The following is a 109,186-nucleotide window of genomic DNA, read 5'->3' as shown; positions in this document are numbered from 1 at the left end:
TTGCTTGGACTTTTGCAGGTCTTTATGACTGCGTCCATAATTGTTCCTTTATGCTGCAGACTCTTAGTATTGTGTAGCTAATAGATATTCATTGTTCAGTCAGTGAATATATAGACAAGCTTTAAATGTTATCATACTCTGGCTAATGATAAAGTACCTGCAAAAATGACTTTCCAGTCAATCTCAGCTAAACTTCAATGTTAGTGTGCAGCAATTAGCAAGCAAGCCTTTAACTCAAAGAGCCTCACAGCCTCGTCAAGCTGCTAGCGTGGCTTCAAACTCTTTAGCCCTTTTTCCATCTGGATATATTTTTTTTCCTTTTCATAGCCTGCAAAGTATTTTAAAGAAATTATTTGGCACAAAAGAGAGCTTTCTTTTCACGGGGTTCGTCAGGCTGAAATTGTGGAGTTCATTGTTTTGGGTTTTTTTCCTTTTTTTTTTTTTGCTCTAGCTTCAAAGAGCAGAGCAGAAGAAAGCCGGGCTTCTAACTGCTAGAGGTTCCCTATCTGTGGACTGCAGATAATGAGGTGGTTGGTATCTGTTAGCTTGAAGAGAGCAGCCCAGCCGCACCGGAGCATCTGTCCGCAGAGAATTGGCTTCTCGTCCGGTCACAACAGTAGCGCGAGGTTTTGTTAGGTATATCCTGAATTCCTCCAGGTTTAATGTCTCCATCAAAAGGAGATCAAAAGGATGGGATTAGAGCTGCATAACGGAGGTAAGTGCGGAGAGGAGTCTTCGCTAAACTCCGGCGCGCTTTTGATACCACTCATCCCTGCCAAAACCGTAGCCATGGCAACAGTGGAGAGGGAAAGTGTGCAGCATTGATAAGAGTGCGACAGGGGATGAAGGGGTTGACAGATCATTTTGGAGGAGTCTGACCCTTCCGCGGAAGGACCGTCGTCTTGTCTGGGAAATTAATACCATACGCAGATGGTGTGTAGAGATTGACAGTCTTGGACCCAGTTCTCTCTGTGAGAGCAATTTAACACATATCATACTACAAAGTGTTAACTTCAGACACTAGTGAGGGTATTTTCACACTGTAAATGCCTGTGACTGTGGGTCTCTTCTTCAAGTCCTTTAGGATTTATCTGCTGTGCCGAGCTTACTCTGCCTCTCATTGTTAGGAAAATATGCACATAACTCCGCTGCCATGCCTTTAGCTGGGCTTTAGCACGCTGCCACGGTAACGAACGTCACGCGGAAACGGATGTTCAGCTTCTAGTTTAAACGGGATCAGGTAAAGAGACAAATTAAATATCAACGCTTTTTCCTTTCACCTAATTTTTTTTCCTTTTAAACTTACTAAGTTGGAGTTTGTGTCAACAAGGCCGGTACATATATATGTGTATGTACCAGCTCTGGAAAACCGCGGGGAATGCTTCATTACCTCTCTTCTTCTCTGAACACATGAAGACAGATAAAAAAGAAAAAACAAGAAGAAGAGAAAGAGCAATGTACAGTATAAGGGCCTCCAGCCTGCCTCAGGGGCAGCAAGCCGGATACAGCCTATGATTTGACAAACAACGTTTTTGCACCACTGATTCAGACGGAGTGTACTTAATTAGCAAAAATGGACACTAATTGAGCCCCAGCTGTATGTGTGGGGGGGGGAAAAAGGGAAAAAAAAAAGATGTGAATCTCTAAGCACACACCAACCCAAGAGCTCCAAGTCTCTCTGATCCTCTTCTCCCCCCCTGAGCTCCGTCTGTTCACTCACTGAGCGTAGCGGCTTGTTAGCACACTGGGAGATTTGTAAGGATAATGAAAAGTCGAGAGAAAAGCATGAAGAAGAGGGACTTCAGGATTTGTTCTTTGCTAAACAACACCTTGTCCTGCAAGTCTTGACGAAGCGCTAAAGAAAGAAAGAAAGAAAGAAAGCCTTCATTTTTTACTACCACTCTAGTGGATGGTTTAATCCCAAATGTTTAGCCCTTTATATTGCAATAAAGCGTGGTATTGCATTGAGCATTTCATAACACGCGCAGAGATTGTTTTGCTGCATCATTTGCACAATTTTTTTTCCTCTGTGAAGGAGTGTCCGACTGTAAATGCGATTCCCGAATCTCAGCCAGACCGACTCGGGCGCTGCGGATAAATGAACGAGCACAACAAACTCAAAAGCAGACTTCACTAAAACATGTAAATTAGCTTTTCACTATGCTAATGAATATGTAAATTTCCCACCCTTAAAAAATAAACTATACAGCCAGAAGGCAAAGTGGAAAGAGTAAAATACAATAAATTTGTCCTTCTTCTTTTTGGGAATCCACAGGGGGAAGATTCATGTTTTTACACAAATCCCTGGAAATTATTTAAATCAGCTACCGCTTCGCTCTAGCATGTAGTGCATGTTTGTTTTCACTTGACAGTGGGTTATACGTTTTAGGCTGGCAGATGTCATCATGTTCACACAGACTAATCATGATGATCTTTGCATTTGTGCCACAGCTGCTTGGTATTTTTCAGTCTTCTGTTTGTTGTGATCATGCACTACATAGCCTTATGTGTCCCTTTAGAGGCACAAACCAACAAGCAAATATATTATTACAGCATACACTTTGGACCAGGAAGAAAATAGCAACAATACGACCTGTTCAAGACGTTTTGAGCCACCATTCATTTCTCCATATTTTCCTGCCAAGGAGCCAGACTTTCTTGTCTTGAGCAGTAGTTCTCCAGGATGCCTGAAGGTCTTTCAATGTTACTATTTGGACATTGGCTCCTTTTTCACTCATTTTCAGTGCACTCCTTCTACCTGACCATGTTAAGAGGAATGTTTCGATATTTTTAACCCATGTAACACTGACCTATCACTCATCCAAGCATAAAAAGGCACCTAACTAAAAGTTTGAACCAGTTTTATGTACACACTTGGCAAAGAACCAGTTTTAAATGGTATCTTTAGGTGCTTTCTTAGCAGCCTGTTGTAAAAAGACATCATTTGTTCCCATTTGTCTTGTTGAATCTATGAGAAATGCCAAAGACAGCACAGTTTGACGGGCATAAAATGGCATTTTTGCACCAACAAGGTGATTCCCAAAGAGATGAAAACTCATATACCTCTGCATGGTGTGCAGTGTGTCCTAAAAAAACATCTAGAGCTCATGAAAAGTTTCTGAAAGTCATAGTGGCTGTCAAGAAGATGTTCTTTAAGAAGGAAAGCAAAGAGAAAACGCCGAGGTATGCCAAATTACAGAAATAGTGGACTGCATTGTCAATATGTATGATGGAGGTCAAGAAACAGTACAACAGCGAGTGTCTAAAGCAGGAGTGGGGAACTCCAGGCCTCAAGGGCTGGTGTCCTGCAGGTTTTAGATATCATCCTGGGTCAGCACACCTGAATGAAACGATTAGTTCATTACCAGACCTCTGGAGAACTTCAAGACCTGTTGAGGACATAATTTAGTCATTTAAATGATCTGTGTTCGATCAAGGACACATCTAAAACCTGCAGGACACCGGCCCTTGAGGCCTGGAGTTCCCCCATCTTTGGTCTACAGCAATCTGTAAAACACTGAGAAGCTTCTGGTTTGGACCTGCATTTCAGCCAGTGCTGCTGGAGAAACTCATGGAATTGTGAACATAAAATTCAGTTCAATTCAATTTTATTTATATAGCGCCAAATCACAACAACAGTCGCCTCAAGTCGCTTTATCTCGTAAGGTAGACCCTACAATAATACATATAGAGAAAAACCCAACAATCATATGACCCCCTATGAGCAAGCACTTCGGCGACAGTGGGAAGGAAAAACTCTCTTTTAACAGGAAGAAACCTCTGGCAGAACCAGGCTCAGGGAGGGGCGGGGCCATCTGCTGCGACCGGTTGGGGTGAGAGAAGAAAAACAGGATGAAGACATGCTGTGGAAGAGAGACAGAGATTAATAACAGGTATGATTCAATGCATAAAAAAGTACCATCAAAATTTTGATTGACCATGTGATACCATCTGGCCATTCAAACTCGCTGCCGTAGCATTTTCAGTGGAAGAAACTGAAAACGCTACGTCCAGATGAACAGAATCAACCTTTTGGGACTTACTTACCTGGATGATTGAACATGCATCAAGATCTAGTCATAGATTGGCCTCCCCAAAACCCGAACCTCAACAATACCGAAGCAGTGTGAGATCATCTTCACAGAAAACAGAACAAAAAGCAGCCAATGTCCAAAGAAGAGCTTTAAATGTCCTTGAAGAAGCCTGGAGGACTATTCCTGAAGACTACTTGAAGAAATGACAAGAAAGCTGCCTGAGAGAGTTCAGGCTGTGTTGAAGTATAAAGGTGATGATACCAAATATTGACTCTCAAGCTTGTTGGAATGGCAAACTCTGTTTTTCTTTATATATTATATGTTTGCACAGATTTATTGCACCTCTTTCACATTCTTTTAGCGAAACACAGAGGAATGAGGGAGCGGCTCGAGACTTTTGCACAGACGCCGTAGTCTTAAAAGAGCCATCTCTTTAAAAATCATCGTACAGCTGTGTGCGTGTATAGGTCAACTAACTAATCTAATCAGTCCTCTGGAATGGCATAATAAGTTAGAAAGCATAATGCAAGACATGCTCACAGTTAATGATGTATTTTTTTGTTATTAAAGGAAAGTCCAATTAGTAATATCCCAGAAAACCTGTTAAATCTGTCTCAGTGAACCCAATTAAACAAATTCACATCTTTAAAATGAAATATTTATGGCATTGACTTTTACGCTGGCAGATACTCAGTCCAGTAGCAGCGCCTGCTGTTTATTCTTTCAGTTTACTAAATGAAATATATCAGCGATGGCCAGTCTGGAGGACATCTTGATGCTAACTGTTGATAGCTTACAAGTTTCTCTCAACAATGCTGCAAAAGCAGACGCTGTCTGTTCCCCCCCCCCCCCCCCCCCCCCATAAGAGTCTAAAAAAACATGTTTTCTTGTGAGTTTTCTTTTCTTGTCATCAAAGTATTGGCAGGAATACAGACTCTGTAATCAGATTTTAGGAGGCCAGGAGAAGCGGAGACTTTCCTGCTGGTTTTGGTATAAACAATCAGAAGGAGAAACAGTAACTGAGACAACACAAGCCAGACAGCCTGTGCATGCAGACATGTGTTGGAGGAGGTAAAGATGCTTTTCATATGTGAAGATTTTGAGAAATTGTCAACATTTCGAGCTCTGTAGTCACACGGTGTGTACATTTTTTTAAATACCTTGTTATATTCATCTTGATAAATGGTAAATGCTGATTAGGAACTAGGCAAGATTTCTATTTTAACTTCAACTTCATGTAGTAAATGTCACTCGACGGTGTAGTGGCTATAAATTAATAACACCATCTATAAGCCTCCTTTTAACTATTCACTTGTCTGTCTAACGGGCACTGAAGTTCCCTGGGAAAATAAAGGCTTTATTGTGCTACCTGAACAGGAAGAGGAAAGCGCTTCTGTTTTGCCCAGCAGCCATTTATATCTTTCCCCAGGTAGCTGAAACCGTGGACAGCAAAACAACTGGGGTACTCGTGGAAACACTGCCTGGAAAAAAAAAAGAAATCCATTGTCGGCGTGCCAAAATAGGTGAGAAAAACTGAAGGTAAAACAAGAGTGAACTTCAGAGAGCTCAAGGACCTGTGAGGGCTCAGAAGCAGCTTTCAGTCAGCAATATTTCTCTCAGTAACAACACAAAGCTTTGTAGTCTTTGCAACAGGGTCAGTGGGGGGAACGATGTCAATCTACTAATCACAGAACAAGCCGGTGCCACTGATCTTGGAGGTCACTGCAAGTACCAGTACGCTGGAATCTGCCACTTGTATCTACATCATCTGGTTGGACATTAAGCTTTTCATATTTGATTCAGTGGGCTGATGCTTTTATCCAGACCAAAAGACAAGAACTGAAAAATCAACCCAATGCTTGAGGCTGTCTTCTAAAAAAGAGTCACTCCCAATAGACTCTCATGTTAAAATGTCCAACTTTTAACCATTAAAAGCATCTTTACAGCGTAGATCTCCATGGATAGCTTCACCTTCATAACAACTATGAGTGCGGTGATTTTCTTTCTTTTATTCTTCTTTTTAACTCCTCCACCTGGATTATTGATTTAGCGGGCGTGGCCGCATTGACCGACAGAACACAGGCAGCGGGAATCGACTGGTGTGCTCCACCACATCCATTAAAATAGATCTCTTCACTGTGCGACTAATGTTGTAGCTCGTTGGGCTGTGCTTCAGTTTTGGGGAGTAAAATTCTAATATCTTATCAGTCTTAGCACTAATTAGCTGATGTGTGTGTGTGTGTGTGTGTGTGCATTGCACCCATGCAGTTCATGGACGTATATCGCTAGGAGAGCGTTGGCTGATGAGTCACGACTAAAAACTTCGAGCTCTAAAAAGCATCACGTTGATGGTCAAAATGTTAAGTTCAAAACCAATAGGTGGCATCATAGTGCTACATCTGTCTTTCTAAATCATCAATTTTACAGTAAAACATACTGTAGTGTTTAAGATGACTCAGGATTGCACTTCTCCTTATTCGTCTCCAAATGTATGAGGTTAAATATGTGCCAAAATGATGTTCCCATGGACACTGGACCGTCGCACTGCAGCATTAAAAGCTACATTTTAGCTATTAGCAGTGGCTCATGGTCAAAGTAGCCATTCATTTGACCTAAATCCCCTCTCTTCCTTATGATATCACTCCATCTATTATCCTACCCCCATCTCTTCCTTGCAGCTAACTGTAACAACAGCAGCCTCCTGTGACTGCGAGGGCCTGTTTCTAGTTGTTTCTGGTAGTGCTGTTGACGGCGCAGCAGCTGCAGCCCCAACAGCTATCAATGCAGGTTCATTTGAAACATTTTGCTGCATCTATTTTTAGTTTCTTTTTCTCTCTTTGCTTTTCAACTCCACCTTTTTTGCTTTTGTTTGTCTATATTTATCAACCACTTCTTCAACTCTGTTCCATTAGGTGCATGAGTGCAGTAAAGGTAGGGGAGGGGCCAGCTCGTTAAGAGATTTGATTGGCCAATCCAGTGTCAGTAATGAAAATGAACAAATGGGCTATTATCAGTGCATACAAGGCCAGCGCATAGTGGCCCTTCAATTGATCAATGGTCCTAAAAGTGCATCGGCCCACCAGGCAAATGCCAGATCACCAGTCCAGCCCTGTCCCCACGTATCACCTGACTTATGTTTGCATTGGTCTCGATATTCGGCACTTATTCTTGAGTAGTTGATGTAATCGACTGTACCGTAGCAGTTGTACTAATTTGTGAATGATACCTGGAATCGTTTTCGTTCTATTGATCATTTCATACTATTTGTAAGATGTTATAACTAATCTAATATTCCTACACATGCCTACATGTGACGGCCTGATCCATTGTGAGGTGTTGATTTTTGCGATGATGGTTTTTGTAGTTATGAAGATGATTTTTAAACGTGTATAAATGTGAATCACAATTACTCACATTGATGTTTCTGCTAATATCATCACCCGACTAATCACATCACATGATGTTTATTGGGTTTATTAGGCAGCATCCTCTAACTGGATGATTGAAGGTTTTCCGGTGGATGTGTGGGAATACACAGATATTGCCGTTATGTCTGATGAAGGTCAGTAGGAACAAAACATTTTAATTTAATAAATGTATTAGCAGTCTGTAGGAGTTACATTGAAATGCAGGGTTTTTTTTCTGTAAATATGAGACACATGAGCACAACCTGCAGAGCAGCAAAGAAACAGTCAAACAACAGGAAGTGGAAGAAGACGACTCAAGTACGGACACAAAAGTGTTGTAAAGAATAGACAGCCTGGTAGTCATGAGTGAAAACGTACAGCTAAACATTAAAAATAAAAAGGTTTGACAAAATTAAATAAATCAGAATCCCATTAAAAATCGTAACATTGTGTTCATTTACTCCCGGTCATCTTTCGTCTGGGTGTAAAATAACGTGAACTACATTTCCCACGTATAATCCAGCCTTGAACGCCGGGTTCGTCACTTTGAGCGCTAGAACTGTTTGACAGCTTACGTAGATGATTGGAGACTTGATGAATGATTGACTTCTATATCCTCAGACTGAACACGAAGATAGAAACGCATGAGAAACACATGTTAAAGCAGCATTTCTGACTGTTATCAGAGATACATGATGAACACCTGCCACAGAGGGATGTTTTCTACAACCTGGAAACTTCTTCTCACTGATTGCCTGTAACAGATGGATAAATAATTAGTTAGTGTTTTAAATAAAACCAGGCTTTAGATGCTTAATTATAGCAACACTCCTCATAGGCAGATGTGCTGCTTATTAGAGGACAGAACTTTGATTAAATGCTCTAAATAACATTTTAATGTTCTCCTTTTAATGACTTTTCATAATGTGACGCTCTATATTTTCTAGAAGAGAATGAGGATCAATCTAGCATTTCCTTCCTTGCACAAAAAAGTGAAAACACGATTAATTAACTTGTTTCTAAGCCTTTCTGAGATTAGCTGGCTATGTTTATCTTATTTTATTTAAAGTCTGCATCTCATTGCCGCAGTTGCCAGTCTGAGGCCTCAGAGTAGTGGACCTTCTGTCTGCGTGAAACCGAACCTTTCGCTCGAGTGATTTCCATTTAAGGACGCTGATGAAAACTGCGAGAAGCAGAGTTTAATCTAATTCAGGGACTTTATTTTTCAGACATCCTGTGCAGGTTACCAGCGGCCACCACGGGATCAAAACAAGATCTGGAAGTTTAGTGAAGTGAAGAGTACGCTTGATTTAATTAGAAGGGAGATGTTTTTTTTCTTCTGTTGCTGGCTTGTTTTTCCTCTGCTGCGCCTTCCCATTATTCGCCAACATACAGTAATGAAAGTCTGTGCTGATTGCAACCACATTGGTGGATCCTTTTGCTCGTTTTAACACATTAACATAGTTTGCAACAACTAGATGAGCTCTTGATGAAAGCGATTTGATTAGAAAATGCTGGATGGTTATGAAACGGAGGCTGAAACACCTCAGTTAATTCAGCTTTGAAGTGTTTTATTTGACAGTCACTGATTGCACTCATCTTAAAAAAAGGACCCTTTAACACAGACAAATTTTCTCTTATTATTCACATTACTCGCAAGTTACCTATAAAAAAAAACCACATTGCAAATGTTGGTTTTAACAGCATGAGCACCAAGCCAGATTTCCAGGAATTGTTTCTGATATAATTAGTGCCATTTCACGAGGAAAGTAACATTTGGGTATTATCTCAGCAGAGTGGTCCATTAAATAGAGACCTGATAACTGTTCTGTCCTGAGCTTTTGTTTCTTATAGCACCCACTTGACCATACCACCAGAGGGTAATTGCAAATGTTCGAGGGAGGAATATCACCAGAAGTGGGAAAAGTAAGCCTCAGTGGGGTTGACAACACCATAAATGTCACTTATGGTCAAATTTCTAAAATTTTGACACCAAAGGCAGAGTTTCTAAAAACTGTTTGGCAGATGTCCACTTGGGACTGCCAGTCATAGGCAAAATACAGCAGTCCAGAAAGATGAAATAGACGGTCCACATTAGACACTTTTAATCCTACACAGAATTCTCCAACATTTAGAGACAGAGAGGAGTTCTAGATAAATATAATTTAGCAAACCCCATAGGGATTGGGGGGGTTCGAATCTATAATATTTTGAAATAACCCCCAATAAAAACGTTGACCATGTTGATTATGTTCATTCTAATGTGCAGAGATTGGCTAACCTGACCAGGGAATGCAATAAACAGGACTGTCAGAACAGTCGGCGTTAAAGTCACTTTTGACAGTCCACAAATCCTTAATCATGGCAGCACCTCAGTACATTTAGACACGACACATGGTCAAGATGACCTGCTGAAGTTCAAATCTCACAAATCCCAATCTTGAAATTAAATCTTTAGAAGAAGAAAGGGGATTTAACTAATTTTGAACACACAACTATCTCCACGGTTTAGAGAGAATAGTCCAAAAAAAGATCAGATACCCGTGAATGTTAATGTGGGAGCAGAAGAACTAAGGTATGCAGAAGAGCATCTCTCTATGTCCACCACGTCAAACCTTGAAGCAGATGGGCTACAGCAGCAGAAGAAGAAGAATTCACAACTGGTCATTAAAGATTGGAAAAATGTTGCCTGGTTTGATGCGACTTGATTTCTTACACTTTAAGATTTGGATGGCAGGTTCAAACTTTGGTCTAAACAACATGAAAGCATAGGATCAACAGTTCAAGCTGCTGGTGGTGTGATAGTGTGGAGGATATCTTCTTGACATACCTGAGCATTGTTGCTGTCTGCAGTTTGTGTTTGTGACCACAATGTACCCATCTTATGGGCACACTTATGGGTACACTGAGTACTTCCAGCAGGATAGTGCACCATGTCAAAAAGTAATCATCTCAAACTGCTTTATTGAACATGACAAGGGTTCACTGTAGTCAGATGGTCTTCACAAGCACCAGATATCAGTCCAATAGAGCAGCTTTGGGATGTGACGAAACAGGAGATTCACTTCATGTTTCTCCAGCTGACAAATCTGCAGCAACTGTGTGATGGTATCAGGTCAATGTGGACCGAAATCTGTGAGGAGTGAAGTGACCTGTGAGTGGAAATGATCAGCATGACCCACAAGGGATGCAGCTAATGTAAATTACAATTGCTTTTTCCACGCTTCCATTTTTCACACATTAAAACGTGCTTGTTATAAAGCCTTGTGTGAAGCGCTTTAGAAAACCGCTCTTAACTACATCTGCCGCTGCATAATTAATCCTGGTTAAAGTGCAGTTGGATCCTCAGAGAAAGACAGCCACGGCACTCAAAGTTCTTAAACATTCAGATTTTTTGCTGACCTTAAGTCAAGGGAAGGTGATCAGAAAAGACACGGAACATTTTTCTTTTTACAAGTTGAGTCAAAATACTGAGCGTGACCTATGACCTCCCTGTGAAGGAGGGACAAGGATACCCTTGGGAGAGTATGAACACCAATTAAATCAGCTGAGAGGGAACAAAACTATCAGTCTGTTGCTTCCAATTAAAATAAATTTTGTGGGGAGAATTCACTGCAGTCACTTAAACTAATAATCTTGTGATCAAAGTGGAAGATTTAAATTAAATAATTGATTTTACAGTGATAAATAATCATCTCGAGGGCCGAGATGCTTGAACGGATCTTAAGTTTAACAAATAGTTTTTATTACTAGATAATATCCCCTGATGAATGCCGTATTGTGCCCTAACACCGTTGTGTCGAAATTATTCAAGGACAAGGCAGCTGATACTCATTACTTTAGTCCAACATGTCCTTTAGTTTATGACCTGCAAATGTAATAGCATTCAGCGGTTTGTGCTTAGCATTAATTAACAAATGCTAACACGGTAGCACACTAAACCAAGCTGGTGAATCTGGAAAACATGATACCTGCAGCATGTTAACGTTCTTCTTACTGTTTTTAGCATTTAGCTCAAAGCACCGTCTAATTACAACCTAACGGTGCCCCTAGCGCGCCTGCAGACACGTAGCTGCCAGTGTGCTACAATAAAAGCTAAGAGACGGTCAGAAATTTGCTAAAGCGGCTGAACTTTACAGGGTTTTATTTGAAGAGGCCGCTTTTAATGAGTAACTTTTCACCTGTGGATTAACTTGTATTAGTGCAGTGGCTCTGTGGAACACCTAATTGCAAGTTTGTAGCTCCCACGAGAAGCAGAGGCGACAGGAACGAGGGACTGAAGTCGTTCACCTCAGCCTCCCGTCACCACAGCAGTCGACCTCCTTTGAGACTGAGCAGAGAAAAGAGTTATATTGTTTTTTATTTAAAGATTTCTTTAAAAAAAAAAAAACACGACTTATCTGGGTGTCTTTGGTGTTAACCCTGGGTTTTCAGTGTTCACCTCTTACCAGGGTACATCGCCATGGTAACTTAAGCTCCAGGTTTAACCTTCTTGGCAGCAGGTTGTGTTCCAGATTAGAGATCAGTCAGCTGTCCAGAAAATAACATCACCAGTCCTGGAAGATTCCTGTGTCTGTGCACAGATAGCAACGGGATCTAGAGTTTTCTATTTCCAATTTATCAAGAAGAAATATCGATTCTTTGACACAAATCATTTCACTGCAGTTTTTTTTCTAAGCTTTAATATATTGTACTGCGCAAAAATCTTGAGTTGCTCCTCTATTCTTTATATAATATTTCCGGAGAGCCAGGCTTTCTTCTAATTTTGCAAAAATAGTTCTTTCAGAGTTTTTCTTTGCAAATTGGCTGTTTTTTACTCATTTTTATGGTGGCGTTAGATGTTGGATTTGTTATTGATCTAATTACAAACACAGAAACATACAGTCTGAATCTGATCTAATATGCAGAACCATGTGGAAAGCATATGATCCACGGTGGCCAGTGCGTATCAATCATGCCTTCTCCTCCACAGAACCAGAGCACAACATTGCTGAAACAGCGTGGGATCATGTTGACAGAGAACAGAACAAAAGGCAGAAACATCCAAAGAAGAGCTTCGAATGTCCTTCAAGAAGCCTGGAGAACTCTTCCTGAAGACGACTTAAAGAAATGACAAGAAAGCTCTATCAAATGCACATTTCAAATGCTGTGATGACAGAGCGTTGATCCTCAGATACTTACATGCACAGTCTGCGTTTTTGCTGGCTTTCCTTCCTGGTTTCAAAAAAAACTTTATTAGTGTAGTAGGTCTTGTCCAGTGTTGCTGACCAAAGCACAAACATTCATATAGCTCTTTGAACACTAACACTTTCACTTTGTCAGTATGTATCGTGTGTTTAAGCTCTTCATATTTTCCTCATATTATCTCCTTTAGCAAAATCAGCCGCTCGGCTGCCAGCACACTTATCCATGTTTGTGATTGGTCACATGCTGCCAGTGCCAACCCTTTTCATGTGAACGTGCTGCAGCTAGACTGATAAACCCTGGATTCGCCTGTTGAGTTTATAACCACCTTCGTGCGACAGCTTCATCTGATGGCTGATGTCAGGGAAAGTGAAGCCAGATTGTGTAAAGATACTTTGGGTGTACTCAAAACCCAACTTTTAGCCTAAATTTGAGAACAGCTCACCCAAATGACTTAAAACTCAACACTGCACTTACTGTGGCCTCCAGCAATATACCTGCCAAGGCTGAAGTAAATCATATCACCCGAACACACACGTTCAGAGATTCCTTCCTTTAGATTTAATGCCCTAGTGAGTATTTACAGCAGCATATGTGGGACCGACTTAAAATAAACAAAGGGTTCGTGGCGGTTATAATGAAGGAAAACGCGTCCCAGTGCAACAGCGTGGCTCACTGGTGTGTTTTAATAGTTTTTGAACAACAATTAAGTTATGACACAGAGGAATAAGTAATATCAAGCTACTGCTACGCATACAGTACTTACAAGGAGGCACAATTCTCCGTTGGTTTTCCTATTTTGGAAGGGATTTGATGACAATTAGAAAATATTTTTTATAATCTCAGAGCTTCCTGAGGTTTCTGCACATACATCCTTTTACTGATCGGGTTTGTGGGCAAAGGCCAGCATATCTGCATTCTTTTCTGAGACTGAATTTATGCCTCATCATTCCCTTTCTATGAATCATAAGCAGAGCTAAAAAAAAAAAGAAGAAGAAGAAGAAGAAAAAAACGTTCTCAAGGCCCACAAACATGAAAACAGCAAGGTCAGTGTGTTTATTCTGCCGTTGGTAATATAAAGCTCATCTCAGCGCGAGTGTCTCCAATTACAACAAACCACTGGGCTCGCTGCTATTCCATAATAGCTTCTTCCATATCTGACACTCTTCATTTCATGTAATGAGGGTCTTCAAGATGTGAATAAAGGTATGCATATGATTTGGTGCGAGGGCTGAAAATGAGACGTGCCTCGGGGTTCACTTCAAACAAGACAAAATTTGCAGCTCGAGAGAAACTCTGTGGCTTTAAAGCCGACATCTGTTCTTCGTCCCTCGTTTGGGGGCCAGAAAGGAAGCAGCCTGGGCTTCTGTGCCAAGGAGCCTCTTGTCTAAATCTCTGCCAACTTATTTGTCGCTGTGGCCTCATTGCCCGAAGAACCAGCCAGCCACTCCAGCCTAATGGTACGGTCATCTGTCGGTTCATCTCACAGCTCGCAGCTAAAACCTGGTGGCACAGAACATCAGAGAGCGGAAAGGAGGAGGAGGGAGGGAGGGAGGGATTGAGAAAGGGAGGGGAAAGTGAAACCAAATCCCCGAGACTGGAGTCGGTCCTCGCTGTTAACACCGTGAAGTCACCTAAAGTTTATTGCTTGTCCATTTGCCAGCAATCCAAAGAGAGGCTTAACTCTCCCAGGAAGCCACAGAAAGCTCTTTAACTGCCTGACCTTCCTGTGTTTTTATGGAGCCGGGGAGCAATTTAACATGTTTTAGTTAGTCTGCTTCACCTCAGCGGAGATGCTAGAAAGTGATACGATGCTCGGAAATCAGCATTAGCCGAGCCCGATAGGCCCAAAGCCCATATCTGCCTCGAACATCTCAACTGCATTCACGTTTCCAGCAGGAATTCATCATTAGACTGGCCTTGAAGTGCATTATAACGCTACCTTGAACTCTAATGGCCTGTAATAGAGACATGTAAGTATACAATGAAGTTAAGGCTGCGAGACAGAAACTGAACGGATCCCCCCCAAAAAAAGAAGAATAGACGGGGTGAAATTCTGCTACCTCTGGGATAAAGAAACTGTCACACAGGCACGGCTTCCAGTTTATCTTTTAATTAACGTCTCATACACCGAGACAAACACACCATCAATAATGCAGCGGCAACATGCTACAATATTAATGCCAGACGAAATGAGGTAATTAGACGGGGGGAACTATTTCCAGCGCATGTGCGCGCCCAGCTAGCTAGCATCGCCGAGCGGGAATTACTCGGCGGGACACAAAAGGGATGCCGCTACAATGGAGTCATGAGAAGAGGGGAGCAGCTGATCCCATGTGTGCCAGGGCCAAACGGGAGGGGACAGAGGGCCAACGTTTTGTTTGTCAGGATGAACAAATGGTGACAAACGATAGCAAATTGGAGTGAAGGCCCCCTGCTGAGCTATGGTCTGCCCACTGAGGTCTCAATAGAGCAGAGGTGCTATGGCTCGGGAGGATAAAGACACACATATATAAAGTTATCGAAATGTAATAAAGTTCGAAGGCGTGCCGCGCATACAGAAGCAGGCCCAGCAACGACAATAAGATGCCAGAGACAGGAGCCATTGGAAGCTTGGAGACGACACACAGAAACAAAGGACTCCCCTGACTATCTAATCCAATGTTTCACATGAAAGGCTTGAGCCTCTGCCGAGGACTAAAACAGCATTTGGCCTAATCCTATAAATCTATATGATCGAGACAGATGGAAAGTAAGTTCTCTCAGTCTGTGCCACTGGGAAAGAAAGAGAAAAAGCCTCATACCTCTCACCCCCATAGCCCTTGTTTCCAGCCTCATCTGCGGCGAGCTGCATAGCATAGCAGGCGTATAACCACAACACGGTCTAAAATAGATTTCGGGGGCCAGCTCAAGCCACGTACAAAAAAAAAAAAGTGTATTTCATTTAATTGGCTGGATAAGACAAAGATTTTTTAATTTCCCCTGAGATACGGGTTGCCAACTTGTGTTTTTACACTGAAAGAAGAAGAACTGTACTCAGAGCAGTGCCAAGAATTTACAATGTTCTCGCTCTGTTTCTTTTTTTTTCCAGGGGCGATGCTGCGTTTTTTCTCTCTCCTCTGAGAGCTCTGCAGATATTGGATTAATTATGCAGATGTTTAAATATCAACCTCGATCAAAGACTCCTACTAGTCTGCGAACCTTAGTTTGTCTGCGCTCCGTCTCCTAAGACCTGTCGTGGCATATGCTCCGGCACGGAGGACACACTTTCAGCTTTTCCTCTCCGTTTCGTGATTCCCCTTCCCTGCCTCCCTCCTCCACACAGACAGGCCATTGTGTGCGGGCACAGATGAGATTTGCATGCATGTTAGACTGGATTACACATGCAGGCTCTGGGAACCCGGACCCCTGTGGTCTCCCTTCACCGTTTGGGCCCGAAAAACTGGCCGAGTTCTCCTTTCAATCAGCAACTTCAAACAAATCTCACAGCTTAATTGGCTCAGGAAGATACAGAATCAAAGGTTACATTCCTTAAAATTTGAGAGAGTGGGAGAAGAAGAAAAAAGTTTTGCAGTCTCTCTGCAGCTGCCCGTTTAAATTTGTCTCAAAATCAACTGCAGTGAAGCGGGGCCCTCATCAAGTTTTACATCCATCAGCAGCCAGGTTCCTAACTCGGGGAGATAAGGGTTAATCCTCCAAGTGATATGTTTAATCCCCGATCTTAAGATGCTGTGTGCGAGAGGGTGGGAGATGGCAGATAAGAGAAGGCAAATCTCCTTAAAAATAGCTGAGAACGCAGCATCAATCTGCCAGGAGATGCAACAAACATTTGATGATTTGATTTTAATTTCATATTGCCTCTTTCGTCAATACATCCTCGATCATGCACGTGTGTGTGTGTGCATGCGCGCACGCTTTCCGGTCAAGCCTCTCCAGCCTCGTCAGTGTATTTATAGAGCATTTGTTGACACTGACACAGTATTAAAGTGGCTGCAAAACAGACAATGAAAACATCTCGTCTCCAAGCATTTGTGTGTCATTACATTTATTCATACGAACATTAAAGTAAATTGCCAGCGCTGTCTTCTTTAAGCAGCTAAGCCCCGCGGAGCACCTCTCCTCAGCGGGATTATAAATGAGATAGGATTTAATATTGATCCTCCGCTGACCTCCTATGAAGTTCTCATCATTTCATAATATTCTCCACAAATGCTGCTGATGCGATCAATGAACTCCCACAGGTCCGCGCGTAAACCTTGACCTTAACGCTCGAGCATGACCGGGCTGTGCGCGGCCACAGGAGAGGATAAAGGCGAGGGACGACGCACGAGGACGCCTTGTTTACTTGATATGGCGACTCTCTGTGCGAGCCCCCGTCACCCGCCCCCCCGGTTCTCATCATCTCTTCATGCTTGCATCTCTAGTTTGGACACTATTACATTTTTAGGCTCCACAGCACGCCGCTGAGTAACGCCACCTTCAAAGGGCTAGACCGTGAAGTATTGGATAATTTTTTACCTCGCACTGGAACGAAACTGGTTGATGAGCAAATTTACTGTCAGCTCTGAGGCTGTCTGATGCTGCTCCTCAGATGAAAAGAGGAAGGAAGGAGGGGAAAAAAAGGAAAAAGAATCTGTCTCCTCACAAAACACGGGGCTCATAAGCAAGCCACATAAATAAATGAGCTTGATAATTATCGGAATATATTTCCATTCCTCTTACAATGGTCCCCAATCAATGAGCCTGCCTTTAAAAGTCAGAGCTCGCATATGTCCCAAAGGCATTCATTTCACTGCCGCTCACATATGAGTTTGGGGGTGGATGCTTGGTGTGGGTGGAGGCAATTGATTCAATGTATCTGAGGCGACGCCAGCCGTACATAATACACAAAAAACAGCGACGGAGGAAGGGTGTGGGCGGCGGGGTGTGTGTGTGTTTGTGTGTGTGTGTGAGTAGCGAGGGCTACCTGAGTGACTGTAGCCTCTAATAAATCAAATCATTTGCCTTCCCGCCAGCTAGTCCTGTTTTGGAGACTAAAGCTGCTTATGAGAAAAAAGACATGAGGAATTGTGATTTGTATTCATCGATACTGAGCCACAAGCACACGATGTCCCCTCTCCCACTCCCCTGTCAGCTCATTAGGCGCCCATCTCGATATTGCTATAAGGTGTAGATTCAAGCTCTCATCTAATTATGCCGGCACACACAGAGAATTAGATAAAGAAAACCTTTGCATAATTGGTCCAGAAATGTCCCTCCTTTAGTTCTGTGTGTGTGTGTGTGTGTGTGTGGGGGGGGGGGGGGGGGGGGGGGGACAGAGACACACACACATATTATTGGACAGGAGCCACACCCTGGCAATGACATCCAGAAGTTAGATTTTTAAGTCGGTAACAATAATGTGTGTGAAACTGTAAATCTTCGGCCAAGCTGGCAGGAGACCAACCGCCGACGTCTATTTAAAAGATGTTTTTGATGGATAGTCTCCTCCGAGGAAACAGAATCACATCCTGGATATATACATTCCTGTATAATTAAACCTCTTAATAAATGATTTGCGAGGACAAATCTTTCCGCACAAAAATATGGATGGCAACCAGAAAAGGAAAAAGAACGAAAGAAAGAAAGAAAGTCGTGGAAGGAATATATCTGGCCTGATTTCTCCCCCCTCCCCCCACCTCCGTAGCTAATAACTCATTTATCATCTGCGACCTATTAATGACCATCTTCAGTAGAGCCGTAATACCATCAGAAAGAGGAGAGACACTCTTTGCCTTCCTGTTGCTGCTAACATAATTGTTACAGATCATCTCCATTCGAATGCGGGTGCAGGTGTTTGGTTTTTTTCTTTGCTTTGGGACCGAGTACCTTTATCTTTGTCAGATGACGGTGTCAATTTGGCTTCAAAGCCGGTCAATGCTAAAAACAGCCGTTTGTACATTTTTCCCTTGATAAAAGTGGAGTGGATGCATTTGATCAAATCTCTGTTGCATTTAAATTTCTATGGGGAGGAGAAAAAAAAGTCATCTTATGTTGACTAATGTGTTAATTAAAAAAGCACCCCAAACCAAATACATTATAATACAAAAACATCTACAAAATTTACATTCTTGCATATGGAAATGTGTCCATTAGAAAGGTGATAGAAGATACAGTTCATGTAATGCATATAATTACATATTCATTCTGTGGTTTCACATTACTATACTGCCCGAAGCTGGCACTTTTCAATCCATGAAATCCACAGACTGTATATTAAATATAGACATCCTTAAACCCCAGACTCTAGCTTGATCATCCATGCTATCAGAAGTAACCAAGTATGCTAAGCTAACATCGAACTCCAGTAATGATAGTTACCAAGCTTGTTCCATAGACTCCGTGTGTGCATCAAATACCTGCTGAAGTAATGTGAAAATAAAACATTGTGAATATTATTCCTAAGAGGATATCTTTACAAACTAGTACAGAAAGAACCAACATCACAAACAGGTTATTGCAGTAAGTAAATAAGTAAGCTATAGCAAAATTAAAAACCTGTTTATTTCTGCTGTGAAGTTTGTTTTGGAGCATGGACGATGAAAAAAGATGGATTTAGCTTCTGCGCTGAAACTATGAAGCCAATTCTGAAGTGACTTAAATCTGCTTTCTATCTCAAGGCCACCAGATGGCGATAGCTGTGGTTAGCCTATTAGCCCCTTTCCACCAGTACTTGTTTGGCTCTATCCGACTAAGTTTTTAGGGTTTTTGATTAGGTGGTAGTACCTGCACCACTAAAAAGTTTTAGTACCAGTTCAGGCGGTATGACACCAACAGACAGCAAGCCACCAACTGGCAAGTCACTGCCGTCACTCAGTGAGTGAAATGGCAACGAGACAATGGCAACACAAAAATCAGCACCCAGGTCTCAGAGCCTGATAAAAAGCCATACTTAGATATACCATCGCCTCGACATCCTCCGTTTTAGTGTTGTGTTCGTGTCACATAGATATGACCTCACAGGGTTTTCGGCCGTGTTGTTATAGCAACCTGATGCACATTAGGTGGCACTCAATTGTAATGGAAAAAGAGAGAAACCCAGTAGAGTTGAGTCAAAGCCCGCCGAGTTGCACTATGTACAACTGGAAAACAGCTACATGTGAAAAGGCCTCTGTAAACACTTTCCTGCTGAGTTATGGTCTCACTAACTCAATATGAATTATATTGAATTATAAAATTAAATCTATTTTGTTACTTCTGGTCGCACAATGTTTCAAACTGGAACCTTATCAGTGATATGAAACCGTCGTTATCCAATGAGTGTGCGGTTACACGTTCAGACCCGCTGCTCCCCATCAGCCTTCAAAACCAAAGGGTGATGTCATCATGCTACACATTATCAAGTCACTTTAACCCGTGGGTTATTGATGGGGTCAGTTATGTAGCAGAGGGGATTGTTAATCAGTTTTAGCTACTTTGGTATTAATGAAATTAACAACTGTTGCACTAGAGGGGTAACAATGAGACAATCAACAAAGCAGGAATGCTTTTACAGCTGGAGGCCACGGACATTTTATCTGACTGGATTTACATTATTTTAGCATTTGGCTAAGATCAGTGTCATTGCTGGTAGCACGAGGCGATACCTGGACCCTACAGAGGTTGCACAGGTAGTCCACCTCCTCCAGGGTGGCACATCAATATGTGACATTGGCAGGTTTGCTGAGTCTCCCAGCACAGTCTCAAGATCATGGAAGCGATTCAAGGGGACAGGCAGTTACTCTAGGAGAGCTGGACAGGGCCGTAGAAGGTCCGTAATCCAACAGCAGGACCAGTAACTGCTCCTTTGTCCAAGGATGGACAAGATGAGCACTGCCAGAAGTAGAGCCCTACAGAATGACCTCCATCAGGCCAATTGTGTGAATGTGTCTGACCAAACAATATGAAAACGGGCTTCACGAGGGTGGCATGAGACCCCGACGTCCTCTGGTGGACCTGTGCTCCCTGCAGAATTGGCAGGTCCATCACTGGTGCCCTGTACTTTTCACAGATGAGAGTTTGGTGGTGGGTTGGTGATGGTCTGTGGATGCTTGTCCATGGAGTGCTGCACTGCCCTCTATAAACTAGGCAACAGCACCCTGACTGCCATTAGTTATCTGGATGAAATCCTTGTGCTTGTTGTCAGACCCTACGCTGGTGCAGTGGGTCCTAGTGCATGACAATTCCCGGCCTCATGTGGGGAGAGTATGCAGGCAGTTTCTGGACCCCACACTCGCCTGACCTAAATCCACCAAAACACCTCCGGGACATTATGTTTTGGTCCAACACCACAAAAGTTGCTCCTCAGACAGTCCAGGAGCTCATTGATGCCCTGGTCCAGATCTGGGAGGAGATCCCCGAGGACACCATCTGTTGTCTCATTAAGAGCATCCCCGACGCTATCAGTCATGCATACAAGTATGCAGGGACCATACAAACTACAAAGTACCATTTTAAGTTGCTGCAAATTAATTTTCTGTCAAATGGACAAGCCTGCTGCACTATTTTTCCACTTTGATTTTCAGGGATCTTTGAATTCAGCCCTCTGTAAGGTCCTGTCACTCCTAACACATTATCCAGTCCGTATCAGTCCAGATATCCAGCATATTTTTTTCCTCATTGAGATCTGGTGTATATTAAAAGCTTTTTTTTTTTAGCTTTTTATTCATGAGAAAAATGTCATGACAGTAAAACCACAAAGGCCTGGCACGATTGGTTAAGAGTGTAACACATTAAACTGTAGTTACTTCACAGTTCACAGCTCGGTTCACCACAGAGCAGCAGTAACATAAAAACCTGGAGTAATGGCTACATCCAGCAAGATATATTTACACGATAGCTAAAATAACCGCACACAGCAGACTGATTGTTCCTCGACATGGCATGAAAACAGTTTGTACACAGAAAGCAGACTGAGTCATTTATAGTTATGTGGTACTACAACATGCAGATGCATCCACTAAAGCTCCACGGCACCTTCATCTGTTCCACAACCAGAATAGCCAGGGTTTCCGCTCTCCAATTACACAACATTACTTCATCTTTTGGCCTCTTTCTATCCCACTCACAAAAAATAATAAAAAATCCCATCTCCATAGCAACAAACTCTCATCCATAGTTCACAAAAATAATTGTTTGCTCCCTCATCAAACAGTTGTTCCGTGGAAGCTGTTAAATTTTGAGAACTTGTGCGTCTGTGCCCACCTTTGGTATATTTAACATAAAAGCCCAAGGCCTCTGACTTTTCTATTTATGTCCTTTTTTGTGCTTCTGCCTCTATACGCTGCCGCAGAGGCTGAGGTGAAAGATAGTTGACTGCGCCGGTCCAGACGGTCTTAAAAGCAGGACTGTTCATTATTCACATGTCCTTGGGTTGAGTGGATGCATGTCTGTATTGCTTGTTATTGGTCAGCTTGGCTCTGATGCTATCACATAAAGGCACAGATGCTGGAAAAAACGCACTTAAATAGAAAAGATGTCAATGTTTCTCCTGCTTGTTGCCCCAGAAAGACAAAAGAACTTGTCGCCTGGTGATGCGATGATGACACCATGGAAATGTTTACCTGTTACAAAGGTGGTAAAGAACACACTAAACTAGCTTAGTCTACTGAAATCAGCAAGAGCACATTCGACTAATTTAAGTTTATTAAACCGCACATATTTAACAGATTTAAATGTCTTTTGTTCATATTTATGTTGCAGTATAGGAATTTCTTTCAACCCACAGGATAGCAGGAATCATGCTGGAAAAAAGGAGAGTAAATTCAGGATTGACCTGATTCTACGCTCCCTCTTATCTCCCTTAAAATGTCAAGTACCTGAATGCGCTGATCAGGCCATGAAAGTACTTATATATATTATGTCCTTGAGTCCCAGAGATTAGAATTTCCATTTCAGGCAGAAAGCCTCTAGAAAAACCAAACATCACATGCTGAGTGAAGAAAACTGGAAAGGTTACTGAGCCTTATCTGCAATTATGCAAAAACAGAGAGATTGGCCAAACCCATGTTCATTGCTACAAAGGGAATCTACAATGCCTTGATGTTGCATTCTCGTCTCGTAGTGCAGATATGTAGCACGCAGCACATCCTAGAGGAGGCTATAGGCAAGAACAGCTGACTGTACACTACTCACACCTAGTCATGTTTTGAATTATGAACACAGGCAATTAAACTTTAAATCCCCCCTTAGTAAGAAGATAGAGCCGACTAATTAAGTAAGTCCTTTTTAAATTTGGTTTTAATTCAGAGCCCCTCGAATGCCAAGCCGGCGTAGAGGATCAGATCAAAACAAGCTTGGTTTACTTTCATTCAAAGCTTTGCATTTTTGTTTGTGTTACATTCAAGTACCTAGTTTATTCCAGCATTAGAAGGGAAAAAAACAACAAATCTGAAAATCTTTTCTCTGTCTGACCTTCTTCTATCAGCAGCACTGACATGGAGCTTCTCAGATGTTGACAACTCCACTACTGGACTCATTGTGTCATCTGTTCTCAGTCTCTCTCTTTTTTTCCAAAGGAAGAAAGACAAGAAACAAAGCTTTGCTACAAAGGTCACTCGGAAAAACCTGCTTCTTTCTCTCATTTATTTATTTTTTTCCAACAAACACCGGGGGAATAAAAATAGTTTGGTTTAAAAATAATGGCTTTCATCTTCATTTATGCCTCTGAATATTCAATATGAGAGCAATGGTGCCCCCTTGTGTAAAATATAATTAACAGTCTGATAGTAAATATGCACCTAAGGTCAATTATAATTGAATCTGATAGCACAGCTTAGAAACGAACAGTGTTATTTAACCGTGAAAGAGTGTGATCACCTTTACAGCAGCTTCTGAGGTCCAGCATGTGTTTTGAACATTTTTTATTCCACATTCATACATTTCCCTCTGCAGTAAACCTGTATTGATTCTCTCAGAGGTGAAGGGCGCTCCCTCTGTCCGTCTTTAGCCTCTCCTGCTCTTCAGATGGACTGCAGCTCTATCCTCCGCTGTCAGAGCTCTGTGCACTCTGCACCGCTTGCGGCTCAGTCAGGCGGTCGTAGGACAGCGCTGTCATAACCTGCGAAAATGTACAGTGTGATATGGCTTTGGAGAATAGAGAGAACCAAGTAATAAGTAGAGGCTATCAAAGACATGCTGAGTTAAAGATTTTACTGGCTAGAACAGCCTGTGGCTACTGTTTTTCCGCACTGGATTGGTGAAAAAATGTTTTTTTAAGCAGCAGCTTCGGCTAGTTTCAAACAGGGAAGGTAGATGAAGGACAGAAAACGAAGCTCTTTCTCTCCTGACATTAAAATTAAAACAACCATTAAAGATTTTATAAGCGTTAAATGATCAGTCTGAAGCCACACTCATGTCTATGCTAAATGTGAAGCTACAGCTAACCACATAGCTTAACTTAGTTTAGCATGCAGAATAAACATAAATTCAAAAGAACAATTGGGAATTTTATCACCAAATTCCTTTTTTTTAAAACAACAGAATGTAACATGTTATATTCCAGTGAGCTTTCCCACCTGCTAGTTTGTAGCGTCTGTTTTCAGTCTTAACGCTATGTGAAGCTAAAGTAAGCTAAAGTAAGCTATCCTTTAGCAGAAGGCGGTTTTCTTAAAGCCACACTGTCAGTCTGCCTAATGACAAAGACTATATTAGAGAGACACACTACCCAAACAATCACGAAATGAACTGTGGGATAATCCAAAGCACAGATGGCTGTATTAAATATAAGTTTAAAGGGGAGAAAGGCGTTTTAAACCGTATTTGGGGCTTTTAACAGATTATGCAGTATATATATAATCTAGGGGAAACTAAAAGGAACATTTTTGGTTCAGTCACACTATAGCAAAAATTGAGCAGCAACCTTCTTGCAACTAGGAAAAATTGGTGATTGCAGGGTTTATGCGCTGATGTTGTTTGTTGTGTTTTGTCTTTCCCCCCTCTCACCTTCAATCGGTCGTGGCAGATGGCTGCCCTTCACTAAGCCCGTTTCTGCCGGAGGTTTCTTCCTGTTAAAAGGGAGTTTTTCCTTCCCACTGTGACCAAAGCACTTGCTCATAAGGGGTCTTCTGATTGTTGTTTTTTTTCTGTATTCTATGTATTATTTTAGGACCTTTATCTTTACCAAGGGCTTAAAATCTGAGACTGTCCGCCAATTGCTCTTAGAACTGAAGAAGCTTCTCGGAGGAGAGATGAAACGTCTTCAAGAAACCTAAAGAAGTCCAGACGCTTTTCTTTTAAAGCTCCTTAGACTATGATGACCTGGATGACTGAGAACCTTCACAGACATAGGTCTTAACCTTAGAATAAAAAGTGCGTGGAGGCAACTGTTGTTGTGATTTGGTGCTATATAAAAAGAACTGAGCTGAACAGAAACGTTTGTGGCGCGCACTTTTAATACTAAGGCAACTGCCCAGGTGGATGATCATGGTCCCCCTCAGACTGACTGCAATCACTCTCAGATACCTTGTAGAGGTTACCAGCTCACTGCAATCAATCAATTATTCTGCACCAAAGAGTGCAACCTGTCTGCAATAGGTCTCCTTGCAACAGGACTTCACTCAAGTGATTGTAAAACAAAATTAATTCTCTATTTAAGCAAGATTGCTGAACGCCTATGTCATTTTGCAGTTAAATCGCTGTCCTGCGGCAGCTACATCACTACTTCTGGAGAAATTTCAGGTCTGGATCTATGAGGTAAACATGACGCTACAAGCTATAGCTTAGCTTAGCACTCTATAAAGAATAAAAATTTGAACAACACAAAACTTTCCAGTTTCTCTTTGGTATCATTTAAATAACTGTATATGGCATGTCTTATCCCGTTGGTTTATCAGTGATAGTAGATATGTGTTAGTACCACATAATAGATTACGTGCTAAGCCAAGCTAAGCTAAACACCTGACAGAACACAGCCACATAGCCAGTCTGTGTAACATTACACTATTACTGAGCGCCTTGTTCTACTTACTGTGATCATAAGGAGTAGTGCCAGCATCATGCCCAACATTATGTACAAATTATTAGTCAATCCTCCAGCCCACAAGGGACCCAAGATTGTGGCCAGGCCCCCAACTGAGCGTCTGACACCTTGGCTGAATCCTTTTGGTGAGGGATCACAAAATATTAGGTTATTTACTTCAGATATAAACATAACAATATGGCTTTAAAGTTCGCTACGTGTAATTTTTTTTTCTATGCATCACATGCGCTGAGCAACAATCTGTTGTTTTAATGTGTTGAGCCAGCACACGGTGCCAAGGTAATATGAGCCAACCTTGTGTTTTCTCAGCAGTGACTTTGGAGAAGAGAGACACCTGAGACACGGCCACAAAGGGAAGCCCCAGCAGCTGCAGAAACACTCCGATGATGAAGGCCGACAGCTCCCATCCATAACCACCTGGCAGGGGTGGGAAGATGATATCACAGGATCGCTAAATTAAAGTAGTTTATCACAGAGTAAATGGAATACATAATTCAGCAATTACCTTTAGCGCAATCCAACATAAACCCTCGCATACCTATATTTGATAGACCTAGTGGCCAATAAATATGACAGTTCTGAAGCTTCTTATTTCTCATGTGGCGTCACGATCATTCAAAGAGTGTGGCAGATCATGCTTCGGTTGCCCAGCTCGTCAGTCCGTCGGTTTTTAAGTTTCTCCCACAAATGGGCTGGCAACACCAGAGACGGCTCAATCCGAAAAACGAAACCCCCGCCAAGCTGGCAGCCACTCGATTTTTGTTCTCTGCTGCTTTGCATCATGCACATGCCTGTATGAATTTGTGCCGACTCGAATTGTTGGAAGTTCCTGCATGAGCTGAAAGTCTATGATTTTACGATCAAATTACAGTTTCACCAATCAAACATGCCTCTCGGTGGCCCCAAAGGATAAAATAGTTTTTCTTTAGGTGTCTTTCTTTCGGGTTTTATGTCTTTGTTCGGTTGCTTTAACTACAACGGTTAACAAATGGCAAACAAATGACAGCCACGCTTTAACAAATAGCATTTTTGCTAAATTCGATTACTCTAATCCTTTTATATGTACTCAGGCACTACCCAGCTCCAGCACCTGTCACTTGTAATCAGAGCGATAAACGTGACGAGCTGCAACAGACGCAGGCCAACATTAACATACAGGATCCGGTTTGCCTCTATGGTATCCTGCTGAATGATATCATTTACAGAGCACACTCAGTTCAGCCAGTGTGTAACCCAATATGGCTCTGCTGTGCTCTACACACCGACACTGGTGGCACAGAAAGGATTTGGCTCAGAAAAAGAGGCATTTTTGTGTCTGTGTGTGTGGGTGTGGTTTTTCACAGGCAGGTTAGCACCTCGGGGGTTGCAGAGGAAGATGAGGCACCAGATACAGGCGGTGCAGCAGATGACCAGGCCCGCTGCCAGCACGGCGCGGTCCGCCACCTTCCTGCTCAGCCAGCGTACAAAGAAGAAGCCCACGATGACCTCCACCCCGCACAGGCTGTACATGAGGCTGTTGCCCAGCTCGCCAAAGTTGAAGTGGCGCTGTGTAAGAGGGGTCACCATGGTCTGTGAATTTTTAGAAAGACACCAGTCGTTTAGGCAAAGCGGTCCATTCAGAGGTAAAGAAAAGTAACCAGAGTATCCAGTTAGGTCAGTTTAATGAGAGGTGAGAATGGATCTTTACACAGAGGCTGATTATGTGCTTCAGCATTTAACTGATTATTTTCCCAAAAGTTTAGGTCTTAGAAGACTCCGTGTTATTCACTCTGGATGGTAAACTGTGTGACATAGTGTGAAATGTTTGGAATCGCTGCCTGATGGATCTCGATGGTCGCTGCTCTCACCTCCAGCGCCGTCTGATTGAAGAGAGTGATGAACTGAGCCGTGAGGACAACAACTACCTCTTCTCTCAGGAACTCTGCGCAGAGAAGGACAGAGAGAGAGATACCAGAAGAAATAAAATAGGGAAGTCAGGGAGAAAAATCCCCAAAAATCTTCAACTGCTAGCTTCAAATCGAAAGTTTCAACTGGCAAGCTAATTCGAGATCAAGAAGTTTTAAGAGAAAAGAAAAGTTGGACGATCTCAAAGCGGTTGTAAGATTGAAGGAGGCGTGACAAATCCTGGCCGCCTGGTCGTGTTGATCATGTCGTCCAAGACGCTCTATATCTATTTCTTTTGATGGAGAGAAGTATGGATTCTGATATTTATCTTATATCCAAAACATGATTACACAGGAAAAAGGGGGGGAAGCTTTCAATAAATTCCAAATTTTGATATCAGCTTTTCCTGGAACAAATTCCTCCTTATGGGCTTGGAGAGGAGGAAAACGAGCTGGGCTTGCTGCTAAATTTGGATGCCAGATGGCTGGAGAATCGGCTTGATACTACACTGTGTGATCCACTACAGTTCAGTTCTCTGTGTTCAGCGTTTGCACTGCTATTGACATGGTTTGATTATTTTATGTCACTGGATGTGTATGTGTGCAGGTAAATACCTGATGTGGCTTTAAAATGATTTATTGTACCTCAGAAAGTTCTGAGACAGATTTTTTCCCAAGATTTCCCAGCTTTTATTCCAAAGTCTGAGTCTACAGATTGATTATTATACTCAAAAATGCATAATAATGGACAAAAAAAGTTACAAAGTGGTTGCTAGGGTTGCCAGGTCTTTGGTATTAAAGCAAAGGGCAACCACTGGAGCTGAAAATTGCCTTGCTCTAAAAGAAAGTCAATCCTAACGTTAAAATATCCAGACAGTAGAAAGCATCGTTAAAGAACGAAAAATAGTTTCTGTGCATTTTTTCACTTATTACAAAATCTCTGAGCAGAGATACTAGAAGCTGGGGGCGCGGCCAATTTGACCAACAGGCGTCCAGACACAAGCAACTGTAAGCAGTTTGGGTCTTCTAGGTATCACCTCTGCTAATTCAAGTCACTCTTACCTCCATGCTTGTGCTGTTGGTGCCTTTTATGACAATTTTAATTGGCTAATATGATGTGTTTCTGCGTGGTACAAACTCTCCCAGAAGTTTGTGTTTCTGGTTTGGTGAGTGAAAGTCTAATATTTGATTATTATCTTTGTTAACACTAATTAGCTGATTTGTGCGTCTGTTCATTGATCCTATGAAGTTTATTGAAGCAGACTGGTAACCAAACCTGCTAGAGTGAGCTGAAAACCTGATTGGTGACAAATGGTGACAGCAAAAACATCAAAGCATCAATTCAAGCGGCAAACGACTCGGAAACTAGTTTTTATCCCATCTATGGATAAAAGCAGCTAAGCGGCCAATCCAAATTAGCCCAAGATTTATTTAAACCTTTTTTAAAAATCCAGGTGGCCACTTTGATGCTTTTCCTTTGGACCCTAAAGACATGCTCTTGCTCAGCCGATACATTTTACATTTGATGCTGCACAGAAAATGAGTAATAAAATGATCTATGAGGAAAATGCTTTGACCTAAAGATGGTTTTCTGGTGATGCCACAAGTAGACAAAGCAAAACAGCAAGTTCCACTGTTTTATTCATTGTATAGCTTAGCTTAGGAAAAAGACTAGCTAGCATGGCATTAAAATTAGCTTACCAGTACTTCTAAACATTTCATCACTCGTGAGAGGCGGGACCCAAACCTGAAGAGATCAACCCAAAATTCAACCCTAAAACTAATCATACTTTCTTGATCTAATTGGAAAAACTAATTTTATTATACGTGTATATATATATATATAGATATAGATATAGATAGATAGATAGATATAGATATAGATATATACATGTTAAACAAATGAAGACATTCACTCCTGCATCTGGACTTTTTGCTCAGTATGAAAGTGGAATCTAACTCTTGATTACAAAATATCTCTTAAGTATGTTTCAGATAATACATCTTTGAATGTTTCAGTCTTTTCAAGGGAGAAGAACTAGAGCGTGAAACAGAGCAGGCTACAAACCCGCAGTGCCGTGTACGCATGTGGAAAATCTGATCCAGTTCAGATACAACACAAGTACATGGAATAAAAAAGGAAGTTGTGTAGTTTTCCTTGTTCCAAAAGCAAAGATTCACACAGATTTTACTGGTGCTGTTATGCTTTTTTCTTTCCACCACACGTACCAGAAAAATCAAGATTTGATGAAAGAAAGTGAAAGATCTGCCCAGATTTTCAAAGCTTCTCCACTGATACACAAAAAGTCAGAAAAGATCAATAATTCAAGAGAGCGAATACCAGACACGCTGTAAGGGCTAACAGACACTCCTACTGCATGTGCCAGAGAAAACATCCTCCGCTCCTGCTGCGTTTCTGGTGTTGTAGCTTCTCTTCGTACAAAAAGGAATCAATAAGAGGAATGTTGGCCACATTACCAATTCTGTCTCCATTTCATCCACAAGTCAACCACAGCAAGTCAGTCAATAAAAAAGGAAGTCTTCCATCCTTCCCTCTGCCACGTCTTCAAAGAGTGAGAGAATCAATACAGCACACACACACAAACACACGCACAGTTGTGTCTTTAGAGGACACAACACCAACTCGCATTTCCTGGAGAGTTACTTCAGTCTTAAACACAACTCTGACCCCAACACTCACCTCGACCGTAAGCTTTAAACACGTCTGCAGCTTAAATTTAACGACGTCCCCAAAAGAAAAATAAATCCCCAGAATGTGAGTGCGTAAATCTACGATCAAAGCTTTAGGTCCTCACAACATGATTAAGACAAATGAGTAAGTACTCAGCCCACTCACTCCCAAGACACACACACATGCACACACACAGTCAAAGAAAGTACAGAAAGGATATTGAGTAGCGGCAAACAATCGCAATCGCCATGTAAACGTACTATGACACTAATCCAATAGTGCACCTGACATCATGTATATACATGCTCTGACATAAACCAGACATGTACACGCAAGTCCAATCAATACACTGGGAATCTGATCTGACATGCTGCAGAAAATTCCTCAGAGAGACCTGGAGAATGGAAAGTGTGTGCGAGACTGAGTGAGCAAATGCAAGCAAAATCAATAGAGCAGATATGAAACATGTGCATTGGCAGTGACACCTCTTCCTACCTGAACGCTGCAAAATGGGGCAGAGGAAAGCTGACTGTAATTGCTCGAGGCAGGCAGTCAAACCTGCCGGCTCACCTCTGCTGGCGCTGAAGTTTCGGAAGGGGTTCGAAGCTCTGTGGATGGGTTGCATGTCAGACGAGGTGGAGGTCTCCAGTTGGTCGGAGTTGAGGGCTCTGTAGGTGTGCACCGGCTCCTCGTCAGACCCCATCAGCGGCACCTCTTCCTCTACCTCCTCCTGTTTCATCTCCATCATCGTGGCTCCCCCCTCGCAGCTAATGGGTGGTACATCCCAGTACATAGCCAGGACGACAAACTGGAGCAGCACCCACAACAGGCACATGAAGATCTGACAGCATGGAGGAAAAGCACACATGTCTTCAAAGATCTTACAGTTTAAACACACAAAAAAAGATATTTTCACAGGACCAGAATCCCTGGAAGCTTTCAGGAGAGATAAAGTAGTTCAGCTATGGAAGCGCTGCCTGGCAGAGTGAAATCTAGAGAGGGATTCTGGGTCATATTATGCGGAAAAAAATGGAAGCAGGCATATAAGAGCTTTGTTAAGTCTCATTTAAGCTTCATCCGCGCTACAGGTGTTTTATTCAGGCACACTTAGATAGAAACAGATCGATACAGGTTGTTACGGGACCGAGTACCGCTGCAGGTGTTTTGTATTCCTCTTACTCAGAGGAGAACAAAGGAGGAAAAATATATATGTGAGCACAGAATGTAGAGCGACTATTTCTGAAGGTTATTTCTGTATTCATGAGCCTTTCACAGAACCTTAGATTACTGATTATCTGGATGCTGTTACCCCAGGAGACGTATACTTGTTCACAACAAAGGGCCCCAGTTTGAAATCACACAGCCGCAGGAACAGGTTGAACGCCGGCCCTGTAGAGACAGGAGGAAGTGCTTTAAAGATGAGATAAATGGAAGATGTGTGGAAACAGTAGCCTGCTCCTTAGTGATTTTATTGAATGTTTTTTTCTGCTCACAGTTGAAATGAAACATCAAAAAAGAAAAAAGGAAAAAAAAAAGGGATCACGAAATCCTTCCCGCTGTCTGATATTTCCTCACAAGGCAGAGGGGGTGGTGAGAGGTGAAATAACACCTATTTCTCTGTGGATAAGTGGAACGGGTAGAAACTGACCGACAAGAAGACCGGCTTGTCGACCAGCCATGATGGCGGCAAATATTCCAGCTCGCTCCTCCGGCTGAGTGCTCTGAGTCAAAAAGCCAAAGATGGAGGACCCGGCTCCTGCTCCGACACCTTAAACATATCAAACTATGATATATTACATGCATTGAGTGTTAACTGTTTTACGTAATGCATGCGTGCATGTGTGTGCATGTGTCACCTGCTACAATCCGACTGCATAACAAAAGCCACTTTGAGTATCCAATGAAATACATGAAGTTACCTGAGAAGAAATAAAAAAATAAAAAATTGTTGTGAAATGCATCTTCATCTGAGGCAAGATCTTTGTTTAAATGTTTCCAAAAAAGTACTGGCTTCATCCTGTAACAATTCCATTAACTTCTATACTATTCTATACTTTGGCTAGTTGGCTAATGTTAGCATGCTAACATGCCAACCAATGACTGTATAAAAAAAGTTTTATTTTACTAAAAAGGTCTACAGTCATTGATTCCAACACATTCGGTGACAATAGAAAAACACTGTATCTAGTAAAGTGCACATTAAAAATAATAGACGATCGTGTGGTACTGCTAATGTTTTAGTTAGTTGATTTTAGCTGATAGTAGCTAGGTTTTAGCTAGTATTTACTAATATTTAGCTACTATTTAGAATATACTGTTAGTCTAATAGCATTCAGGTGATTTTGTTGTTTGGTTGACAACATAAATTTCTTTACAATGACTCACATCATCACTATAATGCTTTGCTTAAAGAACAAATTCATAGTTCTTTTAGAAATTCCCATAATCCATTGTGTGCATCCTATAGATAAAAATTTGTATCGAGGAGGCAGCTAGAGAGTTCTCATTTTGAAGCCTGTAGCTGGCTATTTTGGTAAGTGCCCTTTTAGCTCCAGTCACACAAGCCTAGAGACTAGTCAGTGGCTATCTGGTAACCGTGGTCACTATGGAAACATGTGCATCAACTAACAGATTAGCCAGTGGCTGCAGGAGGTTAAAGGTCCACTGTTAATAGCCCAGATACACAGGCCTAGAAACTAGTCAGTCACTCCCTAGCAACCACTCTCCAACCACGATTGCTTGGAGAGTGGTTGCTAGAGGTTGGCACGCACTAGCATGAAATTGGTCACAAAGCGGTATGGAGGTATACCGTGCGCTACCAGGAACCTCCTTGCAGTTGCTTTGGTCTCTAGCAAGTTGCCGCTGTCACCAGTAGTTTGCATGGAAGACACGTGAACCTTCTCTGTTTCAAGTCTTATTTTAGTTTTACAACAGCAAGCTATGGGGCAACTGCAGCAATCTGCTATCAACAAAAGCAATCACAAGGATGTTGTTGGTACGGTACCCTCTTTGTGACTGAGTTCACCTAGTAACCTCCAGCAAACACTGACCAACATAACCCAGCGGGTGGTTGCCATGGGGTTGCCAGCCAGTATAGGTCTACATAACTGAAGCCTTTTTTTTTTTTCTTTTTATGAAACCACACGTGATGAACAAAGTGTGACTGACAATCACATGGCAGTAAATGGCCAAACACAATTTAGCAAGCACTTCCTGCTTAACTGTGTCTTTTACTCTAAATGAGACTCAGAACAGAATCAATATTTTGGGAAGGGACCAGTAGGGTGATTTCCTCTTTGACTTTTCTACAATCAGACTTCTTTTTGCAACTGCAGAAGCCACCCTCTGCTGGCCATTAGAAAGAAAGCAGGTTTAAATCAATTCTGCGCCTCTTTCACTATTCACTTGACTTTCTTCCTCCCGGAGGCTACATTCAAAGAGAAATTTAGATTGCATTCAGATGAAAGGAATGACCTGATATCAGATTTTTTGTAAGCTCGGTCATCTATAAGGAATTCTCTGTGTTGCATGAGGTGAAAATAAATGCGTAAAAGATTACCCACAGACTCTCTTCATACAGAAGCTTGACGCAGTCTAAATTAGTCATGTGATGTCTCGTGGCTTGACTACTTACCAACAATCTCAAAAACATTTGAGAAAAGGACAATGGACTTTGTAGTTTTGCTTCGATCTGACCAGATGCCAAATAGCGGGCCCGTGACCAGTGCACTCAAACTGAAGGCAGACAGACCGAGACCCAGGAAGTAAGGTGGGGCCTCCAAAATCTGTAGATACCTCCATATTGTAGGAAGAATGACAGCTGAGGCCACCATAGAGGAACAACAGAGAAGGGTTGAGACGTGTGCAGTAATATGCCAAAAACAACCCTGAAATGATATCCAGTTTGATATGAACTTACCGTACTCTATGCCACTCAGCATGAATATCAGTCCAATGGTGAGAAAAGTAAGATTCCTCTTTTGGTGATTATCCATTGTCCTCACTGACTTGCTTCTTTTTACATGCCAACCTCTATCTGCGCATGCTGCTCTGAAAAATTCTTCAGAGCCATAATCAGATAACAAGAGACACCATGCATCCTATTACAGCTGCCGGCCCAGATAATCAGAGGAATCTGTTGCAGCGCTTTACAAGGTCACAGCAAAACTTCTTAGAGATGGACAACAAAGACCATGGGAGGCTTTTCTTACAGAAAAAGCTCAGGACGAACGAAGCCTGGACCACGTCACAGCAAACATGGAAGCAATACAAACAAATATGAAATGATTGCAGTAGTCCAATTCCATTAGGCATTTATGTTAAAGATGAAATTCTGTTTGACTCCCGTCCTCGGTGTAGCACCACGCTGCGAGATCGAGGCAAGTTCTCAGGTTGCCCGGTGAGGTAAAGTACCCTGAGGTTTATACATATTTAAACTTGTTTGCTTCAGTTTCATCAAAAGCACCTCACAACCTTGTGAAAAAATGTGCAAGGCCTATCTGCCCCTTTTGGTTACACAGTAATATGCAAAAGTCTTGAGACACTCCTCATTTCTTTATACTTTTCTTCCAAGGAGGCAGACTAAAGAAGAACATCCAAAGAAGAGCCAGAGCAATAGTTCTCCAGGCCTTCTGAAGGAGTTTCAGAGTTTTTCTTGGACCTGACCATTTTCATAGGAATCTTTTTTGTTGTTGTTGCTTTGCTTTGTTTTTTTTTTTCTGTTAAGCCACTTAACACTGACCCATGAATCATTCAAGCATAATAAAAGCTCCTACACATAACAGACAAAAGGACAATTGTATCTTTAAGGCACTTTCTTACTTGAAGCCTGTTGCAAAAACACTTCAATTTCTGTAGTTAAATCTATGAAAAATGCCAATGATAACATAAAATAGTAGTTTTGGCGCAATAATGTGATTCCCAAAGAGCTATTAGCTGAAAACTCGGTATACCCCAGCATGGTGTGCAGTTTGTCCTTAAGAATTTTAGGAAACTGCTGAAAAAAATCCAGCAATGACTTGACACAGGACCTGACAGACACATCTGGTGCTTAAGTTGATCCATCTACTGTTCACTGAAGCCTAATGAGAAATGATCTCAATGAAAGGAAGAAGCCAAAGGAAGAGAAACAGGGACAAAAGGCTCAGGTTATAGTGTAATGCCAGATTACACAATAACTAGACTAAAAATGAGGAGCAACAGATGGAGGGTGAATCCAAATATGAAATACTTGGTTCAAGTATGTACAGAGGTCAGGAAAGAGGTACAACATAGAGTGTGTACAACATGGCGGAAGCTCTGTCATGGTTTTGGGCTCCATTTCGGTCAGTGGTGTTGGAGATCTTGTCCAAATTGATGAACGCAAAAAAGTACCATCAAATTTGGATCCATCATGTAGTACAATCTGGAAAGCTTCTGATAATGTTTTAGCATGACAATGATCCCAAACACACTGCCAATGCAGTAAACGTATCCCTGAATAGAAAAACACACAGTGAAACACTACCAGTCATGAATTGGCCTCCCCAGAGCTCGGAGCTCAACAAGCAGTGTGGGATCGTGTTGACAAAGAACAGGGAAAAAAAGGCAGCCAACATCCAAAGAAGAGCTTTAAATGTTCTTTAAGAAGCCTGAAGAACTATTCCTGAAGACTACTTAGCCTGAAATCTCTTAGACAGAGAGTTCGGCCTAAGTAGAAGAATAAAATCACACCAAATATTGCCGTTCATGTTTGTTAGAATTGTACAAACTCTGTTTTTGCCTCACATACTGTGTGTTTCCATGCATGTTTGCATATGCTTCAATAAATCCCTGCACCTGTTTCCTATTTCTATAGCACAATATAAAGAAATAAGGGGTGGTTTGAGTCTTTTGCACAGGTTTTTAAATAGGAATTGTGCTTTTTACAAGCATGGGGCTAAATTTAGCTGTTCAAAAACACAATAAATCACACAGTGATAAAACAAAAAGTAATGAAATACATCAGATAAACAAGGACTATATCTTATGGAGCTTTAACAGCAGAGCGGGCAACGGAGGAAACTATTCAGCTCAACGCTGCACTGTATTCAATACTGAATAAATTAGGTATGACACTGCTGTCTGTTGTGTTGAGCTGTAGCTCCTTTCTTCAAGCTGCTGTGGTGTTCCTAGCCTTGGGCTCGCTGTATTAAACAGAACTGTCACCAAGTTAATACCGCCATATGTTTTTCAGCAACCCATGAATAATACAAAACATTTGATTGTTTGAATAGCAGATATAAACTCGCTCAGCATCATGTGCTCATGCCAAATAACGTCCAGACAATCTGAGAGGTTTCGAGCTCACCAGGCCCCTGCAGTGATGAAAAGTCGCAGGACTCATGTATTTGGGTAGGAATCTACTGTATATGTACGCGTGCATATATGTTTTGTTGGCCATAGTGTTGACCTTTCTGTCATTTTTTTAATGAAAAATGATTTCATAGAGCATGTGTACTCACCAGTGCAGCGTCATTGCGTGCGTTTCATTCTGTGGAAACGGTAATCAAGAAGGGATTCATCCGGCTCGGCTTTTCCGTGACAAACGGCTGCTGCTGAGTGTCACAGGCCCGCTGAGAGGCCATTAGCATCCTACCTGCCTTACCTGTGGTGGTTTCTATAGAAACACATATGCGGGTGGAAGGTGTTTTTGCACTCACCTTTGAGCCTTGGTAAACAACAGGAAGTTCCCCGGTGACTAAACTGATATCGAGTCCACTCAGCCAGTCACAGCAGTGCCCCGGAGCCTGTTGGAGATATGAAATGATCAGCTGCTGGCAGAAGGACATTTGACTTTCAGATAGAGAGGAGCTTGTTAGGTGGATATACTGTACAGGAGGTGGCTCAGATAGGAGTGGGCATGTGGTTGAACACAGATTCTCCCCGGAGGTCATCCAGCATCCCCATTAACATTAACCTGCACGGTGCTCGCAGGCGGCAGACACGGTAAGAGCCGGCAATCGACTGGGCCAGGCAGCAACGCTTTTGGGAGTTCATTATGAAGGAAAAGCACGGCTGAATTTAAACAGAGCTTCACATTATACATGCTATAGGTGCTCGCTGGGTATGTATAAAAACCAGTTTGTGGTGACATCAGTCAGTTCATACTGCATTCCACTGACTGTACATATGATTACTACTATAAGCCTGGAAAATGTACATCTTCTGTTTGTATCTTTCTGTTTTTATTATGCATGTGCGGAAAAAAATGTAATGTAGCCTATAATTTGTATCCTGTCCTGCCTGCAACAGGTTACAAAACCAGTAGGTTTCATGACATCCTGCTGGTCTGTTAATGGCGGTGGTTAAAAAGAAATATTGTATAAACATACAAACAACTGCAGCAGTCTGTAACAGATATGCACTGTTGTAAACAAAAGACTAGTCAAGATTTTAGAAAAAACGATTCAACATGTATGCATGTGTGAGATTACAGCACATGCACAGCACAGAGTATTTCTAAATGTATGGCTTGAAGGGGAATGATATATCAGAAATAACCTGTATACACTCACCAGTCACTTCATAAGGTACACGTTGCTAGTACCAGATCAGCCCCACTTTTGCCTTCTTTCGTTTTAATTCCTCATGGCACAGATTCAACAAGGTGCAGGAAGCATTCCTCAGAGATTTTAGTTCATCACACAGTTTGTCAGCTGCACATCCATGATGAGAATCTCCCATTCCACTGCATCCCAAAGGTGCACTGTAATGTTCAAGAAACCAGTTTGAGCTGATTTGAGTTTTCTGACACGGTGCATTATCCTGCTAGAAGGAGCCATCAGAAGACGGGGACACTGTGGGCATAAAGGGATGGATGTGGTCAGTAGCAAAACTGTGTGTTAACAAAATGTCCCATGAAGCTGAACTGTTGATACAAGGCAGGCTAGATCCATGCTTTTGTGTTATATATACCAAATTCTGATCCAACCATCTAAATGTTGCAGCAAAAATCAAGTCTTATCAGACCAGGCAACATTTTCCCAGTCTTCTGTTTTCCAATTTTTATGTAGCCTCAGTTTCCTGCTCTTAGATGACAGGAGCGGCACCCAGTGTTGTCTTCTGCTGTTGCTGTAACAAATCTGCTTCAAGATTCAACCTGTCCTGATCTTCTGCTTACATTTGGTGTAACAAGTGGTTATTTGAGATACTGTTGTTTTTCATCTCACAGCAGTCTGGCTAGCCTATGTTTATATGGCTAGATGCATTGCTTGCTGCTGTGTGATAGGCAAGAACAAGCAGCGAACAGGTGCAGCTAACAAACTGCCGATTAAAGGAAATACTAAGGCCCACATTATTAACACTGGGCTAATTAAAATGATTCCTCCAGCTTGACCTCTAATCACTCATTTGTTGTTTATGGGCAATGTTTTTCTCTTACAGTGTTCATGTCTAGCTAAATAAGCTAGTTCCTAAACTAATGACCTTCCCATGAGCCTCTGCTGCGCTTCCTGTTTATTGCTAATTAGCAAGTGGTACAATGGCATGCTACCATGCTAAGTGGCGTTTAGCTCAAACCCGTGTTTTCAAACACAGCCTTACAGAGCTGCTAGCATGGCTCATTTTTTGAAGTATTGGTTACATTTTGTTGTATTTCCTTTCATTTTTATCACTTACATTACTTTAAATACATTTTGTATACAACTCATTTATTGTTTTAAAGAGTGTAAAATTAACCAAACGTGAAATCATTTAAGTTTGGATCACTTCTGAATTAAATCCCTGTATGTGTGTGTGAGGCCCGGGGAAGTCTTCCACACTATGGTGGCTCAGGACCGCGATCGAAGCCGAGGAGCTGACGGGCACGGAGAGCAGGGGATTCGGACACAGGTGCCAGGTGCAAGCGTCGGGGAGGACCGCGCCATCCTGCTGGGCTACACCATGATGGCCTTCTCTGTGCTCATGTTCTTTGTAGTCGGCATCACAATGATCAAACCCTTTGTTAACAGGTACACTGGGGAGTGTTGTCTCGTTTCCAGGCTCAGTTACAAATGCATCCCCTCACTGAAGGCTTGTTCTCCCCGTGTCTGTGCGGGTGATTCCAGGTGCTGCAGTTTTCTCAGACAGGCCAAAGACGTGTGTTAAGAGTGAATGCGAGTGTGAATGGTTGCCTGTCTCCCTGCGTGTTAGTCCTGACAGAGTGGTGACCTGCCTCTTGCCCTGTGACAGCTGGTGTATATTTTTCCTTCTGCTGAGCTTTCTTAATCATTTTGAAAGATTTCTCCGCAACAAACTGATAAAAGGCACTTAAAAACACATGACATGTGATTGTTGTTGCACCCTATTCTCCTGCAATAGCTTTTACAAGTTTTATTGGCATTCACCATCAGTTGTGTCACATAATCTCCTGTCAGAATAACAAAGCCGGTATAACAGGAATCACTGATGATGCTTATGCTCTGTATTCCTGCATGGAATTTTTATTCCAGTAGTTTTTCTTGCCTGTCTGAGAGTCCCCAGAAGAATTCAGCACAACAATGGACAATGACCGACAGACCAATGACAGATGATGCTGAGCAAGTCTAAAGTTTCCATGTTCAGGATCTTAATTTAGCTGTTAACATGCTAAATATTGGCTAACTGCACTAAACCACACAGACAAAGTAAGAAATTATAAAAACTTGGGCAGGAACCTTGCTCCTGTGGAAAGGTTAATGGGTCAGTCTATCCCACACTAATTCTGCTACTACAAATTGCAGTAGCAATACTTTATGCAGCTGTTTTAATTAATGCCATTGAGGTGTGCATGTGAATTCTGTAAGTTTGAAGGCTTCTCTGAAGCTTCCCTGCTGGTTGTCTTCCAGTGGCTGGGATGATGGTAATGCCAGCTGTGTGCTGCAGAAGAGTGAGATACTGGAGGAGTGGGTGGACTGCAGAGGTGTGAGCACAGTGCCGTGCCTCAAGGCGACGGTGACGGTTTACTTCAATGGCTCCACCGAGGAGGCCGTGCTCCACTTAAATGAGGATTCTGTTCTCCTCGCGACCGAGGTGTGGATTTAAAACACAAAATTCCAGGTTTTAGGAATTGTTACATGAACTGCTCAGGAGGAGGACATCAGCTCTGGAGCATTAAATTTGAATATTAGGTCTTTATATCTATATAGCACAGCATGTAAGATTACTTTGTTTAGTAATTCTTAATTTTAATTCTCAGGTGTTTTATTATCCATCTAAGCATGGACCTGGGAATGCATGCGAGAAAGCGATGAAGGCTGAACTAGCTGACAGGATGGAAAAGCAGCAGCACTTTTAATGCCTGTGCCCTTGTGAATAAGCCAGTAGATATTATTAGGAGATGCTCTCACACTGCACTCCTGCTCCATTCAGAGAGATGCTATAAAGTATTTTTCAGCACCGGTGCAGAAAACGGAGGCTTGTAAATTCCCTTTGCTTTTTTTAACAGACACCAAAAAAAAAAAAAGACCCTTGCAGCTCGTCGCACTGATTGCAATCAGTCCTGCCAACTGTAAGGGGTAGGTCACTTGATAAAAAAAATTACACTTGAATCTTATCTTTTTCTCTCTCAGTGTTTCTACATGCCCAAATGCCAAATGGACAGAAAAGCACTTCAGGATCAAGTCCAGAAAGTGAACAGCAGCCTGGACAGTCTGCTCGGGAACAACAGCGCATGTTTAACTGATCAGACGAGGTACCCCAACCACGCCATCTTACGCAGGAAGTACACTTTGCAGATGGTCCTATTTGCACTGCTGTGGCCCTGTATACTTCTGGGCGGTGGAGCTCTGCTGGTGGGCCTTGTGAAACTGACTCAGTGTCTAGCCCATCTGTCCACAGAGGTGATCAGTGAAGCTGCAGGGGGCCGGCTGACTTCAAGATACACTCAGGGAAAACTGTACAGGCTGCTCCGTAGGTCCAGCGCACAGTCTCCCTCATGACATGTCCAGAGCTTAAGCTGTAATATGCCAAAAAATGCCATTTTTGTAAGCCTTTTAACTGGTACATATCTAGTGTCGATTTGTAAAAGGTTAGTCAAAGTAAAATGTTGGTCTGAAGTGTGAGAATTGAAAATCTATACAGTTTTTGCCTCCTTATTAAAAAGTGCCTTCCTCTGTTATTAAATAGACACTGATGTCCAAATGTTGGCAGAAAGAAACAAAGTCTGCTTGAACAGCCACGCCATTCATGATGTTTCACACTCAGTCAGCACCAATTAGTACCTCTCATGTTTAATTAGGCATATATTCAATATTTGTTAAGTGTCGAGCAGGTAGCGCTCCAACTTTCTTGGGCCAGGGATCACTTACAGGAGAGAAGCATTCCAATGCTCTCCTGGTAATCCAAACACTGATTTATCTAGCCTGGGCTCTGGGTCACTGACTAATACTTTTTAATGTTTTCCAGATAGCAAGCTAAGTGAGGAAATTCGTGACAGATTGATGTGATGTGTGACAGTTGGATGAGAGTTTCTATTGGTCCAATGATAATATGCGAGGGAGTACTGGACACAATATATTTAGAATAATAACAGACTCTGCTTGAATGTCTTTGCATGATTCATGGTTAAAAATAATTCTCATCCTGGAGTTTTGTGTAAAACTCTCAATGCACTTCCCGTGTCTTTATGTTTCACTTCAAGGATCCAGACTCTCTTGTTATTTTTAAAGTGTGTTTGAGAGATAGATCTACAGGTTTTTTAAGCTTTTTCACAGAATCTCTTTTTGGACACTTGTTGTTCTTCATTCATTTTCAGTGCAATCCATGAATAACTGAACACGTCCAGAGGATTTCTTCTTTGTTTGGTGTTTGTTTTTAAGCCACTTAACACTGGCCTATGAATCAGTCAAGCATAAAAAAGCAACTAACTCAACGGATGAACCAGTATTGTGTCTACATGCAACAGACAACTTGACAAAGACAATTTTAAATTGAATCTTTAGGCACTTTGTTAACTTGTACCCATTTGCTTAGATGAAAAATTCTATGAAAGATGTAAAAAATAACAGAGACAAACATCAAGTAGTATTTTTACACCAACAAGGTGATTCCCAAAGCACTAGTAGCAGAAAACATGACCTAACTCAGCATGGTGTGCAGTGTGCCCTTAAAAAACCATCTATAGCAGATGAACTGTATCTGAAAGTCATGTCTGTAAGAGATAATACCCAGAAAAGACCTGACACAGGACCTAAAGATACATGTGGCACTCCTGTTCACTGAAGCCTAATAAGAAACGACCTAAGTGGAAGGGTGGGTGTTAAGATGCCTCTCTTAATGAGTGGACTGGACTTAAAATCAGTGGCAACGGAAATTCTTTGTTAAAATCATTGTCAGTATGTATGGAGGAGTTGAGTATAGCGGTACAACAGTGGGTGTCTACAGCCTTCTGTAAAACATGGTGGAGGCTGTGTCATGGTTTGGGGCAGCATCTCAGCCATTGGTGTTGGTGATCTTAACAAAATTTGTAGAACAGATCAGCATGACTGATCCCGAACACACTGCCAATGCAGTAAAAGTATACCGGGATAGAAAAATGCAGAATGTAACACTATCGCTCGCTAGATCCTGGACCTCACAAAAAAACAGTAAACATCCAAAGATACGCTTTGAATGTCCGTCAACAAGCCTAGAGAACTATTCCTGAAGACTACGTGATCGTGGCTCAAAAGTTGGCAGTTCGTCGTGTAATCGGAAGGTTGCCGGTTCGAGCCCCGGCTCGGACAGTCTTTGTTGTTGTGTCCTTGGGCAAGACACTTCACCCGTTGCCTACTGGTGGTGGTCAGAGGGCCCGGTGACGCCAGTGTCCGGCAGCCTCGCCTCTATCAGTGCGCCCCAGGCAATGTAGCTTGCCGTCACCAGTGTGTGAATGGGTGGATGACTGAATGTGTAAAGTGCTTCGGGGTCCTAAGGGTAAGGCTAAGTAAAGCGCTATACAAATACAGGCCATTTACTTAAAAAAATGACAAGAAAGCTGCCCAAAAGGGTTCAGGCTGTGATGAAGAATAAAGGTAGTCATATGAAGTACTCACTGCCAACCTTCACCTTGTATACAGTTTCCATGTTTTTACTTTTCAATAAATGTATGCACTTATTTCCCAATTCTGAGCAAAATATAAAAACATGAGGAATGACTCAAGACTTTTGCACAGTAGTATCAATTACTCTTACCGCAATCATTTAATGTTAGATAATGTTAATGGGAGTCATTTCACAAGTGTGCCATATTGCACAGACCCTTCTAATAAGTCTTTTTTTTGTATTTTTCTATGGAAACCTTTATAATGCGTCTCTTCATGGCTTTGGCTCACTGTGTAAATATTATTCTGGAGTTGTTTTTTTGTAAGCATGGAAATGAAAAAGTGGCTTGTAAATGACCTAAATGTTTAAACGAGTAAAATAAACTGCCAGACTTATTCACGAGGAGAAATGTTTTTATTCAACAGCACAATAAATGAATGCATACAGACATGGTGATATGAGGATGACTAAAAAGAAGTATTTGAGGTGTTTTTTTCTGACATATACAGGTGGAAAGATAACTAGCATGGGTCTGGATCATTTTAAAACATGCAGGGTAGTTTCTTTGTACGCGTTGTGCTTAGAGACTTCCACTTGGGGCAAAAAATTCCCTCCACTTGATGTGAGAATGGTACTCCAACTGCAGCACCAAGTCCTTGTCCTTCAGTCACATCCTTTTCGATGACAAGAGGCTGTTTGCTGGATTTTGCGTGAGGATGGTGAATGTTACACGTGACTCCTCCTTTTTTTTTAAACTTTTTTTTTTTTGCCTTTTTCCTGGTTAGCCGTTACTCATGAGATTGCTTACATTTAAAAAATACAAAAATATATTACCTCTGTAGTTATTCAAGGAAAGCATTTGCACACGTTGTATCAGTATCTGTTAACTTCACTGTGACTTTGTTGTACCTTAAACAAGTAACAAGGTCATTTCTATACATGAAATTCAAGTAGACAACATCAGGTCGAAGAAAAAAAAAAGGTAGATAGTCATGCATAATGCAGTGTGAGAAACAAAACAAGTACAAAGGGAGAGAGCGTGGTTTAGATAGGTCTTCTATAAAGTATATGTGAGGGTTAGTTCTGTCAGTTCGGGTCCGGCCCACTGCTCTGTATCCCGTACAGAAGCGCGTGCATGTCAGTCGACAGTTTCCTGAGCAGTTTTAAGTCCTCACTCAAACTTCGCTTACTTTACCAGACTTAACGTTTCCAGGAAACCGCCCTGTTAGGCATCACTTTAGTAAAGCTACAACACCTATGGACGCGTACAAGAGTCTGTGCAGCGATAACGCCGGCCACGCTTCCACGCACAGGGCAACAATCACAGGTATGGAAGAAGACACTTGGAAGGTTTCAAAAATATAACTTCGGATACTTTTCTTTCTTTGCTCTCTGTGATTGAGAGCAAAAAAGTTTTGTTTTTTTTATTTTTTTAACACATGGCTTAGACCGAAGCTCCAAAGTTTCTCAAGGACAAGTAAAAGGCAGGGTCCAGAGGTGTTTTGCACAGCTCTTTCTGCTGGGAAGTAGACGATACTGTTACACGGCAACTTCGTGAGTTTTTTGGGGTTTTTTCCTTCTTCCGTGCACTTTCTATACAAAGTCCACCGACGGTTCTCTGTGCGAGCACGCCAGGGGGAAGATGCGCTTCCCTCTGTGCCCGACATCAGTATACAGTACATGTTATAGGATCATGACTTGCATAGAGTAACTGCACAGCACACGAAATGAACACCGCACATCCTTTGTTTCCCGCCCGTGTTAGCTAAACGACAATAAAACCACCAAACAGGAAAAAACAGGGATGCGCTGATACATTGGTCGGTTATCGAGCCTGACGTTTATCGACCCGTAAGTGTCGTCCAACATGAATCTGGTGCTGGCTAAATGTTCCGAGACTCTGTGATGAGGATGACCTTAAAAAATGTTTTTTCGAACTAACGTATTGAGGAAAAACTTTGTTTTCCTGAAACAAACTAGCGCAATACAAAAACAAACAAAAAGGGGGGAAAAAAACCCGCTTTTGGCCAAATTCATATTTTGGTGCATCCCAAAAAGGAAAAAAGAAAAAGAAAGACGAACCCTAACCAGCTGGTCATCAGAAAGTTTTTCTCGGGTCCATGTGCACTGAATAGATGACACGTTTGTGCCTCTACATGTGACACAAACTAATACTGACAGACAAGAACAAAACAAATACTGTAGACATCAGTGCTAAGAGTACACACAAGACTTGGAATAGTAGTGATTATTTGGGGGGGGTTTGTTTGTTTTTAACAATAAGACTGCAGACTAGTGGAGTTATGCATGTAGTACTTTGGCTCAGTAGAGAATAGATTCAAAAAGGAATATGTGCACCAAATGCATACAAGTATATGGATATACTGCTGTACAAAAAGTCACTTATATGACGGGACATGATCTGTACACTGGTAGGTTACAAATAGGTCATCATTGCAATTTCTTCAAATAGTGTTAAATGCTTAGTTGAGGTTTTCCCAAAAAACTTTGAGGTTTGTTCAGTGTTTATATAATCTTATTGGAAAATTCTGAGAGTACCTGGCAGGTGAGCTGCCCGGCTGCAACAACAGCCCCATCTTCACCTGGCCCCGCCTTCATCAGTTCAAAAATAGGTAGTTGAAATAATTCGGTTTCAATCTCTTTATAAAAAGCTAGCTGTGCTCATCGTGTATCACTTCATGAAGTTCCTCTCTTAATGTTGATGGTTGTAGAAGCTTTGAAAATAAAAAGATAAAATGTAACCTGTCTATACTCGGTTCACGTAAAGGCCAATGCTGTCCAGGTCCACGCTAGCTTAGCTCCAATGAAGACAACAGGTGAAATTTAACTCCACCTTCTTAAGTTCATAATGCAGGGAGAGAAATTTCAGACGTCTGTAAGGAAAAGGAGCATTTAGGCATTTCTTCTGAGCGTGCTCGTTTTGAGTCGCGCTGGCAGGCAAAGTTTCAGAGTCAAGCACTGGCAGAAATATTCACCAGGCCTTAGTGTGTTAGGGGAAACAACTTGCTTATTTTTTATTGTTCTTGTGGTTCTTCGTGTCCTGCTGCTGCCACCATTCTTTCCTCAGTTCATGGCATGCTGGCGAATCGTGTGGAAGATCCAGTCCATCTTGGTAGTCCAGCCGCCGTGGTGAGCGTCGTTCATCTGCTTCATGAAGTAGTCGAGGGCCTCCTGCTCCGACTTGTCCAGGGCCAGGGTCTTCCTGATGTAAGCGATGTCGTCGAACGACTGCAGCTCAGGCATTCCCGAGCCCAGCATCATGGAGAAGAGGTTGATGAAGAGGTTGGCGTGCTGCCGGATTGCCAGGTACGCTTTGTAGCACATCTCCTGGAATCTGAAGAGGGAAGCAAAACGAGCAGGGTCAAGTTCTGTTACCCACCCCAGTTACCCACCAAGGTTTTATTTGGTGGGTAACTGAAACAAGACTGCTGCTATTTTAAATCTGGCACTGTGTGCAGTAAAAGACAACAGAAGAATCATCAACTTTCTTACATTTGAAGTGCAAGACCTCAATTAGAACCTATTCACACTGTGATTGGCTGTGTCCAAAAATTCATTTCCATTGGCTAGACATTTTTGCAGGAGGTGCAAAAGATACTGGGAGAGTCTTTGAACATGGACCCTTTATCTCTTTCAGGACATCCAATTTGGAACAATATTGCGGACATCAGCTTCATTAGACTACATCCTTGCATACGCTGCAAGGAATAACATTTCCATGTCTTGGATAAATGACAAACCTGATCCAGAATTTCTATGGAACATTTGAGCCGCTTGCGTCATTCCTCCAGGAAACAGTTTATGAGAATCTGGGCTCCGGATCTTTGTTTCACAAACTCTTCAGTCACTTTGTTGCTCTCAGATCTCATCAGTGACAGAAAACCTTTGGTGTGTGTTTACAATAAGATCACTAGCGGCCACATCTGTCACGGCTTGACTGTCTGATCTTTTGTTTTGTCTTCGCTACAAGCCTGTGGTGCCTACCATTTGATTTATATTTATTTACTTCTTCCGTTTCTCTCCTAACACCTTCAGATTTTTATTTTTACACAGACTAGTTGCTGTGCTGAGTCATTTGTTGTAACAAAAAATTTTTAAAAAGACGACTCAAAAAGCACCTCATCCACCCTTTCAGCGTCGCTGTGGGTGAAGCATTACCTTTCAAACTCCCTCGTTTTGGTGCACTCTTGCGTTCCTTTGCTAATAACAATCAAAAAGTCCTGCGTGAGCACAAAGGGGACGCGCTCCCTCTTGTACCCAAACTTCTTCTTTTTGTGGTCAAGGAAGTGACCAAAGTCTATGTGGAACAGCTGTGAACACAGAAAATATGACACATTAAATTATAAAGGATAAACCAAAAAATCTAAAGTATAGAGATGAAGTTTAACTCAGAAAGAGAAGCGGCTGTAATCATTACCTGCCCATCATCTTTAACCATGATGTTGCTGTTGTGCCTATCTCCTATGCCCAGGATAAATGTAGCTACACAGTAGCCTGCGCACGACCGTGTGAACAGATCGATGGCCTGGTCGTACCTGAGACGGCAAAAAAGAAAAATCATTTGAGGCAGTCTAGGAAATTTATGCAGATGTCGTCACAAAGGAAGTAGAAATAGAAAAAAAAAGGCTTGACATTAATAATTAACATTAATTAACATCTCTACTGAGCTCACTCACATCTCTCCCTTGTTCTTATCCTTGAGCCACTGATGTAGAGTGTGGCTGTTGAACTGCAGCGCCCCCTTCAGGCCTCCTTTGCACTGGATCTGCATGATGGTGTGAGAGTTCCTCACCACCTCGATCAAACCCACGCAGTCGCCGATAGACAAACAGCCATAGGGCAGCATCCTGGAAGAGGAAGCGTAGAAAACATGAGAGGCAAGGCGATAAAGAAAAAAAATATATATATATATATATATATATATCAAGACAGCACTGATGGACTTTATATTAAATGACGTGAGGTGGCTGGCAGGGTCTGCCTGCTAATCTGCATTCAAGTATGGCTCGCAGAACATGAAAGGTCCGGTGCCTGTTAATGGGTACCTGCATCCCTGCTGTCATGACGAAGTGAGGAGCCTACCTGAGATCAAGGCCTTGGTTCTGCCAGATGTTCTCCATTATCCTAATGATCTGTAGCGTCAGCATGTCCTGCCTCAGATCTGCAGAGGCAAAGAGAGACAAGGAGGTGGATAACGGTGAGGTGAATGTGAGCTGCTGAGCTGCTTTGATCAACTCCATGATGCATTATGGAGCAGAGCTTTCAAAGTCATGTTGGTCACAGATGCTGCAGCAAAAAAGCACAAGCTGCTGCCGTGAAGCGGGGGTCAAATACGAGCACTGCTCCTTCTGAGTTCTGCGTTAAGAGCGCAGTTATAGTTGTATTTATGTAGCATGAAACGACGCAGCGCAGGCTGAACTGTGCGCATGCTCGGCAGGTCTCTGTGTGTGTGTGTGTGCTGAGAGTGTGAGCACTGAGGAGAGGACAGACAGGCGGAGGTAGAGGCACAACTCACCATCTCCATTTTTGAAGATGATTTCATTGTTCTGAAAGAGCAGCTCCGACATCATATCTGGGTTTTCCCAGTTAAGCCACAGAGGTCTCTTTGCTGACGACATCATCCTGCATTCCTCCAGGCTAAAGTAAAGACATGGATATGTTTTAGCAGGAAAAATACACATGTATATAAAAGGAAAGCCCTCTGTAATTGTGGTTGTGCTCATCACAGCAACAGAGCTCTACAAGCATTCAGTTCATAATGGTCCTAATGTGCTTGATATGAACCAAACTGTTCAGCTCTTATTACATTTGGTAATACTTCAAGCCTCGGAGAGGAGAGGGCGAAAGCATCACCTGCAGAGGGAATAAAAATTAAATGCCAACCATTTGAGAGGACTGTTTTAGATAAGAGTGCTGAAGTACCGGAGGTTTCCCAGCTGATGTGCCGGATTCAGCGGAGAGGTGAAGCTCTGCAGTGCATCCATGTAGTCAGGTCTTTTCATCTGCTCCACCAGAAACTTCATTTGAACCTTAAAGGGGATTAAACAAATGTGACAGTTTCCTCAGGAGCTGAGCAACTGGATAAACGGGCTGGCGTAAGTTCATATGCAGCAATCACAGTCAACTTTCTGCTGCTTCTCTTCAGCAAAATCTCTCACAATGAGGTAATGCTCCTTCACTGAGGGCTTTCAGGCGATGACATACACCCTCTGGTGGCCATGCTGAACCATCTAAGAAGCACCAGGTAGATTTAGATTGGATGGGCACTGGGCATTTCATACTGGTTTAATACATGACCAAGCCATCCAAGCTAACCACTGTGACTGGCATAGTAACTAGTAGCAAAACATTTTTATAGCCTGTAGCTACATATTAAGTTCACTAACTACTAACGACTACTAACCTTAAGTTCCATATTTAACTGGAACTAGTACTATAAGGATAAGAGACCCATTATTCTCATTTCAATGAAATATTTTCATTTGACTCTTCTGGGTTAGCTCTGCATGTATAATGTATAATGTATAATGTGTATGTGTTAGTCCCCATAGGAAATTGCTCCTCTGCATTTAACCCATTCACCCAGTGAAGCAGTGGGCATGCATGAGTCACAGTTTAAAATAATCCTTGTTTATTTCATGCTGAGCCTTTGTGGAGTCCCTCAAGTCATCCTCTGTCTTAAACAAGGAGGTTGTTGATTAAATCCAGCATCCCTTCTTCTGATTGGCTACCCCTCACAAACAGAAAATTGGAACAGCAGGTGGGTGGAGCTTCTATTATCTGTTTCTGAGATGATTGAGGTTTTTCACGCTCACTGATGTCATAAAGACCCAAAAGCAAAAAAAGTAAAATAAAAATAATAATAATAAAAAAATACACTGAATGAGTGAATACGAAAAGCTTTTTTTTTTAAAAAAAAAAAGAAATATCTTATGCCAGCGTGGCTGAATATTTTACTACAAGCAATTAAGAGGGGAAAAAAAGAGAGAGAAAGCAAAGCTCCAAATTCTATCACTGCACTCTAATGTGGTGTCCCTGCGGCCAGGCCGGTGCAGATGTTGTAAAGATTAAACCAAACGATTCAGTGGATCACATTCAAAACAGCTGCCAGCTGTCAGATTACCTTCTGAGCCTCATCTTTTTTCTCCTGTTTGAGGAGGTCAGTGAGATTGATGAGCTTCTCCATGGCCTCCACCTGTCTGCTCAAGTGCTTCAGATACATGCCACAGGCCCGGCAGTAGGACTCCAGAAGCAGACCAAACCGCTGGCTCACTGTCTTGTTGTGCATCTCTGACCTTCACGCATAAAAACAAGGAAAGGAAAAAAGTTTAAGAGGTTCTGTCCCAAAGAAAATACGCTCTGCCTCCCTGGAAATCCTAAAACATAAACCAATGTGAGGCATCTTCAAAGTATGTTTTTTAAATTCATCCGTACCCGAGGCCAAACACTCAAACAAGACTTTACCCTTTCGCTTACAAACAGTTCCAACTTCCTGAAAGAAAATCCTTTTAAATAAACTCACTTTAAATGCCAGAAGAAGAAATGTCCTATCCTCTGATTGGTTAACGCCTTTTTCAGCAGGAACCGTGCGAGTGGGTTATCAAGGTACTGCTCGTACTTCAGAACCTAAGACACGGCCACAGAGAATATATCGAAAATACCTTCAGTCCATCAAGCAAAACATGTGACTCATCAGCAAAGCATGCCAGAATGAAAATGGCTCCCGCGGCTTATTTTGATCTAAACACACCTGAACCAGCTGAATGAGATACTGGGAGAGTTTGTCATCAGTTAGGTATTTCTCAAGGCACTTCACAGCAAACTCTCTGACCATAGGATCGGGGAAGTTGCAATCCAACAACTCCATGGCTTGTTCTGGTTTGATAGCAGGCCAGTCCTTTAGAAGGCAATACATCTGAAATGAGAAAAGGGCAGCTAAATACAGAACACAGATTTTGAACAACCCTGTAATACACAGCTGTATAAGGACTCTGAGAAGTTGCCCCTTCATACATGTTGCAGACAAAAGATTCTCTGTGTCAGATTTGCATTCTCACCACTGCAAAGTCCTCCTATAGATTTAGGTGTGTAGTGTTCCCTAGGTAGCTGCTGAAGGAGGCAGGACACATTACACTCACTCACTCCCCGTGAAATCTCCAGCCTGCCTGCTCTATTCTCACACTGGCTCAATCTGACATCACACAGACTTTGTACTAGGGAGCTGGCAGGGTGAAGACTGCTCGAGTTCAATCCATCTGAGTATGACATTTAGGTTCTCGCATCAAGCCCTGCTGGGTCTAGAAAAGTCAACGCTGCGGCTCATGTGCAAAAACAGGTCGAGAACATGAGTAAGCATGTTCATCCACTGTTAAAAAGTAATATCAAGGTGTATCAGCTGTAGAAACCCCGCACTCACCTGTGCAACCTCATCTCTGGAGTTCCACTTCACAGCCAGGAGGATCTTGGGAAGGATCTCTGGCATATTGATGCAGTCATGTCTAAAATAAAATTGGTGACAAAACAAATAAGTTATAACTTTTTCCACCATCAGCATTAAAGACTTCTGTGTACACATCTAGCAGCTCTGATAACCAGGTGCTAACTCTTCCACTAGTACCTACTCGTCCTACTGCTCATTTAGTCATTAGGGTTTTCCATTAGGTGGTACTGGTGGTGTATTTTATTGCCTACTCTTCCAGGGATCCAAGCGAACTGAGTCAATCTGAAAATGTGACATCAACAAGCTGCATGCCACTGATTAGGCTGGACAGCGGCGTTGTGAGAGCCGGCAACGGCTACACAAAAAACAAAATCATGCTCCCCGAGTCTGAGAAAAAGCCATACACTAAGCTACAGGTGCACCCTCTCCTCTACATCCTCCATTGTTGTGTTCCATTTGTGTTGCATACAAATGATGTCGGCCTCATTGACCTCACGCACATTAGGTGCTATTCAATTGTAATGGAAAAAGACTGAAGCAGAGTAAAGACGAGTCGACCCGAGTGGGTACTAGCTCAAAAGCCCTTTATAAAAGCATACCAGCACACATCATTACCTGTGTCTCCACAGGAAGTCCTTCTCCTGCTCAGTGATTTCAGAAAGTGGGTCTCTGTTACACACTTGCCGTAGCTGCTCATTGTCGCCGTCAGTCAGGGGGTTGTCCCGTGCCAGTCTGTTACTCTATGACACCAAAATAACACGGTTTAGCAAAACAAACCAAGGAGGTCAGAGTCGGGTCTAGAGCCACTTGTCATATAACAGCGGGATGATTCTTCTCATTTCCAGCTCCACATTTTCAGTCACATTTACTATAGTGACTCTGCATGAGTCACAGTTCAAAATAGTCAAAGTCTATCTTGTACTGAGCCTTGGTGAGGCCCATTGGTTCATCCTCTGTCTAAAACGAGCCGTTTCAGCTCCTCTCCCTTTAAGGAAAACCTTTCTTCTGATTGGCTGCACCTGACTGTGTCCCTAAGATCAGCGGTCCCCAACCCCCGGGCCTCGGACCGGTACCGGTCCGTGAATCGTTTGGTACCGGGCCGCGAGAGTTGAGGCTCAGGTGTGAAATGTATGGTTTTCAGGGTTTTTATCAGTTTTCAGCGTTATTTTGTTATCGTTTTGATCGTTAACTCGGTTTTCCTGGGTCTTTTCACGTGTGTTATGAATAGATCTTGGGTTTTTTCGGTACCGGTACTAGTTTTATTTTGTTGTATTTATCCGCGATACATTAAAGGCCGGTCCGTGAAAATATTGTCGGGCATAAACCGGTCCATGGCGCAAAAAAGGTTGGAGACCACTGCCTAAGATAACATTATTAGGGATATCCACTGTCAATCACATCACAGAGCCAAGAGGCGAAGAAAATGATCTTATTATTAGAAACGCCCATGTCTAACTGTGTATATATTTAACAGAAAGATAAACCTTATAGGCCCCCATACTTTCTGTGTGGAGTGCACATGAACTATGACGTGGCAGCTCTTCAATGAAAATCACGTCGGATAATGTGTTCATGTATCTGACCAGCAAAGCAAAACAGAAACCAACAAACACGTGTTTACTCTTACCAAACCAGTGTGGCAGTAATTAAAGCCAAGCTCTCTGGATATGTTCCAGTTTGCATGATCCTCAATGGTAGACATATCAGGAAACTTGACAGGGGAGCTGTAATGGTCAAACTCCAGCTCCAGACATGGGGTTTCCTGTATGTTTAGAAAACGGTAAAGAGGGGAAAAGGTCATTCAAGGTGTTTATTGTAATCAAATTAAGGCGCCGGTGTCAATGAGTAATTAATTAATTGGGATAAGGAGCCTGGTTGCTTAAATCGAGCAGCTTAAGCAGCAGCTGCTGCATTACTGAAACTGTACAAGGTGTCGCCAGCTTTGCTATAACTGGGTCACGAGGCTTAAAAGTTATTATTATGCATAATGCGTGTATGTGAAAAGCTTCAGATGCTGGAAAAAACTCAAGTGTTTATAAACTGCATCCTGATCCATTCGGGTTTATGCAAATTAAAGACACAATGCTACTATTATCAACATGTTTGTATACACAGAACAGAGAAACACTGGAAGTGCAAACAGCAAAGAACGTTTTGCCACTTGCCTTGTTAGGGTTGGAACCCGTGACACCGATAGGGTTGAGCAGGTCTTCCAGGCCATGTGGGACAGGCCACAGGTTGAGAGCCATCTTCCCTGCTACTAGTGTGTGGGTGTAGTCGAACAGGTTAATGTTGCCCCAGGCAAGGGGACAGTGTTCCTACAGGAAACAAGTAAAAAGGATCCATGTGAAAATCATCAGCAAGGCAACAGCTGGTGGATACGGAGCAGACAGGTGTAGTGGAATAAAAACAAACAGGGAAGTTGGTGATAATAAAGTAAGAACAGGTAAGACGATAATAAAATGTCCAAAGTACATGTGCATCATTGGTTTGGCTGATCATTTGGCGACCGTGGCTCAGGGGGTTGGGAAGCGTATCTGTAACTGGAAGGTCACCGGTTCGATCCCCAGGCTCTCTGTCCTGGTCGTTGTGTCCTTGGGCAAGACACTTTACCTACCGCCTACTGGTGTTGGCCAGAGGGGCCGATGGCGCGATATGGCAGCCTCGCTTCTGTCAGTCTGCCCCAGGGCAGCTGTGGCTACAACCGTAGCTGCCTCCACCAGTGTGTGAATGTGAGAGTGAATGAATGAATAGTGGCATTGTAAAGTGCTTTGGGTGCCTTGAAAAGCGCTATCTAAATCCAATCCATTATTATTATTATTATTATCATAACTGTTAATAGAAACATGGTTTTTAACAAAAAACCACAAGAAGAGAAAAAAAGAGCTGCAGCAGGCAGACTGCACAGCTCCAACTCCTGCCCTGCTCCTGTATGGAAATCCATTTACACCACGCGCACCATGAAACTTAATCGCATCTGCTGCTGGTCTGCTGGGAAAAGGGCCAATTACTGATTGACTTCTTAATTAAAACCATGCTAGTTTGTTTGGCTGTCGGGCAGATACACCACTTGCGCTTCTGATACATTTCTGACAGAATAATTTCTCCACGAGTGCTTGCTGTAATATTAAAACACACTTGTTGGCCAAAATCAACAAGGTGTTAAATCGTAGCCTCTTTCACCCCGGAGGGGGAAAACAAAACAAAAGAACCACTCTGTGGCTAATGAGATGGTACAAGAAAAGTACAATAGCTAAGATTAATGTGCTTCATTTCTGTTGCACCAAATTCACTCGGAGGTGCAGAGAATAATTTTGAGAACAGTTTCGATAACATCTGTGGCACTGATTGGTTTATATTAGGCTGTTATTCACTCTCCATATTAAAGGTTTGATTCAAGAGAAGCAAAGACCATTTTTGAGGCTGTTTTTCAACCCTTGTAAATCCCACGATGAGACACAGATAGAATAAACCAGTCGAGTTCGATGCATGAGGTTGCGTGATTGACAATGCCTACTGAATCACAGGCTATGACACACCAACGCAACATCGACGCTATTTCTTTCTCTGCTACACCCTCCTTGGCACAGACACGATCATAGTTAAAGAGCATGTCATATTAAAAGATCAGCTACATTTTTTTCTTGGTTGGCATGCCAAACATTTTGTTTGGCACATTTTACTTCCATCAATTCGGTTTGTGTTTTTTAACAAGTGCCCGTGTCGAGTAGATCGGGGCATGAGTTGTAGTTGCATTCCAGTTGGCTGACTGACGAAAACAGGTCCTAGAAGCAGTTGATGAAAGATTGACATCTTTAATTTCTAACAATGCCTTACTGTCAACAACCATCTTTGGCTACAGGACCATTATAAGGGCCAACTTCACTTACTGTGCCGTGACTGATTCAATTTAGGGATTTTTTTAAAAAGAAAATATGCGAATTTTACGACAATACCTTGAAGATTTTAATATAAAATGTTGACATTTCAGTGCTAACCTCTTTAGCTCCCTTCCTTCCTTTGACAGAGCAAATGGAGAGGCAGAGTCGGGCAGCTCGGGGGACTTCTGGAATGTACATGTCGTAAGTCAGCCACTCGTTCCACCTGCCACAAACAGGAACATAACCACAGATATGAATCAGTCACATTAGTGCCACAAAGCTCAGTAAAATCTTAGAGTACGAAACACTTTGATTATGCACAACCTGGGGTTTGAGCACGGCACACGTAGTGTGTTGACATTGTCGCACAGCTGCTCTCCACCATGGTATATCCCAGTCCTGACGTAGATCTAGATCAGCAACAAATCAAAAGATTTATAAAGTAATCTAAGCGATAACGATTTCTGTCGGCACATTTCTGACTGAGAAAGACGGCGAGACGCTGTGCAACATCTTTTAATAATCTCTAAGCTACTGAGATGGAATATTACAGTCAGAATGAATTTTACTCAAATGAGAAACAAGCCAGATGGGCTTTAAAGAAAAACAAGATGACAACAATGTACTGCAGTTGTACCTTGTCAATGTCTCTGATGTTGACATTGACATAAGTGGCGCACAGTATCTTAATCCTTAGCGTTCCGTTGATAGTCCACAGATTCTTGGTGGCTGTTTCCCCATTCATGTAGGGTGTTGCTGTGGATATTCGCCTTGCATATGACGGCATGGTGAAGAAATCCATGGGCAGTTGGGAATACAGGCTGTCTTTTGACATTAGCATCAGGTTAGGCATTCTTCCCAGCATGATACAGCTGCGCACATACTGTTGAGGACAGATAAAAGTGACTTTTTCAAGTAGATGCGATTGTGACATTTTGACATTTTGAAGCCATTCGTACACATCTGGGCCTATCAAAATGTAAATTCCAAGAATTTATAATTGCAGCTCAGCAATAACTGACGCACTCAGCACTTTGTACTTGTGTGATGTGTGTGGGGCTTTTCTCGAACGTGCACACTTGACTGGCCGAACATTTCCTCAGAAATTTAATTTCATGCCCTAAGTGTCGAACACATTTGTGTTGGATGATAATTTGATGTGAGGTGGATCTGTCTCTCCCCCTCTAAGTACAATAGAATCAGCTGCAGCTAAGCTAAGATTTAATTAGATTACCTTGTACTGACTCAGAGGGTATTTCTCCAGTAAGTACTCATCACAGCCGCAGACTTTGAGGATGTACTTTCCCTGATACTCCTGCACACACATCTTTAACTGCTCCTGGGAGAGCAGCATGCTGCGCGTCTTCTTCCGAATGGCTTCTGCAATCACTTGCTCTGGTACATAATCATGATTGATCTTCAGGGTGTACTTCTGTTTGTCATTGGTGGGCGAAACAATGACCCAAATGACCACAATGATTTGACCTGAGGGAAATAAAGTAACAGATGAAACAGAGGGCAAAAGCATGGGCAAAACAGTTCCAGCACAGTGAGGGGTGCTGCCCACCTCGGCGTAAAATGCCTCACCTTTGTCTAGCTTGCTATAGATGTGCCTGGGAAGCTCTGCTGAGGATTCAACATTGGGAGGGTAGACGTACAATGCTCTGCTGTGGGGTCCGTTGCTGTCTCTGAGGTCCACAGCTTCTTTGCAAACATTTAAAATGTTCCTTCTGAAGTCCTGCACCTCAGGGTCTTTCACCAAATCAAACTCACATATAGGCATACCAATAGCAAAACCTGAAAGGAAAAAAAAGCAATTGCCTTTTGTTATTATGTATTAAAAAGGAGAGCCAACGACAACACAATGCAGTGTATATAACACACAGTATAACCAAATAAATACGGCTGTTTTTAACTGCACAGTAAGTCAGGAACTGTACCTATCTCTCTGTTGAGAATCTTCTCTTCTCTGTTGCCTACTGGCTCAATAACCTTGAGGAAGGCCTGGAAAAGCCTAAGATCACATAACCTCCTGGTCTCATCATAAAACTCTTCCCGCTCTGCTTCCTGGGTGACACTGACAAAGATGTAGGAGCTCTCCTCCTGCAGCAGATGGTAGAGAGGGTACTTCCTGGCCTCTTTGAAAAGCTCATGCTTGACTGTAGTAAGTGTGGCCTCCCGGAGGCACTCCAACGTGAGAATCATGCCATTTGGCAGAAGGCAGTCCACTAGGATGCTGGGGGGCATCAAGTGCATCCCCCATAGTTCTCCCGATGATGGTCTGGGAGCCATGGCTTCGCCAGCAGATCCTCTCTATTCTGAGCCCAGTAATTACCAGATGAGCAATTTTGACCAACTGAGAAACAGAAAGAAGCAGAATTATATAAGAAGCTCTGAGCAGTATACACAAATGCAAAACGCCTGTGGTAAATATTTCACTACAGTTATGGCAGCTGCTTCTCAGTGACAGGATATACAAAAATGTAACTATATCCAAGGGAGTTGGAAACATCAAACTTTAACTGATTATGAAGAATTTTAGAAGAATTGCGAATAAAAATAATTGTAGAATACCTGTAGTGTCACTCTTTAGTATTTGTGTGCTACTTATATGACAGATGTTTCTTTGGCTCGGTTAGCACAAGAGCGGCAGCACAACATATGCCAACAACTTGACGTTACAAACTAATCCAATGATAACAAAAATTGTCAACTCATCAGATGCGCAAAATCGACCACATGTGTCAGCTGGTGTTGAATTAGCTCAAGTTAAAGTGGACAGAAATGAACTGATGCAGGGCTGTGGACTCAAAATGTCTTTGAGAATCATGTAAACAAACTTGTTAGCTAGCAAATTTCCCCGTATATTGGTTTATCACGGCTAACAAAGCTAAGCCTTGAGCTTGACATACACATTGACTGGTTGGATGTGTACTGCTGTCTGGTGGTTTAACTTTAGACAATGTTTCTTTGACGAGCTAGCTAGCCACGCTAGCCAAGTTCACCAAGAAGATCAATGTCATATACAGTATGAAGACCTCTCCTCATGCACACGCTATTTTCACGCTGGCCCTAATGTAATTAAAGGGTAAGAGTGAATAGTGTTGTGTGAGTAACTGGATAGCTTTATCGATCAACAGCAAAACCAAACACACTGCAAAAAACAAAACAACAACAAAATTAACATGTTAGGTTTACCTGTGTCAGCTAACGGCAACCGGTTAGCCGTAAAGCTAGTCGGACTGCTCAATCATTAGCCGCGGCTAGCTGAGTAAATCCCATCCGCTCGAGAACTCCCAAGCAGCCGCGCTACTTTAGTCCATCCGAAGAGTGACACGGGGCGGTCGGGACAGTGCCGCTTTTCAGAAGGAAACACGTCCCTAGCTCCCACCGAGGTTGTCAATATTCTGTAGTGGAGTAAGTCTATAACACTTCTTGTTGTTCGTCATCGTGCCGTCCCGAAAATATACTGCACTGCTTGGTAACACGCTAGCTCCACACAGCTAGCCTGTTCGAGGGCTGCTAGCAGGCTCATCGTCTCGGACCGCCTTCCCACACTGACCGAGCTGGTGGAGGAGTTTGTCATGAGATAAGACTGGGGAATTCACGGGAAACTGCCTGCTCGCTGTTTTCTTGAAATGAAATGTCTCCAAAGAAAAGCTATCCGATTGCACATGCAGAGTCCAAACCCTTTATAGAAACGTGAAGTGAACAAGCCTACAAAATACGATTGCAGCACTATTTTTATTTAATTATATATGTACACCCAGGGCGTTATATTTCCACACATTTCTCGAGTATCTGTAAAACAAACAGTCTATATTCAATAAGCAAAGGAATAGATTAAATGGTCAACATTACTGAGTGATTAGAGTGTGAGCAGCTTAAAACTTTGAAAAATTGATAATTGAAGAAGCCATATTCAAGCATATGGATATGCAGTCAGGCAGCTGCCTGTGTTTGTGATGCAGGTTTTAAAAATCAGGTTCTCTTTCATTATAAAAAAGCTGTGAACATTTAGCAGAGGTGCATCTGTATTTGTTTTCTACCTTAAGGAAATGCTGAGGGATTGATCATTTGTTACAGTTACAAGCCAGACACAGCCAGCGAACTACCACAATGTAAGATGTAATGCTGATTTCAAATAGAACATTGTTATAGAGATGTAGTCAATAAAAATTGTGATCCTGGAATACAAAATCAATTTATTTAGTGTCGTAGGCTGAGTCAGTGCACATGTACACTGTGTCACGATGTCTCTGATTTTTCACGCATTTTCAGTCCAGTCCTTGTACATGAACATTTTCAAAACAATGTTCTCTTTGTTTGTTAAGCCACATAACATCTATGAATCATTCACCACAGGACAGACAACCTGGCATGTTGTTACTAGCAGTCTGTCACAAAAACACATAATTTGCTCCCATTTCTTTAACTGCCAAACACAGTTTGACAGGCATAAAACAATAAAATCAACAAAAAAACTATTAGCTGAAAACTTCACATATCATGGCATGCTGTGGAGTGTAGCCTTAAAAAACCTGAAGAAACTGGACAACTGATGAACAAAAGAAGAAGCAGCACATGTTTATCAGAATGCTTTCCTAGCATTGTCACATTGTTCAACATCATCAGCCACAGACACTTCTGCTCAGACAGTGATGTTTTTCTCCATCGGTTCAAATATTGATTCGTTTTCGTCGGGTATGTAACACTTGTAAACAAGTACTCTCAGACATTTTTACCATGCTTTAACATCTTCACATCTACGCTCAGATCTTTATACAGCTGACAGTTCGTTCACATTTATACACTTGCTCTGAGGTGAAAATCAGCTGCTCTGAATGTCTCAGCTGAAGAGAACGGTTTGCGAGATGCAACAAAACATTCATTTGGTTCCCAGCAATTCCTTTATGTCGTGCGTCCCTCACAAAACCATCAATTTCTTGGTTTATTTTGATTTTTTTCACGTCTTAAGCTTCCCTATCTCTTCACACAGTCTGGAGAGGTACTGTGTTAGCTTCACCATCATGATGATTAGGGCCCCTCCTGTGAGCGTGCAAGACGGCCAGAGCAGGCAGTGGAAGACGGTGCTGTGGTCGTACAGGCGAATCAAGAGAGTCATCTCCTGCTGCTCGCTGGGGTCGTAGTAACACGGGACCTGCTGGTTCGCCTTCAGTCGCTCGGAAATGTTCAAAATCATGGCGTGCATGGCTGTGCTGTCCTTCTGACACCTGGGCACATAGAAACACTGCAAGGACAGGAGTGAGGGACACAGAGGTCATCCAGAGGGCAATCAGCCAGTCATACTTTTTTGTTTTTTGGCACTCAGAGCTACTTTTGTTTTATTTCACAACACGCTATCTGACATTTCTGAATTGGGCATCTATCGCCAGGCCAACATCTGACAGCCATTGTCAACATTTGAAACAGTTCAGTAATTCCCAGTATTTTCTCTCTGGCACCGTACTCACTTCAGAGCTGGCATCATGGGTCTCTTCATTGTGAGATAAACGGCTGACACGGCCTGTGTTATTGACGCTCACATAGACCTGCAGGCAAGGGTATCTGGATATCCTCCAGCAGTCTGACCCACAGCTGTAGGAACAGTTCACGTCTGCTGTGACCGTGGAGTTGAGAACAATACACACACCCTCCTCCGTCCACACGCTGTGTTGACATTTAAAGGAAGATCCAATTTATTACGACAACAAAAAAGAAGAAGAGGAAAGAAAGACAGCATTCGGGATGTTATGCCGTGAAACGAGCTCAGTTTGGAAAGTGTAATCTGCTCCTGGAGATCTGGTTTCATAAAGTATTCATTTTTGCATTTTTCCCGCTTGAACGAGCAAAGAAACAGTTTGCCAACAAGCACATCTGATGAATAAAACATGTTTCTGAAAGAAATATCAGAGCCGCCTCCTCTAAACACTAGCAGGCCTGTACCTGTCTGCATAGGACCGCAATATGGTGATACCCAGGACAAAGTACATCATGACTGAACAGAGGATCATCCCAAGTCCCAGAAGAATAGCCCGATCTTCTCCGGGCTTCAGAGCGGTCACCGTCTTCTTCTTGTCCAATATATCTACCTCTCGAAATTTCTGGTAAATTGTCCTGAAGATGGAAAATGAGAAGGAGTTAAGTTTTTTTTAAAGCTGTAGCTGAAATACTTTTGGCAATCAAAGTCCTCTTGACATTTCATTCTTTTTCAAGCCTGAAATGATGAGAATCTGTTACCTCCTTTCATTTCCTCTTCCCGATCCTGCTGTATTTCTGGCCCCTGCCACAAAGAACATCTTTCCTGGTGACGACAATGATGGTGATGCACGTCCGCCTGTGTCTGATGAAGCAGAATGGAAAGGCTGTTGGAAAGACCTGTGAAAGAGTGCAGCCGGTTTTATTTTTAAGATCCTAAACCAGTGGTTCTTTTCCCAACAATATCTTTATTATTTTTTACATTTTAATGACTTACAAACAGTCCAACATTCTAAATACTACATGAACATACACTCCTCTCAGACAGCAAAAAGAAAACAAAAAAGTCGTCAGATTTATCACTCCATTAAAGGCCTAAATTTGTCATTATCCCAAATCAAATGTCATTGCCCTCAGTCCTCGTCCTCCTCAGATAATACAAATCCTTCTACAAAATTCACAAATGGTCTCCACACGTTCTCAAAAACATCCAATTTCCTTTTCAGTATACATGTTATCCGCTCCAATGGCAAAGCCACCATCATTTGTTTTATCCACTGTGTGATACTCGGTTCCCTTGTTTTTTTTCCATTTTAGTGCAATTAATCTTTTTGCTTGTAACAAACCCATATCAATAAACATTCTGTCACTTTTTGTGTACCTCATGTTTTCTGGGTACAATCCCAGAATAAGGAAGCCAGGATCCAAAACAACCTCCTTGGATAATTTTTGTTTTATAGTTTGTGTTACTGCAACCCAAAAGGAGCCAATCTTCCTGCAATCCCAAATACAATGCCAAAAGTTACCCTTATCTTCATTACATTTATTACAAGTGTCTGGAATATTAGAGTTGTACTTATTTAATTTTTCCGGAGTAACATATATTCGCATTAACCATTTGTATTGCAACAACCTTAGTCTAGAATTAATAGTTTGTTTATGAGCTTTTGTGCAGACCAATGCCCATTGTTCCATGGATATGTCCTTCTTTAAATCATTTTTCCAGGCGTTCAACCTTCCCAACGAATTGTCAGATGTTTTGGACCTAATCAATTTGTATATATTTCTGATATTGCCCCTTTTTTTGAACTGCTTTTGCAAACCAGTGGTTCTTAACCTTGTTGGAGGTACCGAATCCCACCATTTTCATATGCGCATTCACTGAACCCCTCTTTAGTGAAAAATAAAATATGATTTTTTTCAAATTCAAGACATACATATGGGATATTGGTGCACAAAATGAGCCGTGCATGTCACGGTGGAGGCTCTGCCGAACCCCTGAGACCGACTCACCGAACCCCTAGGGTTCGATCGAACCCAGGTTAATAGCCACCGTCCTAAACAGAGAACAAATCCCGAGTCCGTAGTTCCAAGGGAGATTTGTAAGACGTGAGAATCGCAAAGCACGCTTTACCTCTGGTGCATATTAGCTGTCAAAACGCACTACGTTCCGGATAAAGTATACACTACTTCAAATAGCCCTCGAACAACAGTTCCTCATTATGCTGCACTTGATATGGCACACCCCACCAGGTAAACATCTCATTTTGAACACAAAGAATTCTAAAAGATGACGGACTGCCTTGATGAAAGGCGTTAATGCTGACGTGGCACACGTGAAAAGAAAAAAAAACCTACCTGCCGTTTTCTGAACACTGTCAACACAAAGTCATTTGCTCCTATTGAGACACAAGAGCAACACCTTGCACAGGCCTCCTCCACAGGTCCTACCACTGCAAGAAAACATACAGCATTCAATGCCGCTGTACGTACTGCTTCTATAATATCATTAGCTTTCATGTAATCGAATAAGCACCTGAGACATTAGGAGTAATTGGTCATCTTTAAGTTCTTAAAACACTATTAAGACTGCACGTGCACGCTGTAACTTGGGGTGAATTTCCCATATTGTCACTGCTTTTATTTGAAAATCAAAAATCAGGCTGGAATTTATTTAGAAAAAGCTTCTATTTACGCCCCAACAGCCCTCCAAAGAAAACATTAGCTTCATTCAAGGCTCAAAAGGGAAGCAGAATAAACACGGCCTCTTTCTTTTCTTTCTTTCTTTTTTCTTTTTTGTTTGTGAGGGGATAACAACCCTGCCAGAATGCTGGGACCAGAATAGTTAGAAAACAAGCCAGCAAGTTCCTCTTAGATGAGTAATTTCCTTGTTCTATCACATTCCCAGCTGCTTAGGGGAAATGTAGCTGAGAGACAGCTCCAGTGTGACACAAGACATCTGAAGGAAACCATTAATGTTATCAACAAAATGCGCTTCTCTCCAAACACTCCACACGAATTTGCATGCATCCCCACAACAAAGGGAGTCACTCACACCAATTTTACGCTGTGTCTTATTACTTTTAACCAGCCCCCCCACACACACACACACCCTGCCGTTGCCCCTCGAGGGCCTCAAGCTCGGTGCATAACTGTATTGATTTCAGCTAAACGTGGACACCCGCACACACAATTTCAGAGAGAGACCCCCTAACTCCATGTGTCTACTTAACTGTCAAGCAAAACATTTTAAAGGCTTTGAAAGCTGTAAACGTGTTGGCAGCTGAGCCTTGTGCTCAGTGCAGTGCAGGTTTGATTTACACTGGCAGCACAACAGCCTGTGAGGAATGGGCCTCGACTGTTCTCGCTGATAAGTGAGGCTAACCAAAAATGCAGCTGATGAGGTTTATTTAAAAGTGATGTTAACTCGAATACATTTCTAGAGATGTCTGGAAATGTGCTATTTATGCGAAATGTCTCAAACTGCAGTGAAATAGTGTTAGAGGTTCAAAGAGCCTGTCGACAGTTTCGAAAAACACGAATTTCTTCATGTCTCTGCTTATTCATTTTTTTTAAAGTCTACTTAGTCTGCATACTGTCCAACCCCACAAAGCTCTGCAGGGTGACAGTTTTTGTGTGCTTGAAGAGATTTTCCAGCACCGAGTGCTGGTGTGGAAATGCTTACAGCAGCAGGAACGTATTGTTCACACTTTCCTGTTATCATTTTAATGAACATCCTGAGCCAGAGGCCGATACGATCAGCCAGCGTCCCCTCATGTTTTCACGGGTGTGTCCTTAGTTCATGTTTCATCCAGCTGCCTCGCTTCAATCTCGTGAGCGCGAGCGAGACTGAATGATAGTGAACCGAGATGGCACGTGGTAGCTCACGTAATTGTGGAGCCACAAAAAAGAAACACAAGTGACCAAAAAATAAAAAATGAGAAAAGAGAGATTTAGAAAGATTGCAAAGGTGCACAAAACGGAGGCAGTGAAGAGATGACAACAAAGGTATGTTCACGTTGTCCAGTGATTATTGCTTCCCCATCATGTGTCCCACTGCTGGTGCTGCCCCTCAGCAGCCCACATAGGAACAGTATAACAAAGCGCTTTACCGAGGGCCACAGAGTAATGCTGTATAATAGGCAGGGGAAATGAGCTGCATGTTAACTAAATCAGCTATTTATTATTGCAGCAGTTGTGAAGGTTGCAGCGCTGTTCCTCCGACTGAGTAAAAAACATGATTCATTAGGCCACTCCAGGAGGAAAATCACAGTGTGCTCCATTCAACAGGTCAATGCACTGCATCTAAATCTGATCGCTTAGAAATAAATAGCACATGCACCAGATCTGTAAAAGATTCAAACTCTTTTGTATCCGTTTTGTGCTAAATGTCAGCTTTCCGCTGTGTGCCGGTTCTTTTTCTAAGCACACAGGGCCTGTGTTTCTCCCCCGGTGTCCGTGATAATCTCTTTCTTTTCACAGTCGAAGTGAAGTAAGCCCCCGCTTTTGAATTAGCTTATGCTGAATTGAAACCGCAGCGATAACATGTCAATTCTGTGAAGTCCTACCTTTTGTCGCTCGTGGTGGGGGGGCTTGTTGTGATAATCCAGTCTTTGGTGTACAACTGTCAGCAGAAGCTCTTCCAAATGCTGCCCAGGCTCCTGGGGACAGCAGCTGGCTGCCTCTTATTTAAACTCTTACCCCCAAGTGAACAGGATGCCTGCCATACCTGGGTCAGTAATTTGAGTTCCCTTTACAATGCCTTAAAATGTGTTGGGCAGCACAATGATCAGACCTCTGACTGGGCCTGTTACTATGTTTGTGCGCAGCAGTTACTTCAAACGCTTCTGGCCTTATGTTGTACATATGTCTATATCCATTTACTTTCCTTTATCCAGTTCAGGGGCAGGCTACACCCTGGAGAGGTCACTAGTCTGTTACATGGCTAACGCACAGAGACAGACAACCACTCACACTCACATTCACACCTATTACAATCACAGTTAACCACTGATTGCATGTCTTTGGACTGTGGGAGGAAGCTGGAGCACCTGGATAAAAACCACACAGATACGGGTTGGATATGCAAAAACCACACAGATGGTGGATTTGAACCCTTGCTGTAAGACAACAGTGCTAAACACTGCACCATAGTGCTGCCCCATTTACAGGAAGTTTAGGCAAATTCAAAGTCAAATGCTGTGACTAGGCAAAAAGAAGAAGAAGCTGCAGCTACATTGTGGCCACAAGGTGTCTCTGCAACCTCAAAAAGTGGAAAAAGATAAACGTGGAGGGTGGCTCTCCAGCCACTGACTGAACATTAAACGTGTAACTCAATTCATTATGAGGGGTGATGCTTTCACTCTGGTGGAGACATAGGTGTTAAAGTGTGATTTATTTATTTTTTGTAGGGATATATTTATTATTACGTGTGTGAAAAGATCATGCTGATCCCTGGTTTTATTCTATACGGGGGAATCTTATTGCTTTTTAAACTTCTGTCTCTCTTCATTAAAAGCAAAAATGACAATTAAATCCACTTAAAAAAATAAAGACTAAAGATAGCAAGAAAGAAATAGTGAGAGCAAACATTCGCTCAGACTTTAATCTGCAAAATTTCTAAATCTTGAGTGATGTGATCACATGTGATGTATTTTATAAGGTTTTTACTGTTTCAAGTAACCATGAGTACAGCTTTTGTACGCAAATGCTTTTTTTAAGCTTGAAAATCAAACACAATTTGCAGATTAAATCTGTAGATTTTTTTGGGAGGGGTTTTAACCTGTTTTTACCACTTCCCTTTAAACAGTAATTTCCTCAACAGCCTGACCAGATGGTGGATTTTACTTCACCGACCCCAACTGATGAGCCATCTTGACTGCAATCTCTCCTCATCCCGCTTGGTTTTGAGCGATTGAGCGAACGTCTGCCCTTTTCAGTTATAGCACAAGATCTGATACTGTCACTGCTCACTACTTGACTTTCTCTGCATCGTCCAGCTGATTATCAGTGTACACTGTACAGTGTAACACAAAACAATCACCCAGAAGAACCACAGAGCTCCTTGCCGCCTCTCAGCTCACATGCTTGCTGCTGTAATTATACCCTGGCCTTAGATTTGGTCCTTAAAAATAATAGTCCCTTCTGCGTGTACAGTAAGACAGCAGGAAAAATTTGTGCATAAATATAGCAGGATGAGGGGGAAAAAATGCTCAAGGGCAGATGGAAAGGCGTTTGTATTTATTTGAGGTTATATCTAAACTTAGCTACAAAGTGCAGGCTGTCTTCAAGCACCACATTTGGAGGTGAAATAACATGCTAACAGGGGGGTGGATGGGTGGGTGTGGGGGGGATGAAAGGCGATTCTGCGTCTTTGTTTCTCTGGATCTAAAAATAGCTCATGCTGAGCAGGCAGTGGAGCTGAGCTGCAGTCCCTTCTCTTGCTCCCTTTTTTCATTCTTATTCCATCTCTCACTTTCTCACACACAAAAATGCATCACCCTAATGGTGCACGGGAGGTGGCTTGGAGAGCCAGCGCGGAGCGGCGTTTTGGGCCAAGCTGTTCCACCCCTGTCTTTAAATTGCTGTCAACACACAGCACCTTTGGACGCAGGGCCCGGTTTTAATATTTATGTGCTGACTGGCGTGTCACCTGTGCATCCATCCGCTGAAAGAAATGGCAACATGAGACTCCAGTCTAAAGGTTGGGATCCTCCAATGTACACATTAACATCAGCTGCTCAAAGTTCTGCATGTGAACTCTTCAGAAAGAGGTCAGAAGCAGGCGTTGCTTGTTCTGACACAAGAAAAAGCCATACTGCAGTTGCTAAGGCACTTGATAAAGCCTGGTCTTGTTATTGTCCTGCAGATTAGTTTCCCGCCCACACACACACACTCCTAGTCTCACAATTATAGAGGGAAGCTGTGCTCACCCTGTTTTAAGGGGTAACAGCTGAAACACAAGCAGACTTTGTAAACCAGGAGTTTCTGCACACATGCATGCAGACATACCGTACATATATATCTATATATTCACATACAGTATAGAGTATGTGCACGTGGGTCAGGTGAAAATGGGTGAGCAGGATTTACACTTGCAGAAAAAGGTGAGTCGATTCACAATATTTGCCTCTGGAGTGAGTCATGTATTGCGTAAAGGCTGGCACTGGAGATGAGGAATTTGCTTCACATTTCTTCACTTGGCAGCCAAAACACCCTCACACAGTGGGAGTGATGGAGCACATATTTCTGTTTCTCATGGCTCGAGGAGCGAGCACCAGAGGCAGAACGTGGGAAATCACTCGGAAATTAACTAATGGAGACAAACAGCACTGGTGCCATGTTTTGTGAGATTTTATAACAAAGTTTTGTGTTATGGTCTTTTGTTTTTCCTCGTGGAGCTCCATCTCGACAGGGGATGCATCAGCTCTGGGCTGATACTGTCCATCCATCAGTTTTCTTCTGCTTAGGCGTGAAGAAAATGGGTTTGATCCTGGAAGCTTATATCGTGAGCTCGGGTGATGGTGATATTTGCATTTTTATTGCAAGAAAACAATAAGTTTTTCTGCTTGTCCTCCCCTCTACACCACTCAGTCACGACAAATGCCTACTGCTTCTGCTGGAGCTTTCTTCCTGTTAATAGAGAGTTTTTCTTTTCCACTGTCACCAAGTGCTCGCTTGTAGATAGTCGTCTGACTCTTGAGGTTTTCTCTCCATTACCTTGCAAGATATAGAAGCTTGAGGTAATTATTGTTGGGATTTGGGAGCTATATAAACAAAAATGTATTTAATGTTTGTTTGTTTTTTACATTTTTTCTCCACATACCCAGTAACAATAAATATTGGCCACCGACATATCAATATCAGTCTATTTGGCCAATAGTGGATCCGTAGCATAGTGATTTGTATGATTGCTCTGCCAAGCAAACAACCTCTGGTTTAATCATGAGGGGACACACAAATCCCTTAGGGGTTGTGTCAGGAAGGACACACAGTGTTAAAATCTAACAAATCAAATGTGCATCCTATCTGCTCTGGGGACCTCTTGTGAAGAAGGATGTAGGTGAAAATAGCTCCCGTCAATCTGGCCACTATCTGTCGCTATCAGTATTAAGGTGATATATCAGTGCATCTCGAATCTGATATCTTCTGCACTTAAACGTTTTGTTACATATTATCAACACATACATACATGTGAATGCATGGCATACGATATTAGAAAGGAATTTTCAAATGGACAAGACGAGCTCTGAGATTATTGAGTGGGAGGATCAAACTGCTCAGAGGCTGGGGAGTAAAAAAAAAAAGCACTGCACTATCATACTTTATCTGCTACAGGCAAATCCATCTCTCAGCTACACTGTTAATAAGATACAAATGAATGCCCGTTTCACACGGCTTCCTTCTGATTACATGCAAATACTACACTACTGCTGTATTATCAGCGCTGATTTGGTTACAGATGATGCGGCAGCTTTGGCAGAACTCTATTTAGCTGTGACTAATGACCAGTCGCTGGTAATTACCCAGACATTACTGTGTTGTGGCGGTCGGGTTATGAACACGTGTGAGAATTAAAGTGTTCCACTCAAACACCATTGTTAGTGGTAACCGGGAAATGCAGTGTAACAAAGGCAGTACTAAATACTGTGCAATAGACATCTCACCTGGTGTCGTCACCCCAGTGTGTAAGACTTAAATGGGGGCATTCGTTTGTCACATTCAAACAATTCACTTTGTAATACAGCACACATTAGACTGCATTATGAAGATGGATTTTTTAAAGCAGAGTGTTTTTTTAAAGGCGCTATAAATCTTAAATGATTACAGTACAGCGTGACTGTGATTTTCATCGTGCACATGGCCGGAATTAGCATGATTATGGATTATGTGTGCAGCTAAAAAAAAGCGCTCTGATAAATCTGTGTAAAACACAGATTGCAATGATGATGTAAGCTGTTGTTGACTTTCCCAGTCTGAATGACTGAGGAAAGGATAGGGGGTGGGGTGTCATTAATCCAGGGCTAGTGGTGACTCGCCAAGAGAAAATGGGGTGTAGTGGGGGATGGGCGAGGACACTGTTATGACTGGTGCTTGGCTGCGGGACAAACTCGCTGAGGCCTTGGTATGTTTTTTTTTTCGTAATCCCCCCCCTCATCTTATCACTCGGTTTCAGCGTGGAAATGCGGCTCCACGTTGGCGTGAACATATGAAACGGGCGAAGACATTATATTTAATCAACTCCGAGGACAGTTTCAGCATTTGCAAAACCCGGCGTGATTTTTGGTGGCTTTTTTTTTTTTTTTGAGGGAAATAGGTTAGTTACCGCTCTATGGTTGTGTTTCAATTACATGTGGACGGAATTAGAAAATACCCTGTTATTCTAGCACGAGTGAGCTATTAGTTTTGATTATTTAACGGAACACACGTGGAATATTTTTACATAATGGGGTCCCGTCGTCACGGGTTAATCTTTATATTGAGCTTTAGTCCGCGCCGCTTTGAAATAACAGTTGTTACAGGAGCTCATTTTTGCATGTCGGGTCACTCCAATGTGTCTAATGTCTGAAGCCGTTACAGCCTCTCAACGCCTACCTTTAGCTTTAATATTATAACCTTATCGTAGTTCATATATGTGGGAAAACCACCATTCTTGCAATCGGTTAAAGAGATGACACGGTCTGACTTGAACACGAGAGCTGTGGAAGATATCGCCAATTGAGAGGTTTTTGTCCAAGTAGGTAGGAAATTGTAGCTAACTTGTTAGCATAGCATGCTAGGTTAGCTAGTTAGCTTGTTGGAAGGCTCAGAGCGGCAGCGGGCTGACGACCTCACTGTATTGGTTTGAAATGCAGTTTCAGAGAAGCTAACTTTACTCTGTTGTCGTGAATTGCGTATATTTTTGTATGAATAAAAAAAGTTACGGGTTAATAGAACTTTAACATATTTGATTGGCAGATGGGGCTAAGTGCTTGTGAGGAGCATTAAATGAAGTACAGACCGCCTTGCCTGGCTGGCATGTGTACTGACGGGTACGGCCGCCGCCGAGGCAAAACTAATGTTAACTCGCACGTTAGCTTTTGATTAGCTTTTATCACTGCACATTGCCACTAGACACCACATTAAAATTGCATCTACACAACTTTTAACTATTCTTTGGTGGTGAAGTTAAAGGGAATGAAACGCAAGTAATTAGCCTTCATTTGACAATTATATCTGGAATGCTAAGGCCGGTAGCGCCCTTTCGCACATTCGCATCTCCCCGTGACACATGACATGTGGACAATTGTCAGCCTACCTAGAAATACAGCAGGAACTATTTAAGTGTATTTATTGCTACTCTGTTAATAGATGTGCTGATAGTAGAAAGTTTATTTTAAACAGAGTTGTCTTAAAGGCACTTGGGGGCAGTTTGAGTCATTTATGAGCACACACTGCTGATAGTGACTTGTCACACACCAAAGTTCAACTCATTCATTCATCGCTAGCTCCCTGCAAACTAACATGATGACAAATGTATTTAACTTGGCTCCAGTCAAACAGACGACCTATCGCCTAAAATGGTAACTAAACAAAATCTGATTTGCCCAGTCGAAAGTACTAATATGCAAAATACCACATGAAGAAGTGAGCTATTGTTGGTTAATATTCTAGGCAACGGCTGCCTTTATTACATTGAATCAACAGTGGAGCATCTGTATTTAGTTTCCCTTTTACTATTTAAGTGTATTTAAGGCATGCGTCTCTTTTAGAGAAGTACTGCAGGGATTGGTGCCAGGCATGGCACACATATCCATTTGGTGTATTCAGCTTTTTGCATTGCTGACCTAGATTCTCTCATTGTTTTGTGACACGCCCCTTCCTTCAGAGCATTTTACTCAGGTTGCCTTCTCATCCACTTGCTAACAAGCCGTTGCTAAAATGTTCGTTCTCAGCAGGGTAATTTGTCATGGTACTGATAGGGAAACTGTGTCCCGCGTCAGTGTTTGGCAGGGCCTGTCTGGTTCTCGGAAAGCTGGAGCAGATTATATACCTCCACTACATGGGGAGAGTTGGGCTGCGAGTAATAAGGGTGCCACTCATGAGTCTGACTTTTCATATCAAACTTAAAAGATATGAAAATATGTTTTGTTGACTTTGTTTGTTTGTTTTAAAGAGTGATTTCACACCAAGCAGCTTTTGTATGTATAATGAACTGTAGTGTAGTTACTGATTTTGTAATGGGGCATTTATGTTTGTATTTTTCTTCTCCTAGGGGCTGAAAGTTGTTTCCGAGGACAAAAGCGCTATGATGCGCTTCTGAGGATATCACGATCACATGGGTAACACATATCACTATTTGCTGTCCTTCCTTTGCCCCCCCCCCCCCCCCCCCCCCCCCCCCCCCAACCCTTCCGTAGGTATTGCTTGGTGTCTTTCTCCTGGTTGTGTTGAAAATTATATTGCTAATGCCTAGTGTGGGGACTCTTCTAAAGAAGAGCACAGCAGTCTTTTATCTGTGGTCTAACCAGAAGTCTAAAGTACGGAGCAGGATTTGGGCTTATTGCTGTAATTTCAGGTTTAACCCAGTGTTTGTCAGTATTACAAAGGGGGTTGTATTTGTACAGGGTTACATCACCTCTTTACATTTGAGATAAGAGATCAGCAGGTACAAAATCACTACATGCTGACCAATCAGTTCTCTGTAAAAACAAACAAACAAAACGTTTCATCATTCTTTGAAAATCCCTCTGAACTTGGTTTGTGAATAATACTTAGGGCTAGAGTGTTTATTTTCTTCCTCCTTTGTTTTTTCTCTCCTTGTTGTTCTATTTGCCTTAATACGTGAAGCTGACACTTTCTCTAAGCCTACCTTTGAATTCTGTTTTTATAATTATTCTTTACTTGCTGTTAAACATCATCAGTGCTGGAGTTGAAAAAAGAAAATTGTCTTACACCCTAAACATGATCTAGTCGTTCTGATCATCCCATGTCCTTAAGGTGTAACACTGAGAAGTCCTTTAACTTACACAGTATTTTTTTTCCAGCTTTTCTTCCTTGCTTTAAATAAGCTGCACTTGAATAGTTACTTTTAGCAACTCTTTTTCCAGTTTCACTGACCAAAGCACTTAAACTACACACACATTTATACAGTACTTTCAATACTGTAATTTGCCCCTTAAGAGCACTCTTGTAGCTGATTTGTCTGCAACAGCTGTGTTCCTTTCAGTCTGTATTTTAAATATTCATATTTATAGACTTTATAAATATCCTCTTGCTTTGTAAAATCAGTTGTTCTGCTGCCAGTTGATCTGTCTGTGTTTGCGGTTGGTCACATGCTGCTAATGCGGCCCCTTTCGTGTGAATGTCCTCGTAGCTAGATTAGGAAACCCTGAGTTAACTTATTAAGATGCTAACCACTGTCATGTGACCTTATAGCCTGATTTCTGATATTGGGTAAGTGATCCCACATAAGGAAGAGATATCCTGGGAATGTTGAAATTAGGGCTGGGCGATATGGCCTAAAATTCATATCGCGATAGTAAGTTAGTTTGTAAGTAAGTTTATTTATTAAGCGCTTTTCATAGGCAGGTAGTCACAAAGCGCTGCACATAGAGATTAAAATAAACAGTACGATAAATAGCATTGTTAATAGCATAGCAATAGCGATATAATTTGAAGCATGTGCGGTAACGATATATATCGCGATATATTCTTTTCTTCTGTATAACGTATTTTCCACACTATAAGGCACACTTAAAATCCTTTAAGTTTCTCAAAAATCAAAGTGTGCCTTATGTATGAATTCTGGTTGTGCTTACTGACCTCGAACCGATTTGGGCGTGCAGAAATCTGTTAAAAAATGTTTTAGTACAACTTTGGTAAGCCGCACTGCTTGATGGATTGTCAAAGCATTACGGCTGCCGTAGTGAGGAGCTTCGCGGAGTAATCTGGGTCCAAAACTCCGTCCCCTTCAGGTCCCAAAGCCAAATGAACACTAAGAGTTAAAAACGGTCTAAATTCTTTCATCTTTAATTAAATCATCAGCGTTGCTGCTTTATCGGGTGTAACAATTAAGTTTTACATCCATGCATCCATGAAAACAGAATTTATTAAATTTAACAGGAAGTTAGCTCGCTAGTTTACACCTAAACATGACATACCAGGTTCTGACAGAGATTTTTGAAACTAATTAAAACGTACAGCTCTGCTACCACTTCCAACTTAAATGAAGACAGAAAACTAAACAGCATTGGCGTTTGTAGGGTTACTGAAGTTGACTACCTGGTATATAATGTTGTGCTACGTGATTGCTAGCGACACAGCTATGTTAGCATAACATTAGCACAGTGAAGCTGGAGGATGAATGCCAACTTTTTTTCCACTTGATAAAAGTTAATGTGAGGGATTCTGGTAGTCAGGGACAAATGCAATCGCATAGCAGGATGCTATACACAGGCCAAACTTCAGTCAGGAGAACAACTAAGATTATTCATCCACAATACGAGGTTAGTTATTAATATACTGCAACAATATGGGAATAGAACAGATGCGAGAAAATTCGGCATTAATGAATCAATGTTACGGAAGTGGAGGAAGCGCAGTTTTTGGCTTTCCCCATATTTCAAAAGTGCTTCATCTCTTTGCTATGACTGTCGCCCGCCATAATTTGCAGATGATAATGGTTGTAGCCGCTGCGATGCTTTCGACCAAAACGGGCGCAGCTTGATGACATCATCAACATGCGCTATCGCGATAGAGCGATATAGTCAAAATTTCTATCGTTGGCCAAATTTATATCGTTTCTATCGTATATCATTTATATCGCCCACCCCTAGTTGAAATGACTACTTATGTAGTACAGGTCCTAGTAATAGGAATGTGAAAGAAAATGTTGAGAATCCAGCATTAATAGATATCACCAGGAATGTCCTAAAATGCTTGGATTTTAACTAAAGTTAAAAGAATAAATGAGGCTGAAATGAGAACCAGAGAAACTGGAGAGAGAGAGAGAGCAAAGTGGCATGTAGCATAAAATATATGAATAGTTTGTTTTTGTCTTTAAATGTAAACCAGTGCTGCCAAATTATTATTATAAGAAGTTATTTTATGCTTGTAATCTCTAAATTCCTGCAGTTAATCAGGCTCAGTTTCATGATAAGTCACATATTTAACTGCATACTTTATCTTTAGGAATATCATGTTGATGTTAGTGAAGCTAATAAGAGAGTGAATTATCTGAAGATGAAATGCAGACTAAGAAAACTCACACAGAAAGCTTCAAGCAGTGAAGTGGTAACCAGAGACAGTGGATTATCAATGACATGCAGGAAATTTAAGTGAAGGATCTGAGTCTTCTCGTAAACGAGGGGAGATATTGAAGGACCTGCCATTGAAGACAAGCAGTATCACTGATTGAAATTTCAGGGGATGGTAAATACATTAGAGGTTTAATATCACAACTCTATTATCATTTGTACTGGTGTAGTGGTTAACACATTTGCCTTCCACGCAAAAGATCCCAGGTTCAACACCAAGAGGAGACACAGTCTTGGCCTCAGGAGTTAAAAGTTAGTGGACTCCTAACTGTGAATCAAGCTTGGAATAAGGGCGCAGCTGGAAGTACCTTCTCTTTGTTGGTTCTTCCTTTTTGACCTCAGAGTTGTTCAGTCTGTTTTTCTATGTTTAAAATGACTTTACTGTCTCCTCCACTTCTCATCAGGCCCTTGCCTACTTAAGAGTGGAGGAGTGGGTTGTCAGCTTTTTTATTGAGGGATCCCCTCCCCTCAGTGTTATGTGTGACTGAACCTGCAAAGATAAATAAGCACATTTGCAGGTGCAGTCACATGTTTTCTTGTGTTAGAGCCCTGACTGCAGTTTAGGAGATGAAGCTTGAGGTGAGAAGAAAGTGTATGAGGTGGAAATCAGGCAGGGGAGAGAGGAGTGATGGAGGCGATATGATGAAAATAAAAGAAGGCAAGGCAACATGGTGGCTTCCACAAACTAATGCCAATATGTATTTGTCTATATATTTATGTATTCATTCTAAGTTGATGAGGATGCATTAGTTTGTTAGAAAAACCCATTACACACCCATCTGTGTATATTTATTAGTGCCATAATTTTTTTTCTATCAGATAATCTCAAATTATTTATTCTAGCTTTAATCTTACTCTGAGTGGCTATGTGACAGACGTAGACCTGTCAGTTAGTGACTTCATGTTGTGTTGGAAGCGATACATAAATGTTAAAAGGTCTAAACTATTAAGATTGCCGTGACAGCCTTTACAGAAAAGTGACCATGACTGATATTCAGACGAGAAGCCAGCATGTTCAGATGCTGGCAGATTAATCAAAAGAAATGCATGTCTGAAAGGGTTTTGGGTAGACAGCTGACTTATGATGCTTAAGCTTTGGGAGTTATGTCTCTGAGCTATTAAGCTGCTAATTAAAATTTCATAACAAGCTTGAAAGTTACCTAAGAGATACTCATAACTCTTTGCTCACCATTTAGACCTGACTTGCATTCAGCTTCTATTTATGTTCGCTTTTAAAGACGCGGGTAGCTGCTGGAGTTTTCTAATGAACAATAGGTGTTGCTACTCAGACTGTACGCCACATCAGTTCAGAAATGGGAAGATGGGAAGGAGTCAAAACCGGAAGGAAAGACATTGACGAAGCTATTTTTCCACAAAGGCTCGTGTTTTAAACTATTGACACATCCCCTTTTGTATAACCTGTGAATCACTGAGCTTCTGTATTGGCGGTAAAAACCAACACGATTGTACACTCAGGTTCTGCACCCAGCTGTGGAGGCACAAGCTGGGTTACAATAATCAAGAGGTTGAAGTGACACCAGAACTGCTGCTGTCACTAGCAGATGTGATGTCAGGTTTGTGAGCATAAAAGCTCACACAGCAGGAGTGCTGCATCAGCTTACATTTATTTGTGCCATAACCATCAAACAGAGATTATAAGGTGAAGACAGTGCTGTGACAGTAATACACTGGTGGCAAGGGGTGCATATTTTATTGAAATGTGTTGTTAGTTGTCATTTTTTGTTTCCTTCAGTAGAGCTTATGGGAGATTGTGATTTCTTTCAGGCTTTTTGCTAAGTTCTAGTCATACTGCTTCATTGTGAGAAAATGTATCCAGCAGGACTTTCTGACCACCTTGTTATGGATTACTGAAGGGCTTGTACCAGATTCCAGCCCTTTTGGTTGAGTTGGTCTTGGATCTGAGCCTCGGGGATGTGGCAGGAGACATGTTGACTTTTTCAGCAGGCTGGCATCGTGGAAACAGTAGACGTTCTGTCCCTCGTCCAGTCCCCTTGTTTATTTCCACAGTCCCATTTAAACAGTGCAGGTTCTGCATGAACAAATATGGAGGACAGACACAAGTACTCGATGGATTATTGCCGAGGTTTAAAGCCCATCCTTCCCAGACGTTTCAGTCTAAAATACCCTGTCTGCCTCGTGAAGGCGGCTGGTAATTATTTCCTGTTGTAGGTTAATGAATGGAAACTGGTGCCCTGCCTAGAGCTAAGTGGTTTCTGCATCCACAAATAAAGAGGAACAAGATGTCGTCATTTATCAAATGACATTTGCGATTGCCTACTTCTGTGTTTGAATATCCAAGATGTAGGTCAAGCAAGTTAATTTATTTTTAATGATTTCATTTAAGGATTCATTTTCATTTTCAGTGCATGTATGACCCTTTTAAAACTGATTTAGTGTGCCAGAATACCAACTAATGTTTTTGCAGTCCATTTATGTTGTTGTTGATTTGAACACATTAGTGATCAAGATGTGTACCACTAGAACTCGTTTGCATTTCACTTCTGCAGTGTCTAATACCACCGGCTTTTAATGAACTCTGTGCTCTGTGCTTTACTTTTACAGGCTCCTATCCTGTGCTGACCCAATGGTTTAATCACCAGGACTAAAAATGAGCATAAGCAGTGATGAGGTTAATTTCCTGGTTTACAGATATCTGCAGGAGTCTGGTATGTTCAACAAATCAATATTTGCTCAGCTCTGCTTGCTGTTGTAGTAATCGCACTGTTAGTAGTTTTAATATTTGCTCATGAATAACTTTTAATCTTGCAGCATTTGAGTCTGTGGAAATGAACTTTGACTTCATCCTACTTTTTGCATGATCCGTTCTTCCCGCAGGCTTCTCTCACTCTGCGTTCACCTTTGGCATAGAGAGCCACATCAGTCAGTCCAACATCAATGGAGCCTTGGTGCCCCCTGCTGCCCTCATTTCCATCATTCAGAAAGGCTTGCAGTATGTGGAGGCTGAAGTCAGCATCAATGAGGTCAGGGTCTGTCTTTGCATTGCTATCGACTGATTAGTTCACACTTGAAACATGCTGGAAAGAATAGGTGTAGTGTTTACTTATGTGTCGATTGCTCTGATAACAGTGTGACCACTTCAGTTAGAAATTTTTTTTGGAAATCATGAATGCCAGACCACCTGGCTTGTTATGAACACACTGTTAAAAAGCCAAAATTCATGTTGTTATGGAAGGGGTGAATCTTCAGCAATAATGTGCTTATTTCAGCGAGGCAATGCCAAACACATGCTGGCTGTGTCACAGCTGCTTGGCTCTGTTAAAAGAGCCTGGGTGCTAAACCGAGCAAGTAGTTTCACAGTCAGACCTGTTCCTCTTTATCACATTCAGTTTTTCAAAACTAAGATGGCTACTGTCAACGTGCTAATCTTCCAGCTTCCTTCCCCCCCCCCCAAATTTTTTTCCCCAATCATTCCAACTCCTTTGGTAATGGGGTTAAATAACACTGTATGTTCTCTTTGTAGGACGGCACCTTATTTGACGGGCGGCCAATCGAGTCCTTGTCTTTGATTGATGCCGTAATGCCAGATGTGGTCCAGACCAGGCAGCAGGCCTACAGAGACAAGCTGGCCCAGCAGCAGGCGGCAGCGGGCAGTGGCAGCAGCACGGGGCCACAGGGAAGCACCAAGAACGGAGAGGGCGCTGCCAACGGGGAGGAAAATGGATCCCACGCCTTAGCCAGTAAGTTTAGCTCATGGTTGTAAACAATCTGAATCAGCTTGTGAACTACCAGCTGTGTTTTCTTGTCTCATGCAGGATGTTATTTTGAGCTAAATGCCTGATACACAGTTATAAAACAAAGTAGTGTTGGCACATTTTCAAACATGAGTACACAAAACACCTAGATGATCTACTTTTAGTGAGGCAACAGTACAAACTGAATTAATGTCACAATCAGGTTATGAGTCAAAAAATTTTTTTTTTTTGCTAATTTCACTAGAATGGCTTCATAATATTCTGAAAGACTGCATCTTGTTAAAGCTAACCTCTTTGATTTTTATTTTAGTTTTTTGCACGATTCTGTCTGTGTGACCTGTTTAATCTTTCTCGTCACGGCTGCGTCACAGTTTGAGGGTTTTGCGTAAAGTGCTTTTGGTTTGGTTGGTTTTGGCCTGACTGTGTTGTACAGTTGTGCTGTCTGTTGTTTTATCATAAAAGGATAATTCCAGTCTGCTTTGTTTCCTCCGTTTTCCCAATGTGTTTTAAATACGATAACACATTGAGAATTTGATTGAGATTTAATAACTGCTCCCTACGGCACAATTCAAGTTTTCGAGGATCAAAATGAAGTCATTGTTAGCCGGCTCCTTGTGAGTGTATAACATGGGGTTGACTTGCTTGTATTTTGCAGATGACTCTGATTAGCTGCATCCAGAAAGTCCTTCTTACATTTATTTATTTTTTTATGTGTTACACCCGCACAGTTTAACCAAAAGGCTTTTCCAGTGGAAATGGGCCGACATATCCTCAGCATAACCATGTATAATATCCATAAAGCTTATAAAGAGGTTATACACACACAATACGGTAATATTATGTTGAAGCACAATACGTATTACTCTGCGAGGCTCCCAACTACGGTAGCCATAATGCTCCGACAATCCATCAAGCGGTGCGGCTTCATAGCTTAGCAAAGTGGTACTAAAACATTTTTGACAGATTTTTGAGCGCTGTGTACCACATAAAATCGGTTTGGTAATAATGACGGTGCGTATAAAAGCAAAGGCATTGTGCATACGCGTTTTACCCATATTCTATCGCAGTATTTCATTTTCTTATCATTGCCCAACATTATTATTACCGTGAGCGGTATGATGTGGCCCAGCCCTACCCGCAATAGTTCCTGTGTGCTGGAGCTTTAGGACTTCAAGAACACCGATGAACTACAATTCAGTACACTGCTTAAACACCTCCACACTGAGGATCCGGTTCCTGCTGTGTGGACACAGTGGTGTTAACCATCTGACCTCAGCACCTCGTGCTTGCGGTTAAGCCACTTTTTATGAAATAAGTTCAAGCGATGATATACTGGTGTGCTGCTGTGGGAATGCTGTGGTTTGTAGGTTGGGTGATGTCAGATTGCCATCATGACTAATCTTGTACAGCGTGATGCTGTTTGTTAGGCTGGTTGTTGCACAATAATGTTTAGTGAAAACTAGTTACTCCTTTTCAAATAATTAACTTTTGTAGCAGAAGAACAGGACTCTACTTTTTCTTCTTTGCGTTCAATGAGATGAAACTAGCATGTGCTCATATATCATACCTTTTCATTATTTTTTCTCATCATTCATGTATTTGCTTCTCTTTTCCTGCTGCACTGCATTCGCTTTGCTTTCCGAAAAATTGCACAGTACTTAAAGAATACTTAAGTTTTTGTTTCACGTTCCTTCCTGTAGATCACCACTCGGAGATGATGGAGGTAGACAGGGATGTGGAGATCCCCCAGAGTAAAGCCATGGTCTTGAGGGGCCACGAATCGGAGGTTTTTATCTGTGCCTGGAACCCAGTGAACGACCTCCTCGCCTCTGGGTCAGTATTACAGTTTTCTGATGCAAACATGGGATTGTTATGGGCGAGAGTTGGTGCAGCTAAGCGTGTTTCTTTGAAACCTTCACATTATCACCTTTTCACCTTGTAATTCAAATAACCAAAATGATTTAGCTTATCCTTCTTGTCTTTTTTATATCGGTCGTAATTTAAGTATTTTTACCCAGAGTTCACTCTTGATGATTTATTATAAAGAGTCCAGATCTGTAAACATAGTTGATCATTTTTAAATGGTTGATTTATAAAAAGAATAACTTGTGTGGAATAGTCAGTGAGCTTTTATCACAGCTAAATGAATGTTTCTCAGTTAGAGGAGTGTTTTCCTGGACATTTGCTGGTGCACTTCAGTGTAATCACCAGAGATTGGCAGTAACAGGTTACTTTTTTCAATTAACGAGTAAAGTAAGGGATTACTATTGCAAAAAAGTAACTAGATTACTGTTGCTTTCCCATTAGCACGCTGTGTTACTGCGTTACTAAACCTTGATTTTGTTTATGAGAGTGTCTAATGAGAATGACGTGTGAGCGTGCGATATCCGTGGCAGCAGCAGACGTGTGTAGATCAACAATGGATAATATGGAGTGTTGGAGAGAGTACGACCATGCAGCTTTTAAAGCTGGGAAGTACTGACATTACTCTGAGTTTGATTCCGTAAAAAGTGACAAAAACATTAGCGTCTGTTGTACACTCTGTGTGGGAAGAAAAGTTCTTTCTACAGCAAAAAAATTAAATTGAAATCTAAACAAGTACCGAGCACGCTGCCACAGGAATGTGAAATTCAGAGAAACCCCCGGATCCCCTCACTGACATGACCGCTGCAGCAGTTTTAGTTGCTTCTATTTGAAAGAGTGAGTGTAAACACAAAAAAATATTTTATTTTATATGCTGGGATATGCAGAAAATAGCTTTAAACAAATTTCTTCAAGTGAGAGAATGTTGCATATTTTGTAATTTTTGCTCGATGCAATGTGCATAAAGTTAAAAGATTAAAACAAATAAAACAAGTTTTAAAAATTGTTTTTTATTTGATTTATATGATGGATTATGTAGAAGAAATAGAATTGGGCTGAAAGGTCTGGTGCTTTAGGTTGTGTACCTTGTTTTTTAAAAGTATCTAAGTAATAAAGTAATTAATTACATGTGAAAATAAGTAAAGAGTAAAGTAACAGGATTACTTTCTTGGAGAAGTAATCAGTGTAATAGTAACTAATTACTATATTCAAGTAACTTGACCAACACTGGTAAAATTTCCCACGTGTGGGACTAATAAAGGTTATCTTATCTTATCTTAATCACACAGAGGAATCTCTTTACATGGGTGGAGTATGTATTCAAGAACAAAACATGCTGCAAATGTGACACATTTTTCAGAAAACAAATTAATCCAATGCAGCAGATTTCCTGACAGGTGTTGATTTAACCCTCAGTGACAGATAAAGTGACAAGAATCATTTTTGGTGTTAACCCCCTGGGGTCCAGGGTATAATTGGCCGTTTTTGACTACTTTTGATTTTAACTCTATATTTCACATTTAAAATCTGTTTATCTTGCCTTGTTTAGTATCATTTTTTTCAGCACAACCTCAAATATCTGAAATTTGTTTTTTCATTTTGGCATACTATATTAGCACTATAGATCTAAATTCAGACAAAAAAATTCAAAATCCGAGTAGAAAAACGTTATATTTCTTACTGTAAAACCCACAAACACGTTTAATGAATCATTTTCATAACTTGAAATGCAAATAGAAATTGTACATTTCTAAAAAATTATGCACAAGTTTTGCAAACAACAAAGTTATATGGTACCATTTACCTAAAAATGCAGCCAAGGCCTCAGGTGGTTTTTTTTTTTATTTAACCATTTAAAACTATTTACAGAACAGGTGTGCTGCATCAAAAAGAAGGCACACAAATTATTTGTGCCAGTCCAAAAATAGTTTGTTCAGTATAAGACAGAGGAGAACAGCACAGGCCTAAACCCTGCAGGTCTGACAGCAGGAGGTGTATCAGTCCTGTTTTCCATGTGGGAACAGCGTTTACACTGGAATCTGCCTTTGGTGGCTTTTTTGGAGCAACTGTGACATTCAGCAGTATAACTGACACACAATACAAAACAATAACTACACAACACACTAACTATAGCCTCTAAACACGCTAAACATCATTAATGTCCCACATGTGAAAGCTGTGTCGTCTTAAATTGGTCATGTGATTTTGACGCGCCGACGTGTCTGTCGACCCCAGAGGGTTAAACACAATGTTAAATTCTTCTCTATTTGCTTCAAGTGTCAAACTCTGTGCACTTTATTGCCGTTTTACAGTCAGTCTATCTATAGCTGGTGGCTTTTTTATGGCTTTAAAACCAGGTAGATAACCTCAAGAGTAAGCTTTGTTTCCATGCACCTGTTAGGTAAATGGGCCGTACATTAAACGCTGTATTTGCTCTACTCTTATCTAATTACTCGGACCAAAATTTGTTAAACTCTTAGTCAGACAAACCCACTCATAAATCAGCTCTCTCTGCGGTTACATCAGACATAAACTTCTCCACTCCTACGCTCCACTGTTTGTCAACATGGCTCAAGGGAAATGCCTGAATTTTTCAGCAGTTGAACAAGATGATAAAGAAGAATAATGCATGCAGTCCAACATGATGCACAACCACTATGTGGACTAAAAAAGGCTAAAAATAACGATCATCTGAAAGAAAGATCTGTTCAGCAGGAATTAAAAGCTGAAACATGGCCAAATAAAGTCAATAGCATTTTAAACCTTTTTTCCAAATTAAACCGGCAAGTCTTAATTTATAATGGTAGCCAACCAGAGGTAAGTATTCAGCTGGCTGTTTGCTGTGTATTCAACAGTCTTGCTCCTCAGTATGTGCATGCGTCTTAAAATAAAATGGAGGAAAAAAGCGATTACATCTGGAACAATCCTGTAATATAGGAGGGTCTGCGTAAAGGGCCAAGTATCCACATAAACCAACGTGAATGAGTTTTGTGCTTGTAAAATCTCTTTCTCCTTTTTCTTCAACAGATGATGTGAAAAGTTTTGATAGGGATTTTAAAAGATTTTGGATTTGATGATTTGGGTTCAGGTTCGATAAAATGCCTTTAAACCCCAACCCTACTCAGGAGCAATGATGGTCAGTTTTATAACCTTATCAGTACCGATTTTAGAAGTCCAAGTCATGTGGGTGTGCCTAACGCAAGGTTGTTTTGACTCCTTCAGGTCCGGGGACTCGACAGCACGGATCTGGAACCTGAGCGAGAACAGCACAGGCGGATCCACCCAGCTGGTTCTGAGGCACTGCATTCGGGAAGGGGGCCAGGACGTACCCAGCAACAAAGACGTCACCTCACTAGACTGGAATGTGAGTGAAAGTAGGATTGTGTCAAGTTAAACTGTGGAACCCACACACTAACACGATCATACTGAGTGCTCTGTGTTGGTCATCTAGTCTTCGGGTGTGGGTTTGTGCGCCTGTGTGCATGCTAATAAACACAACTTTATCAGGAGGCATTCCTTCTAACTATAGCCATGTATAAGGAGGCACTCAGATGAGGGAAAAGGCCTTTTCCATAACCAAGCTGCAAACATTTTGTGCTCTTTTGTCCTTATATTTTCCTGTTACCCTTTTTTGTAGTCAGTCAATGCACGACGCTTTAAATGAGCCTCATTCACTTACTCATAAATTAGTCATAATAATTTGGCTGCACCTAATGACACCACGCTTCTTTCCTTCAGAGCGAGGGGACATTACTAGCAACCGGCTCATATGATGGCTTTGCTAGGATATGGACAAAAGACGGTAAGACTCTGGCATCTTCTGCATCGTAGCATTTCAGGCGTTTGTCCCTGGTCTCTTTCCAAGTGGCATTTGGTTATTTTTTTCAGGTAACTTGGCCAGTACTTTGGGTCAGCATAAAGGCCCTATATTTGCACTCAAGTGGAATAAGAAAGGAAACTTTATCCTTAGCGCTGGTGTGGATAAGGTGAGACACATTGCTTTTCTTTGTATTTTTTTATTATTATTTATGAATGTTTTTGGGGTGGAAATTTTCGGTCGTTGGTTTGGATTCCTGGTCTGACTAAAACGAACAATTTGAACATATTGTCTTGGGTTTGATTGGTCATTACTCAAAATATTGCCCATTTTTATAGAATCAAATTTAAAAGCAGAAAATTCGTAATGATATTCTGCTATAAAGGGAAAGTTAAAAATGAATTTGCATAAATGATAATTTAATGACAATTATTTTCTATAATTTTCTTCCTTTTAGCAATAGCAAATTGATGCCATGCACGTCTGTGTGGATATTTTGGATTTGGCTCAGTATGTAACATAATCAGGTTGTTGTATGTCATAAATGTGAAGGGCAGCGTTTCATCTGAAATCACAAAGCTATTTGTTTGTCCAGTCAGAATTATCAACACATGGTTCAACATTGCCACCTAGTGTACAGAAGTATATTAAAACCTTGTCACCTTGGCATTCTCATGATTGACCAAGGGCTGGCGTATTGATATAAAAATGTTGTTATGTTTGTGATATAGTTGTGTAGTTTTGTATTATCTCTGCTTGTGCAGCAACAAAATATGAAAAGATTGCAAGATGTTAAAAATAGTGTTTTATTCTATGTAATGTTTTTGATTGTTTTTTATAAATGACACTAGTTAGTCATAAAAAGCATCTCTATCTTCACACAGACGACAATTATTTGGGATGCACACACGGGAGAGGCGAAGCAACAGTTTCCTTTCCATTCAGGTGAGTGACAGGAGTCAGCTGGATTGTTCACATGACGTTTCCTGGAGTGTTTCTGTTTTTAGGCATACGTTACCTTTAGTTGAACTTCAGTGTGTGAGCACAGTGAGAAGACCTTCTCTTATTTCTGTCTAGTTTTTCTGGACATTGTGACTGAGCTTTGATCCTGTGATATTCAAGCTAGTATATCTTTACACACAAGGTATCATTTCAGCTTTGAATGAATAGACAAAGCTTTTTTTCTTTTGTTTTGTTTTAAAACCACATGTTGATCTAATGATCAGATCTAATGTGGAAGGAAGAAATCCTTACTGTGATTTGTTCTTTGTGATCTTCTACGTCAACTTACTGCTGCATCAACCTTAAGCTATATCTGTACCTCTCCACAGCGCCCGCTCTGGATGTCGACTGGCAAAGCAATAACACATTTGCCTCGTGTAGCACAGACATGTGCATCCATGTGTGTAAGCTGGGCCAGGACAGACCTGTGAAGACCTTCCAGGGACACACGGTGAGAATAGAACACTCCAGTGTTAGCACTCCATTGCACAAGTAGGAAAACAGCTCTGCTGCTCAAATGCGCTGTGTTTGATCAGTGACATGCGGTGACTTTTACAGAAAGACAAAGGGAGAAGTTTGTTGCCCAGAGACACAAACAGAAACACGTTCCTTCATTATTTAACAAGATAGACTGGATCAGATTAAAACATTTATGCTGCCTGTCTACACTCCTTCCTAGTTGATGACTTGTAAAATATTATTTTTCTAGTTAAATGAATATCTGCTATACCAAAATGATTTACTATTAGCTGAAAATGACGTGTTGGATGAAGTTTTCAAACCATTCCTTTAGGTAGAGAAGCAATAAAACACGGTATAATCTGTATAATTGCAAAATTGTATCAAGAATAAGAATTTTTCAAATATTGCTGCTGCATGAATAAAAATGTTTTTAAAAAGTGTAATAAAATGTGTAATGAAAAGCGTTGACAGTACGATTAACTGTCAATATCTAAAATGTTCATGACAAATAAAGGTGGAGTGTTGGTTAAACTTATATTCAGTCAAACATCATTGTCACAACTTTCCTTGGTAATGTACTAGTATCAGCTAGTATCAACCTTTTCACTCTCCATTTTCTCTACATCACACACGTTGGCCACACTGATTAGCAAGAGGCAACTCGGTGATGCTTGTTTACTTGCTAACACTAGCTGTGCTTCCACACAAAGCCCAGATCTGACTGATCTCAGAGCAGTAAAGGCAGAGCCAGGTCCGCTTGACCCGCACATTGGTCTGATCAGTTGACAATAGCAGACTGCAGCCACAAGATGGCAGTAAAGTAAAGGATGAATGCAAACTGGCAGGGAGCTTTGTGACAGCTGTCTGAGATGAAAGGAGAGGGATCACTTTACAGTGGTTCAGTTAAATTTATGTCTATTATTAGGTTTGACTATATTTAGATGGAACATTACATAATATCAGGGTGGCACTCCCTCCTTTTGGTTTCTGATAAATGTTATAGTGCTCATAAAGTGCATTCAGTCAGTGGTAAAAAAAAAAAAATCTACAATTATCATACCATTATGTGTCACTGCCATTATCATTTGTCTCTGTCATAAGCTGATTAGCCTGATAGGCTGGTTATTAACTAATTTATTTCATAGAAATATGGACTATGCAGGGCAACATGATTGTTATGGCAAAGAGTCTGTTTTTTTTTTATTCTTCTCATTTTTGACCAATTTGAAAATAAAAATGTGAGCTGGAGTAAATGAAACCCTAACCTTGGAAAAGATTTGTTTAAAGTCTTGAATTTAGAAGAGATTTTTGTTTGGTCATAAGCCAGTGTTATCCTCATGTAGTGTATTGTATTATCTGTGGCCGTGTGCGCCAGTCAGACGTTTTGTTTACACTCACGTCTTTCTCACCCTAGAATGAAGTGAACGCCATAAAGTGGGATCCTACTGGCAGCTTGCTGGCCTCCTGCTCCGATGACATGACCCTAAAGGTCGGTTCACGCAACGCAATGAGGCCTAACGGAAAAGAACAAGGCGGGCCTTCATAGGAACACTGTATCCCAAGCGTACATTACAAGTCAAATTAATAGCTTTTAAATGTTGCCTTGATTTTCTCTCACATAGATCTGGAGTATGAAGCAGGATTTGTGTGTCCATGACCTCCAAGCCCACAGTAAAGAAATCTACACCATCAAGTGGAGCCCCACAGGCCCTGGGACCAACAATCCCAACGCCAGCCTCATGCTGGCCAGGTAAGAATCGAATGAAACATGTTCCTAGTTTTTCATCTTTTTTCTCTCTATGTCATGTGTCAAAGGGGATTTCTATTTATAAGGGAATGTTTATGGTATGTAAATTGTTGTTGGTGGAACACCTTTAGAAAACAGTCACATATATAAACAGATTGTTTATAGTAAATGGCCTTTTTAATACTAACATTTTGGGAGTTTTTCAGTTAAACGTAACTATGGCATGAGAGTTAAATGCTTGTTTGTTTGTTTGTTTGAGATTTGATGTATCCCTTTGAAAGAACAGTCCAGAGAAAAATGTTTGCTTTCAGTTGGATGTGCTCAGGATTTGGACATGGTTCACTACACAATGCAAATAAGAGTTGGCTGTGCATTAGCCAGCATTATTACTTCCTTGTATTCTCTCTGAATTCAGGGTTCATTAACTGCATGTTTAACTGAATAAAGAATCATTGTAAATAATTAAAGCTTAGAATGGGTTATTGGTTTGTTATTGGTAACATCGAGCAGCCTAAAAAAATACATCTTCATTTCTGCGTCTGGGATAACGCAGCTCTGCCATGTTTGCTTCCCATCAATTACTCTCTGGATTGGATTTTTAGATTTATTTAGGGGTGGGTTTCAGTTTCCGTTTTAAGTAGCAGTCGTGCCACTGACACAGTGTATTTTATATCTGGCACATGGTTCTTGACACATGACCCTTTGCATCCTCTCTCGTTCCCCTCTCTCTGCAGTGCGTCGTTTGACTCAACAGTGCGTCTGTGGGACGTGGAGCGGGGCGTGTGCATCCACACTCTGACCCGCCACCAGGAGCCCGTCTACAGCGTGGCCTTCAGCCCAGACGGCAGGCACCTGGCCAGCGGCTCCTTTGACAAGTGTGTCCATATCTGGAACACTCAGGTCTGTGATGCTACCTTCAAATTAAAAGCTGATCTGGTAATACATGCTGAACCACAATATTCTAAAGATGTTGCCTGTTATTGATGAATCTGTGTGTGTCTCTCCAGACGGGTGCTTTAGTCCACAGCTACCGAGGGACAGGTGGGATCTTTGAAGTGTGCTGGAACGCCACAGGGGACAAAGTAGGAGCCAGCGCATCTGATGGATCGGTGAGTTTTGCTGCCTGAGAGCTTCGTCACTCCCAGTAGTATCCACCCACATGTGCTCTGGCCTGTGTCTACAACTTTCACACCACCTTCCTGACCATAGAAATGTGTCAGCCCCATTTAATATAGCCAAGCTGTTCTGATAGAATGAACTGGGGGTCTACTACAAGTACATCTGCTGCTAGTATTACAGTAGCAGAAGTATTTGGTCATTTCTCTCGCTTAGAAACTTTCTAGGGGTGCAACGATACACAAAATTCACGGTTCGGTTCGATACTTTGGTGTCACGGTTCGATATTTTTTCGATACAAAAAAAATGTTCATGCCTTTTTAATTTGTCATTTATTAAAATTATAAATATATATTTTAACTCAAAAGTACAGTTTTTAAATTTAATGTTGCTGAAACAACAAAATAATAAAAAAAATAAATCTATCTGATCGAGAAATCACTCATCTTTTGAAAAGAGAGTTTATTACAGAGAAATGTCTCTTTCCAAAATAAAAGCTGTACTATACGCTTCTTCTGGGCTATATAATGTGCAGTCATATTCGTTGTGTTCCCACTAGTGCTGTCAGCGTTAATCTCGTTGAAATGATGTTAACACCACAACACGGCAAATCTCCGTTAACGAGCTACCGCAGATCGCCCCGTGCGTGGGGCTGGACGCCCAACATGTTAACGAGCAAACTGCGCTAACGCAGTAGTTCCCACCAATGTAATTGAGCATTGCGTGGCACATCCAACATACTGTTTTACTTTTGTCCATGACGCGCTTACCTTCAGGGTCATACGTCACATGAAGACCAAAATAGTTCCAAAGGCCAGATCTGAATGAGGGTGTGGGAGGTTCAATTTGCCATGTTGCAACGAGAGCTTAACTTCTGTCTCGCTAGCTTGCCCTGCGGTCAGTGAATCTGCGTTCGACTACTCCGCCTAGGCTGCACTGTCAAGCGCAGATCCACTGAACGCTCAACACAGACAGCATTGTATGAAGGAAAGTTGATAAAATAAATTAAAAATTTTGTATTGTTCATACATATGCGTACCGAACCGAAAGCACTGTATCGAACGGTTCAATATCAATACGAGTATTGTTGCACCCCTAAAACTTTCCTAAGCAAAATTGACTGTTTGACTGTAGCCATGACCTGAGCTGATTATTCTGTGAGCTGTCAGCTAACAGCCTCTCATAAATGGTGAATTCAGAACTTTCTTCATATTTGTTGGATTTGTTAGCACTTTTGGCAGCCATGAATGAAGCACTTCAATCTAAAGGCTTCATTTAAAATGCTCGATCAGGGCAAGATTTATGGTCATCATGGCATCAAATAGCCGTCTGTCTGTTTACAGATGCTTCTTAACCAAACTCTAAAAGGTTTTTATCTGCATTTGAATGAAACTCCAGAAGTCCCATAAGAGGTTACAAGGAAGCTCAGAGTTGCATATACACTTTCTTATGAGTGGATTGAAAAGGCTGGAGTACATCTACTGTTGAATTATTTAATTGGATTATAGGCTGATATTGATAGCAGGATTGTTAATTGGCCTTAGAGTGCTGGCTTTTATGTGAGCTAAAAGCTCTGTTGTGTATGAAGCAGAGCTCTGTTAGTAGTGTACCTTTCCCCAGACACACCGAAAATGTTGTTCTCGTAGGTCTCGGGCTTTTCAAACATTATGCCTCTGCATTATGAAGTACTTGTCTCTTGCAAACTGACACAGCAGTGGGAATGGAAACATTCGACTAGTAAGCAGCTATGTGCTAAGCAGTAGGAGAAAATGAGGAACAGTGTAGATATGTTTCCTGTTTTTTGGGGCACAAAACCAAAAAAAGGAAAGGAAATTTGAACGGTTTGTATTTTTGTATTATTTCAAAGTACCTCTCAAGTTGAAATGCTCAACTTATGCATTCTATTGCTCATTATGGCACAAAGTTACACTGCTCTAGCAAGGTACTGTATACTGTATAGTATGTTTATAACATGACATCCCAGACTGGATCTTCCTATATAGAGTATGTGTCCTCTATATGTACCTATCTTGGACCACTCCTGAGAAAGACTTAAAAATGTTCCTTTTTTTTTGCAGTTTGAAAGGTAGTTTGGTTTTATTTTGAAATCCATGCTTTTATTTTGAAACAGGAAACTGGCACAAAACCGTTAAAGGCCTTGTTAGTAACGTTTGTTTTAGGATATGGTAAATAGTGTGCCTTAAAGTGAAAAATATGTACATTTCCTGTGCCAGTTAGTACCTGGCTGACAGTGGCACAAGGTTTGTTAATGTTTCCTTTAATGGAATAAGTTATGTGCAATCACAATGTCGTTTAATAGAGTTTATGTGTAGTTGTAAGTCAGTGAGGTGATATAGTGAATTGAGTGATGTAAATTTGATTTGTATGCTATATGTGAGCAGGAGAAATTTATTTCCTTGATATTTTGATGTTATGGTAGTAATATTGTTAGTTTTGTTTTGCTCCTAGCTCTTACGGTGTCTTCACTGAATATTTCAATAAAACATTTTCCAATAAAACCTCTGTGAAGCATCAGTATAAGAGACCATCATTCAGCCAGGGATGCTACACAGTTATCAGCCAAAACAGTAGAACAATGACACAAACTGCTGAGCGGCTCTTCCTGTGACTCTCAAACTTTATTTTTAAGCTGAAACAAGTTGCCATATTTCCTACGAAACACAATTTCCATACACTACCTAAAATTTGTGTTGATCTGTCACCACAAACCGATTTAAAGTGTGACAAACAAAAGCGGTTAGGTTAAGTGAAGCAATGCTTTTTAAGTGTGAAAGGCATTTTGTAATTTGTTGAAACAGGCTGCAATGCTGCTGATTTTTATCACTTTGGTTGATCGTGCACTCATTTGTGGACTTTTTTGTAAAGGGCAACTGACATTTTGCTGTAGAGATTATTTAGCTGTGTGTGAAGAAGACTGATGTAGAGTGCTGTGGAGGTTTCCAAACTGAGGAACTTGTTTGTTTGGAATGTTGATTCTATATGTTTTAGAAAATGGCCTGGAAATGTGTATTTGGGGAAGTGATCATGTAGATTTCAGATATACAGTGGGGCAAAAAAGTATTTAGTCAGCCACCGATTGTGCAAGTTCCCCCACTTAAAATGATGACAGAGGTCAGTAATTTGCACCAGAGGTACACTTCAACTGCGAGAGACAGAATGTGAAAAAAAAATCCATGAATTCACATGGTAGGATTTGTAAAGAATTTATTCGTAAATCAGGGTGGAAAATAAGTATTTGGTCACCTCAAACAAGGAAAATCCCTGGCTCTCACAGACCTGTAACGTCTTCTGTAAGAAGCTTTTCTGTCCCCCCACTCGTTACCTGTATGAATGGCACCTGTTTGACCTCATCATCTGTATAAAAGACACCTGTCCACAGCCTCAACCAGTCAGACTCCAAACTCCGCCATGGCCAAGACCAAAGAGCTTTCGAAGGACACCAGGAAAAGAATTGTAGACCTGCACCAGACTGGGAAGAGTGAATCTACAATAGGCAAGCAGCTTGGTGTGAAAAAATCAACTGTGGGAGCAATCATCAGAAAATGGAAGACATACAAGACCACTGATAATCTCCCTCGATCTGGGGCTCCACGCAAGATCTCATCCCGTGGGGTCAAAATGATCATGAGAACGGTGAGCAAAGATCCCAGAACCACACGGGGGGACCTGGTGAATGACCTGCAGAGAGCTGGGACCAAAGTAACAAAGGTCACCATCAGTAACACACTACAACGGCAGGGAATCAAATCCTGCAGTGCCAGACGTGTTCCGCTGCTGAAGCCAGTGCATGTCCAGGCCCGTCTGAAGTTTGCCAGAGAGCACATGGATGATACAGCAGAGGATTGGGAGAATGTCATGTGGTCAGATGAAACCAAAGTAGAACTTTTTGGTATAAACTCAACTCGTCGTGTTTGGAGGAAGAAGAATACTGAGTTGCATCCCAAGAACACCATACCTACTGTGAAGCATGGGGGTGGAAACATCATGCTATGGGGCTGTTTTTCTGCCAAGGGGACAGGACGACTGATCCGTGTTAAGGACAGAATGAATGGGGCCAAGTATCGTGAGATTTTGAGCCAAAACCTCCTTCCATCAGTGAGAACTTTGAAGATGAAACGAGGCTGGGTCTTCCAACATGACAATGATCCAAAACACACCGCCCGGGCAACAAAGGAGTGGCTCCGTAAGAAGCATTTGAAAGTCCTGGAGTGGCCTAGCCAGTCTCCAGACCTCAACCCCATAGAAAATCTGTGGCGGGAGTTGAAAGTCCGTGTTGCTCGGCGACAGCCCCAAAACATCACTGCTCTTGAGAAGATCTGCATGGAGGAATGGGCCAAAATACCAGCTACTGTGTGTGCAAACCTGGTAAAGACCTATAGTAAACGTTTGACCTCTGTTATTGCCAACAAAGGTTATGTTACAAAGTATTGAGTTGTATTTTTGTTATTGACCAAATACTTATTTTCCACCCTGATTTACGAATAAATTCTTTACAAATCCTACCATGTGAATTCATGGATTTTTTTTTCACATTCTGTCTCTCACAGTTGAAGTGTACCTCTGGTGCAAATTACTGACCTCTGTCATCATTTTAAGTGGGGGAACTTGCACAATCGGTGGCTGACTAAATACTTTTTTGCCCCACTGTAAGCCATCTCAGCTTCAACCCTCCTTTTCTCCCCAACCTACTTCTTCAGAATTATACATCCTGTCTTTCACACATGCTCTGAATTAAGGATATGACTGGCTGAGTAGCGTCACGTGGAATGAGTTCCTGCCATTGGTCTGTTTGCGTACATACACTGATTATCATAAAGACAAAGGAAAAAGTGGTGCAAGTTAAAATAAGTTTACTGTACATATGAGAAAGAGTCCAATATAAGGGTCTTAAGTTGGACTGTTGGTGACCTAAACTATATGTTTATTATGCTGAAATGCCCACTAGTCTTCTTCACACTGCAGTGCGTTCAGTTTCCACAGTATCACACAGGGTTCGTACGGGTGCTTGAAATCCTTGAAAATGCTTGAATTTTAATGTTGTATTTTCAAGGTTTGAAAAGTGCTTGAATTTCAGATGTGGTGCTTGAAAGTGTAACTGTATTTCATTCACCACAAATAACTATCTGGTTGAATAGTTTTCTTATCAGATAGAGAAATAAAATGAGTCGCAAAATGTAAAAGCAAAATTTCGCCGTCTGGGCCGTCTTGCGCCTCCGTCTGTTTCAACGTGTGACCCCGCCCCTCCCTCGAACAGTCGGGGATGAGTACGCTAACATACCTGTAGGCTGCTGTTTTAATGAGTGTTTGATGGAACAAATGGCGGAGTTTGCGCTTTCCAGTCACATGATAGGTGAGTGCTAGTAAATAATTTTCCAGTACGTGTACGTTACACATGCTATTTTTTAAAATTATGATTATTATTTTGCTATCAAGCTCGCTGGAGAAATGATTGAAATGCACTGAGTGTGATGCAGTATGGCAGCGCTATTATGGAATATGCTGTGAACTTAGCTAACATTACTTAGCAGTAATATGAGTTAATTTACTCAAGTGAAAGCTTTAAACATTAGCCCGATACATAACTAGCCAACTTAGGCTTTCTGATCATCCCTCTGGGGTCGACGGACCAAGAGTCTCCATTTCAACTTGGGTCGAACGTGCAGATTTCAAACTATGTACCAGGTTTTAAATTGTGTTGATAGGCCACGTAAAACCAGTGTTTTTTTTGTTTTGTTTTTCTGAATAAAACTGGCGTTTACTCCGGGAAGAAACGGTAAAAACAGCGTTTTCTAAGGAGAGCGCTAGCAAACATGCTTTGATTGTGAGTGAAAAAAGAAAAAGAAAAACCACTCCTTCCCTATTGGTGGAAAAATGTACCATGTGGACCAATCAAAAAATGGCAACATGTGGCATTTGGTTGTTTGGGAAGAGGGGGAAGTTTTAGGAGTGAGTGAAAAAGAGAGAGAGAGAGCGAAAGTTTTGATACGTGAGAGGTTTGTGACGTTTACCGTGTTTGGAGTCTCAAGTTAGTGTGTTGTCTTGTGTAGTTAGTGTGTAGTGTAGTCGTTGTTTTGTTTTGTGTGTCAGTTCTACTAGTGAACGTCACAGTTGCTGCAAAAAAGCCACCAAAGGCAGATTGCAGTGTAAACGCTGAGTGACACACCTGCTGTCGGACCTGCAGGTTTATCCCTGTGCTGTTCTCATCTGTGTTATAGTGACACAAACTATTTTTTGGAGTTGCATAAATAATTTGTGTGTCTTCTTCTTTGATGCAGAACACCTGATGAACATAGTACAGTGGAATTGTATATAATAATATGACAGATGATAAATTCAATAGATTTTAAGTAGCTGCTCGTGGATTCTTAAAGTCTCATATGTTGAATTGAACTATGTGATCTGTTCAAAGCCTCCCAGTCAGTGCTGTTCTCCATGCCTGTCTGACTGTACATGATGTTATTAGCACAAACACTTCAAAGGTGATCATTTAGGACTTCAGCAATAAAACAGACAGCAATGTAGTTAGCAATAGAACAGTTTTATTGGGAATTAACTTAAAAAAAACAAACAAACATCTGTCTCCTATTTTCTGTCACACAGGAAAGAAGCATCAATATCTGATGAGAAGACTTATTTATTTCTTTTTGGGGGTTTTCAACAGGAGAAGAATATCCCTTGTTGATTTGTTCACATTTTCACATCTTAATTTTTAAGTGAAATGTGCATTTTGAGTTTATACACTATGTATATAAGGCAACCGTCCTTTTGCAGTATTTTTGTGTGGTGCGTTTTTCTGTCTTAACAAAGGGGGGGTGTGATGGCATGCCACACATGGTAAGCTCCACACCTCACCACCCGTTGATTCACTTTAGTTTAATTTACAGTCACTACTTTAAAATAGTCTAGTCTATTGTTCAATATTGTTTCTCTATTAAATGTATTTATTTTTCCATCACACCTTCCAATGTTTATATGGCGTGCACACATATTAACCTTGGAAGGTCAAAGTTCTGTTTTATGTTATATTAATACATCTTTCTTTGTTTGAGTTACCTGGGAGTTGGCTTCTCCGTCTGGCAAAAGGTGTGGCAAAGGGCTGGTAGACCTGAAATACCAATGACGGCCTAATTGGATTGCACCACATGCTTCATCGTCTGGGGGGTGTTTCATGTTTGTTTAATTGTTTTGTATTAGTTGCTTATATGGCAGCCATTTTGTTTTCCCCCGTGTGTGTCATTTGGTTTAGCTAAACCGGTATTTAAGTTCCCCCTGTGTCATTTCAGGAGGTCAGTTTATCTTATGTTTGTTTGAGGTTTTGTTAATTATTATCTTCAGTTTAGTCTATTGAGTTGACCTCTTTTATTGGTCTGCCTATTTGAGTTTGGCTTTGTTAAATATATTTTCATATTTTTTGGGTCAATAAAAACCCCTTTTTGAATTAAACCACCTGTGTCCTTTATGCTTTACTGCTTGGTCCCTGACAGGGGGACAAAGGTGTTTAAGTTTACCTAGGATGATTTGTTTTAATTTTCACATGGTCTTACTGAGGTGCTCAGCACACTGGGTGACATTTCATCTAACCACATATGCCTTCCTGTTTGACAGGTATGCGTACTAGACCTGAGAAAATGACACTCATCGGGGGGAGCCATGGACCGACTACGAATGTGTACATAGCCAAAATGACTGTCCCTGCCTGTCCGCCACACTGCTGTAGTCCCACAGATGCCATGGCCCGCTGTTACAGCCAACTGGAGCACGCCCTCCATCAGACATAGACCCAAGGACCACACCATGGCAACAAACAGTTTATATGCAAATGCATCAAATATGCCAGGTCTGCATGGACATCAGTCTTTGCTCCTCAGACCTGCAGGAGTTAAACATTTCTTTGTTATCACACAGTATAAATGTGTCACCACAAGCAAACCAAAACACCAGGATTCCTCTTGATTTCGCTCTTTTTGTCCTTTGTATCCGACTTGTAAAGACTTTTGTTCTCTGGTGTGTGCATATTGCATATGTCAGCATTTAGTGTCCTGTGGACATTGTTGTGTTGAGTTTGGACTTTATTGGTCTCTGTAAATTACATGTGAGATGGGAGAGAAGAGAGAGGAGATGGGAGATGTTTTTTTTGTTTTTAAAGAAAAAAGATGTTTGTCTTTTAAAAAGTGGATGTTCAGAGTCGTTCATTTGGAGAAAAATTCATTTACTGCAGTCTTTGAGGTTCAAAAATGCAGGTGTATAGTTTTGTCAACTCTATTTTTATCCAGTAGGTTCGTTCCATTTTTTGCCATTTAAAAAAAACAAACAAAAAAACTAAATATGAAGCAGTTAATCAAAGGTTGAACTGTCCTTTGTTTGCAACCTTTATCCTCAGAAATGGTTTTCAGGTAATCGCAGTTCATCAGGTTGTGTTGGTGCCCTGAAGAATTCAAAATCTCCTGGCTGAAAAATGATCTGTGTAGCTTTTAACATTGATGACAGCAGTGCTGTTGAAGAGCGGTCAGGTTCACGTCTTTGAAACTCACCTCGTCCTTGATCTGTCGGTGCAGATATCACTTGGTGACAGAGACGGGAAAACCAGCCCATTACTTCATCGGATTTGTACAATTAATAGTCCTAATTGCACTTGTTTTCTCAGTTAATGGCTTGTTGCTATCCATTGTTTTTCATAATGCGGCTTTGTTGGTCTAATTGCTTCTTGATACCGGAAACAATTAGACCAAGATGATCTGGAGTGTTGTTTCCTGCTGTTGTCAGGTAGTAGTTGACCAGCATTAACACACGCGCGCACACACACACACACACACACACACTCTGGAGACAGGCTGTGTTCAGGCCTATGCACGGATAGACGGTGCTTTTGTGTGCAGTGTTCAGAGTTGGCATTTGTTGGCAGAGTTGGCAAGTCTGCTTTTGAAAAGCAGACTCGGCACAGGACTCGTTATAACGTGTTGTTAGCTCAAATGACTTAGAACGCGTTCAGTAAGAAAAATAAGGTTAGCAGTGTCTCGTCTGGCTCGTTTTTGAGGCAAGTCTGTGTTGTTGAAAAGCAGACTCTCAGCATAGGACTTGTTGTAACATGGTATCTGCATATAATATATAAATACATTTATGAATATATATCTATGCTACTACAGGGGATATTTTTTGTGTGTGTATGCCACTCCTACGTTAAGGGTGGATTTTAAAGTAACCTTTTCAAGACTCGTGAAATACAGTACGTGATGTTCTTGTGCATCACTGATAGTTGTGACCATGAGGAATGGTTTTTATTTATAAAATACCATTAAACAGTTATAACTAAATTTAAAAGAAAAAGACATAACGGTAGATTTTTGAATATTATTATTTTTTAACCTGCACTTTAGGTTCAAATGGAGAAACTGTCTCAGGCACATCTGATTTAAGAAGTCCCTGAGGACGGCTCAAATGATGTAGAACGCGTTCAGTAGGAAAAATAAGGTCAGCGGTGTCTTGTCTGACTCGTAGGGCACTTCAACCTTGAAACAAACTAACTTCATGGCATTCCCGCTCTCATCTCGTAGCCATAACAACACCCTCGGCTGGATATGTGCACACACGTCGCTGGATAATTCAGAGGTTTTCTTCAGCATGTTACTTGTCTCTTTTTTTTTAAATACTGAAGCTGAACTATGCTGAAGTTTGCTTTAATACAGTCAGCAGTACTTGGAGTGAATCACAAGGACGCTATTTCAAATGATGTCTATGACGGTGGAATGGTATTTTATAATGGTTTGTTTTTAGACGATAAGCTTTTTACGCTGCATTCAAGTGTGTTCGCGATTTTATTTTTTTTATTTTTGTTCCTTCCAAAAGTACTGATTCTATCTTTGCTAAGTTGGAGAGCCCTTGAAGGTTTTGTACTGATCAAAACTTTTGTAATTTTGATTTATTTGTAGCTGTATACTCAAAAGGAACAACAAAAAGAAAAATCTGGATTTAATTGTTGGTGTATTATAACACAACGTGTAAATACTGATTTTAAGATTTGTTGGGGGGTTTTTTTTCGTCTTTTCCCTTGTACTCTCTTTCTCTCTCACTCACATGGCTGCAGTCTGCAGCCTCCTGATCAGACTGTTGTAATATCACTCAGATCTCAAGGTCTAGAATAAAATCTATTTTGATAATATCAACGTCTTTGCTCTTTTGCTTGTTGATTTCCTGTGTCTGAGTCATTTCTTCTTCAATTTCTAGACCAGCGTTGTGGCGCATGGAAATCAGATATCCAGTACCTCAAAATATTGTTTCCTAAGACCAATCAAAACCAATTTACAACATAGAAATGTCAAACATAACAAAACATGTTAATTTATGCACTCTGGCTGGAGCTCATGGGAGTTGGCTGACCAGTGGAACGGTAAGAACATGGTAAAGAATATGGTTGCCATTTTTGGCACTGTGGGCCAGTGCAAAGTCCCGCTGAAAAAGGAAATCTCCATAAAAATGTATTCGTTTATTTCCTATGAAGTGCTCTGAAATGGTGTTGACTTTGGACTCGATAAAGCCCAACAGACCAATCGTGACCAGCACCAGCTGATCACACGGCACCCAAAATCCCCACAGACTGGACTTAATCTCCACTATGACTCCAGACTTTAAGACCTGGGTTTCCTTTGGACCACTGGGCAACAGACCACTTCTTTTATTTTTCTTACGTCAGGTAAGACACTTCTGATGTCTCTGCTTCAAGTGCGTGCTCATATTAGTAAAGCGACAGTTGTAGCAACGTCTGCGCATGGTGGTTCTCTAAGCACCAACACTGGCCTCAGTCCACTCCTCGTGAAGCGCTCTCAAGTTCCTGAGATTCCTCTCGGGGCTGTGGTTTTCCCTTTTCCTAACACGGTTTTCCCTTCCTTTCAATATCCTGTGAATATGCTTCAGCACAGCTCTCTGAGAACAGTCTGACAGAGTGTTAGGGCCACATTTAGAAATTTCTCGTTTTGAGAATAAAGCCTTTTCATTTTATACAAATACACTCTCCCAGGTTTATGTGCTTTTTCCGTCTGATCAGATGCAGCTTTCTGCACCATCTTTTCAGCATCCCTATACTTATCACAACAGAAATCATTTCCTTCCTTGTTACTAAGAGTGATTCTGAAATACGATTTCACAAACTCTGAGAGTATAGCAGCCATGGCACTTTTGTCTTGAAACAACAACCGTTTCCTCCACATTTTGACTTTATTCTCTAAATCAATTCTATTTGTTTTCTTAATGTGTATCTTAATGTGTTTTCTTAATCTTAATTCTTCCTAATACTCATTTTGTAGAATAGTCATAAGCCAAAATGAAGACAAAAGTATTATATAACATTTATGTAACATGTTCCGAACAAAGGAAATATATGAAAATTGTTTTTTCCTGATTTTTTTTATTTATTTATTTATTGAGATGCATTAGTATTTCTATGAACAAAGCGCCAACTCTCACTTCACTTTGTTTCATAAGACTGAAAAGTCAGCTCTTGCGAAGGTGAAGCAATATTCCATTGCTTCAGTATTTCTTGTTAAGCACCAATGCGATCTCTTCCCTTTCGCCCCCGTACCTGGGGGCGCGTGGTGCCTTAAGAAGTTATAGTAAAGGAAACAATGTATATGTTTGTGGTATAGGCAAAGCAGAACCGTGCGATCTCTCGCCTGTGACGTTTGTGGTGAGGTTATTTACCACTATGATGCGTGTGGATGTCATGGTGAACTTTTACTGATTTCTTCAAACTGTTCTTTTTTTTCAGGCTGGAAACAGAATACATTCTTGAAAAGCAACAACTGGTCACACAAGTTTGAATTTTTTTGGTTTTCCTCTAATGCACACGGGCTCAACAGCGTACATTGAAGCTTAAATATACCACGTTTTAAATTAACAAGGCTTGTTAACCACTTGAGAGTGATCAGTGGTCATTATCGACTAGAACGAGCATATTCTTTTTGACAGTATACTTTTACACATAAAGACGACCCCCGTATGCTTAATGACGAGTTTTGATGCCTCAGTATATATCTATAAAGATGTGGTTTCTGGGTTTTCCCGAGGGTAGCTGCATAGAGACCACCCTCGCCAACTTTGTATGGAAACTCAGTCATCTTGTTCTATGACAATGTCTGAGACGTGGCACAAACAGCTCAGTAGGGTTACTTCTTTTTCTTCAGCTTTCCAGAGTTAAAGAGTTGAAGGATTTGTCTGACAGCACTCAGACCAATAGAAAAGTCCAAGAAACACAGTGATCCATTTTTAGCGTCACATATTTGTAATATCAGCTCAAATCTTGACGGACGTTCATGTGTCATAATATGTTTACAGACACACTCCTGGACTTTGGTGTTAAATAATGTGACAGATATTTGAAGTCATGTCAAATCTGATAACACAGAAATCAGCACAACCAGAAGTGTATTTGTTTGTGGTTGCATGGATTGAGAATTAGCAGATGTTATTGTTTTCACTCAGTCAGCTTAAAAGTCCCCTCAGACAGGACTTTAAAAGCACTGTCGGGTGATATACAGTGCACATTTCAGTCCACTGTTCAGGTGGGAAACCTTCAGTCCTGGGATTCACACTGATGTCACTTTGACATCTAGCACCAAATAGACATTGTTCATTCAGCCAGAATATAAAGAAATTACGGTGACTGCAGACTTTTTAGCACTGCAGGAATGGGTGCCTGCCTATCACTGCCTGCATGTGGAGACATAGCTGAAGGAAAATACTTGCGTAACTTTCCAAATATGAACTTACCAGGTTTTTCATAGGAACTTAAAGTTTATTTTTACTCTTAGTTTGATTGAAAAAGATATACTTTCATATATATTCTACATTCATAAAAAACTAAAGTGAAATCATTCAAGTCTTAATTTGTTTACATTTGATGATTAAACTGGTCAGTAAGCATTCTTTCACCTGTGTGTGAACAAATGTCACTCGCTGCCCTTAAATCTGAAAACATTTTTTTTTGTCTAGAAAGTCTGTTTTGTATTTGTTTTTTACTCATGGTGTTCCAAGCATTTGACAGCCAGGATGACTGGAGAGAAACGGCAAAGCGTTACAGCATTTAAGAAATAAATGTGGTCTTCAAAAAAGTGACGGCAAACATGAGGAAGGGTTTTTGTTTTTTGTGAGCAAGCTTAAATCTAATTTCATGTTAGGAAACTAGATTAAGATCTGAAGTTTCCTGTAGCAAACAAAAATATTGTTTTCTAGACCAGCGTTGTGGCGCATGGAAATCAGATATCCAGTACCTCAAAATATTGTTTCCTAAGACCAATCAAAACCAATTTACAACATAGAAATGTCAAACATAACAAAACATGTTAATTCATGCACTCAGTACTTGGCTGGAGCTCATGGCTCCATGGTGTTGACTTTGGACTCGATAAAGCCCAACAGACCAATCGTGACCAGCACCAGCTGATCACACGGCACCCAAAATCCGCACAGACTGGACTTAATCTCCACTATGACTCCAGACTTTAAGACCTAGATTTCCTTTGGACCACTGGGCAACAGACCACTTCTTTTATTTTTCTTACGTCAGGTAAGACACTTCTGATGTCTCTGCTTCAAGTGCGTGCTCATATTAGTAAAGCGACAGTTGTAGCAACGTCTGCGCATGGTGGTTCTCTAAGCACCAACACTGGCCTCAGTCCACTCCTCACATTCACTTTATTCTGTTCCAGCAGATGAATGATTGTAACCTGACCCTTTTCTAGATAGCGAGTCAATGAGACATGAAAGCTGGCATGCTTTAAGCCCCATATACACGAAAAATAAAAATAAAGGAAAGACTTTTAGAAATAGCTGTAAGCGACAAACAAAACTTCAGTTCCTGTTAAACATTTTGAGTCTCACAGATAACATCTTACAGTCAGATTGCTATGAAACTAGATTAACGGATTAGTGTATTACATCCAGTTTACATTGGGGGTTTTAAGTGGCATGAATGTCACTTAAAACTGAACCATCTTTTAGGTAGACAGATCAACATGGTTACTTGTCATGCCCTGAACACAGCACTTTTAACTGTCATTAGAATTTGCATGTATTCAGTTGAGCATTTATACTGATAGAATCAGAGTTGATAGATCATGGATAATAATCTGAAGTTCAAACTTGTTCAGTGGGGAGAAAAGTGGTGTGGACTTGCTATTATTATTTATAAAAGTTGTGTTTTGAGGCCTCTCACACTTGCTTTGTTAGTTTTCTTCAGCCCGTCACATGACAGAAACATGAGATCTGGCAACCCTGATGGATCTGACGCTAACCAAACTAAAGCAGTTGTTGCTATGGAATCATTATTACTGTTGTTATTATTGCTGGGTGATTTTTATGCCTGGTCGCTACAAGTGTCACTACTTTTCTTGTGGGGTGATGTGAGTCCTTTGGTTTATAAGATTAGATATTTTTTTAACAGACTGTGTGCTTCTATGCAAATTACCCCTCCCTCCGAGAGGGTGTTTGGTTGCTTCCAGCTACCGCGCGATCAATTAAACGGTGAGGATCGTGGAGTAGTCGGCGGCGGCTGAGGGAGTTCTGACCGTAGTATAAGGTACGAACAACCACTTACATTACACGAATTTAATGCTTTATTTCAGTTTCAAGATATCGAGAATTTCTTTGGTTAAATTAATTTTAGTGGTTAATTAATTACTCGCCATTAAGCTAGCTCATCGTCTTCTGTTGCTATTTGAAGATAAGTAGTTTTATATTTAAGAGCGCGCGCGCGCGCGAGCGAGAAAAGATAAAACTTTGGTTCCGTGTCAGTTATCTTTTCACAATAAAGAGGTTGCAAAGTATTTCCCATAGATTCATAAAAACACTTAGAGAGAAAACAGGAATGACAAAGTCAAGTGTTTCAGATGCTTTGAACCGTTTAGAGTGTCCGTTTGTAGCCGGTTTAAATCGGTGTTAATTATGAGTGTGACTCAGTCAAGCAGTGAAGCGATTTTGTTGCTTCCATCGTTTGTCGGAATTGTTTTCTTATATGTTTTGCAAAGCATCCTGCTTTCCCGTTGAGTGTTGAAGTGTGTTCCTATTTAGGAATTATCTTGCGATCATGGTTGGGCTTGTATCATCATTGTTTGGGGAAGGGAACAGAAATGCATGGCATTGCTTTGTTCAGTGTACAGTGTCACAGTGGCTGCATTTTAAGCCTCAGCATTGATAGCTGTTGCTTTCTCTTGGTTCTAGGTTGTAATAATGCTTTTAAATACTGTAACGTTTCCTATTTTCATATGAGGTCTATGGGGGCTGACGCTAGCTTCAAGTGGGACATAGAGGAACTGCAGAAACTTACATAAAATATACATATATCTATTGTTTGAGAGCCTCTCTTGTAGATTACTTTTCAGATATGAGTGCACTGTCTGTCTTGTCTCTGATAAAAGAGGGGAGGGGTTCACAGACTTAGACAGAAAAATATTGGTGATCATTTTGAGAATAAAGTCTAAATGTGCAGATTACAGTTGTTGTTTTAAGATAAACTGCCAAGTTCGTTATACCATCTACAAAACGGCTTGTTTAGATGTGTTGGCAAAACAAATTGATCTGCCATGTTGTGATAAAACAACATCCTGTTTAGTGCACAAGGGTGTAATCCACGACATTCTTATATCTGTCTGCCAGACTTTTCATTTTATACAAATACACTCTCCCACATTTTTTTTCTCCATCTGATCAGACGCAGCCTCCTGCACCATCTTTTCAGCATCCCTATACTTATCACCACAGAAATCATTTCCTTCCTTGTTACTAAAAGTGATTCTGAAGTGCGATTTCACAAGTACAGCAGCCGTGGCACTTTGTCTTGAAACAACAACCGTTACCTCCACATTTTGACTTCAAGACTATTTCAACAGTTTAAATGTAACGTCACAAAGTGTTTGAAGATTTCCTCCCGATCATCTGAATCGTTGTCAGTTTCAGCCCCTGAGGGACTCCTGCGTTTAGAGTAGACACTTGTCTGTTGATATTTTAAAATGAGATTGTTCATAAAACAAAACGAGACAAGAAACATTTTATTCGTCCCATATTTAGCAAATCCATTTGTCTGTCTTTTGTGCTGTTTTCAGTTAAATAAGAGTTGAGGGATTTGTAAATAATTAGCTTTCTGTTGCATTTTCCATTGTTCAAAAAGTGTTTTATTTATACATTAGTAATCGACTGAGTCTCTTTAAAAGTTAGTCATTATGTCTTAAAATGAGAAAAGCACAAATAGGAAGTTTAATACTTAAACCATATAACTGTAAAAATAATTTTTTGTTAAACAATAGTAGTAACTTAAAAATTTAAAAAGTAATAATTATTTTATATTTATGAAAAGAACTGAAGTTACTTAAAAGCTTTATGCAGAAAAAATGGCAAAAAAACATAAAAATAATAAAAATTACAGACCTAAGTGATTTTGAACAAACCCAGAGGGTTAACAGACTGATACTACGGCAGATAAAAGCACTTTTGGTTGCTCCCTTATTTCTACAGGGCTTACTACAGCTGTTGGATCTGCATGTTTGATTTGGCAAACATTTGCCGGATGGCTTTCCCAAAGCAACCTTTCCAGTAAATGTAGGCGTGGAACTAGAGTGCAAACTATGGCTGAAAATCCCTGGGAGGAAAGCTAACCTCTGAAAACAAGTAACCCGGAGATGATGCGTTGCTTTCCGGTATCCAGCAGACTGCACACGAGGTGTACAAAGTCTTGTTTGAGGGTCTCTGACAATGGTTTAAGCCAGTAGTACTGACATGAACAACTGTTGCTGAGGCTTTGTGGTGGGTTTCCAACAGCTGCAGAGCGGTCAGAGTAATATCCTTCACACAGGCACTGGGATGGCAGAAGGTATGGCCACCGCGCACCGCCACATGTCGGAGCATAGAGGTGCCGAAAACAAGCACCGTGAGTAAATGTTCAGTACTCCAGTGTTGTTGAAATGGGAGCTTTCTTTGTTTAGTGTTGTGAATATTAACTATTTAAGCTACTGCTGAGGGGAGGGGCTGTATGTCTGCCTGTCTGCAGCTATGCAGTATCAACTTGGTAGCTGGAGGCATCACAGAGGGTGCTCTTGGTGTCACTAGTGTTCCAGTTGAACATCTAATCCAGGGGTGTCAAACTTCAGGCCTCGAGGGCCGGTGTCCTGCAGGTTTTAGATCTCACCCTGGGTCAACACACCTCAATCAAATGATTAGTTCAGTACCAGCCTCTGGAGAACTTCAAGACATGTTAAGGAGGTCATTTAGCCATTTAAATCAACTGCGTTGGATCAAGGACACATCTAAAACCTGCAGGACACCGGCCCTCGAGGCCTGGAGCCCGACACCTGTGATCTAATCCAATTTAGGAATTTATTACTTTCAGTATCAGTCGGTTTTTAAGTGCTAGATGGCTCATTACCAAGGTGTTACACAAAAAAACATCTCGTGACAGGAAAAACCAATGAGCTTTTGCAACACTTTATTGTTGCTAAACATATTAATGTCACTGGTTACAGAAGAATTGATAAACCACTGAAGATTTCAGTGAGCGCTGTTGGGTCCATAATCCGTCAGTGGAAAGAACATCATTTTACCATAAACCGGTCTTGAGCAGGTGCTCTCTGCAGGATTCTAGACAGAGACGTGCATTACTTAAAGGGAAGCACCTGATCGTGGCCAGTTTCTGCTCCCGATTCAATGCAGGATGTTAACCAGGAACAAGTCATATGGAAAGAAACAACGAGAGGAGGGGGGCCAAAAATCATCATGTGAATAAATGAGTGGAGTGAAAAACTAGATTATTTGTTTTGGTGCCAAACCACCTAGTGTTAAATGTTAATAAAGTAAATTAATGATGCCTGTAACTGGTTTCATGGCTTTCCCATAATTTAAAACCGTCCCAGTGATCTGAGATCCTTTTGTGTGCCTGTTGATCAAATAAGCATGTGAGCATTACTGTGAGTGTGCGAGTGGGAAGCCAACCCCGAGCACAACTCTTTCCTCACACTTTCCCAATACAGTTAGTCATATGCTGTGCAGAACCTGATGCATCATAGTGTAGTCTTTCACTTCTGTAACCTCCTGACAAACATTTCTGTCTAATCAGGTCATTTTGTATATTTTTAGACATCCAACGCACCGGCTCTCAGGTGAAATTCAGGGCACGCCGCTTTAGGATTTCATATTTCCTGTTTTAATGGAGTGGAGGCGGCTACATTTCATTATAAAGCTAAATAAATAAAAAGGGTTGTGATACTGAGGCTTTGGTGTGAACACTGAATGGATAAAGTGTGGGCTTTTTATAGTGGGACCTGTCAGTGCGTTGATTAGGTTGCCTGTCACTGATTGCCTGCACATTTTGCATTGACTCTCTTTTGAAGGTAGTCCTTTCCTGGTGTTAGACAAAGGGACCAATGATGTGTCCGTTGGCTAGTACACAGGATGCAGTGTGTTTATAGTGCATTTATCTTCAGATACCGATTGGTTCCTACAGGTTCAGAAAATCCAAAGGTGTGTGTGCGTGACACGTGCAGAGAGTTTGCTTGTGAACTTGAAAGTATATTTGTCGGAGTAGGCTTACTCTTATTGTCCTTCCTGCACTTTACTACCAACCTACCGAAAACTGACTGCAGTGCAAAAAAAAGGGAGGGCGCAAGAGCAGAGATGGTTCATTCAGAAACAAGCAGAAGTCTGCACTGCACACACAGACCAAGAGAGGGAACAGAAAAACAGGAAAAAAAATTACTTCACACCTTCTCACTCGGTTCCTCCCACAGGTGGTTTGACTACTTCACAGAAGACTGATGCCAGCCTCTGTTGAGTCTTTTGCCTCTTGTCATCTGAAGGAGAGGTCAACGTCAGACAGCAGAGACGCACCGTGCAGTCAAGAAGGCAGTTCAGTATAGGAGAGGAGGCTGTCGCTGGATTCATACGGTGAAACTTTCTTTTGCCGGTAAGTGCTAGAATAATCATTCAGGTCACAGTTTGCCCCCCTCCCCATCTCCTTCTCATTTTGCTTCTGTGCTACAAGACTATTCATACAAGGGGATTAGATTAGGTAGAGAAACTGGCTTAAGGCTGCTGTCTGTTTACTGTATCCTGAATCCTGTAGCAGAATCATCCGTGTAGAGAAAAGTGCAGTTTCAACTAACACAGGAGTCCTGAAGATTATCTATCAGATATAACAGATTAACAGATAGTGTAACAGATTAACTGGTTCATTGTTTATGAGAAATGCAACATGTTCTTCTTTACTCTGTGCATGTAAAGGATATATTATACTTCTGTAAACGTTGCATATAGTTCCTCATTTCCACATGCATCTAAAAAGAGCTACAAGCTCTGACCTCTGCACATGCAGATAGCACTAAATGGAAATGATTTTTGCTTGTGGCACTGCCTTCACAGCTCGTGTTACAACATTGTCTTTGTTAGCTGTGCATTGTTGCACGTCATCCCCTCTCTAGGAAGGCGCAACTTCCTCCATAAACAGATATCTGAAACCTTTAGAATAAATACCCAATAATGTCTCTCCCAGTTATTAAGGCTGAAGCATGTTTTTAATTCTATTGTGATTCGGGTAAACAAACCCTGTAAATTCATGTTAACATGTCACGCACCATTAAGCACCCTCCCTTTGGCAGGCTTGTAATGAAGACATGAATGCATTCCTCTTATAAAATATCTGCGAAAAAAAATAATAATAAAAGGAGCGCATCACGCAGGCAGCAAAGTAATAAACTAGATGAAGTGTTAAGCGTTTCTGTGAAGCGTTTTTCATTATTGGGCAGAGAGAAACGAAAGCCATTCGGAGCCACTGACCCCATTAGGCACAGGCCACCCAGTGATGTTTAAAAAGCTCTCGGGGCGCACTGGGAGTCGCATGCCCTGCGTTCATTGCGACCCAACAGCAGCCCCACCCGGCACCCCCCCCCCCGGTTTTAGCCTAGGCCTTGACGGAAGCGAGTTACTCTCGTCCTGTATTGTGCTGCTGAGCTATTCTGACACCGTCCATTGTATCAGAGTGTTTTCCATGACTCTCAGCGATTTCACTGGGTCTGCACAGTAAACCCCTCCATTATGGACAAGCTTGTATTGCAACATTTGCTGCGTTGGCTTTTGCATTCTTT

At 41.4% G+C, this 109,186-nt stretch overlaps 6 protein-coding genes across 14 annotated transcripts in view; 3 read left to right on the top strand and 3 right to left on the bottom strand.

The window, feature by feature from the left end:
• Nucleotides 1–23,222: 23,222 nt before the first annotated feature.
• On the bottom strand, nucleotides 23,223–34,429 carry mfsd8l2 (major facilitator superfamily domain containing 8-like 2). 2 transcript variants are annotated; one of them, XM_006786852.2, is made up of 11 exons: nucleotides 34,117–34,429; nucleotides 33,832–34,017; nucleotides 32,054–32,116; nucleotides 31,846–31,965; nucleotides 31,507–31,586; nucleotides 30,768–31,038; nucleotides 27,470–27,543; nucleotides 26,978–27,191; nucleotides 25,917–26,039; nucleotides 25,611–25,741; nucleotides 23,223–23,702 (listed from the first exon to the last, which is right to left on the bottom strand). In XM_006786852.2, the coding sequence occupies exons 1-11, from the start codon at nucleotides 34,190–34,192 to the stop codon at nucleotides 23,622–23,624; spliced, it is 1,419 nt and encodes a 472-aa protein (XP_006786915.1). In that variant the 5' UTR covers nucleotides 34,193–34,429; the 3' UTR covers nucleotides 23,223–23,621. The 2 variants fall into 2 exon arrangements, with proteins under 2 accessions (XP_006786915.1, XP_087687882.1); XM_087831756.1 differs by having other exon boundaries at nucleotides 33,832–34,429.
• A 4,277-nt stretch (nucleotides 34,430–38,706) lies between these two features.
• Nucleotides 38,707–41,135, top strand: kcnmb3 (potassium calcium-activated channel subfamily M regulatory beta subunit 3). Its single transcript, XM_006786851.3, has 3 exons — nucleotides 38,707–39,166; nucleotides 40,022–40,205; nucleotides 40,745–41,135. Exons 1-3 carry the CDS (start codon nucleotides 38,979–38,981, stop codon nucleotides 41,111–41,113), a joined length of 741 nt encoding a protein of 246 aa, XP_006786914.2. The 5' UTR covers nucleotides 38,707–38,978; the 3' UTR covers nucleotides 41,114–41,135.
• A 2,461-nt stretch (nucleotides 41,136–43,596) lies between these two features.
• LOC102795737 (phosphatidylinositol 4,5-bisphosphate 3-kinase catalytic subunit alpha isoform) lies at nucleotides 43,597–59,078 on the bottom strand. The gene is made up of 21 exons (XM_087831248.1): nucleotides 58,734–59,078; nucleotides 57,476–57,891; nucleotides 57,123–57,332; nucleotides 56,770–57,020; nucleotides 56,173–56,418; nucleotides 55,860–55,945; nucleotides 55,653–55,758; nucleotides 53,820–53,972; nucleotides 53,282–53,416; nucleotides 52,270–52,394; nucleotides 51,631–51,712; nucleotides 50,965–51,129; nucleotides 50,737–50,840; nucleotides 50,338–50,509; nucleotides 49,137–49,243; nucleotides 48,730–48,851; nucleotides 48,297–48,375; nucleotides 47,891–48,061; nucleotides 47,632–47,749; nucleotides 47,373–47,524; nucleotides 43,597–46,548 (listed from the first exon to the last, which is right to left on the bottom strand). The coding sequence occupies exons 2-21, from the start codon at nucleotides 57,825–57,827 to the stop codon at nucleotides 46,278–46,280; spliced, it is 3,207 nt and encodes a 1,068-aa protein (XP_087687374.1). The 5' UTR covers nucleotides 57,828–57,891; nucleotides 58,734–59,078; the 3' UTR covers nucleotides 43,597–46,277.
• Nucleotides 59,079–59,433: 355 nt separating this feature from the next.
• On the bottom strand, nucleotides 59,434–65,677 carry kcnmb2a (potassium large conductance calcium-activated channel, subfamily M, beta member 2a). 3 transcript variants are annotated; one of them, XM_035906130.2, is made up of 6 exons: nucleotides 65,582–65,677; nucleotides 63,372–63,466; nucleotides 61,776–61,913; nucleotides 61,482–61,652; nucleotides 61,010–61,205; nucleotides 59,434–60,786 (listed from the first exon to the last, which is right to left on the bottom strand). In XM_035906130.2, the coding sequence occupies exons 3-6, from the start codon at nucleotides 61,832–61,834 to the stop codon at nucleotides 60,502–60,504; spliced, it is 711 nt and encodes a 236-aa protein (XP_035762023.2). In that variant the 5' UTR covers nucleotides 61,835–61,913; nucleotides 63,372–63,466; nucleotides 65,582–65,677; the 3' UTR covers nucleotides 59,434–60,501. The 3 variants fall into 3 exon arrangements, with proteins under 3 accessions (XP_035762023.2, XP_035762022.2, XP_006787078.2); XM_035906129.2 differs by lacking the exon at nucleotides 63,372–63,466 and having other exon boundaries at nucleotides 65,582–65,672; XM_006787015.3 differs by lacking the exon at nucleotides 63,372–63,466 and having other exon boundaries at nucleotides 61,776–61,878; nucleotides 65,582–65,665.
• Nucleotides 65,678–70,074: 4,397 nt separating this feature from the next.
• tbl1xr1b (TBL1X/Y related 1b) lies at nucleotides 70,075–99,228 on the top strand. 4 transcript variants are annotated; one of them, XM_006786849.3, is made up of 16 exons: nucleotides 70,075–70,137; nucleotides 72,268–72,334; nucleotides 77,894–77,997; nucleotides 78,167–78,312; nucleotides 78,813–79,029; nucleotides 80,745–80,877; nucleotides 84,130–84,271; nucleotides 84,646–84,709; nucleotides 84,796–84,893; nucleotides 85,609–85,669; nucleotides 86,056–86,177; nucleotides 87,603–87,677; nucleotides 87,811–87,938; nucleotides 88,670–88,835; nucleotides 88,943–89,044; nucleotides 96,678–99,228. In XM_006786849.3, exons 3-16 carry the CDS (start codon nucleotides 77,940–77,942, stop codon nucleotides 96,702–96,704), a joined length of 1,539 nt encoding a protein of 512 aa, XP_006786912.1. In that variant the 5' UTR covers nucleotides 70,075–70,137; nucleotides 72,268–72,334; nucleotides 77,894–77,939; the 3' UTR covers nucleotides 96,705–99,228. The 4 variants fall into 4 exon arrangements, with proteins under 4 accessions (XP_006786912.1, XP_006786913.1, XP_035761915.1 ...); XM_006786850.3 differs by lacking the exon at nucleotides 70,075–70,137 and adding an exon at nucleotides 70,171–70,329; XM_035906022.2 differs by lacking the exon at nucleotides 70,075–70,137 and adding an exon at nucleotides 70,566–70,749.
• A 4,145-nt stretch (nucleotides 99,229–103,373) lies between these two features.
• The window catches only part of b3gnt5b (UDP-GlcNAc:betaGal beta-1,3-N-acetylglucosaminyltransferase 5b), an 8,178-nt gene continuing 2,365 nt past the window's right edge, over nucleotides 103,374–109,186 (top strand). Inside the window, exons 1-2 of one of the 3 annotated variants that reach the window (XM_006786847.3) lie at nucleotides 103,374–103,638; nucleotides 107,903–108,009. The gene's annotated coding sequence lies outside the window, so the exon portion shown is untranslated. Of the gene's footprint in view, nucleotides 103,639–105,880; nucleotides 105,982–107,833; nucleotides 108,010–109,186 lie in introns of those variants that run through there. The other 2 variants (XM_006786845.3, XM_006786846.3) reach the window with 2 other exon arrangements.

The sequence above is a fragment of the Neolamprologus brichardi genome, chromosome 18 (genome assembly GCF_056152115.1).
Source record: "Neolamprologus brichardi isolate AB-2024 chromosome 18, ASM5615211v1, whole genome shotgun sequence".
Taxonomy (NCBI): domain Eukaryota; kingdom Metazoa; phylum Chordata; class Actinopteri; order Cichliformes; family Cichlidae; genus Neolamprologus; species Neolamprologus brichardi.
Note: the sequence above shows the minus strand (reverse complement) of the source record. Positions and strands in the feature narration are given on the sequence as shown.

Bases quoted from the DNA above. Each gene is read 5' to 3' on its own strand.
- kcnmb2a (XM_035906130.2), bottom strand. From the start codon at position 61,834: ATGTTCTTTGTGGCAGGGGCCAGAAATACAGCAGGATCGGGAAGAGGA. The intron at 61,653-61,775 runs GTAACAGATTCT...TTCCATCTTCAG, and splicing joins GGAAGAGGAAATGAAAGGAG to GACAATTTACCAGAAATTTC. The intron at 61,206-61,481 runs GTACAGGCCTGC...ATGTCAACACAG, and splicing joins TTGCGGTCCTATGCAGACAG to CGTGTGGACGGAGGAGGGTG.
- kcnmb3 (XM_006786851.3), top strand. From the start codon at position 38,979: ATGGTGGCTCAGGACCGCGATCGAAGCCGAGGAGCTGACGGGCACGGA. The intron at 39,167-40,021 runs GTACACTGGGGA...GTTGTCTTCCAG, and splicing joins ATCAAACCCTTTGTTAACAG to TGGCTGGGATGATGGTAATG. The intron at 40,206-40,744 runs GTGTGGATTTAA...TTTCTCTCTCAG, and splicing joins CTGTTCTCCTCGCGACCGAG to TGTTTCTACATGCCCAAATG.
- tbl1xr1b (XM_006786849.3), top strand. From the start codon at position 77,940: ATGAGCATAAGCAGTGATGAGGTTAATTTCCTGGTTTACAGATATCTG. The intron at 88,836-88,942 runs GTCTGTGATGCT...GTGTCTCTCCAG, and splicing joins TCCATATCTGGAACACTCAG to ACGGGTGCTTTAGTCCACAG. The intron at 89,045-96,677 runs GTGAGTTTTGCT...CCTGTTTGACAG, and splicing joins CCAGCGCATCTGATGGATCG to GTATGCGTACTAGACCTGAG.
- LOC102795737 (XM_087831248.1), bottom strand. From the start codon at position 57,827: ATGGCTCCCAGACCATCATCGGGAGAACTATGGGGGATGCACTTGATG. The intron at 57,021-57,122 runs GTGAGGCATTTT...TATTTCCCTCAG, and splicing joins CTATAGCAAGCTAGACAAAG to GTCAAATCATTGTGGTCATT. The intron at 48,376-48,729 runs GTGAGTTGTGCC...TTGCCTCTGCAG, and splicing joins CATCTTCAAAAATGGAGATG to ATCTGAGGCAGGACATGCTG.
- mfsd8l2 (XM_087831756.1), bottom strand. From the start codon at position 34,192: ATGGATAATCACCAAAAGAGGAATCTTACTTTTCTCACCATTGGACTG. The intron at 31,966-32,053 runs GTGACACATGCA...GATATGTTTAAG, and splicing joins ATGCAGTCGGATTGTAGCAG to GTGTCGGAGCAGGAGCCGGG. The intron at 27,192-27,469 runs GTGAGAGCAGCG...AAAAATTCACAG, and splicing joins TCAATCAGACGGCGCTGGAG to ACCATGGTGACCCCTCTTAC.